Here is a 139,470-nt window from a genome sequence, read left to right on the forward strand (position 1 = left end):
ACAAACTAATGTGTTTCTCTTTGGTACATTTCTAGCATTTTGTGTAATGTATCTGATATGAAGAAGCAAACTTTAAATGCTTTAGTTTCATAAACTTCCAAATAATCACCTACATCCAGATACTAATCCCTATCCATGGTTCTCAAACTTTAAAGGGTGTAAAAGTGACTTAGCAAACTTATTAAAAAGTGCGGCCTTCCATACTTCTTCCCAATAACCTGTCATCTCTGTGATTCTGATTCAAGGGATTTTTTGTTTTGTTTTGGCCACTTTGCCTGTGGGATCTTATTTCCCTGACCAGGGATCAAACCTGCACCCCCTGCAGTGGAAGCACGGAGTCTTAACAACTGGACCACGAGTCTTAACCACTGGACCACTAGAGAAGTCCCAAAGGGATCTTTATTTTAACAAACACCATGGGTGATTCTGAGGTAGATGATCTGTGAACCACACTCTAAAAAAATAGTGCAAGGTCACCCTACTATTTGTCTACTGTGAAAGAAACAGCATTTTGCTCTATCCTCATTCCTACATCCTAACATAAATAAAAGCAAGCAGGCAACTAGCAGAAATTCCACAGTTCTAACCTCTTAGCTCTGTGCAGATTTCCTGTAGGGATGTAAGGGACAACTACACCTTGGACTACATGCCTTGTCCTGTGCAAGAGTAGCTGATTCAGCTTGTTCCTTCTCACATGAGCACAGTCTGTATTAGGAAGGCCTTACATGGCTGTAATGGGAGCGCATTAAATGACTGTATGTAAAAAAATGAATGAATGAAACTGTGTTTAAAATTCTCAGAAAAGTTGGCAGTTTGGGGCAACGAATAGGATGTGCTATGCAGACAAGAAAGAGAAGCTAAGGATTCTCAGCTTCAAGCCTAAGTAATAAGAAGGAGGACACTATTTATACAGGCAACTCAGGAAGGCCTGATTGGATGTGGCAACATGCTGTTTGTCTTTATGCATGAGTTAAAAGTACTAGCCTAACAGAGGTCTTGACCTAAAAGTAAATAATAGGATAATAGAGGTCTTAAAGAAGAACTGGATAAGACCTGTAGCTCTACATAGATATCATGTAACCTCTTACAGCTTCATTATTCAAGGAGGTAAAAAAAATGATGGTTCTAGGTACATAGAAGGAAAAGCATTTTGTCGTCAGGATGTTACTGCCTAAGGGGTCGACCAGGGAAAAATCTGGGGTCGATTTCAATCTTGAGCCCAGGAAAACTCTGGAGGTAGAGACTAAAGGGAAAGCTTGTGGTCAAAGTCAGATTTTGCACTTAAAAAAAAGAAAGAAAGAAAAGGAACAAAGATAAAACCCCATCTTAAAACAGGGAATCCAATAAAGCAGAAAATGATTATACAGAGACCGCAAAAGCAGATTGCACTGAACTAATGGCAGATCTCTGTTGGCTTCCTCTGTTGAAGCAACATTTTGCAGGGGAAATCTCTAGGATTTTTGCCTTCTTTTTGCTTCCTGAGGCAATGTATGGCTTATTAGGAATTTTATCTGCTTTTCATTTAAGTCTTAAGACTGATCACACACTGATTTGTGGGCTATAGATATGATGTAGCTTCCTGACTACCAAGACTCAGAGACCTGGAAACTATTATTAGCCATGAAGTTCCCAAAGGCCATCACAGGTAAAACACTGATCGAGTTTCTGGGGAAAATGAATGGGAACATAATGGCAAGTTGTCAGCTGTAGAGAAGTGGATACAGGAGCTATGATTATTCCCAGCTATGGCATCCTCTGCTCCTATGATAATAGCAGCAGCTGACATATATTGAGGGCTAACCCAGTACCAAGTCTTTTCATGAATTAACTCTTTTAACTGACAACAAAACTATGAAGTAGACTCCTCCAACCCCCTCAATAGGTGTCATACAAGTGAGGAAACTAGACTCAAAGTTTGAGTGACTTCTCAAATCCCACAGCTAATAAGGGTGGAGCTGGGAGTTTGCATCAAGGTAGTCTCTCTGGAGTTTTTGCATTTAGATAACCATGGTGACTGCCAAGAGTCTTAAACTCCCAGGCAAGCAACTGCTTGCCTCGGAGGCAAACCATTCTTTAGCCCAACAAGCTAGCAGAGCAGCTAAGGATGGGCTTGGCAGGAGGAATCTTAAGCACAAGTAATTTTCAAAGAGCTTTAGAATTAGTGCCCTTTTTAAGAAGTGGATGTTCCTCTTTCCAGCCAATTTGAATAGAGTAGCTGCACAGTGTTTCAAACAAAGCAATCCTTTGCAGATACTTCAGCAATCTTTGCGATGTATGTTCTGAACCACTGGAAATATAAGATCCAGTCATCAGATGATCATTATGAAGAAACATATGCTCAATTGACAAACATTTGAAAATGAAAAACAAAAACCAAAATAATCTTCCAAAAAACCCAACCTTTTCATTATCCTGTTTTCTTAATTGATTTATGTTAACATAAAATGGGTTGTTATGTGACTTATTTAAAATTATTTGGTTTTATTAGGAGTGCCTTTTAGGTGGACCACTCTGACTTTCATGTTTAAAAACCATTTTTTATTCAAATGTCTTACAGCCACCCTAATAGAACCCTAGGAAAGGAGTTCTATTATTATTCCCCATTTTAGATGAAGAAAACCAGACACAGAGAAATTATGCAACTTAACCAACATCCCATAGCATCACAGTCTTTAGAATAGTAAAATTAGATAAATGTGGTGATGACAACGGAACAATTTCCTCTCCAAATCAAACTCTAAAATTCTAAAAAATGTAGAACAGGATTCTAAACAAGAGACTCATTTCTCTAAGAAAAATACAATCCCATAAGCTCATATCAGACACATGATTAACAAACACACTGATTTTTAAAAACTATTTGATTTACTTTATCATAACTAGTAATATACAAGAATTTTATACATAATTTATTAAAAATAACTTTGAGAAATAGTATTTTTGACTGAGTAGTGATGAAACTATTGAAAAGATAAACTGATTATTGAATAAATTACCCAGTGTTAATTTTTAAAAATAATTGTTATAAGCCAATCCTGTGAATTCAAAATAGGCATATTATTAACAATCCTAAATATCAGAAATACTTTTTAAATGTCCATATGGTTAGTATGGATAGAAAATTCATTGACTGAAATCAGCTGTAAAATGTAGCCTGGAATTTGGTTGGCTATTAAGTTTAACTTTGTCTTATTATTTCAAAATTTAAATAGTTCGAACCAGTTCGACATTTGTTAAAAACTGTAATCTCAAAATATTAAAAAGAAACTTTACAAACACATAGCTATAACTAGCTACCTCATCTAAAAAGCTATAAAAGTTATTCCTAGAGAGATTTCACGATCCCTGTATTGCAAAGCTTATTTCAAAAAACATCACTATTTTGCATTTATAAACTGTATCCTTGCAATAATGAACTGTAAATATACTATTATACGCTAAACATCCACACCCCAATTTTAATTACACTATTCCTTTTGTTAACATAAAATGTTGCATCATATAAAAGCATGACATATTTCTACAGTTGAATGGCAAAAGTAAAGGGTCTTTGCTGAGGAGATAATGAAGCAATCACCAAAATAGTTGAAACAAAAAAAAAATTGACATTACATTGATTTTAAGAAAAGCCAAGAATACAGGTGCTTACATAAAACAGAAACACAGAATGTCACTTTATAAGCAAGGAAAAAGAGGAGTCTTTTAAAAATATTTATATTCTCCAACCCAAATTGGAGTTTTAAGAACAAAAAGAAGAGAAAGAGAAAGAGAGAGATAGAGGGAAAAAGAGAGGGAGAGGGGGAAAGAGGGAAGAGAGGGTGAGAGGCAGACAGAAGGGGTGGTGGGGAGTGGCGGGGACCAAAGACCAAAACCTTGCAGGAGTAAAAATACATTCTTCAGCATTTTTTTAATTTAAATTTTGCGGAGAAGGTGGGCAACAGAGGAAATGTAGATTCAGTGCCAGGTTTCACAGAGAATACAACACAAAAACTAAAGTCCACAGAAATGGAATTATAATAACAGTGCTTAGTTGGGAATCTCCCTTTGCTTTATGAAGCAAGGTCATGTTACAAGACTAAAACAATAGCAAGAATGTAGTGTATACACTTTAGAATGTTTAGAACAACAGTCTTCAAGCACCACACAAACAATTAACTTAGGTAACTGAAGATAATGTTAGAGCAAGACCTCTTTAATTTTCCATTCGGTTATACTCCAAGTAGTCTATGATATAGACTTGAGTTAATTCCATATTATTGCACCATAAATTGGCTGCTGTCACTATACCCAAATGTAAACAATAATGCAGACTTTCTCAACTTGTCTATCTGCAGGTGTCCTTAGGTGGAAGACAAGTAATTAAAAACTATGGAAAAATCAGGAAATGTGTGTAGTTATTCACAGCATCCCTCTGTAAAAGCACATTTGGCTAAAGAGATCTCAACAAAATAAAGGGGAAAAGCCCCCAAAACTGCATCTTCTATTTTTAAAAAAATCCTGGCTTGTAATAATAATTTAGAAGAGACAATTAAAGCCACTGGCTTTTGTAGACTAAATAGAACACACTCATCTCTTCATGCATGTTTCTGCTAGTGTCCTAAATTTGGGTTCCAAATGATCCAAAAATTCAAGCCCATCTTCTTCTTGTCGTTCACTGCAACAACCCACAGAACCAGCCGCCGATCCTTTTCCTTCATAGTTATACGTCCGGACGTAGTCTTGAGCATGCATGTGACTGTTATCCTGATTACACTGCTGGACCTTCTGCCAAGAGAAAAAACACAGCATATTTTATTACTATTTTAAACACCGAAACTTACTAGCATAAAAATAATTGCTTTGATTTACCTTTCATTGTTTAATTTTTAATCAGAGTGTGTCCTCTGATGGATTCCTACATATAAAAAACACCCATGATTGGTCTATATCATCAATCATACCATCATTTCACTACATAGAATGTTTCTAAAAGTCACACATGTGGCAGCAACTATACAAGTGTTCGTTTTAAGTAATCATTGCTTTCTCTTTCAAGATTATGGCTAATGTGAAATGCATCCCTTAAACTGAACCTGAATGCATGTGGGCTCAGAGCTTTCCAGATAGGCATAGTGGCTGTGCAGGCTGGAATTGCCTTGGACCCCACTTTTGGTCTTTAAGACACGACTTGTCTGATGACAATGGCATCAGAGAAATGGCAACACAAAGTCATGAGAAAAAGAATTTGAATATCATATGATTTCAGAAGCAATTAAAAAGCAAACAAAATATGAGGAAAAGTCAATATCCACTTAACATCTGATCATAACTAAATCAAAATTAAGGAAAATCAAATTTCTTATTAGTAGGTTAATCATTAATTGAAAATAAAGATCAGGCCACTAAACTGTAATCATTTAGAAAGTTGAAAAGGAAGCAAAATAGATTTGTAGGTCACTTAGGGAAACCCACTTCACCAAGGCGGGGCTGAGTGTAGGTGTACCACTCGGAGTACGCGTATCTGCTGTTGTCTGCCTCTACTTGTCCTCCTCTGCAGGAATCCAGGGTGTGCTGTCCACCTCCCTTACACGCTTCCAGGGTGTGATGATGCCCGGCCTCCTGGCAGGACTCAATGGTCTGCCCTCCTTTCACCATTTCAATGGTCTCCTGCCCTCCGTTCTTCACTCTGGATCCCAGGGTGCTGCAAATTCCCTGAGTGGAGCCTCCCGCAGTATGGGTTGTGAAGCCATTGGTGGAATACTGAAACAAAACATTTGGCATTGGGGAAGTATGGAGGAGAACAAAAAATGAGAAAAAGAGCAAATCATGCAGATAATGCTGTGACTTTTCATACTATAAGGTAAGCATTCTGAGGGCAGGAACTCCATCTGTCCTGGCAATCCCAAGTACCTAACTACCGTAACCCCAGTACTTCACGTACTGTCCAATACAAGCAACAAACTATAGATGTCAAGTGGTCTGAACCTTGAGACAAGTCAGAAAGCTTGATGTATATTCCTTCTTCGAAAACTTCTTAGAATACTGTACAACTTCATTTGTGAAATCCTTCCAGCATCTCACATCTCAAGATCAGGATTGTACACTATTGTCTTACATGGATTGACCCTGATTCCCTTCACCTGACTAGAACAGAAACAGAAATAATAATCAGTATTTTTATTTAGTGTCTAATTGAGTTCCCTTCAACTGAAACAAAATCAATAGAAATAAAAGTTGCTGTAAAAATCTTAGCAGCAATACTAAATCCTTGTGATAATTAAATACAAATAAATCAGCAGAGAAAATAAGAACACCAAAGCTCTGGCCACTAATTTTCCATGTTACTTTTCTGTAGGAAACTCTAAGTTTTATTTTTTCTAATACCTTCCTAGATGTCAACATCCTTTTGTTTTCTAAATCCTTCCTGCTCTAATCATCAATTATGCTTTTTGTAGGGAATTTACTTGTTCTTCATCCACATATTAGGCTGGAAAACAAAGCTGAAGCAGTGTAATCACCTGTTAGCATTACTGCTTCATATATTTGACTTCAGGCTCCTTTCTAACCTATATTAGAGCCTGAAAGCCTCCATTAAAGTTCTTCCCATGATGATCAAAGCCTGTAGTCATTTTATTGCTGTTGCCAGAAAAAAAAATTAAAACCATATGCTGATGATCTGTGAATAACTAAATGAAACATTCTTACACACAACCAGCAGCTTCAACATATAAAAAAGACTGGGTCTAAAGTTGAAGCCATGACACCCTTGAAATAGAAAATAATAATGACATGCCGAAGGATTTTTACTATTACGTAACACTATATGGCCGAATTGAAATGCCATATATCACCATAGAATCAATGTCATTTTATCTGTCCCCTGGGACTGATGACATTTTATATATTGTAAGTTACCTGATTTCAAAAGAACTTTGCTCAGAAAAGATCATTATTGTTGGTTAGGCCAATTTATCATCTGTATGTATTTTGAAAAGACAAACAATTTACCACTTTGTCATCGCCGGGAGCTTCAGTGTTTGATACAATGAGGTTCTGCTGGGCTAAATCATCAGGAAATACTTTTGGCTTTTTGGCTGCCCCAGCAGCCCCACAGACTAAGGCAAATAGGACACCTGGAGGATGAGAGAGATTTTCAGTTTATTGTAAAACAATGTTATGAATTTATGATGACAAATATGAAAACAACTTTCCAGAAAACATAAATATTATTGCTTGTGTCAAAGTAGCATCCAGTAGAAAAGTCTGCCCTAACCAGATATGCCACAAACAATGCTAAGGGCTGTATTTGTGTTGAATTTTATGTCTATGCTAATTAGGATAGCACTAAAATGATACCTAAATGCACTTTCAATAAATAAATTAAATATGTGCCTGTTAAATAGAAATGTAGCTATATACAAATGAGCAGCCATAGATAACAGTGCTGATTCTAAGAATGTGGCCTGAAAGTTATTTTAAAAGCTATCATTTTAATTCATGAAAGGACTTACAAAATAGCAATGCTATGCCCAATAATATTGCAAGGATGGCCCACTTTCCAAGCATTCCATTGCCAATCTGCAGAGAAATGTCAGTGTTGCAGTCACTTGGGGTAACACAGTTACATAATATCACGTTTAATTGAGTGACAAGTGATTGGCCAAGCCTATCTGTAACTCTGGCAGGTACTGTATATCGTCCAAACGGGAGGTCATTCAGATAGGAAAGACGTGCTGCTGTATCTGAAAGGAAATAAAACCAAGCGTTATAGAATGTCATTGATTTCTCCTGAGCATAAATAAATAACTAGTGACAGAATATTCATATTTCCCTACAACTGGATATTCCTGATGGGAAAGGCACAAGTGCTACACGATTGTAAGCGTGAATGGACAAAGTCTTTCTAACCATATAAAAGTTTGTCTACACTGCCTCTTTTTAGAAAGGTCTTTCTTTCGGCTTTTGTAATAATATATTTTATCTGTGGATAAACAAATCCTTCCTATCACAAATAACAGACTTGTTTAAAGACTGATTTTTATCACATCTTTAAAATTTTTAAATTTTTAAAATACCAGTCAGTGTATATTTTCTTTTATGCATGATTCATCAGAGAATTTAATAGACTAAAATTCTGGATGTTTTCCCTTACTTTGTTTTCTATACATTGTGCCAAACCTTGAACATATTTTCAAGGCATGAGTCATGCTGCTGGAACTTCTTCTCATGGTCCTACAAGACACTGGGACCAACTGTATTTTTTTTGGTTTCTATGTATGTTTTTTTAGGTCAATAGTAGAAAATATCCAGGTCAAAATCCTAGTCTTGGGAACGCCAAAAATATACTACTCTACATATAGATGACACATGCCCATGCCCAAGAATAATCCTCCCCACTTAACTGGCTCAGTGTGACATTTTCATTATTTCATAATTTGAAGCTCTAAATATAAACTTGGATATTTGGGTAAAAAAAAAAAATCACTGAATCAAGTCAATTTTAAGAGAAAGCATGGTTAACCCAGTGAGTCTATGTATGTGTAAGAAATCATAATAAGACTAACAAAACCACAATTTATGATTCAAAACGTGCCATGGTCTATTGCATTGACTATCTTGTTTACTTCCCCCAATAATCCCATTTTACACATGAGTAAATTGATGCCCAAGAAGAATAAATAGCATGGCAAGACCTAAAGCCTCTTTAGGATACGTTCTTCTTAACCTGGCATTTCCCAGGCTTTGGGGCTCTTTCACAGCCCAGTAAAATTTTAAACTAACAAAGTTTTGCCCAACATAATCCTGACAACGTTTCATTGTACTAAGTAGGAATATTTTTTAAAATTACCACCTCCTTTAACATTATGTAAAAAGAAATATTATGACACCAAATAAGTAGAAAGGACATCTAAATATAAGGTTAGTTCTCAAGCACACACACGTTAGAATGCTGTTACAAACACTGAAAATGTTGTCAGTTCACAGAGCAACTTGTCATAATAGGAAGTCAAGGAATACTCATTGAAAGCATGGGAATGAAAACCTTTCAAGGGCATTTTAAAGGCACCCCCCACTCAGCTTACAGTGGATCTTGAGTCGTGAAAGCTGGAGTGACATGACATCATGATGCACAGGTACTGTAGTGCGGTCAGGAGATGCAGAATGTGCTGGAAAGTTAAGAGCTGATGTAGGGAATGAGGCAATGGTGGGAAAAAGGGAGGTTCCTTTTGTTTTTGCCATTCTTGTCATCATAGATTCTAACATGGGTAAAGTCAGAAGTACAGACTGGGACCAAGTGGGGGAAGAATCCCACATAGAAAACAGTAGACAAGAAATGGTCAGAAGTCAATGCAGTGCAGAAAGAAGGGATCCTATGGTGGACACTGTGATGCATACCCAGATCCCCTGTAATCAGGGATGTATTGTCCCAGCTGCTTGGGAGGCTATCAGCACCATCAGTGACTGTGCCTTCCTGCCAAAGGTCACATCCCTGAGGGCAGCCCAACCCACTGATGAAGCAACGTAAAAGCACAGAACAGAATGGCCATTCTGAAGGGCCATTTAGTTCAGACTCCCCGTGAGTCAGCCGAGGCTGTCCTTTGGCCTGAGCTACAGCTTGATTTCTCTTTTTGCTAAATCCTGCTTCCCTTCCTTTCACACATATTAATGCCAAGGAAACTCCTTGATAAACATTCAGCCTGGAAAGACTGTCTCAGAGTCTGCTTCCTGGGTAGCATACCTGCAAGGGATGGGGATTCCCTTATGACTTAGGAGACCACTGTCATATGAAGACTCTGTGCAGGTGGGAGGTACACAAGTCAGGAACTGGTTACATCAGACCTAGTCTGGGGTGGGGGGTGGAGTACGAATGAGAATTCACCCAACACCAAAGGGAATCCTGGCACAGGACTGATCAGAGACTGGCACTTCTCACCACATCAACATTGAGAAACTCACGTTCTTTTGTTGGCAGTTACCATTCAGTGAATTATTCTTCTACTCCATCAGGAAAAAAAATATTTTAGATATCCTGATGCTGAGAAGGACAAAGTAATGTTTAAAAATACATACCGTTAATTTTTGTCAGTCTCCACATTCTAAGTACTTCTGAATCAGAAACACCATCCAAACTGAAGTCAAAGGGTGGGCCGTGTGTGGGTTCATCGGGATCTACGGCCACAATCTCCGCCGATGACATGACAGTTTTACAGATTATCACTGTCCGCTGAGGTATGAATGGGCCGTTATCATTCATGTCTTCAAGTATAATACCTAGTGTCCCAGTACAGCTTCTCTTATCTAGAAAATTGGATATGAAAATACAATTTTTTAATGTTTTGAGTTTTCACTGGGACATTACACATTGCAAAAAATTTATTACTTATTAGGCACTTGTACCATATAAATGAGAGTGACAAGCACAGTCCCAGGCTATGTGCTTAAGGTAAGTTAACAGAAAGACGTTATCAATTTCAAATGGGTTATACAGAAAATAACTGCTATTTAGATTTGTCATTCATTCACTAAAGAGCTGCAATAGACATGGGAACTTTTATGGAGGTGAGCTTTGACAGATTTTTAAAAAGAGGAAGGAAGAGGGGACCAACAAGGATATTTCTGGTATATTTAAAAGCACAAAGAGATTTAAGGAGGTGGGAAAGCACATACACACACCTATGTTCTGGATGTAATGAAGGGGAAGGCACACTGGTGGGAGCTAACGCTGGAAAGAAGAACCAAGCGTCCTTGAAAGCCAACATAGGGAGCTTGGAGTTTAATATGCATTTAGAAAACACTTAAGATTTGGGGGCAGGAAAAGTGAAAGACAGAAGGCATGTATTTGGGAGATTAGAACAAAACTAGTACACGTAAATGTTCAAAGCATGAAAGACCCCAGAAGTGGAAAAATATTTTCAAACCAGAATAATCACTCTGAGGTGTAGCCTAAGGAATTCATCTATCTACGTATTCAATAAAAACTTACTGAATAACTACTTTGTACAGGGCACTGCAGTGGAAAATCTGGAGATTCAAAAATGAGGTGGTCATGGGTCCAGGCCACAAATTAGTAACACGGTTGTGAAGTCTGAAGTTGAACATAAATCCAGGACTTGTGTCTCTAAATCGTTTATTCTTTCTGTTTAATAAGAAGGCCTTGAACATCAGGCATGGAGAAGAGGATGAAAAAAACCTGTGCCACCCGCGACCTGGGGCTATGCCTTATACGAAAGTGCCCACCTAGGAAAGCAGGAAGACCAGGCACTGGCATGCAGTCACAGCCTCGACCCAGCAAAAGAACCTATGATATTCCCAGGGTCATCATGGGCCAGGAGCCATAGCCCACCAAGTTAAGAAGGGGTTCTGAAATGTGGGCCACAGCAAAGAACATGGTGGAGGCAACTACAAGACCACTATGAGGTAAAGTGGAAGAAAGAAAAAAGTCAAAAGCAGAGGCAAACCAATACCCCCCATTTAATGTAAGCTTGTAAATTAAAATTCCTGAATGAGCAAGATTAATGCTTAAAGGAAAACCAACAAAATCAACAATCAGAAGATTAATTCACTCTATGCAAGATATCTTTGAAACACGTATATTTACTATCTTCAAAAGCATAAAGAAGGTTAACTGTTTAAATAAGCATGAAAATGACACTGAAATTCCAGTAGAAATAAACATTCATCTAACAGGGACTCTAGAAAAAAAGGATAAATAGAATGGTAGGGAAGTAATACTTAAAGAAATGCTTGCTGAGAATATCCCAGAATTAAAGAAAAAAAATGGATCTTCTAAAATATATTCTGACTGTAGTGCTGGGTAAATAAAAATAAATTCTCAGCATAACACTGAATTAAAACTATATATAGAACACAACCTAGGGAACTATAAAAGTTATCTGCATGTATTACCTATAAAGAGACAATAATTAAACAGACAGTAGAATATGCATCAGCAACAAGAAATGCCAAAAGATGATGGAGTACTACTTGCAGGGTACTGAGGGAAAGAAGGGGTTAAGGCAAAATTCTAAACCAAGTCAAATGATCAAATCAAGCATGAGAACAATATTAAAATATTTTTCAGAACAATAAAACTGACAGGGTTTATCACCCACAATACACCATTGAAAGAACTAGTAAAGGATATAGTTCAGCAGGAAGAAAAGGGAACTAGGAGAGAAGAAATGAGATACAAGAAACAGTGCAACCATCTCTCACTTTGGACAACTTTTAAAGAAAAGACAGAGACACAAAGGAAGCAGGGAGACATGTATACATGTATTTTATCCATCTGACCAACTTTTCTATTAGGACAGAATAATCTCGTCTCTCAAATTCTCTTGTTCTTATGCCATGTGGTATTTTCTTGCTCTCTCTGAAAATTGGGATTGCAAGATGTCTTGACCATTTCTTTCCGTTTGAGGCCACACACGAAGTTGAAAGCACATGTCTTACTGATTAAATCTGGTTAATTATAAAGTCTTTAAAAATTGACCTCAGGACTTCCCTGGTGGCACAGTGGTTAAGAGTGCACCTGCCAAGGCAGGGAACATGTGTTCGATCCCTGGTCTGGGAAGATCCCACATGCTGCACAGCAACTAAGCCTGTGCACCACAACTACCGAGCCTGTGCCCTAGAGCCCGAACGACTAGAGCCCGCTCTCTGCAACAAAGACAAGCCACCGCAATGAGAAGCCCGCACACCACAACAAAGAGTAGCCCCCACCCGCCACAACTAGAGAAAGCCCGCGCACAGTAATGGAGACCCAACGCAGCCAAAAATAAATTAATTAATTAAAAAAAATTTTTGACCTCCACAATGTTTGCTGTGCTACCACGGTGCTAAATGCTTGAATTTCCCTTCCATGAAATATTTAGAGTTGTTCAATAAACTCCATTTTTTTTGCACATTGTGATGAGTATTGGACAATATTTCAACCAAAGATTTTAGACATCTAACTCAGTGTTTCACAGCTCTGCTTTTCATCTGTTAATAAATAATATTCTTTTATTCACTGGAATGTATGCATGCAATGCTCACCTTCTAATATTAATATAATTCTATATGGGTAAATATCAATTTCTAAAATGAAGTCTTGGAAGGTGAGCTACCTATGGGTCCATGATTTATGTGCATGGCACTCTTCTGATAAATGTTTTTTAAAAATTTGAAAGCACACTCCTCCTCCCCAAAGTTAGAATCTTACAACAAAAGTAGAAACCTAAAACTCAACTATACAGAGGAAACACCTGGGCAAAACTGCCAACTGAGGTTAGACTGAGAAGAGAAGAGAAATTGAACTTAAAGCTTAAGAAAGAGCTCTGTTTAGAAGAGAAGGAAGTAAAACTAGAATGCATGTAGATAAGAGAGAAATGTGTGGAAAAGTTGAGACAGAATCCTTGAGGGGGAGTTTTAAAAAGAGGAAACAAGTGCTGTAGGAAAGTAGGAGAGGGAGTGAGCACAGGCTCAGAGGTCAGTGCTCACAGGAGAGAACATTTCTCGTATGGAAGCAGCAGCTGGGAGGGCTCAAAGGGAATGAGCCAGGATAGATTTTAGAAAAAGGTAAAAGACAAAAACAAATAAAAAACATACTTTAGTATGATCTCAGTTCAGAAAATAAAAAGATGTGGAGTTATTTATCCCCTACCAGCTTCAAAAAAAATTAATGGAAAAAGCCCTGTCACACATTTATTCTCGACCACAATGATGATTAACAGTGCCTCTCTTCTAAACGCCATAAAAACATTTGTTTGACAGAGGAAAATGTAGAATAAAATTACATCCAAAATCTCTCATTCCAGACAGTAATTTTTATCTCATTGATAAAAACCATTTGCCAACTGCAATTAAAAATGTAAAAATAATGGATTTGATTTTCATATTATTTCTCTTCTTTTCACTTGCTTTGACCAAAAAGCATGTTTTGACAAAGGGACAAAGGAAGCTGAGGCCTTAAAGGGCAGTCTTTAATTGGTTGAAGTTAAATTAACAATGATTACAACTTTACCAATTCAATTAATGGATATGAGCCATTTCTCTTTAATTTAGAAAAAATTGAAATATCTAAAACATCTTCCAAAATCACTTCTAAATTCTAATTTTGCAAGCTATAGTATAATAATTTATGTTTACTGTAGTTAACATATTTATTTTACAGAGGCAAAAAGTTCAAATGTATATTATGGTAAAATTATATTTTATGCACTAAAAGGATCTCATTCCTAATCATTGTGCTCACATTCCAATTTTACAGGGCTCATAGAAAATGATTTTCCGTTTTATATGATTTTGTGGATTCACAGTATTTTTCTAACTTTATAATATCAGAATACTAACCCCCAAGTATATTGTCAGCTTCCTGTAGAAAGATATAACTTTTTTAGGACTGACCTATGAGGCAGTAAGTATGTTCTCTCTGTAATAAATTTTCCTGTCAAAGTGAATATTTTAAGAGATATGACTAAATAAATTGAAGCTAATTTTTCTGAAGTAATTTTCTCAATTTTTAATGATTATTTAATTTTAATAAATTATAGTCTCAAGTATTTTATATGACTAAATTATTTTATACTGTAATTACATACAAAACTGAGGGTACTATTAGAAAGCAGACATGAGTTAATAAATTATAGCAAACCTCTCAATTACTCTATTTGTCATCTGGGGTGAAATAAATTTTGAGAATGTATGCAGCTGACTTAAAAATGTATGTTGTTTAAAAACTGAGGATGTCTGTAGTTGGGGGTGTATATAGCTGGCTTAAACACAAAGTTCTTACCTTTGTCTGAGGCAAGGATTGTAATATTATATATACCATTTCTGGTGGTCTTTGCCTCTCTATCTAGGCTTCTGAAAGTTGTGATTGATCCTGAGTTTTCATCAACAGTGATCCATCCTTCTGGATCACTTAATTTCTTATACCTGTAAGTAATGATGAATTAAAATAGCAAAATGGATCATAAGCCAAATTACAATACTGGTATCAAAATAAGTTATACATTTTAAAAACATGGTAAATTTGAAATCAACTAAAACAGAATTACAAGTACCTTATGCCACTGCTACTATTTGTTTCCTGGACATATGCTTTATATCCACTGCGCTTTGTGCCCACTGGTACATTTTCTTTAATACGAACAAATTGCACTGCAGGGCTACACTCAGGGCCTTCATCCTGATTTTGTACATTAACAGTGACAGTCGCCATGTTCACGGTTCGTCTTGAACTACCAGAAAGTGGAGCTTCATTAACTACACTGATTTGCAGGGTCACCTCTTGTTTTTCTTCATAATTCAGTGGCTACAAAAGCAAGCGTATTGGAAATCAGATCAAGAAATAGTACTTGGCAATGTGAACTAGTGTGTAACCAGTTAGCTTTGGAAATATGTAAGTGTTGTGTCGGGAACAGTCATGAAAATATTAAACATATACCCACAAATATGATGGTGGTGGAAGGAGGGAAACCCTTCAACTGATTGAGCATTTGGGTGGAGCCAGCAAAAAAAAAAAAAAAAAAATCCTCAACTGCAAATTTAACACAAGTAATATTATAGGTCCTGATGGCGATTTCAGGTAGTATTTAATGAAATATTATTTGAAATATTACTTTAGGGACTCCATACCCTAATCAACAGTAATTTACTAGTCCATTAATTTTGGAACCGCTTTTCCTACCCCTCTGAGATGAGTACAATTATTCCTACCTGGTTTGGGGTAGAAAACGTGGGTCAAATTTTATGAAATGTTTTCAAGATAGGAGAGACAAGAAAATAGAAAGCTTATGGGCTTTACACTTTCCTTTTTAATCTCTTTTATCCAAGTTACTCTCTAAAAAATGGGTAGTACCAAGTTTAATGGAAGGTTTTCATTTTATTTTGCCTGATATCTAAAGAAAGAGAAAAGACTTAAGGGACAATCCCTTTGTTGTTGGGGTTTTTTTGTTTTGTTTTTTTGTTTTTTTTTTTGTGGTACGTGGACCTCTCACTGTTGTGGCCTCTCCCGTTGCGGCGAGCACAGGCTCCGGACGCGCAGGCTCAGCGGCCATGGCTCACGGGCCTAGCCGCTTAGCGGCATGTGGGATCTTCCTGGACCGGGGTACGAACCCGTGTCCCCTGCATCGGCAGGCGGACTCTCAACCACTGTGCCACCAGGGAAGCCCCTTTTGTTGTTTTGAAACAGAAATTAACCCACAAACTGAAGCTAATTTTCATCATTGTAAGAAAAAAAGAATTCATCATGTTTGATCCATTCTCCTTGTGAATACGTACAGAAGGGAAGCTACAGAGACCCAGGATAGAATCATGTTTTAGTTAGAGGCAGCAGAAATAACCCCATGGTTTTGTCCAAAGCCATAGCTCAGATCACTTTATGGGCTAACTCTGCCTCCTGAATTCGCAGTGATGTCTTCTGAGATAATTTTAGAATATTATTAGAAAGAGATTTTAGAAGTATCTACATCTTCAAATGGGTGAGGATTCCCACTTTGAACCAGGAAGCTAAGAATGTAATGTACACTGGATACAGATGAACAGATCTATAAACAGCTTCCCTATGGGTCTGACCAGGAATAACTCATCATTTGGAAAATTCAGTAATTAAGTAGAGGCTCCTGGACACAGCTATAGATAGAATGGACTAGGAAAGTTTGGCAGTGTCCCAGTGGTGTCAAAGCTGTGCTAGTTTTTTAATTGTTAAGAGATACTGGTTACAAAGTGGGTACTATATCGTATTAATTGAACATGCATATATAATCATTTTAAACTATCATGCCTTTATAAAATGTTCTCCAAAATTTGTATATTCATCCCACTATATATATGAAAAACATAGTGTTTACATTTACCTAAATATCTATTTTATTCCTACATTTACCATAATTCCTTTCTTTTCATTAAGCTCTAGTATGCTAATCTGTGACATTATAAGCTACAAATAACTAATTTCCTAAGTTATTCTTACCTTAACTACACACAGAATTCCTTCATTGGTTTTGGGATCTGTTACAATTTTAAAATTTCCATCTTCATTGCCCTTTAAAATGGTATAATTAGCTCTCCAATTAGCAGTATTAATTAAATCCTTATCCGTAACGGCAACATGTAAGATTTCCACATCAATTCTATTTTCCTCCACTGATGTCTCATACTAAAATAAAAAAAAATAAAAAAAAAAAGTTTAATTAGTAACTCTCGCAAAAATAAAACACCAGGTAAAGCCAGCCCAGTTCTTCTAACTTCTAAAGTACTATGTTAACATGACTTTAAACCCCAAGTCCAAACTACTGACACGTGGCTGGGAATACTTCATTTGAAATCATGGAGCATGGGTGAAGGTGCACATATGTAGCAACTAACACTACATTGTACATTTTTCTTTTATTAATATCACACACTTACAGAAGAACTGTTGAATGCTGGCAAGTTGTCATTCACATCTTCAATATTAATGATGCAAGTTGCAGTTGTCTGCAAACCAAAATCTTGACCATCCATGTCTTGTACTTTTATTTTCAATCGGTATTTATCAATTACCTGAAAAGTAAGTATTAATTATTGAGTGAAAGCAACATTGTAAATGAAATCTTAATTTACACTCTATAATTTCCCTTGCATTCAAATTTAAGAGGTACACTATTAGATTTCATAGTTTTCATGTACTGGCAGAAGAACAATTTCCTCACACTAGTAATTTTCAATTAATTTACGAAAATAGAGTAGTTTCTCAAATTGAAAGTGCTACTCATGGAATTAACTGGTTTTAGCATTACTTAACAGAAAGAGAAGATATAGTCATAGTACATTTTAAATTGCCTAGTAATTAATCAAATTTTTTATCTCCTATGCAAAGTACATTCTTATATTCAAAAATACACAGCAGTGACTCTATACCAGTCTCGTAATGAAGCAGTAAGGGTATCCTCCTGTAAAAAAAGGTGGATTTTAAATATTTACTTTACATTTACTAAAAGATCATTAAATTAGCATGAAAACAAAGTTCTGGAACTATGTAATTTTTTCTTCTTCATGGAAAATAGATTCTGGTTCTTAAGGGTTTTCCGTTCTTCAGAGATTGCAGAAGGCTCATCACTGGTTTTTAAAAATGTGTATCTCCTCATAATGGTTTCATTTGTCACAAGTATTGAGATATGTAAGGATTAACAACAACACTAATAATAATGTCTTCTGGACTGAACATTAGGAGGCTTGGGTTCTACTTCCAAGTTCAAAAATAACAAATGTACTCTTGGGCGGTTGGAAAAGTTATTTTCCCTAGCTTTCCTCTTCTATAAAATTATAACAACACCTTCCTTTATAATTCACCTCTTTTCATTAAGACTAAACTATATGTAAAAAACTATCCTAACCGTCCACCTAGAATATTCACCCTTCTCTTAAAAAGCCACCTTCTTGGGGCTTCCCTGATGGCGCAGTGGTTAAGAATCCACCTGCCAATGCAGGGGACATGGGTTCGAGCCCTTCTCCGGGAAGATCCCACATGCCGCGGAGCAACTAAGCCCGTGCGGCACAGCTACTGAGCCTGTGCTCTAGAGCCCGCAAGCCACAACTACTGAGCCTGTGTGCCGCAACTACTGAAGCCTGCGTGCCTAGAGCCCGTGCTCTGCAACCAAAGAGGCCACTGCAATGAGAAGCCCGTGCACCGCAATGGAGTAGCTCCTACTTACCGCAACTAGAGAAAGCCCTTGTGCAGCTATGAAGGCCCAAAGCAGCCAAAAATAAAATAAATAAAATAAATAAATTCTTTTTAAAAGCCACCTTTTTCCCTTTAGACCTCTTAAACTTTCTAGCCCTCATGTATTACCTAAAATAAAACTAATATTTCTCTCGATCACTATGCTTTTTACAAACCCAATTTTTCCCAATTTACTCTTCTCTCATAATCAATCACGTGTAGAGTTAAAAATTCATGGCCTTATTTCATTAAAAAATTTTTAAAAGCTCATACTAGTATTACTTATGGGAGGGAATATGTATTCTGTTTGTAATAAACTATGATTTATTGGGAATGATCAACTGGCTGATAAAGAAAGAAATCAAGTTTGGGACCTAAATATTAACTTGTGATATCTTCAGATGGAAGAAAAATTCTGATGTTTAAAGAGCTTAAAGGGCTGAAGGCCAACAATAAAAAAATTGGAAACCTGGGATCAAAAAGTGAGTCCAGAGCTCTCTTGGGTAAAAGCACTCCAAGACTCCTTCATTAGTCAAATGTTTTCAACTGATTTATCAGAAGGATCTATTCAAGGCTTGATGATAAAAGAGAATTTGGTCTATAATCTGCTCTTTCTGAGCACATAAATTCCATGAAGAATCTGTATAATTTGTAGAGCTGTGACAGCAATTCATTCATTCAACAAATGAAATTGCATTCTTCATTGGCACATACTCATGGTAAAAATAAATAAATTATAAATTATAAAATTGAATTAAAAATAAAAATTTACCTAGGAATGTCCTTGTAAATGCAGTAAAAATGATTAATTTTAATAAATTTTATTAGATTTCAACCCATAGTCTATGTAAAGAAATGGGAGGTATATATAAAGCACTTCTGCATAACATAGTATGATGTTCTTTTCATGGAAAAGTACTTGTGTGATTGATTTATAAGCTGAACTAGCTATCGGGTTTTTTTTTTTTCATAGAATACCATTTTTACATGAAAGACACCTATGGTTATTCAGACTGGTATATTTGGAAGACATTTTGTCATAGGTAAAGTGAATATGTCATTTCAAGGAAAACAGCTATTTGTTGCCAATGGTCAATTGGAGTTTTCAAGCCAAAATGAGGATTCTGGAAAACTTTTATGAACCATCGTGATATTAATGGAGATGAGGAGGTGATTTTTTCCAATATTGTTTAATTAGATGTGTCAGTATTTGGAGGATCGACATAACTCAGGGAGTCAATATTTCCCATATGACTAATGCACGATGTTACAAAATCACACATGGTAAACTATCCACTCATAGCAGAAGAAAGACCCATGTATTTTGATGTAACAAAGTAGGAAAGTTCATGGACAAGGCTTCTTCAGAGTGTACATTGCAAAACACATTTATGACACTACCACTTGTCAAGATTTGGTGTATCAAAGAAGACTATCCACAATGATCTGAAATTACTATTAAAATACTGTTTTCTAACTTCGTATCATGTTGGATTTTCTTTACATATTTCGACTAAAACTATATAACAGACTGAATGCAGGAGATGTGAGAATCCATTGGTCTTATATTAAGTCAGGTATTGAAGAGATTTAGAAAATGCATAATAATGCCATGCTTCTCACTAAATTACTTATTGTTTTAGGAATGTAATCATTTTTTATAAAAATATTATTTACATTAACATGTAATATATTATTTTAATTGGGTAAATAAATATATAGTCTAAACTTTTATAGTTTTAAATACTTACAGATTAAATAGTGATAAATATAACCCACATAAACAAAGGATCTTTGGAATTTCCAATAATATTTAAGACTGTAAAGGGGTCCTGAGACCAGAAAAGTTGCAGACCACTTCTATGGGAGAGGGAGAGGAAATGAATCGATATGAGTTTTAGGAATCAAAGAAAAATGTGACAAACACATATTACTATATTTTAAGATTAAGGATTATAAATGTAGGAAGTAGGCCAGAATAAAGGTTTGGTGGAGGAGGTAATAGTTTAATAACAAAATGAACAATTACTAAACTGGGGAAGTTGCAGTAGAAATGGACAGAATGTGAATGTTAAGATCACTTTGGAGTCAATATCAAATGCTTTGGAAAGTAATTTGATCTGCAAGAAGAGACATCAGATACAATTTTAAGAACATGAATCCAAGGTGACAATAGAAAAAAAGTGTAAAGGAAAAGAAGGTACTGATGGCATTTTAGCTAGAGAACATGGGAAGGAGAGCATGTTTAGAAGGAAAGAAGAATTCATTTCTAGATGTACTGAATCTTAGGTACCTGTGAAATGTTCAAATAAGGATTTCTAGCAGTAAACTGAAAATGTTAAACCAGAGATCAGAGGCAGATAAACTTTCATTTAATCTATGTAAGGGGAAAGAGTGTAAATGAGATTGTTCATGAAGAAATAACACAGATAGAAAAAGAAGCATTGCTATCTGTAGATAAGAAAATTCCACAAATTCTGAAAGTTTTACTTTTCATATATGACATGTCTTGTTTTTTACAACTATAAATATGTTTATATTAGGAAATTTGATTTTATAAAACATACAATTCAGGAGAGAATGAATTAGCGGTTCAAAGTCAGAGCATTGCAAGGTCAATGACCTCCAATAACCTACCTAAAATAATTTTTGTTAAATTAGATTCACAACATTCTTTTCAAAAGCACATCTGCAGGTGGTATACAGAGATATGCAGGTACTGCTAAGTAGCCATGTGATAATCAGGCTTTATTTGTTAATATTTATGTTACCTCTCTGTCTAGCTGAGACGATGATGTGGTGATCACACCTGTAGTTGAATGCATAGAAAAGAGGGTGGGTGATGCTGGCAACTGCTCAATGATGGAGTACCTTAGACGTGTGTGCAGTGAGTCAGGCTCATCTTCATCAGTTGCACAAACCTGTCCCACGGTAGTACCTACATATGGAAAAATCCTCTTTAATTTCAAAAACTTTTACAGTTTCAATTTTCCCTTTATTTGACTCCTCTCCATCTACCACAAAAAAGTTTTGGACCACATAATTGATAATAGTAATAGTTTTTATACATTCTCAGACTTCTATATAAAATAACACTTACTTTTAAATATCCCAGTATTCCAACATTTTGGAATTTGGTGACCGTATTTGTATTTATTGTATTTATTGTATAAATTTATAAATGTTGATAATATCCCTCCATGGCCTTTGTATTTCTAGACTAAAGAATTCCAATTATTCTTTAACCTTTTTCTATTTGTAAGCCTACACTTAAATTGATCATATGAGTCAGTTTGCTCTGAAAATTCTTGGTTTAGTTAGATCTTTCTAAGGGAAGACTCAAAATCTGCATTCCGACTCCTAGCTGAAATGGTCAATTTTCAAAAGACTGAGAAAATATATTATTCTCCATGACCCTTATGATAATGCTCAGAATACTGTCTATCATTTAATCACTATAGAACATCAGCCAGGTCTCTTCAAGGCCAAGACATCTATTGCTCAAAGACTTATTCTTTTTTAGAAAAGAATATTCTAAAAACATTCTTAGAATATTTAGAAAATATGGTATCTTAAAAGTATTTATTTTACCTCACACAGGAAGGCAAAGTAACATTGAGTCACTCCTATTTTTCAGGCACTGTGCTTGGCCTTCAAGGTATATTGTGCTTCATTTAACCTTCAAAACAACCTTGTATATTAATATCCCATTTTACAGATGAGGAAACCAAGGCTTGTCAAGATTAGGAAACTTGCCCAGGGTCATGTCAGACAGCTAGCAAAAGGCAGAGTAAAATGCCACCTACAGCCGCCTGTCTGGCAAGTCCCTTGTTCTTGGCAGCAGGATGTGCCACCTCCCAGTGGCCAGAGTGAAACTCAGCTAATGAATTGAAACATTAAGTTGCCGTATATTGCCACGGTAGGTACTCACCAACTCTGCAATTTTCAGAAACATTAAAAATGTAAGTTGTTTCTGTAAAAATTGGGAAGTTATCATTCTCATCCTCGATTCTGATTAGTAGGGGCAGTGGATATTCTGGAGTATATCCATCCTGAGTTGTTGCAAAGGCAACTAGCTGTGAAGAGAGAGTAAAATTGAAAAAAAAAAAAAAAAAAAAAAGCAAAAAAAAATACAGTTCAAACTTGCTTTCGCTTTGGCTTTCATTTGGAGACAGTTCAGCATCCCAGTGTGGATTTCACCGTTTATTACTGTTTTTGGACGTGAACATAACCTTAATGCCAGAAGAGATGGTTAATTTCATGGTGCACTACAGCATTTTATGTTTAAATTTATCTAATATAATAACATAGCTAAATTTGGTTTCCTCACCATTGCTGTATTGTTGTTCATGAGTGTAAGGGTTTTTATTATTATTTTCCTGAAAGAGTCTTGAGAACTATTTTGCTTTGTTTGAAAGTTTCAGGTGCATGAATTTTAAATACAATTTTCTGGATCTTTTATAACTTTGAATTCTTAGGATTCCAAATTCCCCAGGTGCAGTTAACTGAGATATTAATTTATTTTCTAATTAGAATTTTAGGCATATTGATGATTGTATTTAGATAACTGTCTTCATAAGAATTTTTTAATTTAAAAAGGGGGAGTCAGAAATGGACCAAATGAGTGGTTATAAATTGGGTCTAGAATGCAATTTATTCTTTTGATTTTATAATATGAATTTCAATTCCAATTTTTCTCATAACAACTATCATAGAAAGAACAGACCATCACAGGTACTTAGAAGGTCATGTTGTAGTAATTCTAAAACTAAGTAATTACATCATCCAAAATAGATATAAAATAATTAAAACTAAGTTAAGCAAAATGACCAGCTCCTGTTGGAAAATCAACACAACATTAGGTTAAATTCTTATCTATTAATGCTCATCCCACCACAGGAGGTTGCCCAGATGATGAAAAGACCTATTTATCCTAGTTAAGCACTGTCCGCACTCCTTACTTGCTCACCACAAGTTAACTTTCTCTCATTGCAAAGGTACCAAGGCTTAACTTCTGAACTTGACTTAACCTCCTATGGTATCAATCTCAGTACCATAAAGAGGTTCACAGATCTTTTCTGCCAAATAAATAACTACTGTTCAAAGTGGTCCTCTTTTTTTTTTTTGAAAAGAAAAATAGTAAACTGTAATTCCCAGAATAATCTAATAGAATCGAAGGCTATTTATTCTATAAAATTCTTTTTGCTGCCAGTCAGGTCTGTACTATCAGATATACCCAGAGCACGGATGCCAAAATCAGAAAACAGTCAAGAGTATATGAATTGAGGAAGAGAGACGAAATAGCCAAGTTCAATTTTACTAATACAATATGTAAACTTTAGACTTTACCTCAAAAGATGGATACTTTTCACGATCTACAGCACGAGTACAAAACAGTTTTCCAGTATCTCTCTCTACATAAAATAAATTTAGAGGTTCTTTGTCAACTCCAGGCCCACTTATGGAATAGTAAATAGTGTAGTTTTGTGCTGTATCAGATTGAATCTAGAAAGTAGACATCATATACATAAAAGACAAATTTGTATTTCAGCAAAACTTTCATTTATATACTTATGCAATCACACTGACATTTTACAATAAGTAATTGCCCTCTTTAATTTATTATTATGTCTGAATAAAAAGCAGCAATAGAATAAGGAAGCCTAATAATTGTGAAATTCAAGAGCAAGGCATGAGGAAAATAATGTAATAGCATCTTAGCTTTCCAGAATAACTAAGAAATACATTAAAGGCTACATGTAACTACATGGATCAAGCATTTTGGACTTTCCCTGTCTTGGATAACAAAGTATTCTGAGCATGAAAAGTTATCCTTTTGTCAATGTTTTACACCTCAAGTTTTATTATATATAACATATTTGAGACACTGGGTTTAAAGTATACCGTCGGCAGGCAAACATTTGGAAAGTGGTTTCCTTAATTAGTTTTTGTTATTTCTCAGCATCTTGTCAATTATAGGGGCTAAATGGGAGGATGAAAATGAGTGAGAATGGAAATGATGCAATATCTTGGCAAGTGTGCTACTTTGGTATTTGATTCAAAAAGAAAATTTTTTCCAAATTGTTTTCATCCTCTTAGTAGGATCCTTATCTATTAGGATGATTAACAATTATTTTCTAACAATTTCTTTCTCAACTTTAAAATGCTCTTTTCTCAGATGCATTGAATTTGTTGGTGGGATATAAACAAGGATTCTCTCTCACCATTTCAAGAACTGGGGGAAAAGAAACCTAAGAGCTAGACTGAATGGTAGTGACCACTGATAAGGGAGGAAGGCAAGAAGATTTGTTAGGGTTTCCACTAAAAATGAAACAGGGGAGAGAAAATGTGGATCCAGTGTGATTTAAGCAGTGGACTTGGGAAGAAACCATGGAAAGGTGTACGTGTCTTTCCCCTTCATGGCATTTGACCTGTTATCAACAATTTCATCCTTTGTTATGGAAGATGTTTTGGGATTTTCTAGACTATGCCCAGGCTCTGAGATACCCTTGATGATATGAAAATTCATTAAGGAAGCATGTGTTTGACAGTGCTATATGGGTTTTACAGTTTTATAAATGGCTTTTGCATGACTAAAACTGCAAAAATAGTATACATAGGTATAGAGAGATGCATTTATACCATATATTGAAACATATGATAGACATACTCACCCATACATTCATACACACATACTTTTTAAATAACTGCATACTCATTGTCTAAATTTTTTACAAAGATGGAAACCATAGACTCTCACAGTGGAAGGAAAGTAAATTATACCTGTTGAAGAAAAAGTGGGAAAGGACCCAAGGAATTCTCAGACACTGAACAAGGAATAGGAGCCCATCTTCTCTTGGCACGTATTAGAACTTTTTCTTGAGAACGCCTTTTCCTCAGTACCTCAATTTAGAAGACAAAAAAATATTAATAATAAATAAAGCCAACGAATACTTTATTTTCAAATTTTAAAACTCTGATACATCTTTCTCCTCTCATGAAGATTAGCTGGGGAGGCGTTAAGACCATGGTTGTGCTTGAAAACCAAACGAAATGTCAATACTAGAAAAAAAATAACCAAGAAATCCCTGCCCTAACTGCTATCACAGCAATCCTCTTGAGAAAATAACTTGGTGGGAACATGGAAGAGAGAGAGGTGAAATTGGAAGCCTAGAAGCAAAACTGAAAAAAAAAAAAAACTGTACTGTTGCCACACTGCCATGCAAAAACATGGGAGGAGAAATATGCAATGAATGTAAGTAGACAGGTGCCCTTCTAAATTTAGCATAAGCATCTTCCACTCACTGGCAACTAGGAAGAGCCAGGGGACCAACAGAGAGATCTGTGTCAGAAGGAGGAGAGAAACATGGTGACAACTCTCAAACAGCTGTCATGAGTAATGGCCAGGGGTTGAATGAAGTCATTTTGATCTTGGATGTCAAAAAGTCGTAAGTATGCGTGAAGTCCAAACCTTAACCTAAAATAGTCCTCAATTTTCTAAGACTAAAAATTATGCTAAGATACATGAGACCTATCTCTGGATGCCTCATGTATCTCAGAGTAATTAACCATGTCATGACCCTATACTGCTGCCCAGAGTAGGACACCATCCTAAGTCATTAGCGTGCCATATGAGTTCTTGAATAATTAAAAGCTACAAAGTCCAAGTTATATACAAATATCTTAAACAATAATGTTTCTTGTTTTGGAAACCTATTCCACAGTGAAGATCAAGAAATGCTTCTCTGTGTCTAATCTCAAGTTCTCATGCTGTCCCATATCCCAATTTCTCCTTTTATGTCCCAAATAAAAGGAAATTATCATCTGTGATAACCGACTGATGTTGAACAACCCTTTTCCATTTCAACACTGTTAACTTGAGTCATGGCTTTTATTCTTCTTCAAGCTAAATTATCCCATATCTTTTCTGATTCACATCTTCCCTGGTCATGTTAGTTCCACCTGAAGAAAATAGTTCATCATACTTCATTTTTATACTGTGGTATACCTTTGTTTGTTGCTCTAAAAGGACAAGTATTTTCTTCTCTTCTTGGGTTTCTGTGTTGGAAAGTAATATGGTAAAAGATCTCTTCGCTGAGGACAAAAGAATGGCATTTGTTGTATAGACTGAACCATCTTCTAAAATTTGGAAATCAGGATCACTTGAATGAATTAGATTTGCAGATTTAAAGCACTCCTTCAGGTTAACTGTAGAAAATGTACAGAGCAATCATTTGTAAGGTAAAACAAAGCAATATATAGCTTTAACAGTAAGCTATGCATTTGAGGTGGGGCAGTCAAAAACTTTAAATACACTGACACTTGTAAGTTTTGCATTTTTAAAAGGATATATGAAACTATACGGTTAATTCAGTTGTGTTTAACTAAACATATCCATCACTTCTGATACCTACTTCACAGCCTTTTAAAGAAGAGACATTTGTTCAGAAATAAAAGCATGTGAATTCTACAGTTTGAATATTAAACTCACACCAAAAAAGTTTTTCTTTATTAACTGAAACTAGCCACAGAGCAATACATGAGAACACTTAAAATAAGTTAAACAGAATCTAGAGATTAAAACTGGCAGTTATTACATTAAATTATTACTGAACTCTTTGCATCTGTTGTTAAATAGTCACCGTATTCTGTATCTTCATTGGTCTGATCTTTTGGTATACATTTGAGTTACATGAAAAAAATAATTGAAAAAAAAATATGTGGAAGTAAATGTTGTAAGATGCCAAAATATTTTAGGATAAAAACCCAAAAACAACACCTTTAAACTCAAGAAATAATTTCAATACTATTTCTCAATTTCATAGATGTGTTATAACATATACCATATCCTTCATCTAACGTAAATATTAGTAACTACTTCATTACTCAAACTAAACAATTTTAACTACTTTATATAATCATGTTTTTCAATAAAGTACAATATTCTGTTCATTGGATTGACACCATGTATATTTAAAAAAATGTATTGGAATGTACTATATTAGTTTTAACTATTAGTACCAATACAGTTATCCTCCTAAAGATTACACTAATTTTACAAGATCATACCAAATTAGGATTTATTACATATTTTGGCAGTTTCTTACCTCTACCAATAAATTTTTCAGCATCTAGTTTGGAGGGGACATGTAGTGTCACTGTTTTGCAGGCATCACAGGCAAATGTTAAGATCTAAAAAAATCAGTATTATACATTAAAAAGAGCCTTTTCACGTGTACATAGTTTATACAAATTTGTATAATTACAAATCTGTTTATATAATTAGCAAAATAAAATAAAAAGCATACAGTGGATTAAGAATTCAGAAAAAAACTGCATAGAAGAGAAGAATAAAAACAACAGACTAAGAGCCATGGCTCCCTCCCTCACAAAGCATGTAAACTCAGAGAATTGCTTATCCTCTTGGGCTCTGTTTCCTAGTCTGTAAAATGAAGTTAATAATAATTTCACTAACTTAGTGGATATACTGAGAAACCTATGACACCCTTTTGTGGGGAAGCACTGGAAACTATTAGGAAGGCAGCAAAGGTATGTAAAAGGAAAGAGAAACAAAAACAAATTTAATGAGCCAGCAAGTTGTTTCAATTAACTGTCAACTGTCTATGAGTTTTGGTACCAAATCAAAAATATCCTAAAGAAAATTCCGATGCTTTTAAAGAGAAGCACTGACTCATTGCCATGCAGTGACTTAAGAAGTATTTACATATGACCCCACGCATATAAGCACACAACTTTGAAATATGAACTTATTTTGAAGTTCTCAATAATGAGAATTAAGGTCAATGTTAAAAATATTTCACTTAAAAAATTTAAATGATTTAGTGATTTATGCTGAACCAATTCCAATACAATATATATTTGAGCACACTGAAAATAAATTCTGTTCTCTCTGAAACTTTATAATGGATGCTTCTGAAAGTTTCACAGTTTTTTGCAAAGGTTTTTGACGAAAAGCAAAACAGCCAACCAGCATTTACACTGTTACTTAAACTTTTATTTTTTTTTTTGGCTGTACTGCGCGGCCTGCAGGATCTTAGTTCCCCCACCAGGGATCGAACCCGTACTCCCTGCAGTGGAAGCTCAAAGTCTTAACCGCTGGACCACCAGGGAAGTCCCTACACTGTTATTTAAAAGTCTATAAACATAAATTAAAATCATCAAAATTTGGATGAAAATTTTAATTTCCAAAATGCACTAAAGACCGTTTAAGTATCTAATTTAAATTATGTATGAAGGACCAAGCATGGCAGAGATTACATTTCATTTGGAACTCAGAGATGGACATAACAAAGAGACTGTACTTGAATTAGAAATAAAAAGATGAAAAGAATCTTCATTGGTTGCATAGCCCAGAGGGAATAGGAGTAGAATCAGACATGTGAAGAGTCCAGCTCAAAGTGACAGAAAGCATACACCCACTGATTCATTCAACCAACATTTCTTGGTTTCTGCCTAGGTGCCAGGAAGTGTTCAAAGGCTACTACGGTGAACAAAGAGAACTCGACCTCACAGAGATTATTTTATACTAAAAGACAAAAAGTAAATACACAAATGCACAAAGGTCACACAATGCCAAGAGTAAGTGTTACGAGAAAAATAAAACAGGAAGAGAGGGTGATAAAGACCAGAAACTTGAATGAAAGCAGGACGCAAACCAGTTCACTAACTGGGGAAGAGTCTTCCAGGTGGAGCGAAAAGCTAGGCCAAAGGCCCTAGGAGGGGACTTCACCTGGTGTGTTGAAGGAACAAAAAGAAGGGCGTAGCAGTAAACACAGTGAGGGAAGAGTGAGAGGACATGATATTGAAGAGACAATCATAGGCGTATCATGTAGGGTCTAAAAGGCCACAGTAAGGAGTGCAGATTTTATTCTGAGGGCAAAGAGAAGCACAGTAGGTTTAGACACTGGAGTGGCGTCACGTGGTGAGCATTTACACAGACTCATTCCGGTGGCCATGTGAGAACAGACTATGGGGGAAGACAGAGTGGAAGCAAGGAGACCCATTGGGAGGAATCTATCTGAGAGGAGAGGTGGTGACTTGTACTAAGGTAAAAACGATGGAAAAGGTGAGAAGTGGCCGAATTAAGACAATATTTCAGATAACAGTATCCTGGACATCCAGCCATTCATGCATTCAACAAATACTTACTGAATGTTCTAATATGTACCAGACACAGAGCAGTAAAAGGGATTCTCATGAAACATTCAATTCAAGGGTAAGACTTATTTGTAATTTCAATAATGTAGGATAAAAGCTATGACAGGGAAGTACAGGATGCTTTGGGATAGCACTAGGAACCAGCCTCCTCTAAGAGCCAGGTGAAGAGGGGCAACAAGTTAGCCATGTCACAGGGAGGCAGAGCTTGTATGCTGCAAACATAGGAACTGCATATGCAAAGGCCCAGAGATGACACAGACTTGAAAATGCAATTTAGGATGGTTGATGCATATAGCACAAGAGGGACAGGAGTTTAAAATGGATTCACAGAAGTAGGTGTGGGACAGGTCCTGAACAGCCTTAACAAAGTACACATACAGATTTTTTTCCTAAAGATAATAAGAAACCAAAGATTTGTTTTAAGCAAATAAATTACATAAGCAGCTTTCTATTTGAATAAGGTTAACTCTGACCAGTGTGACAAATGAATTAGGGGAACAATTTTCATTTCTAATAATGAGACCTAGGGCATTCAGTCCAACCCCCAGGCCAAAACTAAAAATGATGAATACATGTTTTTAAACCATCCTAAAACATCCAGCTAGGCAAAAACTGAGGATAAAGCTGGAACACAGTAGTAACCAGAAACAACTTCTAATCTGAAAAGATTAGATTCTGGCTTTTTGGCCTCAAGAGAGGGGAGTGAAATCAAAGCACAGACCTGCCTAAGATCTAAGAGAAGGTTTGTCCACATTAATCTGGATCCCCAAATGCAAAACCTTCATTGTAAGAGTAAGCTAGAAGTAAACTGGTCCTCACACGGATTTGTGATCCACACTCACATCACTCATTTGTTCTAGGAAACACAAGCCGCTAATTAGTTTAAAGAAGCCCTGGCATGTGATCAGCACCATAGGTGCTGAAAACCATTTGACCAAATTCAATAACCATTCTTAAATTTTTTTAAAAAGTGCCCCCAGTAAGAATTGATGAGTCCTACTTCAATATAATTTTATTTTATATTACAATGACATCATCAATGGAAAGGCACTAGCAGTAGCCTCACTAAACTCAGAAACAAGATAGACTTCCCAAGGGTCATCATCTATAGCTAACATTACATTAAAGTATATTAGGCAAGAGAATGATATTAGATGGCATATGAATTGAAAAGAAAGAGGTTAAAAAACCCCACTATTTGCATTTGATATGACTATTTATCTGGAAAACCCAAGGAAAGTAACCACAAAACAATAAGAAAATTTCATAAGGGAGCAGAAACAACTATTAAAACACAGAAATCATTAGTCATCATACACATAAACAAAATCTGTTAAACAATATAATGGAAAAGAAGAGATCATTTTCAAAAGTGATAAAAAATTAGAATATCAAAAAGTAAACTTAACAAGAAACATGTAAAGTTTATTTGAGAAAAACCTGAAAATATTTCTGAAGGACACAAAAGCAGACTTGAACAAAAGACACATATATTATTATGTTGGATAGTAAAAAATCAACAACATAAGTATATCAATTTACACTAAGTTAAATTATAAAGTTTATGATCCCAATAAAAATCGCATCGGGGGCTTCCCTGGTGGCGCAGTGGTTGAGAGTCCGCCTGCCAATGCAGGGGACGCAGGTTCGTGCCCAGGTGCGGGAAGATCCCACATGCCGCGAGGCAGCTGGGCCCATGAGCCATGGCGGCTGAGCCTGCGCATCCAGACCCTGTGCTCTGCAACAGGAGAGGCCACAACAGTGAGAGGCCCGCGTACCGCAAAAAAAAAAAAAAAAAAAAAAAAAAAAAAAAAAAAATCCCATCAATATTTTTTCTGGAACTAGACAAGCTGATATAAAATGTAATAAGGAAAAATAAACAATTAAAGATAGAAAAATTATGAAAAAGAAAAGCAATGAAAGGATATTAGCTTTAGCAGATACTGAAAGGTCTTATGAAGTCTCAATAATTAAAACAATGCAGTATTTGGTATATGAATAGACGGAAAGAGAGTAGATGCATATAAATTGGAAAGGAAGAAGTAAAACAGTTTCTATTTACATTTGTTACAACTGTATATAGACCATAGGGGTTGTAACTTTTTGTTAACACTCACTAGCCATTTATGAGTTTCTATTTCTCCACATTCTTGCCTACAGAGCCTGTTGTCAAACTTTTGGATGTTTGCCAAATGAGAAATGACATTTCAATGTATTTCTTTTTTTTGTAATACCATTTTTTAAATTATTTATTTATTTGTTTTTTTAAAGTTTTTTTTATATAGACCATTTTTTTCTTTTTTCCTTTAACATCTTTATTAAAGTATAATTGCTTTACAACCAATGTAGTTTAAAATTCATCTTTCCTTATTATGAGTAAGGCTGAAATATTTTACGGGACATTTTTATTACTTTATGGTTTTTCAGGTCCATGTTCATGCTGGACTTCTTGATTTAGAAGAGCTCCAACCACAAGATGGAATTGTATAAGGAATGATTTCGATTTAGCAGTGGAGATCCCTGATGACCTTAGAGAGACAGAAACTTCATTAGGTGTTTAGGTAGAGGCAGCGTTCAAGTGGTTACCAAATGTGTGAGGCGAGGCAAGATGAGGAAGTTGGGAGAAGCTGATTCACAGAAGGGTGACGGATTACTTGGGTTCATGGGGAAGGGAAATGTAAGGGGTGTCCCCCAAGCCATTTTTATTTAGTAATGTTCCTACTCTTCTTTACACGTCTATCACACGAGGCTCACAACCACAACAAGCATCTGAGGCTAGCAGGACTTTGCACAGACATGCACATGAGCATCAGAACAGCTTAAGACCCACCAAGCCTTCCAGCCAGAATGCAGTAGGATGAGGGGGGTAGCCACAGCCACCCCACTTCTGGTCTATCCAGCTTTGAAGCTAAGGAAGGCCAACGAATGAGGACTATTCAACTTTTAGTTTATTCCCTTATATCTGCTTTCTTCTAAAAAGGAAGTGAGAACACACAGAAAGTTGTGTGTCAGTATATAAGAGCAAAGCTATTTATGGCCTGCGTCTTTTAGTACCCGTGCCTAATCATGCCTTTTCCTTCAAGGGCAATGCTTAAAAAGAAGTGTCAAAAAAAAAAGTGTCAACTTTATTAAGAATCTAAGCAAAATCCGTTCCTTTTGTCATCAAAGACATATCTTACGACCGTTATTTACTCCCTTCTTGATTTCCTCATCTGTGAACTATTACTTGCTGTGCACCCGGCCCTTTGTATGTTATTAATGTGCCCCGGGAATTTAGTTAAGGGTTTGAAGTCCCTGGAGTTCCATGGGAAAGGCATTCTAATAATAGTAACAACTACAATTTCATTAGTTAAAAATTTCAGGACTTCGTTGTAAAATGAGAGCGGTAGAGTAAGGGAAAGTACACGGATATTTCCCGCCGCCAGTTGCACTCCTCCCAGAAGGAATCCTCCCTCTGTCTGTTCTCCAGGTTCGTCCCCTTGTCCTTCAGGGTTAGGGACTAGAGCCCCAACGCCTGCGGCTCAACGTGAAAGGACACTACCCGCTTAGCCCTCTGTACTTGGTCTATGTAAATTTTGTCCTTCCAGGGGACCCAGGAAGCCCTGACTGGGGAACCTCTGATCCCACACTCTCCCAGGGGCTGCTCTCCCCGCACTGGATTCCTATGCCTTGAGGTCCCCCAAAGAGATCTCAGTCTTTCCTGCCAGGGAGGGGGGCTATCCCTTCCGAATAAGGCCACCTCCTTTTTCCCTCCTTTAAAGCGGGAAGGAAACTAGAGCTGGAGGGCTTGGCGGGGGATGCGGGAGCGGGGAGAATCTGTGTGCCTCCGAGGCGAGAGATCGGGAAAGCCATTTCCCCGAAGTTTAAGGGGAATGAAATCTCATGTGCTGACAAACAATGGAAACCATAGCAAGGACCACCGAGGGCCGGCCCATCTACTATCTTTAGGCGCAGAGGGTGGAGACAGCCCCCGCCCCAGCTCTGCCCTCCCCACTTCACTCACACACTAAGATCAAAAGGCGCCTAGTCCTTTCACCCAAGGACCTGCGATTTCGGTCGCATCCGCCCAGCGGCTCCCCTCGTCCGCGGCCGGAGCCCGGCACTGAGGTCGAAGGGACTGCCCCGCCCGGGGAGGTGCGCGAGGCGCAGAGGAGCAGCGCGGGGCGCGCGGCGCTCGCCGGCTTGTACCCAGAGGCTTCTCCTCCCCTGCGGGAGCGCTGCGCCCAGCTCGCTCTCCTCTGTCGGCCCTCCCCCCTCCCCCAGCCTACGGCACTTTTTTCAGCCAGCCCCAGGCCCAAGAACCCCCCGCATGGGCCGCCGCCACCACCGACCCCCGCTCCCAAAGTTTCCCCTCCCTCCCCCATGGGTCCGTGCGCCCAGTCGGGACCGGGGTCCGGGCAGCCACTCACCGCGAGGGTCAGCAGGAGTTGCCGGCAAAGGGCTCCGCTCGCGGAGCCTGTGGGTCGCGCTGCGGCCATGGGAGGACTCGGAGGCAGGTCACCGGCCGAGGCACCCGGAAGGCAGGGGTGGGAAGGCGCAGCCGGGCGAAGGGCCGCGGGCCAGGCGCAGGCTGGGCCGGCCGCGCGGGAGTGCGAGGCAGAGGCCGTGGCGCGCGGAGGGAGCTGCTTTTCTTCTCGGTTTTTCTGAAGCTCCTGCGTCTCACCCCAGGGGCTTTTCCTCTGACCGAGGGTGGGGTTCCAGGCGCCTCCGAAACACACCGATCGGCCCCACCTTGGTATTTTCTCAAGTCTTCATTTCTGGAAGAACGCCAACATGTGGGAACTCCCTGTCGCCGCCACCCTTTTTCTGCGCTAGGTGTTTCTCACCTACGGACGCCACCCACATGCCCCATCTCCCCACCGCCCCGGTATCTGCCTAGAGGATTAACAGCTGGCCCTGCCCAGCAAAAGCCCTGACTGTACAGACTCGGTCCCCGAGCGCGTCCTGCCGCAGGAGGGGGGGCGCTCCCGGCCCCGACTCCGCCCCGTGCGCAGCGGCCAGTTTCAGACCCGCAAAGGCCTCCTGGGAGCTGGAGAGGTCGCGTTTTGTGTCACAGCTAACTAAGGCCCGCCTATTAGAGGGTTGACCCCAGGTAGACTGTTTTATACACTCTTTGCTGGAGTTAATTTACTGCAGACATCCAAGTGCAATTCAGACAGAGGTTTCATCTGTGGCACACCTTTCTTGGGGTGTTGTTTGGTTGTTGTTGTTGTTTGTCTTTTTTTTTTTTTAACAGAAATGTCATGGCCAGTATAGCAATGATACAAGGAAATTACAATAATTAATCAATTAAAATAAGGGAATCCAGGCATCAAGGGTGAGTTACTACGGAAAATACATCTTGTAGACGTTGGTTAAATGCGGGCCTACTGATTTCCTCCAAGACCCTCCTTTGTCACAGTTAAAGCCAACCACTGACCTTCTTGTAACTTACCTCCTAAATTGGACTCCTGGACGTCTGAGATTTCTCTCTTCCCTTCCCACCATAAAAACCAGAGTTCGTGGTAAGAAAAGAAAAAGAATAGGATAAAATGTATGTTTTAGTTTGAAGTATACTTAAACTAGATGAATTATAGGAGTACTTAACCTGGAAGATTAAAATATAAAAGAGGTATGCTTGCAGCTCTTCAGAAAGCAATGAGAGGGCATTCGGAATCATCCTACACCTCTTTTCAATTACGGCTTAAACCAGGGAATTCTGACCACAAAGGAGAAACTTGTCTGTTCCATCTCATTTGGTTTGTCTCCACAGGGATGTGTGGAGAAAACTTGTTTGAAAAGCCAGCTGTGATACATTTCAGCTCTTGAAAACATGTACAGTCCTAATACCATTATACACAGAGCCAACATTATTATAATATTGACCATATACTTAAATTCAAAAGTATTGTCAAACAGTACCTGCCTTACATTCTATGTATTAGTCCCATGCTCTATTTTATTACTGAATGACATATAATGAGCTGTTCTGTTGTCTCCATACATATAAAATTTGTCATTGAACCTTTGCTTGTAAGATAAGCCTGAGTCATCAGCATGAGACTATGGTTAACATCCTTCTGTTTCCATAATTTTTTAACCCCCATGTTTTTTCCAGCAATGCTTTCATAAACACACCTCATCCTATTAATGAAGATATCATGATCTCTAGCGTGAAGCTTTCCAGAGGAAGAGAAGCAAGCTAGTTTCAGGTTTAAGAAATCTACTCAGGCTGTCGTCCTAGCCCTGGACAATAGGACATTTCCAAGCTCTTGCCTACCCCTCAACCTTTAATGCCTAAGGGTAGCTCATGTTTTTCCACATTCCAGAAAAGGGGAGAAGAGCAATTTGAAAAGAATTCGCCTTAGATATTTATTTTCATCTTTCACATTAAGTAACTGATTGAGGCTACTAAGATGGTGACTTGTTTGTTTCATTGTGATTCTTTAAACAAAGAAATGAATTATAAACTCTAAACAAGGGACCCAATTAATTTAATAAATTTAAATTAGACTATATGGCTTCTGAAATAGCTTCTTCTATACTACAATCGTGAAACAACAGGTATAAATTTGAAGAGACAATGAAATATAGGAAGATGAAATTTTTAAGTATGTCTTTTGGCTGTGAAGATGATTTTGCTGCCTTGAACTGGTTTTCCATTCTGCTATAGTAAAGAGTGCACCGGACCAAAAGTCAGGACCAAGTTCCTTTGTGTCTTGGGCCACTCATATAACCTTAGCACTCAGCACTCCTGTTTGTTAAGTAAGATAATTAAAGTAATACTAGATGCTGTCTATGGCACCTTCCACATCTAAAATTAAACTACTTAGACTCCTTGTGGCTTATTTTTGAGAAGTTGGCTGGAAATAGGTGTTCCTTTCCAAGTAGAAAGTCAGAACCAGAGTTGTCCTTAAAAAACTGAACAAACAGCAACAAACAGCAAGGCACTTGGAGCACATCTCTGCAACCTAACTTCACAGTTTTCTAATTTCAGAAACTGGAAACTGAACATATTAATGGCAACAAAAAAATACCACTTACTGATAAGTACACAGGGACAGCTCTCTTTGAGCTGCGTGATTCCACTGTTGAAGCCTGGGGAGAAGGGTCCATGTGGACACGTGATCTTTAGGGTGCCTCTATCTTGGCGTGGCCAATGACACAGAATGGAACCTCAAAGCAAAGGAAACAGACCTAAGGGGGAAAAATGAGGTTGGAGGACATTGTCTAGTTACTTTACAGGTGAAAGTGAAGAGGAAAACATCAGGTAACCATAATAAAATGAGCACAATTAGACTATTTACCTCTCAGAGTTGTTACAAGATTAAATGATGCAGAATAAAGCCTAGCATATTCTAAGAGCTCCATGAATGTTGTTTAATATGGGTATCCCTCTTCTGCCCGCTGCTACCATACCTTTACAAACCACTCATCGCCCACCCGACTTCATCCTTATGACAGTTCCCTAGTTCCTGTTCTTCCTCTTTCCTCAGGTACTGGTCTAGGTCTGAACCCCAGTGTTAATTCACTCACCACTCCCAAATCCTTCAGGCTCCGTCCCCCCAACACGACCCCCAGACCTCATCTGATTCAGAAGGATTAACTATGCAATACCAAAATGAGATGCCGCAGCTCGCACTAGTTTTGTACTTACTGAAAATTGGGACCAATTTTTTTTCAACATTTAACAAACATTTATTGAATGTCTACCGTGTATTCCCATAGTATGGTATGCATTCTTAGTATTGCAGTTAACATATTGAATAGAAATTATGTTCACTTTTTCTATTTCTCATTTTACACCGTGCACTTCTTAGGGCAAGGACCATCAGAATTCTTTTATGATGGGAGAAAAGCTTTTTAAGTGCTGCCTTGTTTGATAAATAAAATATTTATTTTTTTATTTTTTATTTTTTATTTTTTATTTTTTTCTGTACGCGGGCCTCTCACTGCTGTGGCCTCTCCCGTTGCGGAGCACAGGCTCCGGACACACAGGCTCCGCGGCCATGGCTCGCGGGCCCAGCCGCTCCGCGGCATGTGGGATCTTCCGGGATCGGGGCACGAACCCGTGTCCCCTGCATCGGCAGGCGGACTCTTAACCACTGCGCCACCAGGGAAGCCCTGATAAATAAAATATTTATTTTTTAATGCTGCCGTATTTCTTTGAAGTTCTCTTCAAAATAGTCCTTTATTGAGGAAGAGTATACTAATCAAATTCAACTTCCATTACCTTTCAAAATATATTTTTGAAATAAATAAGGGATAGAGAGTGAAATAAGCAGTCAGTTCTTATTGAAGTACTTTCACTTAAAAGACCCTCAATTAAAAAACAAGCCAATGAATGAATTCTGAGGCAGTTGTGTTGAACGTGACCGTGTCTGCTCTTGCCTTTAATAGAATGCCATTGACATGTGCCACTCTGGAGTGCTGTGAACAAATATATCCTTAAAACCACAGCATTAAAAAAAAAAAACAAACCCACAGCATTTTCAATTATTTGCTTTACTAACTAACTAGTTTGACAAGTATTTATTCAGTATCAACTATGTCTCAGGCATTTTCTCAGCCCTGGGAATGCTGTGGTGAAAAAAACAGAAAGGGCATGTGCTCGAAGGAAGGAAACGCCTAAGGAAGTACAATTGGGCTGAACAAGTACTCTCCACCTGCTATTCACCTCCTGCTGACTCTTTTGTAAAAGAAAAGACTAATCTCAAATTAAGTTCAAAATGATATATAAAGAGTGTTCTATAAGGATGAAAAATCACCGACTAAAATTCATGTGTTAAATTCTGAAACGGACCTCGGGACAGGAAACTCACTGTTTTGTGAGATCACTTCACTTAGAACATATTTGCTCTTGGCTTCTTTGACAGTCATGTCTCCTGTTTTTCCTGTTTTATTCTTCCCTTGCTGGCTGGGTCTGTGCATTCTCCTTGCCTGGATTCCTCTGCTCGACCTGACTTCTAAATATTGCCACACACTTCTACCATGGGTGTTTTGTATATGCTCTTCCCTTACCTGGAACTTTCTTCTGTCTCTGGCCTGGCCCATCCTATAAATAGCAACTTTTATTTTCTCTCCCACCAGGTCAAATCCCTCTCTGATCAGGTCAAATCTTCCTCATTAAATAGCTGCCTGTTCTTTAGAGCACTTGTCACAGTTACAATGTTAAATTTGAGTAATTATTTGATTAATATTTGTTTTTCACCAAAGACCATACATTTTCATGACTGCACTTGACCTTTTTGGTTCTCCCTATATCCCTGGCATTAACCAGCATGAATCCTGGCACATCGTAGATGCCTAATAAATAATTGTTGAATGAGTGAGTAAATGAATAAATGAATGAATGACTCCTGGGAGGTTTTTTTGGTAAGTAATTCTTTGCTTTTCTAATTTTAATGTTTATTGGCCTAATAAAATGATGTCTTGAGTCAAATTTAGCAGGGTGGGTGTTCGTAATCTGATCTCAAACATAATGGACATGTATTAGTATATTTGTTAAAATGTGAGCTGGGCCTACCTCAGCCACATTCAACTGTGAGTGTGTAGCAGTTGGGAGGGTGGAGAGTTAGATTTAATCAAGGAGTCACTTTGACAAGGAAGCATCAGCTTCCTAATTTTTGTCAGCCCAACAGGTGTAAGGGATATTTTATGATTTTAAAATGCACTTCTCTGGTTTCTTAAAATATACTTTGTAGGCTTTGGGATTCCTTTATTATAAAATGCCTGGTCATACACTTTGCCCATTTTTTTCTATTGTGCTTCCTGTCATGTGTAAGAATTCTTTGCACATTCTAGATATTATTCCCTTGTCTGTTTTAGTCATAACTAATGTATTCTCCCAATCTATCACCTATTATCTTTAATCAGGTTTAAATAGAAAGTCTGAATTTTAATGTAATCAAATGTATCTTTTAAAATTTTCTTTATGGTATATGCTTTTTGGGTGTTTTTTAAAAAATCTTTCTCCACTCCTGGGTCATATAGATGTTCTATATTGTCTTCCATTAACTTATGTCTTTGTCACCACAGGAAGTTTATCCCATCTGGAGGCCACTCTGTACATGATGTTAAGTAGGGTATCAGTTCTGTTTTTCTCTAATAAAGAATCAGTTTTCCTAACAACACCACTAAATAATTTCTTCTTTTTTCAGTGGTGTGTGCCGTCCACACTTTTAACATATATTAAGTTCCTATTTCTGCACTGGTCTCTTTCTGAATTTTAAAACTCTTTAGCCTATTTGTCTGTTCTTGTGCAAAAACCATACTGGTCAGCCTTACCTTTAAATCCTCGCTCTATGAAAACCTAGCAGTCTGATCTTGTTTAAGTCAGCTAACCTCTCCCAGCCTCAGTTTTCTTACTGGTAAAAGGAATAATAAACACCTAAACTTGGAAGTATGTTATTAATATTTTCAATGAGATAACATTTGTGATAGTATCTTGTAATGCTTGCACATAGTAGGTGCTCAGTAAATGTCTTCAACAAGCGTTTACTGAGTTTCCTCCATGTTCCAGACACTGTTTTAAGCACAAAGATCCCTGCCCTCATGGAGCTTACACTCAAATGTGGGGAGGGGAGAGAAAACAATGAACATAATGAAGAAACAAATTATATTGTACACCAAATGGCAACATAATCCGTTTTATATTGAAAATTCATATAGTGTAAGTAGTCATAGTCTTTAACACCTGCAGGGTCCAGGAAAGTAATCAAAATAAATAAGTTAGGTTGGTTGAAAAGAGCAGCCCTTTTTATTATTCTGATTTTGTGAAGATAAGAACACAAAAAATACATCTCTTTTCCTTCCTACATCTATCTTCAGAAAACAATAGTACAAGTGTCATGATAATTGGCAATTGACAGCCTTCTTATCTGAGACATAAATGGCAAGCCTCATAGGGCTCTGGCACTGGCAGAGACCCTGGGAAAGTCACTTGTCACTTCCAAGCAATTGGTGGTCTTTGGGAATATGGACTCCATGTTGCCAGACCCGCCAATTTTTCAAGCAGTCATAAATTTGCATTTGGGGTGAAATATCCTGATTTTTAATATAGCAGTTTATTCATATTTTTTTCAACTGTAAAAGCTTCTCCTCTCCTCCCCCCAAACCCCCCAAAATTTGCAGGCCACATACAGTTTAAGGAAGTAATCAGGTTTAAATCTCTGAAAAAAACTGAGGTTTTATTTATGTCACTTTTAAAATAAGCTTTAGTTCTTCAGTATTTTGTAAAATTTGGTATGTGAAAGAGTGTGAGCCACTCAAACTATTATATAGTCCACTATTTTTTTTAATTGGAGTATAGCTGTTTTAGAATGTTGTGTTAGTTTCTGCTGTACAACGAAGTGAATCAGCTATATGTATACATATATCTCTTCCCTCTTAGACCTCCCTCCCACCCCCCATCCCACCCATCTATGTCATCACAAAGCACTGAGCTGAGCTCCCTGTGCTATACAGCAGGTTCCCACTGGCTATTTATTTTACACATGGTAGTGTATATATGTCAATCCTAATCTCCCAATTCATCCCACCCTCCCCTTCTACCCCCCTCCCTGTCCACATGTCTGTTCTCTATGTCTGCGTCTCTATTCCTGCCCTGCAAATCATTATATACTGAATAAATATTTTGCTAAGAATCTTACTGACCTGGGGCAGGAAACACTGGTTAAGAATAAGAAACAATATTCCTCCTGCATATTTGCCCCCAGATTACCTCCTATCATTATTAAACCTCTTCCTTAGTTACAGTGCCCTGATTTTGTTCAGCTGATAAACCACATTTCTCACTCTCTATTGCAGCTAGGGATGGACAAGTGACTAAGTTCTCCCAAGGATATGTAGGCAGGAATTGTTGGAGGGAGCTTCTGGAAACGCTCCCTAAAAAGAAAGTCTTCCTCCTTCCTCTTTTTTTCCTGCCTCAGACTCAGATGTGATAGCTGGAGTTGCATGAGCCATCTTGTGATTTTGAAGCAATTTGTAATTTGCTTCACAAACCATCTTGTGATTTGTGAAGCAAAGGATGGTTGAGCAGAATAAGTGAAGGCTCCTGGGACATTGATGATATTAAGAAGCCCCTGTAAGTCCAAGACTCTGAACTTGTTTTACATTAGTGAAAACGAACTTTTGCCTATTTAAACCACTTTATAAGAAATTGATTCTTTACAAGAAATTGATTAAATTAAGAGATAATTAAGAGCTAGAGTGAACTGGTTGTAGTTCTATGTGGGATGTTGGATGGGGGAGGGCAGAGGGGGAAGAGTCAAGGGTGATGCCCAGGGTTCTGGCTTTGGCTACTGGGCGACAATGTGCCCTGAGCAGGCAGGATCAGGTGGTTTATGATGTCTAAATAAATAAGTAAGCCACTTTATTTCTGTCACCAAGTAGTCTAATACAAGTCCTGAGATCTTTTTTTTTTTTTTTTTTTTTTTTTTTGCGATACGCGGGCCTCTCACTGTTGTGGCCTCTCCCGTTGCGGAGCACAGGCTCCGGACGCGCAGGCTCAGCGGCCATGGCTCACGGGCCCAGCCACTCCGCGACATGTGGGATCTTCCCAGACCGGGGCACGAACCCGTGTCCCCTGCATCGGCAGGTGGACTCTCAACCATGGCGCCACCAGGGAAGCCCCTGAGATCATTTTTAAAATACCTTTTTATATAGCCTCTAATGTGGACGAGCAGAATTCCAACTAAGTTAATAGGCATGTGGAATCACCATTTGTCATACAGCAAAACAATAAAATTGTCTTCTTTGTCACCTGCTAAAACCTCCTCAACTTCCTGTGTTTGTTAAACTCACCTTTACTCATTTTGAAGTCTAGTTGAATTGGCATAAGAAATATTTTAGACTGTGATGTAATTTGTTGGATTAATTAATAGGAAAATAAATTGTATTTGCTTTTATTTACCTATATATTAATTAACTGAAAAATGTGATCATGCCTCAGACTATTAGAATGCAACCAAACATTGAATCCCTCAGACTTAAGGGAACACATCCATTTGATCACACAATTTATAGGGACAGAGACTGAAGCAGTGGAAATAGTATGCTAAATCTTAAAAGGTGTGTTTTAAAATTAGGGAAGATGTTTTCATTGAAATTTTTAATTTAATGCATCAATTAAATACTAAATGCCATGTATATATACTATTGACACACACAAAATGAACAAACAAACAAAAACTCTTGTCAAGCACAGGTGTAAGGGAGAGCACAGTGATGACTGAAACATAATCGCTGCATTGAAGAACGTCAGTTTGGCTTATAAAACCAACAAATAAAATCCTTTTTATAGTTGAGGGGATTGAAGTAAATGAGCTTCAATGACTTGATAAAGATCATACAACAAGTTAATAGAAAAGTCCAGACTGTCTCACTCCTAGACCCATGCCTTCTGACAAAATCAGGCTTCTGACTTCAGGGAGAACAGAAAAGAATATTTTCAAGTAAAGAAAAGGTACACCTTTTTGACTTCCATTAAATAATTAATACTTCATTTTGCCTTGAGACTGTTTAGAGAACACAGAACTATCTTCAAGAACAATCATTTTTGAAATCTTAGCCAAAAGAAAATGAGTTCCCAAGGCAGATTAAGTTGATTGAATCATGACTTAAGTAAAACAATTATTTCCATCCAGTCTCTGTTCTCTCCCTATATCAGATTAGACTAGCTACATTTAACAGAAAATCTAAAATTTCATTGCTTAAACACAGAAAGGTTTAGTCACTCAAGTGGACAGGTCCAGAGGCAGGAAGACCAGGACAGGTTTGGAGGCTCCACAAAGTCACAAGGGATTTAGGCTCCTTCTATCTTGATGCTCCACCATTCTCAACAAATGGCTCATGGTTTCCAATCTGAAGCATCATAAGATGGCTGCTTGAGCACCAGCCATCACATCTGTGTTCTAGCAATCATGAAATTCAATTGAGGAATGCAAAAAACAAAATAAAACAAAACAAAAACAAACATAAAAACATCTTCCAGCTGAATCAGCTCCTTTAAAACACCTACTCAGAAATTTCATACACAGCAATTCACTTTCTTCTCGTTGACCAGAATCTAGGACACATCACACTTAGTTCAAGGGATTGGGAAATAATGGTCTGTTAGTGAGACCCATAGCCATTCTGAATGAAATCAAGGTCCATCTCTAAGAAATAGCTAGGTTAGGGGATAGTTGGTAAACAACCAGAAGTCTCTGTTACAACTGTCACAAAATATCAAGGGACATGTGTTTGTCAGTGGCAAGTGTCCCCTTGATATTTAACTTCAAATGTATTTAATATTAAAATATCAATACCAAATTCATATTTAATTTTAATAATTATTTGTTATCTATTTAATATTAATAACACATAAATATTAGATTAAGATAACTCTGAAAATTTGTCTTCATTTCCTTCTGCCTGATTTCCCAGTCTGAAATGAAAAGAAATAATCATGACAGAATATGGTTACTCAGTGAAACACAGCTGGTTCTGACAGCTTCCTAGCCACACCTATGATATTCAAAGTCAGCTACACCCAGAAAAATAAAAGCTTAAAAACGTACATGGTGATGAACTGGCTCAGTAAGAAAAGAATACGTCAAGTCATCTATTTGCCAAAATGATCTCAGGATACTGCGAGTGTGTTGCTTAAACTATCCAGGTTATTCAGGTTGGTTTTTAAACATAATTTAGTAAATTTGTTGGATAGACCCTGACCAAAAATAATGCCAAAATGTGATTTTTTCCCTCAATTATGGGTTGGCAAAATATATTCACTAAGTAAAATGACAGTGAGTATGCCATGTACCTAAATTTGGTTACCCTATGTGCCATTGTATGCCCTCCAATATATGCAATCATAAGGTACAAAGTATACAGAGAGTCAGTTACAGTTATTCAGGTACAGAAGAACACAGAGTAGGGTGGGAGATTCTGCTGTGTGGGTGAACAGAAGAGATGTGGCCTTGAATTGGGGTCACCAGGTGAGCCGGGACAAATTTCCTTACCATTTGGCAGCCGTAGACCTGCTGCCTGAGCCTACCAGTGTACTCACTCTAATTGGCTAATTGTGTTGTTCATCTATTAGTTTTTGCAGGTTCTAACCAAGGGATCATCTATACAGTGCTTGTCAAATTTCATGTACAAAGGGATCTCCTGGGAGAGCTTGTTGAAATGCAGATTCTGATTCAATAGGTCTGGGGTGGGACCTGAATCCACTTTCTTCACCTGCTGTCAGGTGTTATAAACAGCACTGAGTAGCAAAGACCTAGTACAGAGGTGAACTTGTACACTGGGAACACCTGCAAGGCCTCCCCCACAGACTTTTTTATTCAGTGGATCTGAGAAGAGACCCAAGAATTAGCCTTTCTGGCACATTCCCAGGTGATGCTGATGCTTCTGGTCCAGGAATCACACTTCAAGAACCACTGATTTAGAATTTCGTTATGGATCTCAAAGAGGTGGAAAATATGGTGGATGTAGAATAGTAAACTAACTCTCTTATAGAATGCCTACAATGGGCAAAAGGTCTTTGTGAAGTTGGATTTTACATTTTATGTAAATGAACCATATAAATGTCATCCACTCTTAATTCCTAAGCTTTCTACATATTTTAAGAGAGACAAAGTCAAAATAAGAAAATTCTTTCATTTCCACTTTGGATTAGAGGGTTCCTTTTAGTTTTCCTTGAACTATACCCGGCAGAAAATAATTCTATGTGAATTTTTGGTATGAATTCTAGGTAAAAATTCAGGTATCTCAAAGGAAGCCTTGAAATTTCCTTTTAATAATAATTCCATGTTATAGCATTTAATGGTCCCTAAACATGGACAAATAAAAACACTCCACAATTACAGGTATTCATTGTTGTACTGTGACAACTAAATTTTTAAAAATTTGAAATCTTATGTATCCTCAGACCAAATACAGAGGAAGGTCATACTTATTTTTAATTGTTTTTTCCTCTAAAGTTAGTAAATAAACAACGTCTAACTCCATAGATTGATTTTATAAAGGGCATTTTATTCCTATCAATCAAAAAACTTTAAGTAAAGATTTTAAAATAACTTGATCTATCCACATGAAATGCATATTATAAATATACTTTGCACATAACATTTCTTACACAATTATTCTATCTATATATTTGAAAGTGGCTATTATTTTATTGGTAGTGGAAAGGATTTGAGATCAAGTGTGGTTTTTATTTTTTATGCAACACTATCCTTTCAAAGAGTTTTTTAAAACTATGCTCACTTAAATTTACTGGGCCCTACAAAGTATACAAGGATCTATCCATTCTTTTTTTTTTTTTAATTTTTATTGGCGTGTAGTTGCTTTATCCATTCTTAGTAGTGCTTTCTCATGCTATACGTAGTACTCTTTTCTTTAACCTAATTATATAGAAAGACAAAGGCAGTTTCTGGTCAAATAAAATGTTCCTTAACATTTATTAGAAAAGTAGATAAAGGCAGCAGAAACATGTAACAATATACATAATTTGTTTCATTGCCCTAATCTAATTGAGGATTTTCAACTAGTACAGGACTTTTATAACTAACGCACACCAAAATGGAGTTAGCTTTTCCTCTATGATAATAAAAATCCTCAACTCTAGAACATCTATTGTGAACATTTCCCAAATAACATAGCATATTCCATTTTCTATGAGTAAACATATGCATAGATATCAAATTTTACAAAATATTTTTAATAAACCTAGGAGGAATTAAAAGCTCAGCAAAGTTAAGGAGGTATTTAACAAAGCTCATTTATAACAATTATATCAATTTTCATCTGTCTTGGTGTTTCCATGGAATTTTTTCACATGAAATAGTTTGAGATCTTGATCAAGATAAGAAAGTTTAATTATATATTTTCCCTAACTATAGATTTAATTCTTGAAAACAATTCAGAATGATTAACTTACTGACAATTAATTAACAGACAATTAACTTACATGAAATAATCCATCAAATACAATGTTCTGTTAACAAACTAAATTTGTAAACAGTTCATCAGAGTTTCATAAATTTCATTGATCATACAATTAACATTTAATTTTTTTTTTTTTTTTTTTTTTTGTGTGTGTGTGTTACGCGGGCCTCTCACTGTTGTGGCCTCTCCCATTGCGGAGCACAGGCTCCGGACGCGCAGGCTCAGTGGCCATGGCTCACTGGCCCAGCCGCTCCGCGGCACGTGGGATCCTCCCGGACCAGAGCACGAACCCTGTCCCCTGCACTGGCAGGCGGGCTCTCAACCACTGCGCCACCAGGGAAGTCCAACATTTAATTTTGAGTGTAAATAAAGAATGACTTTGAACTTCCTAAATAAACCAAAAGGCATCATAGTTCCTCTGTGAGATAAATTTTAACATTTTTGTTGTTGTTTTGTTTTTTTGTTTTTGCGGTACACGGGGCTCTCACTGTCGTGGCCTCTCCCATTGCGGAGCACAGGCTCCGGACGCGCAGGCTCAGCGGCCATGGCTCACGGGCCCAGCCGCTCTGCGGCACGTGGGATCTTCCCAGACCGGGGCACAAACCCGTGTCCCCTGCATCGGCAGGTGGACTCTCAACCACTGCGCCACCAGGGAAGCCCCTCTAATAAATTTGGTTATAATTTTAGAGTGTCTTCTCTTGCTGATTGAGAAATCAGCCTTTGCCCTTTAATTGTATTTTATGTTCAGATACAAATTTTCTCTTTCATTCTTAAATTTAAGAAATATGAAGACATAAACAAACATGTAAGTTAATGTTCGACTAGTGAGTTTTAATTGCTTAGCAAACATACTGCATCTACATTCAAGAATATAACTTAACACGTTATTATTATATATTTCCAAAATTTTAATATTATATTTTAAAATTTCAAAACTGGTATCATTGTCAGAGTAACATGTACATCAAATAACAGATATCCAGAAATTGCATTACTCTCCAAAATTATTTTACTGACAATAGCTATAAAAATGGACACCTTGGGCTTCCCTGATGGCGCAGTGGTTGAACGTCTGCCTGCCGATGCAGGGGGCAGGGGTTCGTGCCCCGGTCTGGGAAGATCCCACATGCCGCGGAGCGGCTGGGCCCGTGAGTCATGGCCGCTGAGCCTGCACGTCCGGAGCCTGTGTTCCGCAACGGGAGAGGCCCCAACAGTGAGAGGCCCGCATACCGCAAAAAAAAAAAAAAAAAAAAAAAAAAAAAAGGACACCTTTTAGGGCTTCCCTGGTGGTGCAGTGGTTGAGAGTCCGCCTGCCGATGCAGAGGACTTAGGTTCATGGCCCAGTCCGGGAAGATCCCGCATGCCTCGGAGCGGCTGGGCCCGTGAGCCATGGTCGCTGAGCCTGCGCGTCCGGAGCCTGTGCTCCGCAACGGGAGAGGCCACGACAGTGAGAGGCCCGCGTATCGCAAAAAAAAAAAAAAAAAAAAAAAAAAAAAGGACACCTTTTAAAATATAATCTTACTTATTAAAACTACTTTTTTTTTCTGCTCTAATATCCAACTTCATATCAAGAAACACCTTTACTTAGAAACTGACTAAGAATAAGGAGACTAATCACAAAATTTAAGAAAATCAGATACTCATTTGTTTCAAAAGTTAACCAACTAATAGATAAAAAAAATTATTTTTGTCTGAACAAGAAATATCCTTGTGATATATACAGTTAATGTTTATAAATCTATAGAGTTTGGCACAAAACACTATTAAAATATTATTTAAATATATGGTTTCTTTCTAAATTAATAAAATATAATGTCCTATTAAAATGCTATATATTCAAAATAGTTTATTAACTCATGTTTTCATTTTTTTATCCACCACCATTCAAGTAATGTTTGGTAAGAATTGCATTAATAGATTTCAATTTTTTAACATATATATGCCAGACACTTTTTCTGATTTAACATTTTTTGAAAGTGATTACCAACGCAGCCTGAATATTAAGTTCCGGGTTAGATAGTCATTCAATCTTTAGCATAATCAAAGGGCTAAGCACTGTGTATCAGGGTTGTAAGCCTAATGCCTGCTGGGCTAGTTCCCCAAATGCTTGAAGATAGTGGGCGTGTGTCACACTAGAGAGAGCATGTCCTTGCCAAGGTATTTATATTTTTAAAAAGTAATAATACATCATGGTGGGCAAACAAAACACATTTGTGGGTTTCAGTCAACCCATGGGCATCAAGGCTGCAATTCTTTCATGGAAATCCTCTCATGTGATCCTTCAAAAAAAATCTCAGAGGCTCAAATTGCTGTGAGCTTGCTCTGGTCCATGTCTTTCCAACAATTCTAGAACCTGTAGGAACCTGATGATGCATCCACATGGACAGAGATCTCAGGATCGAGCTGGGAGCACCTCCGGAGGGTGAAAAATATAGTGGGAGATGAACCTTATTCACCAGTTGGAGACTGTATCAAAGAATGTTTAAAAAATCCTTCAGCACAGAGCCATGCAGATAGAGGAAGCAATTCTCTTGCACCAAAGACAATATTTCTAAAAGCATAATTGTCCCCAAAACTGTGAAGAAAATATATAATTTTCATCTAAAATAAAAATGTACTTTTCACTAGCTCCCCCGTATACTCTTCCAGAGCATACCAAGTAACATAAGTTTTCAAATAGAAGGTGCAAGACAGCACATAGTACAGTCCTAGAAAGGGCAATATGTAAATGCATATAAATGGAAATTAATAAATGAAACATTTATTTCTAGAGAACATGGAAGTTATCTCAGACAAGGAGAATTAGAGGGAGCTTCGTATTTATAGTATCCTTATCTATATGACTGGAAGTTTACCTCCAATAAACAAACACTTTAGCAGATGCTGCTGTCATTTTACATTCAATAAACTCCTACATATGCATCGTAGATGTTACTCTATTAAAAGGCACATTTATTTCTTTACACACTAGGGTCCTAAATTTGGGTTCCAGATGATCTAGAAACTCAAGTCCCTCTTCTTCCGGCAGATCCCTGTAGCAGCCAACGGAGCCGGCCACAGACTCTTTTCCTTCGTAGTTATAGGAGTGAACGTAGTCTTCAGAATGTTTATGCTCCTCGTCTTTTCCACACAGATACACCTTCTGTTTTGAAAAGGCACATTTTATTATTTTTTAAAAAACACCTAAATGTATTAGCATAAAAATAATGTCTTTGATTTACCTATTACTGTTTAATTTTTAATCAGAGTGTGTCCTCTAATGGATCCCTACACATAAAAAATGCACATGGGGGCTTCCCTGGTAGCTCAGTGGTTGAGAGTCCGCCTGCCGATGCAGGGGACACGGGTTCGTGCCCCGGTCCAGGAAGATCCCACGTGCCGTGGAGCGGCTGGGCCCGTGAGCCATGGCCTCTGAGCCTGCACATCTGGAGCCTGTGCTCCACAACGGGAGAGACCACAACAGTGAGAGGCCCGCGAACAGCAAAAAAAAAAAAAAAAAAAAAAGCAAATGATTGGTCTGTATTATATTCATTATTAAAGCAGAGCAAATATATAAATGCTCCTACTGAACACATTGACGAAAACAAAAGCTCCACATACATCACACAACTAGTTTACAATTTCCCATTTAAACATGAGATTGTATAACTGAAATGTATCTCTGCAACTTTTTCACATATTTGGGGGAAACCAAAATAAGCTATGATTCTTATGTTTATACACTATTATATACCTATAATAATATAATACATTAACTGGCTAATATTAATCTATGTTGATTGATCTGAGCATAAAACAAGGAGCTAAAACCCCACATAAAAGCTTAACGATCTATCTGGTTGAGGGCGATAGTCAAGATTTCATAACCACATGGAGGATTCAACATACTAAAAATATTTATAATTTGTGATCTGCACAGTACTCCATAACAAATATTTCACTCTAGGTGATTTTCCTGGCAACTTTTAGGGAAGAAGCTATCAGTTTTTTTACACGTCCTAAAGTATAAAATGCCTACATATTCCACTCCTAGATCAAGTTTTGTAAACCTTATTTTAAAAATTGAACTTTACAAAATCGTTTTTCTCTTTGGTTTTGGACCTAACACCCATCTATCTCTATGATAATTTAACATGAAAAGGTGATGAGCTCCAGATGTAGGAGGAGGAAAACTTTGGGGAAATCCTGATTTATAAGTAGTGTACTTTCATATAATATGAACTTGAAGACACTGGCACTTACTTCACCAAGCCGAGGTTGGGTGAAGCTGTGCCAGTCGTTGTATATGTATCTGCTGGTATTCGTCACTCCTTGTCTTACACCCTTGACAGATTCCAAGGTCTGATGTCTGCCTCCTTTGATGGGGTCCAAAGTGTAGTAGCCTTTGACCACCTCAAAACTTTGATGTGTTTTGACTCCCTGGCCACCAAGTGCGCTAACAGACATTCTTGTGTCACAGATGTTGGATTTCTGTGTGGGGAGTCTAATATTTGCTTCCTAAAATGAATAAATCAGATTGAAACTAACAATTTTCTTTCACTTATTTCCCACCATGGGCAAATCACTTAACTGCTGTGCCTCTCTGTTCCCCATGCATGAAATCAGGATAATAATAGTACCCGTATCATAGGTGTTATAAGTTAAATTGTATCCCCTCCCCACAACAAAATTCATATGTTGAAGTCCCAACCCTCAGTGCCTCAGAATGTGGTCTTATTTGAAGATAGGGTCGTTATAGATGTAATTAGTTAAATTAAGATAAGGTCATACTCAGTTAAGGTGGGTCCCTAATCCAAAAGGGAATAGTTGGACACAGACACACACACATACAGAATGCCATATGAAGACTTGATTTATGCTGTCACAAGCCAAGGAACTATCAGAAGCTAGGAGAGAAGACTGGAACAGAATCTTAGCACCTCCAGAGAGAGATGGTTCTGTGAATACCTTGATGTCTTAATTTCTAGCCTTCAGAATTGTGAGACAATAAGTTTCAACTGTTTAAGTTACTCAGTTTGCGGTGTTTTGTTATTGCAGCCCTAGGAAACTAATACAGTAGAATTATGAAGTTTAAGTGAATTAATACATGCAGGGCACTTGGAGCTCTGCTTGGCATAATAAGTGCTCAGTAAGCATTAGCTGTTATTATTATTACTATTTTACATAATAATCAACTGTCATCATTGAACCACCATACAAAGCAAAGTGAAATCTGATTTACCATCACTTCTTCTCTGGGTGCTTCAGTATTTGATACAATTAAGTTTTGCTTGGCTACATCTTCTGGAAAACATTTCTTTACTGTACTCTTAGCAGTAACACAGATACATGTAAACAAAATACCTAAAAAATAAAAATATATAAGTAAAATAGCATTTTTTCATGCTGGTATATATTAATTCATTTGAATCATTTGATTTGTTTTAAAGTTTCTTCAGAGAACTTTAAAAAAATTGTTCCATAAATTGAGATCTCTTTGGATCATAAAATTTAAAACAGAATATTAACAAATGTATTAGTATACAGACCAGCTCTGTCTTAGTGAGGTTATGTTATTAGGCTAAATAAGATACAAATCAATAAAAAGGAAGAAAGATGAAGTGAACATAGTTTATTAATAGCTCTCTTCCCAGGTCCAGAATTAAATGCTTTCCTTATTTCCTCCACCCTGAAATAGTAACTTCATTTGATTGGAATTTAAGCTAGTATTATTGGTATTTAAAATCCACAGAGAACAACTCAAAGATCTTAGAGTCACAAAACAAAGAACATTAGGCATAAATCAAACAGGAAAGGCAATTATGTAAAATCAGTGCCTGGCTTTGAAAGTGTACATCAAGTGCTAAGAGGAATATCCAGTTTAACCTGAAACACAAATAAATGAACACAGACAAAGTAAAGACTATGGGAAAAGTTTGTAAATGCAAATAGGCTGTATGTAGTCAAATAGATTGTTAAAAAAAGAAAAAAGGGAGGAAGGAAGGGGAAAGGAGCAAACAAAGGAAAGAGGAGAGAGAGGAAGAGAGGGAGGGAGGAAGGAAGGAGGGAAGCCTGGGTAATGATTTCCATCACTTTTGCACCTCCAAAAACCAGTTTGCAGAATGCAAAATCTTAGGATTCTTTGCATCCATTACTTTTCCTCAGTGGCTCACCATATGACCATTTCTCCCACGTTGGAGTCTTATTAAGATGTATGCTAAATCACTTCATTAATATACATTAATAATGAGCATAAACATCTAAGTAAATTTTGAAACTACTCTTTTCACTAACTCTTTCTGTGCATTCACTATATGAACGTGGCTGGTTGAGAGACTATAATATTTTGTACGGGAGAGAATCTTAACATTAATTTTATCCAATCTCTTCACTTCACACATGGAAAAAAGCACTTAAAGAAGAGGAAATGATTTACCCAGTGTCTCACAGCTAATTCTTGGAAGAACTAAGGCTATAGTTCTGAAAATTACTTTAAATTTAATCTGCTCTTACTGATAGGTTTATTCATCTATGACTCAGTACCCCAAGCCATAGAGTTCACGCAAGATTTTTAAAAGGACACATTTATCAAAGGCTATAAATGTCACTGATGTAAAGAACTGCCATATGTTTTAAAAAATATTAGATAACATTTCAGCTAACACATTCTAGATAATTATACTTACATGACAACAATGCAGAACCCAACACCATGTCAAGAATAGCCCATCTTCCAAGTATTGCATTTGATCGCCTTGCATCTCTCGGAACTTTAGTAGTCATTCTACATTCAGATGGAATTGTACAGTCACATACTCTCACTGATAACATGTGTTCTGCAGAAACACCATGTCTATCTTTTATTTGGAGAGGCACAGAATAATAGTTATAATCAAGATTTTGCAGTCCACGAAGAATGGCAGTTTTACCTATGTGAAAAAAAGACAGATTTTGATTTCTTGAAAAGCCAGGAAAATTAACTGACATTGCTCTATGCTTACCTATACTATTCTATATTTAATATATTATTCAAATATTATATTAAAATGGATTTGTATGTTTTCTTAAAGATATTCAGAACAAGAGTCTAAACATAAGTATATTATTCATTGTTTTAAAAAACAAGGTATTATCCTTTTTCTGGGATCAATAAAATAATTTACTAAAATTAATATTTATTTATTATAATGAACTAAGGTGAAAATCGAGACCACCATCTTAAGTTCCTATTGATTAGAAGGTTTAGCATAACTACATACCATCCGTTAATGTCTCTATTGTCCAAAGTTTGCTGGCAGAATTATCGAGAATGAATTGAAAACGTGGCCCATTATCAGGTCCATCTTGATCTACAGGTTTGAGAACAGCAAAATCCTTATCATGCCGACAAATTGTCACTTCTTTTCCAATTTGTGGTGAGTGATCATTATCATCTTCCAAAAGAACTACTAATGTTCCAGTGCAAGATCTGTTATATAAGAAAAACAAAAAATAGGATACTTCTTCACTTAAAGTTTATTTTCAACAATCTCTATGATGTACAGTTGACATCTGCTTTCTACTAGTTGTCTGAACTGGAATTTCATACACTTTCTGAACCACAAATAGCATTGCTACCAGTACAAAATAGTGACATTACTCTTCCTTGGAGATTGGTAGCTGTATCAGATGATATCTTGAGGTGCTTTTTAAAACTGAAAGGTATGAGATTATAAGTAATGTCACTAAGGAATAACCAGTTAAGAAGAAAATTGATTTCTTACATCTTTCTTTAGGAAGAACATACATTCATGCTTAAAATACAAACACTTTACATTTGGTCATAGTCACTTCTTTGACTTCGTCTCTTGACCTTCTTCTTCATCTACTCTTTGTTCAGACTTTGTAAAACTGACCATCAAACTCAGTAGGTGTGCTCCTGCCTGTGTACAGCTTTGGCACATTCTATTGCCACTGCTGGGAATACGTTTCTTCTCTTCTCTGCCTGACAAAACCTTATTATCCTTTAAGAATCCATTCAAATATCACCTCCGCATGAAACCTGCTGTGACTTCTACAGACAATGGTAGCCACATTCTCCTTCAATTTCTCAGAACCCTTGGTTCATCTTTGGCTCATGCACTGAACTGTGAACATGTTCATCCTAAGGGCTAAGTTGTATTCATCTTGAGTGCCTAGTGATCTGGGCACAGTATTTCTTGGCTAACTTAAAACTTAATACTAACACATTGAATATAATGCACTTACTATTTTTAGACTTTGTAAAAAAATTAATTGAATAAACTGTAAAAAAGTTGCACCCCCCACCCCCATTTAATCAATTTGCTTTTGAGAATAAGAGCTGTTGGGCTTCCCTGGTGGCACAGTGGTTAAGAATCCGGCTGCCAATTCAGGGGACACGGATTCGAGCCCTGGTCCAGTAAGATCTCACAAGTCGCAGAGCAACTAAGCCCATGTGCCACAACTTCTGAGCCTGCACTCTAGAGCCCACGAGCCACAACTACTGAGTCCATGAGCCACAACTACTGAAGCCCACGCACCTAGAACCCATGCTCTGCAACAAGAGAAGCCACCGCAATGAGAAACCCACGCACGGCAAGGAAGAGTAGCCCCCGCTTGCCACAACTAGAGAAAGCCCGTGCGCAGCAACAAAGAGCCAACACAGCAAAAAATAAATAAATAAAATAAGTTTATTTTAAAAAAAAGAGAATAAGAACTGTTACTCATCTCCAGCTCTCCACTATTATTGGCCTAATGTTTCACACGTAAGTCTAAATAAGTATTTTTAATTAACATAACGCCCATTACTGGTGTTTAAGAGATACTGAAGTTTAAAAAACATGTTCAAATTTTATCATTTGTAATAAAATTACAAACTACTATAAATGGTAAGCTTTCAAAATTGAAATAAACAGAAAACTAACTGATGAAATTTCTCACTTTTTTTGCTTTGAATGCTAGTCTAAATTTTGGTGCATAAATATTGATTTTATCATAAAGACTACCATAAATCATGTGTAAATGCAATCTGTTTTTTCTTTTTAGGTTGAAATAACAATTAAGCCATATTGGATAGTGTATTTCAGTGCAACTTTTTCTGTTGAATAACTAAAAAATTAATTTATTCAAAGTGACTTTTAAATTAATCACTTACATAAGGTAACTGCAGTATATACCTATTTTATCTGAACAAGTTTTACAATATCTAAAAATTAAAGAGAGATACAGCAGGCTTCCCTGGTGGTGCAGTGGTTAAGAATCCGCCTGCCAATTCAGGGGACACGGGTTCAAGCCCTGATCCAGGAAGATCTTACATGCTGCGGAACGACTAAGCCTGTGTGCCACAACTACTGAGCCCACGTGTCACAACTACTGAAGCTCGCATGCCTGGAACCCGTGCTCCGCAGCAAGAGAAGCCACCGCAATGAAGAGTAGAGAAAGCCTGCACACAGCAACGAAGACCTAACGCAGCCCAAAATAAATAAAATAAATAAATTTATTAAAAAATAAAGAGAGATACAATTTTTATTTTAAAAAATCTGCAATAGCATATAAAAATTTGGGACTGCCATAAATTTGTAAATAAATTTGAATACAAGTAACAACTTCAAACCCTAACAAAGAAGTGAATAATGGGGAAAAAGAAGCTCTTATTTTTTTAATTAAAAAAAAATTACAGATACTACCTGTGAGTCAACATGTGTGCTCTGATTTTACTTTTTAAAATTTAAGCAGAGAACTATTTCTCTTTAAGGAATAGAAATCTCACTTTTAAAAAATCTAATAAAGAAATAGAGGGACTTCCCTGGAGGTCCAATGGTTAATAAGAGTCCGCGCTTCCAATGCAGGGGACGTGGGTTTGATCCCTGGTTGAGGAACTAAGATTCTGCATGCCGCAGTGCAGCAAAAAAAAAAAAAAAAAAAAAAAATTCAACCAACATTCATCACATAAATGATTATTTTCCATCACAGGCTGTTTTAAGCATGTTGTTAAAAAGGGGAAAACTTGAAGTTGTTAAAATGGATAGTAGTCAAAGCCACAGCTGAAAACAAAGTCCTAGATGCCTTCTAAAACTATGAAAGACTGATTGCAAATTTTTCCTTACTTCTGAGAAATAGAGCAAAAAGTAAGTAATTACTGATAATAGTTGAAGATTGTGAGAAGGTAATTGAGTGTGTATGTTTGTCTACTTCTAAACCTTATTTTAAATTAAGCACATAAGCAAATGCCAAGTATCGGTGAGTAAGGAATGTCATAATATTGGAGCTAGAAAGTACATCTTGGGTTAACTAAAATCTAAACTTACATGTCAACAATAGGGACTCTGAAATGCAAGAGTTCTCCATTGCTATTTAAGTTTCCAGGAACTGGAAGTTCACTGTTATGAATCAGCCCACTCCATGTACAGAACTCTTTAATTAACCACTAGAAAGTTTTCAGGTTCTTTCTATCAAGCTATAATACACCCCTTAATCATTTCCAATTTTTTCATGGGTTATTTTGGACTATACACAAAATGTTTACCTCTTCCACATGACAACCCTGAAATATTTATTTTAAGAAAATTCTTTTTACAGCCGAATATAACAAAGCATTTGTAAACTTTTGAACTCAAGTTTCTATAATACATTAAAACTAATTGTTCCAGGTGCCTATTATGCACTTGAACTTGCAAAGCTCTTGGTAGTGAAATTCACAACCTGGACCTGGAGATTCACAGGGCTCTCAAACAACAGAGGAGTGACAAATATCAGTACCTACACGAAGCAAACATGCCAAGATCTCTGCCAGATGCTTGGTAAAAAAGATATTTAGCAATGATAAGGGTCCTTGTATGAAAATGAGTTCAGAGTCTAGCTAGAGGAAAATAATGTACATGAGAAACAATGTGAGCACCATTTTATAGAGAAGACACATCAACTGTGATAATTACGATATTATTCCCAGGGAAGGAGGGCGTAAAAGGTGTTCATAGAAGAACTGAACAGGGACTTCCCTGGTGGTGCAGTGGTTAAGAGTCCGCCTGCCAGTGCAGGGGACATGGGTTCGAGCCCTGGTCTGGGAGGATCCCACATGTGGCAGAGCAGCTAAGGCTGTGCACCACAACTACTGAGCCTGCATGCTGCAACTACTGAAGCCCGCACACCTACAGCCCGTGCTCCGCAACAAAAGAAGCCACTGCAATGAGAAGCTCGTGCACCACAGCAAAGAGTAGCTCCCACTCACTGCCAACTAGAGAACGCCCGCGTGCAAACTGAACAAAGATTAGTGAGAGCTACCACAGAAGATGTCACTGCCATTCATTTGAAGAAGCAAAGGGACCTGAATTTCAAACAGGAGGGGCAGTCTAATTCTAGGTGGAGGGTGTATAAAACGGTGCTTTCTAGAGTGAAAGCAGGGAAACCAGCCTGACTGACTGACAAAAATATTGACACAAAAAATACAAGGAAATAAACTGGATTCGAAGAAAGCTGGAATACCTAGATCATCATCATAAAATATTTATGAGCATCAAAACTAAACATTCATTTGGAAATATAAGTACTTATTTATATATTTGGCCCTTGGAAGCATATATTAAATGGATTAAAGTTCAAATAAACAAAATCCTTCATGACACCCTACGGTTTTCCATTAACATTTATAGCACCTTTATCTTTACTTCTTGAGCACATCCAAGTTATCCATGGGCCTGGGACATAGACTCACAAAGTTTAGATTTGACATTTCATTTCTTTGTGCTATGATCACTGTATTTAAAGACATTCTTTTGTCACCAAAAGACCAAGTTAATTTCTTATATCTCTGTTTTCCATATTTTCCTTCTCTCCAAAAAGTATTTCATTTTCTATCACCAAGCTTCTGCATTTCCGTGAAGTTTCCTCCCTTTATCTTTTAATCTGGGTGGGCAACTCTTTAACTGATTTCCACTTCTCATGATATGCATACATTCTTTGATGGGGAACATTTTCATACCAGGGAATCTGTTATGAGAACATAATAATCCCTCAACTGATATTGTATGAAAATTTGACCTTGTCTTATGAATCCTAATTTTCATGGCCTAGTACTTGGAACTTAAAAGACAATCAACATTTGTGGAATAAGTGAGTAAATATAAATCCTTGTTTGACATCATAATTGTGTTCCTGAACCATTCAGATTTCACTTTTGCCTATATAGAAGCAGCAAATCACCAGGATTATAAAGGAGTGGCAATGTTAACTATATTTCTCAGTTAATGTTTTCCCCATTCTTTAGTAGATTTTTTTTCCTACTTATACTGAAAGAATTACATTAAAAGATTGTTGAGAGGTATCAAGAGGAAAGGAAGATCATATGCACATGATTAAGTAATAATATTCAAATTGAGGTTTTCTTTCAGATTTTGAAATCTAAAAAATTTTGGCTCATGGGCATAGTTCTTTCAAACTGCTTGGTCATCTCACTGATTATGATGTGTAACAGACCATTTCCATCCCAGGGTTAACAGGAATAGACCAAGGCTGAGAGAGGAAGTAAGGAAAAAACCTGAATGGGACACATGTAGATGAACTGGCTTGCCCTTCCTCTATAAATCATAAGCAGCAGTATCTTCATTAGTTTAACCTTTGTCTCTCATCAGAGAATCTATTTTTTTCATAGATGTGGCTTTTAGTGTAAAGCTATAGAAAAAAGTATGGGTATAATATGTGAGAAAACATCTGTCTTTATCTTATTATCAAAATATCAAGGGGCAAAATGAATAAACATGAAACATTTCATGACTTACTTCCAACTTTTGTTTATTTCCGTGAGATTTGATATGTGTTTATTCATACACTCGCCCATTCCTTCTAAAGAAATTCAGTGATTCTATAGAAAAAGACCACAACATTGCTTTACCAGCTTGTTTTTTTGAACATCTAGTATATAAAAATATGCTAACCATAAAAATAATGGAAACCATCTTGGATTAAGCAGATAGTCAAAAACATAGGCTCTGTCATAAAAGCCCAAGTTCATTCACCTTTATCATTAATAGAAATTTACCCCAAATGAGTGAGTAATTGGTGTGGTGGAATGCCATATTGTAACTTCTATTTATATTTTTTATCATCTTCTTTTAATATCTATTTTTATGATATATACACTAGCATAGTAGTATATGTATATAAATAAACACACTAGTAAATATATGGGAGTGGTTATGGACTGGTCTCAGCCTATCAATAACCAAGGTTGCAGCTGAACTGGCCCTTGTGGTTCCTCTTATGTGCAAGATGTCCTAAGTAATAAAGGTCAGGAAACATTGAAAAAAAACAAAGGTTTATTACTTACAAGTCCTGGAAATTACCTGGCACACATGGGGCCACAGAACAAGAGTAAGTTTGTGGGGAATGGACGGGGTGGGGCAAGGGGAGTGACACCTGGGATTCTTCTTTTATTGAGGTGGAGGCTGGGGCCTTGGGTTTCACAGGCTCACTCTTAATTTAAAACACAAGAGCAGGAATTTAAAGCACAGGAAGAGATAAAACCAGCAGCCCAAATGGTGAGTTACTGAAATCAACCAAGATCTCTAAAACAAAGGAGCCTGGGGAGACGGGGTGGGGGTCAGCCTGGCTCTTGATCTAGTTCTGTGGTTAGCAATGTGTTTATTTGAGATATCAATCAAAGCTTAAGTCAGACACTTGCATTACAAAAAGAGAAGCCAACTGACAGGGCTTACACTGCAAAGGTCTATATTCAAAAATGATTTACTGCTTGGAGGATATATTCAAAAGAGTTTCGAGATCTCTACTTTAGGACATTTGAAGAACAGTTCTTCACAAAACAGGTTCTAGAATTAACCTTGGAGAATGATTGTAAACCTCAGCCAAAGACATTAAAAATCATTGTTTGACCATTTATTTAGGAAATAGGATAAATGTTTTATTCCCCAGTAAGAGAGACTCAGAACAAATCTATCTGAACACAACCGTTGAAGGTGGGTTGAATCCCTCCAGCAAGTTCATATCAGAATAATCTAAATCTGTACTCCTGAGAAAAATAGGGATCCTTGATGATGCCACTATGTCCATGGAAGAAGTCAAATAATATGGACCTTGAAACTGGGACTTCGGCCGTTCACCACCTCCTAGTTTTGCATTAGTGATGCACTGGGACCTAAATTGGGTGGTTTCCAAGCAATTAAGCAATCATAATGCAAACATTTTTTGCATTAAATTTTGATCTGGAAACAAACAAATTTAAATTTAGCTCCAAGATTTTCTAAAATATGTCCTATATTTATATTTTATTTCTAGAAAATTGCACTCACCTGCATCCATTGCAATCACGGAAACATTGTACTGGTTGTCTTTTACAAATGTTGATTTTCTATCTAGAGCTTTTACGGTTTTGAAGTCACCAGTGTATCCATTAATTTCAAACCAGTTATCTTCATCTCTTATCTTCTTATACCTAGTTTTTAGAAATCAAATGTAAATGCTCAAACCAAAGAGTGGACATAATCTCAAAATCCGTCATCCTAAAAATACATAGGATGTTCCCAAATTTGAAATCAATTATCATCACAATTAAAAAGAAGGAAATTTTGAAAATACATTACCTTTAGCCCTCAGCAGTGCCGCTGTCCGGATCCACTGCTTCGTATCCAAGGAGTGTTGTGCCCACTGGGAGGCCATCTTTACTCTTAATAACTTTTACTGGCAGTTGGCATTCAGGGCCCTCATCATGGTCTTTAACTTTAACAATGACAGTTGTAATGCGCATAGTAGGAGTTTGTGAGTTTGCTGCTTTAGAGAATTGTGCTTCGTTAATTACACCAATTTGCAAAACCATTTGGCGATGTACATCATAGTTCAATGACTGTTCAATAAACATACCATAATGAGTCTCTCTATATATACATATATATAGAGGACATAACTATGTTTCCAAGTTTTAGCACAAAAGGGAAAATCATTTTTATGTGTAAAATGTTACCAAAAGTTGTTGCTAATGTATTAACGACGAATAATTAGCTTCCTATAGTGACAAACACTATCAAATGTAAAACTGTTCATTTTTAAGATTCAACAAATTTTTCTTCTCGCTTTCCTTTGGAAAGGTCCTGCTTTCATTTTTTTTTATTACAAGTTTAAATACTAATAGAAATACAGAATAAGTGTTTGAATAAATTCAAATGGACTATTTCTCATTATTTTATTATTATCAAATGGGATAACAGTGATAACTAAATTAGCAAAAGTCCCTCTAAGCTAAGTATACAAAATAATTACATAGACTGTAACCAAGCAGGACCCTATGGGGCCTTCCCAGGGCAGACTTCTCCCCCATATACTCTGCTTTAGCTCCTTTCTGTAGTGCCTAGATAATAGTATCTGATGCACAGTTCCTGAATTGTTTTAAAGATGTGAAAAGCCCCCACCAAATGGAAGATGTTAACTACTTGATGACCATGAGCTCATAGCCCACAGGCCTAAGGACTGATAATGTTAACCCCTATGACACCACCCTGTTACCTCACCATCAACTAATCAGAGAACTGTGCAGGAGTTGATCACATACTCTGGGATGCCCCTCCCTCACCTTGCCTTTACAAATGGTTTGCTAAAATCCTTAGGGGAGTTTGGAGTTTTTGAGCACAAGATACCTGTTCTCCTCGTATTGGCACCTTTACAATAAAGCTGCACTTTCCTTCACTACAACTTGGTGTCAGTAGATTGGCTTTACTGCCAGAGGGCGAGTGGGCCTGAGTTTGGTTCAGTAATAAGACTACTAGGACATGAGATTTGGCTATAATGGAGCAGTTACTCTGAGTATCTGAGTCAAAAGGTATAATATTATCTAGCAACACCTTCTCAAAGTATATTATATACGGATTTGTTAGTTCATGAACTGAGTAACTAGAAAGAATCCCAAAACAATAAATGATTAGAGACTAAAATATATCAAAATAACAAAAAAAAGAAAGAAAGAAATCTAGAAAAAAGTCCAAAAATATTTTTTAAAGAAATTTAAAAAAAGAAAGGAAAAATAAGCAATATTATAATTAAAGGACAGTTTCTAAAAATTTTATAAGGAACACAAAATGAAAATACTTACTGTAACTTCTTTGGGAGTTCATGATCAGTTTACACATAGTTTAGTGATTGAGAAATTAATTAAGCAATTCATTACTTCTCTATCCAGTAAACGTGTAGTTGTGGTGATGACACCTGTGTCTGGATGTATGGAGAAATGCTTTGGATTGTCTGGAATTTGCTGTAAGATTTTATATTTCAGACGAGTATGTAGAGCATCAGGTTCATCGAGGTCTATGGCAGTCACTTTTCTCACTGAAGTTCCTGTTTAGATAAATCCAATACTGTCAACAACCTAAGATAGCGATATAATTGAATTACAAACAAAAATAAAATCAAGGCATTGCTGTGGCATATTCTCCCAAAAACCCCACAAGTTGACTGATTTTACAGATAAGTGGAGAAGTATCTAAATGCTCTCCCACAACTCCAAGAACCCCTAACCTGGAAACTTCAGTTAGGTGGCTACTGTGGATAACATAATTTGTGTTCTGCATGTGTGAGAACATCCACCCCACCGTTGGTAACAGAGGTTCTCAAATTCTTCCTCTCAATCCAGTACATGGGCCATTTTTTGATGGGACCTTCTCTGTATATCTTGTTTCTTTAATATCCCACTTGATAGTGTTAAAGGAAGAGCACAGCTTTGCATATGATAACAAAGGTTTTATGCTTTTATATTTTAATAAATGTGCTGAATTGTTAATACATACAAGACAAACATTATGCAACAGTCAGAATATCATTTGGACAAGCTTTATGGCTCAGAAATCAGAGTATTGGTAATGTTACTTTAGCAAACCATTTATTGTGGGAAAATAATATTAAATGTGCACACAAAATAATGTTAAATATGCACATAGAAACTAAGAACATATCTTGTGATTTTTGAGAATGAACTAGACTTGTTATGCCCTTTGGTTTGATGAGGCCACAATCTTGGCTGCTGAGAGCATCAAACCAGTTTTAAATTTTTTCAATTTGTTTGGGAAATAAGCTAAGTAAAGAAATGCATATGTTGTTATAAGCCAGATCAGCATTTCCATACCATAATCTATTTCTGGGTCCTTGAAAATATTGAGACTTTATAAAGATTCAAATGCTCTATTGCTTTATAAATATATCTGGGACACATATGTACATGATCAAAATAGAAAATATAAACAGCCTTTGTCTGTCATTGTGGATTAATCTAACAAAGTTAGTAACTTTGTGTATCAGTTAGCTGCCTTCTACATGTGCCTAGAAAATGAGCACAAAAAAGGTTTGCCTTTGAAGCGCCTATGATCTTATAAGACTACAAAGTTTTATGTAGAATATCCATGAAAGGCAAGCATTTAAAAATGTTTTGCATAACTGTGCCTAAAAGATTAATGAAGAATTCAACTGAAGCAAAATTCTCATGTTTTTCCTAAGATGTGAACTTACCGGTTTGGCAATTCTCAGGCACACTAAAGACAGTCAATTGTCTTCAAAATATGAGGCGTTATCATTATCATCTTCAACTTTGAATAGTAAGGGGAGTGGGTACTCAGGTGCATAACCGTCCACAGTAGTTGCATAGGCATAGATCTGAAAGGTAGACAAACATCATCAGCTAATTCTTGAATAACAAATTAGGCACAAAATTAAACCTAGCGGTTGGGGAAAGATGTAATATTTTAAAATATCATTGACAAAGGCCTATGTAACTAAGAACTTATGCAACAGAGAGACAACACAGCAGCACAGACTATGCCTGCCCTATGGCTTCAATCCTTTCTCATTATTCTCTCACCAAGTACCACGCACTCCAGGTGAAGGAGGCTATTCTGTTCCCTGAATTAACTGCATGCAGTTCTGCTTGTTAGAATGCATGTAGACTTCCCCTAGTCATGCTAATAACAAGTATTTTTTCTAAAGTTTATACAAAATATGACTCTAGTTATTTGTAGATTTATATACGCATATAAATATCAACTATTTCTGGGTGACTCGACTGTGTTCTTTTCTCTACCTGTATTTTCTCATTTTTCTATCAGTAACATGTATTTCTTGTGTAGTAAAAATGCTAATAAAATCAAATATATATATATTCCAAACTCTATCTCAAAATGATATATCTTGGTCCCAAATGTGAGGATTTAATGCCCTTTTTCTTTAAATACCATCAAATTATTTCTGAAGTTTTCTGGTAAATGGTTGTTGAGTTAAACAGATTTTCTTCACTGACAGTAGCAACTAAACCTGCCCAAAGTGAAGTCTGTGTTAACTCAGTTCATTACCACAACTAGCCTTCCTGATTTCCCTACCTTAACCATTTTCTAAAATGAACCAGGATTAAACCAGGATTAAAATCTCAGGTATCTAACTCCTCCCCCTCTTTAGCCTTATATTCGTCAGTTGCCAGGTTCTAGAGATTACAGCATTTCTGTGTCTCTGTCATTCACTTCCCTTTTCTATTCTCAATGCCATTATCCTCATGTGACTCCAAATGTATCCTTTCATATTGTATCCTACACACATGTCCTACCAACTTTCCTACAGTTGTCCTAACTGACCTTCTCCAAACTATGTAGCCCTCAAGAGTCAGATTCATTTCCACAAAGCACAATTTTAATCATGATGTTAGCTAATCAGACTTTTCAGTGATCTTCCTATCATCTACCAAAGTAACACAAAATCTTCACTGTTGTGTGGAAAGGAAACATCTCATCTTCACATGCTAACCTGGAGGGGAAGAAATTTCCACTCCAATCTCTAGGACAGAAGGTTTTGAAATAACCATTCATGTTCTCTCTGTTCCCTTTTTCACTTTTCCCCAAGCAACCTCCAGCTGGGTTTTTTCAGTAATAAAACTGATACTTTGATTTCTGTCAGTCTGATCCCTGTCTTAATAAATTCTGCACTCAGGGATACAGGAGGGTATTATCACCACTTCACCACCACCACACTATTCAGCCTTCCTATCAATCCCTCCCTCTCCCCTCATATTTTTGTTTGTTTGTTTGCGGTACACGTGCCTCACTGCTGTGGCCTCTCCCGTTGCGGAGCACAGGCTCTGGATGCACAGGCTCAGCGGCCATGGCTCACGGTCCCAGCTGCTCCACGGCATGTGGAATCTTCCCGGACCGGGGCATGAACCCGTGTCCCCTGAATCAGCAGGAGGACTCTCAACTACTGCGCCACCAGGGAAGCCCTCCCCTCATATTTGATGTAATTTTTTCTTTCTTTAAACTGCTGTCATTTTGAGAGTTTTGGCTAGAAAAAACTATGTAATTGTTTTATGTCCCTATTACTTTCCAATTGTCCTCAGGGGTGAAAGCCTGAGACTTAGGATATTTGTGTGATTGAAGCACCTAACACAGTGCCTTACATTGGGTAATTCACCAGTAAATAGCTTGTTGCATTCAATTCCATCCATCTTTTTTTTTTTAGGAAAATAAACCACCCCTTAAGTTTGCCTTCTGTAAAAACTGTCTTAAACATTCTATGGGACCACTTGTAATGAATTCTTCTACTTCATCACGTTGGTATTAAAACATCTCCCTATCTAACCTAAGTCCATCCTGCTGTAATTTACACTAATTTTTGCTAGTTTTTCTCTTCAATGGAAATGATCATCTACTTCTCGCTGTATAATCACTTGTAGTTTAAAATAGCTCCTGATGCTCAACTACAAATAAATATTGTTATTCCACATTCCACTGATTTTCAGATGTAGTGATTTTGTTTCCAGTACTATTTCAGGTACTAGTTTGATTTTTCACTATTAATGTGCTGAGCATCTCCAAAATAAATAAAAATTCAAATAATTATTGTAAAGATGATTTAAACTAGAAATGCAGCTGAACTTTAAACCACAGCCTGGATCCCTTGGAGAATCCACTAATATTCATATGATAAAGAAACTAATTATAAATATTTTCATAATTAGTCACTAAAGCAGCAGTTTCAGAAAGCTCAATACAACTAATGGTTTTGCAGTCTAGTTCCCATTATTCTATATTAAAAGCAATAATAATATATTTAAATATTGTTACAATACCTATACATAGAATACTATACTTTAGTAGAATTAGTCATATTTTTAGCTAAGTTAGAAGAGTATTATTTAAATTTCTTGTGTCTACTATTGTGATATTTTCCCCTTGAATTCTTCTGTAGCTTGAAGAACCTCATCTCTTTTATCCCTTTTGCACTATAATTTGCCTTTATCTCTGTAATTGCTCTCATCTTTGGGAATGTATAAACAGTTGTCAACAGAAGATGGGGCTTGAATTTACCCTTGTAGAGAGGGGTATTGAGTGTGTAGACTGGGGAGAGGAAAGGAGAGAGCAGTGACACCAAAGCTGAGTGTGTACGGAACGTAACTAGCAACATGAATTTAAAGACAATGGATAGACTTGTGTGTCTGGAAAAGAAATCATATGTTACAAGATAGTAAGGCTCTGGCTGGATAGGTAAGAAGGGACCAGATTGAGCTGATTTTTCCCTATAAACTTATAAAAGGTACAGACTCTCCTCAACATTCAAAGAGGAAGAGTGTTTGCAGCTGCTTTCTTTCATAAAATAACTTGGAATTATTGAAGAAAATTCACTTCTTATACAACTCTTCTTTAAAAAACTTGCAAAAGGGCCTTATATAAATCCCTAAAAGACTAGATGCATTGAATGGTTTAAAACAAATTCCTTCAACTGCAATAATGGTGTGACTCATCCAGAAAAATCTTTACCAGACAAAATTAAACAATACAACATGGGGCAATAGAGCAAATGGGAGCACAGTAATGATATGTATTGAATTAGACCCTGTTCCCAATAATCAAGGAAATCAAATTATTTCGAACAACAATAATTTATTAACACTTAACATTCAAATAGCTTAGGTAAAAGCAAAGAATTGGAAAATCCCATCAAAAGCCCCAGTCTTGAGGACAAAATTCTGGAATATGTGCATTATTTGATCTCTGCCATTAGAATATTTTTAGAGAGCTTTACTGTTTATATGGTGATTTTGCCAGCATTATGGCATTTAATGATCACAACAGCTCTGAGGTAGATAAGACAACAATTAGCAGCCCATAAAACAGAGAAGAAAACAGATTCTTGAAGTTGTGACTTGTCCAAGACTAAAAGCAAAAGTGGCAGATACTGAAGATCCACTAATTTCCAGAGAAATAAGCTTTCCAGTAAAAAACAGTAAATGAAACTGACTTGATAGAAAAGCAAAGACATACTATTTTAATTTTAACCTCTACATTGACAGAGAAGGCTTCTATTCCACATTGTCTCAAGAGATTTTACAACTTGCACCATGTTTACATCTGGTTGTTATACTTTATGAATTTTGTTGATTTGCAGTTGGTGTTTCTAAATGTCAATTCAATCTTAAGCATGTTAATGGAAACTAGAGAAACACAAGTAATTCTGAAGGAAAATTACTCAAAAGGCCAACTTTGAGCAAAAATTCCAACTATTTTATTCCTTTGTCCTTTAAAAGATGTCAAAAAATAGTGAAGTAGCTTATTTTATTTTGTTTTATTTTATTTTATTTTAGGCCACAACATACGGCTCTTGGGATCTTAGTTCCCTGACCATATATATCCCCTCAGCAGCGAAAGTGCAGAGTCCTAACCACTGGACAGCCAGGGAATGCCCAGTAACTTATTTTAATTATAAATTATTCTCTTTCCCTCCCCTCTTGCAATGATATTAATAAGAAGCCAAAAGAGACAGCAGACTGACCAGTGAGAAGCAGCTAAAGACCTCAAAAATCCATAAACAGCATGTTATCAGCAGAATAAGAAATGAAGTGTACATCACAACATACAGAGCAGGCAGCTTTTTATTTCTCCACAAGAACGACTGCTAGTGTTAGAGCTTTTCTTCCTATGAAGAAGCTATAAAAGCAGCAGAGAACTTATGTATTTACATACACATGTATGTAAATATACATATTTATCAATTATTTATTTGGCTTTTTGATGAAAAGGTCAAAATGTTTAAAGTGAAGAAATATAGCATTGCGTATCATTCTAGATACTATGATTTTCACATATATAGTAACGTGAAGAAAATAAGTAACGATTGTATATAACAATATCATGGATAATGCCCGAACAATTTCTGTTTTTCATAATTTCTGTTTTTATTAATAACACACACACACACACACACACACACACACAGAGTAAGAACCAGTTTCACCTATTTCCTGACTTAATCACTTGTCACTTAACCAACCAGAACTTTATAGGGTTTTGGTGAAAGATGCTATCTTGAGAAATAGTGACCCGCCTAGAAAGAGATAATCCATTAACAAATATTAAAGAATTGATTTTATTCCGCTAGAAGTGGTACGATGAAATTTTGTTAAAATACTAGCTACTGTGCAAAGCATTTGTATACCTATATAAAGACACACAGGTGTTCCAGCATATTTTATTTTATGTGATATGGAGACTCTTTACAATTTGGACATAAAAAAAATATTTTGTAAGCCTTATTCTAAATGTATAACAAATGTAAAGTATATGTAATATGTAAGCATATTCTAAATTTGATGAAGAGTTCTTGTAATCAAAACAAATTTAGCTGGGAAAGTCTCTTATAAATCGAGTCCTCACTGCAAGAAGACGAGCTTAGTGTCAGAACATTCAAGCCAATCCGGTGGACTGGCCCTACTGCATTCTCTGAAGAGAGGGACCTCTTAGAAAGTTCTATTAAGATGGAAATAAACTGTAGATGATCTCATCTCCTCTTTAAAGAGAGACTCAAATCCATAGTTACTTGGGAGAAAGCCACTCAGGGTGGAGCACCACATCTCCAGCCAGAATGAATCTTCACTGACCCACCTTGCCTTGTTCTGCAGGTAGGTCATTCTTTTTTATTTATTTATTTTTGTTGTTTTTTTCTTTCTTTATTTTTTATTTTTTATTTTTTAGGTAGGTCATTCTCATTGCCACACCTGAAAACATTTGATATTCTGACTTTGCTCCTTGGCTACTGCGTTGTTCATTTTTACACCAGTTGTAAATAGCCCTATTATTCCTTAAAACCATCTAGTCTTTATGTATGTTAATTATAAGTGGAATAGACAAACAAGTGAGCATTCAAGAGCAATAATTTTAGCACAGAAGGAAATAGATGAGATGAAGGGCTCCTGTGAGCAGATTATTGTGCTTAAGTCTTGCCTAATATACCTTCCTTCCTCCTGCTTCCAGTACAATTTCTATCTCCTTCTGTTCCTGTCTCTGAGTGTCTGAAAGCAAAATGGAAAAACTCTTCTTTTCAGAAGACAAAATGAGGTCATGTGTTGTGTAAATGGAGCCATCTTCTAGAATTCCGAAGTCAGGATCGCTTGACTGAATTAGGTTGGAGACACTCCTTCAGATTCACTGCAGGGAAGAAATTTCACTGTAATTTGTAAAGTGAAACAAGAATAGAACAAGTTTTACAGGAATGACAACCTCCAGTTAGTTCATGAGAAGCAAAAAGGGGGAGGTTATGCTTGGAATGTGTGGAGTAATTACTATTCTAAAACTTAGAGGCCATAAAAATTAAGTAATTAAATTGATGGAGTCACCGTTTCCACTACTTTCATCATAAAATAATTTATGAACAGACATAAAATATTTTTAATGTCACTGGATTTATTGTTTCCACTTTAACGCATGTATATGTACAAATGTGTTGTTTTCTATTATATGTAGTAAACTGTATGATGTCAGATTTTGAACTTGTTTGCAATAATCTGTGATAGTTAAAACTATCTTGCAAAAAATAAGAAAACTGGTCTATACTTAAGTAATATCTCTCAGTAATACTGCAAGTACTAATTCTATAAAATCTTTTATAGGCTTAATAAACCCCAAACTTAATAATGCTTAGTGTTTGTATCAAAATATTTCCTTTACTGATTCATATTTAATATATTTACCATATTTACTATGTGTCTTTAGAGTATAGACTGTGTACCTTTTAAGTGCTTTTAAAAGATATAAGGGATTAATTCAAAACCTCAAAGCACTGGGCAAAGTATAGAGAAGTATACCACTTCTGTATACAAGGTGTGTTTTTCTTTTTCTTTTTTTTTTTTGTGTGTGTGTGTGTGTGTGGTACGCAGGCCTCTCACTGTTGTGGCCTCTTCCGTTGCGGAGCACAGGCTCCGGACGCACAGGCTCAGCGGCCATGGCTCACGGGCCCAGCTGCTCCGCGGCATGTGGGATCTTCCCGGACCGGGGCACGAACCTGTGTCCCCTGCATCGACAGGTGGACTCTCAACCACTGCGCCACCAGGTAAGGCCCACCCTACTCTCTTTCAAGCCCAGACTGAAGGAGGGAAACACACAGTAACATGCTTGAACTCCCTAATCCTTTGCTTGTTACTCACCAGGAAAGAGAAAAGGAGCTGCTTAGAGAAGATGCTCCCTGGGGCAGTGGAGGCCACAGCCATCAGAAGCAGTCCCAATGGTCACGGGTGGTGCTGGATAACAGGGCAGCTTGGGATGCACAGGGTGGCTTCAGCAGATTCCCGACAGCTGGCACTTGTACGGGATATTCTGCTGCCACCTTGACGTGGATGAACGTGATTTGGAGAAGAGTCAGGAGGCAAGTGGTAAAAATGACAGGAGGAGGAGCAGCAGAACAATTGCTTTCCTCCTATTCTCAGGTCAGTCCTCCTCCTTCAATTCAATTACCTCGGAATGGAAAGAGGTTTTCCTATAAGTGGGGAGGGTGGGGTACCACTAGCTCTTCCTCACAGCTTTCAAAATTTCTACTGCCACTTGACGCATAGGCAGAAGCAACAGGGAGCATCCTCAATCCTCAGCCCTCCTCCCTTTCCCCCCATGTTAATGCTCTGAAGTCCTCCCTGGCTATTACCCACTCCCATGTCCTCCCCTCATTCTTGGCCTTGTTAACCTGTCTTGGCCGTGGGTACAAACATAGATGGTGTGTGCACAAACTCCACTCAAAGAAGTGATGCCTCCTCATCTGCCATTGGCAAATCAGGAATACACAGCCATCTGCAATAACATCTATCAGAAGTTATCTCCCCATCTAAGCATTTTGGTGTAGTCTGTCACACCTAGCACTGCAGTTCTGCCTGAGGTCTGGCGCTCTGGTCCACAGCAGCAATTTCACAGATGTGTTGTGTCTACTCCTTATTATTGTCTGCATGCTGTGGTATGATTCTGTAGAGGTTACAGGAATTTCCTACAGTGCATATTGAAGTTATACAAGTAAGTGAATAAAAAAATAGCTGGGGGCTTCCCTGATGGCGCAGTGGTTGAGAGTCCACCTGTCGATGCAGGGGACACGGGTTTGTGTACCGGTCCGGGAAGATCCCACATGCCACAGAGTGGCTGGGCCCGTGAGCCATGGCTGCTGAGCCTGCGTGTCCGGAGCCTGTGCTCCGCAACGGGAGAGGACACAACAGTGAGAGGCCCGTGTACCGCAAAATATATATATATATATATAATATATATATAAACATATATATTATATATATATAAATATAAACATATTATATATATATAATATATATATATATTTAAAATATATATATATATATAATATATATATATATATATATATATATATATATATATATATATATATATATAACAGCTTCTTTGGAATTAGAGGCCAAGAAGGTTTGGGAAATAAAACATTCTGGAAAAAGAACTAGATGATGTCATGTAATATATTATTGCCAAAGGTACAACCACCAATAAATATTTACTTTGAATCTGCATTGGAATTTGATTTCTCAATGAGAAAATAAAACCACTTTAATTAGGGACTTCCCTGATGGTCCAGTGGTTAAGAATCCGCCTTCCAATTCAGGGGACGTGGGTGCAAGATTTAAGTCTAAAGACCCACCTGACCATTGCAGTTCTTTAGTTTTTAGCTTAAGAGGTGTCAAGAATATAAGCCTTTCTATAAATTTCAAAGAATGTGTCATAGAAATACAGTGACAAATTTCATAAAAGATATTTATTCATAGTTAACTTGCAGAAATTACTGGTTATGAATAAATTCAAGGCCTCAAAATAGCCTCTTACTCATAAAATTATTATCTGTTAGGTGACCCAATTTATTCTAAAAGATTTTGGACTGGTATCAATGCTTTATACATTAAGAAAGCCCTAACAAGGCATTTTGGGTTAAGTTTACATGGCTGAAGATAACAGAAGCTACAGGGGTAAAATAGGGTGTGTGGGTTTAAAATAGAAGATTAGAAGTGTATGAACAAATTAAAAAGAAGTCAACTATAGAAGACATCTGGGTCTCAGGAGTTTAATTCTCAGGGGAAAAGCCCTTTAATTCCAATGAACTCATGGACTTTTTTCTGGGTAAAAGGTTATTAAAACTTAGAAGCAACTCATAGGTATTGACGATTACTAGCAATGATTTCTTAAGGCTGTTTACATAGAATACTGACTAATTTTACATAAAATGACTACTTCCCATTATTATCAAAATTGTTGGCAGACTTATGAAAAGAAATGTCAGCATAAATATCCATATAATTTAGAACTGTATTCAGCACACACACCAAACTCAAATTGGCTTAAGAGAAACATAACAAAACATAACAAAATTGCTGAGGATAAAGGGATTTGTTAGGTCATGTAATTGGAAAGTCCAGGGATCTCCTAGATTCAGGCATAGCTCAAGCCAAGTTATCAAATGATGTCACCAAGATACTGGTTCTCTCTATCTCTTAGCTCTGCCTTTCTTTGTGTTGGTTTCATTATCATTAAGTTTTCTCAGCGCAGAGGCAAATATGGTCACCAGAAGCTCCAAGATTACATTCAACTGTTCAGTAATGCATAGTTGAAAGAGCATGTCTCATTTTTAATAGCTGGAGCAAAACACAATCTCACTGGAGAATCTTGCCCAAAAGGCTAAAGTCAAGGGATGGCCAGACCACATGGGCAAAAAGCCATGAAGAGGTCTTGCTCCAAAACAACTCTCAGCTACTTACAGAAAAAGGAGGCTAGACAAGCAAATTAAATGAAACCCAGTAAACTGACCTTGTGTAGCATGCATTGTCCCCTTAATAATATAAAACAAATATTTGTCTTATGTCATGACAAGCCCTAAGTGGATTTGCTAGAAACTGTATTAAACTTTTTCAGATAAATGATTTACAGTTGATTTATTCTCTCCATAATATTGGGTATTTAAGTTGTTGCCAATTTTTCATCATTATAAAGACCATCTTCTCTAGATTCAGGACTATCTTTTTGAGACAGGGTCCCACAAGTAAAAGTTCTAGGTCAAATGACTTAATAGGACTTTAATGGGACTTAATAGCTTTTGGTATATAAAGCCAATTTATATCACAAAAGCAGAGTACCAATGTACATTCTTACAATGGATGTAACAATAAATATCCTAGACAGGACCAAATGTTATCATTTCATTAAAAATCCTGCTATTTTAATCAGTAAAACATTATAATTTTAATCTGAATTACTTGTCTAGTGATGATGTCTAGCACTTTTCACAACTGCCAAGCAATTGTATTTTTTTATTATGTATATGCTCTTTTAATATATTGGCACATATTTGGAACTGTAAGGAAGTTTGGCACATTTTGGAATAAACCAAAAAGTTAATAACTAAAACTCTTTCTTCAGTGGAGCTTCTTGAGTTGAGAAGGTTGTTACACTTAGCTTCTAGCCTTTTATAACTTTGTGATTGAATCTGATGATTGTGCAAAAGTATTTTTGCTTTATAAGTCTATTGAAATGCTAATCTTCCCTGAGAAACTACTGGTATTTTCTGAAGTAACAACCATAAACTCACCCAGAGGTTTATAAACTGATTTGTTGGCTAGATTGAAATATGTGTTGTCATCTATAGCAAATGTGATACATACTCAGAGGAACCATTTGTAATTTCTTTGCTCTTGAACTAAAAATAAAACCCATTCCCCAAGGTTCCTGCAGCTTGTTTTGGATATAACAAAAATAAATCTCTCTTGATCAGATTCTGTATAGTGTTTCATGAAATGCCCCTAAGAATTTGTTCTTACCTAAGTTTAATTGAATAAACAGACTGTCATCTCAGTGGTCCTGCTGCTGTTCCACGGTCAAAGGGTGAAGATGAGGGATTAGATTGCTGGTCATTACAATGGTTGCTATGAACTACTGCTCTTTCTTTTATATGGAAGATAATTAGAAAAATGAGAATGGGAAACAAACTGCTCTACATGATCAAACAAAACAAGTTCTCCTGTTTGAATAGAGAAACACTTTGTAAATTGTTTTGTCTTTTGATAAAAGTTTCCCTATACAAATTCGAACTAGAATATTTCTTAGAATGTTTGCCTGTACTTTGAAGATGTGCATGGCTGCACGCTGTGCTTCTCCTGAGACAGATCAGAGGTCTCAGGTACAGTGAAAAAGTTCAGGTTTACCTCAGCCTAGACTGTTGTGCTGACTCTTTTGCTATTTTACCTTTTTCGGGGGGAGGGGGCCACGCGACATGCAGGATATTAGTCTCCCAACCAGGGATCAAACCCGTGCCCCCTGCAGTGGAAGCATGGAGGTTTAACCACCGGACCACCAGGGAAGTCCCATTTTACCATTATTCTGAAAGGAAAGCACATTATGGTCTGTTTTGCTGAAGCCTTGGTGGTGTTATTTTCATTAATAGAATATATAAGAACTTTTAACTCATATAATGTATAATGTATAAAATAGTAATGGGATGGAGAAAGGGAAGATAGTAACCCATGAATGTTTTTGGACTAAACTACATTAAAAATACACGTCTCCACTTTACATTTGTGTTAACCGAGGTTTCCTTTATGTAAATGGAATAAGAGTGATTAACATTAAGTGAAAGAAATTATACCCTTTAAAGCATACACCCTTTATGAAATAGCCTCAATTAGCCACTGGGTTCAAATTATTATTGCATCATAGGTGCTTCTGCAGTCAATTGGTAACATACAATTCTCCTGCCATGGAATGATTTAGGGAAAATGAGTCTAGAAAGTGCTGACTTTAGGAACTCCCTGACTTAATTCGCAGAGTTTGGATTCAGATTTGAATTGGCCCAATATTTTGCCAGGTCATCAGATAGTATGAATTAGAATATATTCCCTATTTTTTAATAAATATCTGTTATGTGTCTATCACACTGCTTGAGAATGTGAGAAAAACAAAATTTGTAGGGGAAAATAATTATGCCCTAAAAATGCTGACAATGTTGTTAAACAGACAAAATGCATATGTATCGAGGAGAGAACAGAATGAGAAACACATAACCACATGCTAAGTATTGGTACAGAATTTAAGTGTTTCCAGCATTCAGAGAAAAGACATTCACAGAAGAGTAAGATAATCAGAAAACCAGACAATCAGACAATCTTAGCCAAATATTAGAAGACCTGTGAGGAATTCAAGCATAGCCCAAGACAAGGGTCCTGAACTCAGATAAAGTAAATGTGCGTTAAAACAAGGAGAAACAAATTAATGGTGCCTACCTAACCATAAGTGAAACGAAGGTTCAGAAAGAAATCATTATATCTTGTAAACGGAGAATTGAAAGGTAGACTGGAATTAGATAAGCAGAAAGAGGATGCAGAACACCTGGTATAAGAGAGGTACAGGAACACAGTCAGCCCTCCACATCCATGGTTGCAGTTACCCTCTATATCTGTGGATTCCAACCTATGGATACCGAGAGCCAATTGTACTACATCATTTTACATCAGGGACTTGTGCATCCACAGATTTTGGTATCCTCAGTGTGGGGGTGAGGTTGGGGGTTCCTGGAACCAATCCTCCTTTGACACCCAGGGACAACTCTAAATATGAACAGAGAACTGACCAAAATGGATTGTCTGGAACAGCTAGTCTAGATAGAACCAACTTTATCAACTTATAATTAGCACACCCTTTCTGTGTGTCAGGTGCTTTTCTAGGTTTTTCAGGGTACAGACATGGCCTCTTCTCATAGTGTAACAAAAGGAACAAATGAGGAAAAATATAACACTGCATGATGAAATAACAGCTATGAACAAGTGCTGTGAGAGTACAGAGAAGAGAGAAAGTCATTCGGCATGGTGGATAGGAAAGCAATGCCATAGATTTGGTATGTCACAAAGGAGAAGGTGCAGTTTTAGTGGCTCTTGAAAGATGAATTGAAGTTAAGCAGATAAAGGAATCCAAGGGTTTCCCTGGTGGCGCAGTGGTTGAGAGTCTGCCTGCCGATGCAGGGGACACGGGTTCGTGCCCCGGTCTGGGAGGATCCCACATGCCGCCGAGCGGCTGGGCCCGTGAGCCATGGCCACTGGGCCTGCGCGTCCGGAGCCTGTGCCCCGCAACGGGAGAGGCCACAACAGTGGGAGGCCCGCGTACCGCAAAAAAAAAAAAAAAAAAAGGAATCCAAAGGAAGCACAGTCTTCAGAGAAGTTTTTAATCAAAACCAAAGAAGTGTGGAAGAACAATGCTTATTCAGGAATGATGAGAAACTCCCAGGATGGAAGAACTTGAAGCTGTATCATGCAAAGAATGATTAAAGAAACTGGGAATTTCCATCCTACAGAAAAGCGGATTCAGTGGTGATATTATATAATAATTGTTTCCAAATATTTATTACATAGGGAAAATCTTACACTTGGTATTTTTGTCATTTTTGTTTTTATGTTTTAGAACAGTTTCAGATTTATAGAAAAATTGCAAAGACAGAGCAGAGAGATCCTATACACTTCACACTCACCTTCCCCTATTATTAATATCTTACATTAGTGTCATACATTTGTTACAATTGGTGAGCCAAGATTAATACATTATTATTAACTAAAATCCATACTTTATTCAGATTTTTCTTTAGTTTTTACTTAACTTCTTTTTTCTGTTCCAGCATCCCATCAAGGATTTCACATTACATTTAGTAGTTGGGTCTTCTTAGGTTCTTCTTGACTGTAGTAGTCTCTTAGACTCTCCTTGCTTTTTATGACCTTGATAGTTTTAAAGAGTACTGGTCAGGTATTGTGGGTCCTATGAGATTTTTCTGATATTTTTCCCATGATTGGATTACAGGAAAGTGCTATTTTTCATTACATCGTATCAAGTTACATACTATCAACATGACATACTTTACACTTGTTTTGAAACATGCTGAGTAGAAAACATTCAAAAGGAGATAAAGATTTATACCATTTTTCTAGATTCCACATATATGCATTATTTTGCAAAGCAGAAATAGAGACATAGACATAGAGGATACCAAGGGGGAAAGAGGTGGGGAGGGAGGAATTGGGAGACTGGGATTGACACATGTACATTATTGATACTATGTATAAACAGACAACCGATGGGAACATATGTATAGCACAGGGAACTCTACCTAATGCACTGTGATAACCTAAATGGGAGGGAAGTCCAAAAGGGAGGGTATATCTGTATGTGTATGGCTGATTCATTTTGTTGTTCAGTAGAGGCTAACACAACATTGTAAAGCAACCATACTCCAATAAAAATTAATTTAAAAAAAAAGAGATTTAAATACATTAGTCAGAAGGACTCAGGATCAGAGAGAATGAAGTTACTTGCCTGAGTTCACAAGGCTAGTAAGTAACTAGACCAAGGCTCAAACCCAACTGTCCTGATTTTAAGTTTCTTCTTCCACTTCCTCAGGTTATAATAGATATTAAATGAGCAAATGACATAACATTCTGGCCAGGGGTGGGCTGAAGCTGCATGTCCTGGTTCTTTATAGCCAACTATGCACATTTCTTCCAAAATCTGCACTCAGAGACATCACGTTGGTAGCTTGAAACCAGTTATGGTGGGAGTATTTACACCATGGCAAACATCATATGTTCTAAATGGGAGCATTTCAAAAATACATTTTTTTTTCTGGAGAGTTGGTTGTTAAACAACCAACAAGGAAAATATTGATTGTTCATTCTATTTGTTTTGTTTTGGTTTTACACTAGAACAATCTTACTCTATTTCCAATTGTGTGTAGAAAAAAGAAAAAGAAAGACAATATATCAATATGTTTCACCTTCTCATAGAAAAATTAAAACAAAATAAAAATGTTGGAGCCTAAGTAAAAAATCTAACTACAGAGGGTCTGAAGATCCAAGTGAAAAATAGCCACAGGTAAAAGGGTAGAATATAGTGAAGAAGGAAAGAGAACGAGAACTCCATGGGTTCTTGTACCCAGATGTGTTATTTTGTCATTGGTGATAATGTTGTTCTATTCATTTTTGTTTGTTTGTTAAATCTGGAAATCCTAGTATGTTTGGAGCAGCGACTTGATATTTATTTCCTGAATACAAGTTCCAAAGATATCTTTCTACGTGAAATGCGTATTTCTAGATCTCCATGCTGATTTAAGAAGTACACATGTGCTTAATAAATTCTGTAAATTAGAATGCTGCTTCTAATATTTAAACTATGAAAATATAGGAGTTCCTTCCTCCTTACCCCACCCCACTGACTTGGTAGTTGCAGTTTGATTCCTGGTTGAAAGACACCTGTCTAATAAGAAACAGCTTTTATAGACACTTACTGGGCAGAGTCACTTGAAATGTCTGGTCAGCAGGATGGAGCTCCCTTCCCACCCCAAATTAGTGGTGTTTATCTCCCAAATAAGGATGAGGATGAGGTGTTCTGAAAGGGAAGACTTAAAGGAAATTGAAGGAAAGTGCTTGACAGTAGGCATTCTCTATCCAATGCTGTCAGACTCTAAGAATATCATTTAAGAATCCCAAATTCATATGGATAGAACATGGTGATTCAGAGTCAGTGAGGAAAGTAGCATCTGATTGTGAAGGAATTTTTCCCAAAGAAAAATATCTTTTAAAAAGTCCTTTTAGTGTTTGAGTGATTAAATATACACAAATATTTAACCACTATATAGTTTTTTTTTTTAATGTTGTGGGTAGCTGTGACTGTGTGTGTATAAAATAAATATTGCAAATTGGTGCTTGAATGCTCTGAAAGGGATGGATGGTTATTTAAACCAAATACACAAACACACACATATGCACGGAAAAAGTATAAAAATTTAAAACAAAAAAAAATTTTTTTTCAATGAGAGGCAAGCAGGAAGATGAGTTTGAGGGAATTTTGTCATCAAGCAAAAAACAGACCAGTTGGGCTTGTTTTGAATTTTTATTGGATGTCACCAGTGTTTCTCAAACTTGGTTAATTATCAAAAATACCGAGGGTGCTTGTTAAAAGTACAGACTCCTTTGGTCCACCTCAGACTTATGGAATCAGGTTCTTGTGGGAGTGGCGCAGGAATCTACATTCTTAACAATTGTCCCTGGTGATTCTGATGACTAGCCAAGGATGAGAAACACTGCCTAGATCAGGGGTTCTCAACTGCGGCTGCACACTTCTATCAGTTATAGAGTTTAAAAAAAAAAATGCTGATGTCTTGGTCCCACCCCAGGCCAATTAAATCAGAAGCTCTGGGATTGGAGCTGAGATATTTAAATAAACAAACAAACTAAACAAACATACCCTTCCAGGTGATTTTAATGCGCTAAGAGTGAGGACCACTGGCCGACCTAAATAATAAGCTAACACAGGAATCAGTGAACTTATAATAAGAAATGCCTGTTGTTCAATCTGTGGATATCTTTAGAAATTTAGAAGAAAAGGTAGCAAGTTTGGGGGCACTTCTGACTACAAAGAAGTGAATCTATTTCTTCCTCTTGTCATTTTATGTATTCATTTTTAACTAGAGAGAGAAGTAGAAGAAAGGGAGGAAAAAAAGTGGAAGAACTCTCATGTATATTCTGAGTATTTAAAATCTCTAAGGACATCTCACCCATTCCCCTAACAATTTAAACTGAGCCTACCCTATGTACACAAATATCAGTGTGTTATTTAAGAATTTTCTTTTTATTTTCATTACCCAGTCTTGTAGAGAAATTGTGCTCCTTTAATTTTAATAAATTCCAATAAACATTTAAATAAATAAAAAATCATGGCTAAGATTCATATTGTTGGAGAAAGCCTTCTTTTAAAAAAATTAGGTTTCTTAAAATTTCCAGTTTAGATTACTTGTGAATACCATTGTTACTTACACAGTAAAATATAGAACTAATGTAATTATCGAGAACAGCTTATAAAGCTGGCATATTTACCTGTAAACATTTTCTTTGAACAGACAAGAGAAATGTCATGCTTTATACTTAATGAATTAGGAAGATTTATTTTGCTTTTACATACTTTGTGGTATATACTAGTTTATAGGCTCTGTGAAACAAGGTGTAGCATTTTTCAAAAAATAGGCTTTATTTTTTAGAGTAGTTTTAGGGTCACAACAGTATTAAGAAGAAAGTACAGAGACTTCCCATACACCCCCTAACCCCACATATTGTAGCTTACCCCATTATCAACATCCCCACCAGAGTGGGACATTTGTTACAACTGATGACACACTGATACATCATTGTTACCCAATGTCCACAGTTTACATTAGAGTTTATTCTTGGTGGTGTACAATGTATGGTTTGGACATATGTATGACATGTATCCTCCATTATAATATTGTACAGAATAGTTTCATTACCTTAAAATTACACTGTGTTCCACCTATTCATCCTTCCTCCCCACCCCCAACCTCTGAGGACCACTGATCATTTTACTGTCTCCATAATTTCTCCTTTTCCAGAAATGTCATATAGTTGGAATTATACAGCATATAGCCTTTCAGACTGGCTTCTTTCACTTTGTAATATACATTAATTTTCTTCATTGTCTTTTCATGACTTGATAGCTCAATTCTTTTTAGTACTAATTAATAGTCCATTGTCCCGATGTATTGAAATCTGTTTATCCTTTCACCTACTGAAGGACATCTTGGTTGCTTCCAAGTTTTGGCAGTTATGAATAAAAATGCTATAAACATCCATGTGCAGGTTTTTGTGTGGACAAATGTTTTCAGTTCCCTTGGATAGATACAAAGGGGTACCATTGCTGGATCAATTTTGTATGGTGAAAGTATGTTTAATTTTGTAAGAAACTGCCAAACTGTCTTTAACATGGCTGTACCATTTTGCATTCCTGTTGTTCCTCATCCTTGTCAGCATTTGGTGGTGTCAATGCCCTGGATTTTGGCCACTCTAATAGGTGTGCAGTGGTATCTCATTGTTATTTCAAGTTGTATTTCCCTGATAACATATAATGTGGAGCAAATTTTCATATGCTCATTTGCCATCTGTATATCATCGTTGGTGAGGATTCAAGTTCTTTGGCCAATTTTTTAGTTGGCTTGTTTGTTTTCTCATTGCTGAATTTCTAAGCATTCTTCATATATTTTTGGATACCAGTCCTTTATCAGATATATATTTTGCAAGTATTTTCTCCCAAGGGAGTAGCATTTTTGTTTGTGTGTGTGTTTTTTTAGGATACATTGCCGAGTTATAAATTAATGTATATACATTCTGTATATTCATTTCTGTATATTCCTTTCATTTAATACAATAATGTAGGTATTTCCTAGTTTGTGTTTGTATTAGTTTGCTAGGGCTGCTGTAACAAAATATCACAAACTGGGTGACTTAAACAACAGAAATTTACTATTTCATTGTTCACAATATGTCAACAAGGTGTTTTTTTCTGATGGAAGGATCTGTTCCAGTCCTCTCTCCTTGACTTATAGATGACTGCCTTTTCCCTATGCCTCTTCACATTATCTTCCCTTTATATGTGTCCAAATTTCCCCTTTTTATAAGGATACCAGTCATATTAGATTAGGGTCCATCATAATAACCTCATCTTAACTAATGGCATATGCAATGACCCTGTTTCCAAATAAGGTCACATTCTGAGGTACTGGGGGGCAGGACCTCAACATATGAATATGGGGGGAACACAATTCAATCATAACAATGTTGAAGCCATTTAGTCAACTCTTTCAATCCAATGAATAAGGACAATTACACCCTCTGTGCTTTCATGCCCTGTTAGTTATATATAACTCCCCTTATGTCCAGGTGTCTGCTTAGACGTTGGTTACCAGGAGAGGTAACAAACCTTTCCTGGTTCTGTTACCCCCACCTGAATTGGTATTAGGTGTGTTTCTCATATAAAGCCTCTTTACCCTGATTAGTCATCTCCAGTTGACTGGCAAGTTTTCCTCCCTGGATGATAAATTCTTTCTATTCAGGGACTGTTTATTCCCAGTGGCTAGAATTATGGTTGAGAGTCCGCCTGTCGATGAAGGGGACACGGGTTCGTGCCCCGGTCTGGGAAGATCCCACATGCTGTGGAGCGGCTGGGCCCGTGAGCCATGGCTACTGAGCCTGCGCTTCCGGAGCCTGTGCTCCGCAACAGGAGAGGCCACAACAGTGAGAGGCCTGCGTACCGCAAAAAAAAAAAAAAAAAAAAAAAAAAGATGCAGACCTACTAGAGAATGGACTTGAGGATATGGGGAGGGGGAAGTGTAAGCTGGGACAAAGTGAGAGAGTGGCATGGACATATATACACTACCAAACATAAAATAGATAGCTAGTGGGAAGCAGCCACATAGCATAGGGAGATCAGCTCGGTGTTTTGTGACCACCTAGAGGGGTGGGATAGGGAGGGTGGGAGGGAGGGAGATGCAAGAGGGAAGAGATATGGGGACATATGTATATGTATAACTGATTCACTTTGTTATAAAGCAGAAACTGACACACCATTGTAAAGCAATTTTACTCTAATAAAGATGTTAAAAAAATAAAAATAAAAATAGAGAAATGAATTAACAACAACAACAAAAAAAAAGTCTCCACTGAACAACCAGCAAACCAGCTTAGCAACTTTCTTGGATGGATTCTCCTATGAGTAATTAGCCCTGAGCAATGAAAATGTCCAGCAGCAACACCTCCTCTTGTAATCTTTGATCTGTGTGAGATTGCAGGATTCACAACAGAGGTGTTTGTTTCATGGTGCATCTAAATATTGACCAGGAAAAGGAAATTCTTCCTTTGCTTTCATGCACCAGACTTAGGCGGCCTGGTGGTTGTCTGAGCAATTACTCTGTGTGGTGGGGAGGGAATCCCTCACTCAGACCCACCAGGCCTTAACATCTCACCCCTTGCCTATCAGAAAAGCCTTCTTTCTGGTTTCTCAAACTCCACATTCAAGAGCTCAGATTACATGACATTTATTTTGATACCATCAAAGTTTTGCTGACAACATGGAATTTTTGCCTGCCCTATGTTAACAAGTATATTCTTCAGATAATTAAACAGACAAATTCAGGCCTTGGTTAAGGACCTAGAAGAGAAAACTTAAGTCACAGTTCATTCCAGTCCCCCCTCTCACCTCTTGCTCAAGGTGGCCATTAGGAGAGCAATGAATTGTGTGACAAAAGATGGTACAGTGTCAGAACGTACAAGAAGTCCCATCCAATAATTCCATGTAAAGAGCCATAGACTAACCATGTGCCCATAGGGCCTGAAATAATACCTTACATGATAAACATGCAGGTAGATGAATTTGGTAATAGGTATTTATACACTGTGCAATATAATTGACTTTTTACCAAAGTGTGCTGAGCCAACTTGCTGTGTCACTGATGGATTTGCCAAAGATTCAGTGGTTTTATTCACATTGGAGGAGCAATCTGTTGAGGGAAGTAGTTTCAGTAGATATGTTTTATTGTTCTTGCAAGATAATAAACTCCTTGAGGCAAGAGCAGTGTTATTGCACTTTCTGTATAAGGTGCCTGACACAGTGACAACAAATAAATACTCTTTGGCTGAATGTATTTGAATAGGTGACCTTTTGAAAGTAACCAACACACAGAAAAGAGGAGATGTAAGAAGACCCAGGATTTTATCCAGATTCATTCATTGCTAATTTTGAAAATTCTTAAATCACTTAAACGTACTGGGTCTCAAAGTTTTAATACATAAAAAGTAGGGTGGATAAAAGTATTCTCTGAAGTTGATTTTTATTCATGCAGCAATGTTTATTTAGTGCAAAGTAAAAGAATGTTTCTACTCTCGTGGAATATATATGATGGGTGAATAGGTGGGAATAAACACGTAAAAAAACAGATGACTTCTAGCAGTAATAACTGCTATGTAGACAGGACCACAGGGGAAAGGAATAAAGAGTTAAATCCCCTAAGATGTCCTTGTTTGTTGGTTTTGTTTTTAATTTCTCCTTTTTCTCCAAATAGAAATCAACAGACTTTCTTGAAAGGAGGCCATGACTCTCTGAATCAACTCTGGATTGGGTTTTTTTTTTTTTTGCAGTACGCGGGCCTCTCACTGTTGTGGCCTCTCCCTTTGCGGAGCACAGGCTCCGATCGCACAGGCTCAGCGGCCATGGCTCACGGGCCTAGCCGCTCCGAGGAATGCGGGATCTTCCCGGACCGGGCCATGAACCCATGTCCCCTGCATCGGCAGGCGGACTCTCAACCACTGCACCACCAGGGAAGCCCCTGGAGTGTTCTACAGATGCAGGTTTTTGGCAAACACGAAGGATATAGAACCGCAGCCTTAAAACCTCTAGGGTCTTCATAAAGTCTCTGTAGACATGCTGGTGTGTACTGGGCGCAGTGGACAATAATGTACATATATATCATTTATATTTCAGCTGTCTCTAAGTGTAAGGCTCTGTAAGTAATGCATTTTGCAAATCACTCAAAGTTTTCCTCACTGTGATTTTCTCACTGTCCTTAGCCAGTACGACTATGGACTGAGTTGACTTCTAAAATACCTGATTACACTGACTTGAATTCATTTGATAAACCCAAAGTATTAAGACTCATTGACTCAGATAACTCACTTCCAGTAGAATCTAGCAAATTGGAAACTAGATTTGGTCTGTGATCTCAGAGGGGTATGAATACTACATGCTGGTCATTGTGGTTACCTAGGTAAGACTTCCTTATTAAAACTTGGCACACAAAGCATGAACATGAACAGCAGATGGGATCATTTGTTATCTTTAACACTGTAAGCCCGCCCAAGTATGGAAACACAGGAGAAATCCCACAAAACAGAGCCAGTGCTGCAATCACCCAACCACGGGGTAGATATAGTTGAGATCACACGTTCCCTGAGTGGAGAGCTACAGCAGCCTTCCTGGCTTGTTCCTTGAGCTCTCTACCCAAGACATTGGCCATGCAAAGTGGGTGTTTTCAGGGTACGAAAAACTCCTCCAAGAATGCTTCTAAAAGGTATGGTGAATGTATTTTCAACTTAAAAGTGTTTTCATACTATCAGCACTCTAAATTTGCCACTTATCAGAAAAGCCCTTTTCCTCTCTTTCCTACATTTTTCTTGGCCTTTGAGGAATGTGGTAAGTAAAGATATGCTGGAAAATAAAGAAACAAAACAAAAAAGAACTCCACTTGTGCTGGAATGGAATCTGAAGATAAAGGTTTGAGATGGCCATTTGCCAGCCCTGAATCTGGCTAAGTCCCAGTAACATAGGGTTGTTATCCAACCCATAGAAATTTTGTGAAGGTTAAACAAGAAATAATTTGGTTATGAAAATGCTCTGTAAGGTTCAAAGAACTGCACACTTAGAAGGCTTGAACAGCTACTGGCCTTTTCTTGCGTATGCCACGTGGGACATTTATCAGAGGCTGAACACAAGGCTGGGCTAATAATAGTTTATTTGAAGTCAGCATCCAGGTTTTTGAGATATGAGCTTTAGAAAAGAACTGTAAATGAAGGTAGTCTAACCTCCCTGAGAATGCCATTCTAGTAAAGAAATGCAGTGATATCCCAAGCCTCATGGTCTTGGCTAGCTTTTGGCTAGTCTTGTGGCTGAAGCAATATGGCATGGCTGAGAGCCACAGGAAGTGCAAAAACAGACCCTGGAACCACATTTCTGAAGGCCAGCACTATAGGCAATTTGCCACAGAGCAGTATAATCTATAAAGGGCTGGGAGGCAATAATACATGAAGAAAAATGATAACAGGAAAGTGAAGCATTTAGAGTAATGGTCTATCTCACAGTAGAGTCTTTAACAAGGGACAAAAATGGAGTCTCTCCATCAGGGTTTCTAATATACATTTAATTTCTTATATAAATCTCTCATCTCTTTTGCACTCATGATTTGACTTGTCTTTTAGTATGTGGTTTCTTAAACTGGAAAGGAAACTGCTGAATCTCAAATTGCACTTTGTCAAACAATGACAGTCTTCACTGCCAACATCTAGGACACTCCCTTCTTTAAGTTATTCTACCTGATCAAGCACAGCATTTTCTACAGCCCTGAGTCTTTAAAAGAATGTTTAAACTGCAAACACAAAAAAGAAATGTTTAGAATGAAACGAACTATAAGCTAATTGGTAAGGGATTGAATGAAGGCCCAAATAGGAACTCATCTAAAGCAAACTTTCAAAAAGAAATCTATGTTAAGAGAGTAAAAAACAAACAAACAAAACAAAAACTGGCTTCAGTCTTTTATGTTTATTGATAAAATCTCCTAAAAAGTTGCCAGAAAGCACTTAAAAAAATAAACATTATTTTATTTTACACTGAATGCCTGAAGATCCCTTAGAAAGTGGCCTAGTTAGGAAAGAGAAAACAGGAAGTAGGAATTAAGAGGGCAACCCCAGAGAAAAGATGGCTCCCCCCAGAGAAAAGATGGCTCTCCCCAGAGAAAAGATGGCTCAGATTAGGTATACTTGACAGCTGTGCCTCAGGGAAACACCAGATTAGTCAATCAAGTGCTACAATCTGACTAGAGAGCAGCAAGTAAAGAGATCTTGATCACAGTTGTCAGAGGCAAAGGCAGCAAGCGTTACAAGAGAGGTGCTTGTTAGCCCAGGAGTTTGGCTAAGATTTTTCTCTAATACTCAACAAACACATTCAAGAATCCTGGAAGAGTGCTCACTTGAATGAGCCTTGCCTGACAGCCCCGGGAAGAAATAAAGGATTATGTGAAAGAAATAAGCTTTGTAGACTATATTCTACAGAAATTATGAATCTTGCAATCACAATTACATATAAAATTGGCAGTTCATTAAGATTTTAATATGCCTTTGTGGACTTCTGCTTGCCCTGTATGCCTTAAGGAGAGGTGAGGATGAGAATTCAGCCACTTGGAAATACTCCATGAAATTAACTTCCTCTGAAAATGCATGGAGTATGGAATAGAACAAGGTGCCATCACAGCACTGACAATACATGTCATCATTGATGTCTTGCGAGAGAGATAGCTCTATTCTAAATTAATCATTAATTTAGCCACCTTTAAGATGAATCAGCTGAGGAACACTTAGTTTTTCTCTCTTGCTAACGATAGAAAAAAGGTCTAAGAAATTAGCCTGTGTACCAAAAACGAGTTAAGTTTTGAGGGGCCCAGGCTTTTTCCCAAGCTAGGGCCAAGAGTCAAAGCTGCCAACTACCACTTAAGTATTAAAACCACCTCCCTCCCTCTGTGAAGCGTTAATGGACTCCATCCAGTTCCTGGCAGACATCTGTCTACATCACACATAAAATAAAGTTAAATTGGCAGTGTCAGCAGAGAAAGGGAGGTTTCATGGGTGTGGAGACAAACCAACCCTTCAGGTGAGAAGTGACTTCAATCCTAGTTAGAGATAGTCTCCTCATGGTGAGTTCTGAGAAGCCAAACATTTTAAATGCCTTTCTCACTGTTTCCTGCCCCATAAAGAGCAGGTACCACAAATGATGCCCTCAGACCTCCTGTGATAAGAAACACATTAGATTCTACGAGCATGTGTAGCTATTGTGTAATAGTGGGGATTACACACTTATAGGTTTACTTCTACTTCTGTTTTACTCAGTTAAAACTCATTTATTCTTATAAAGGCATGAGGTAAGTGGGAGTGTGTAGGTGTCAACTACTGTTATTATTTTTCCACTTTTTAAATAGAGATATCTGATACTCATCCTTGCTAAAGAAAACATGCAAAATCAAACTGGTAATCTGGTTAGCACTTTGATATATTCTAAACATTCTCTTGCAATATGACCAAGGCATTACAAATGAGCAGTGGCTCCTTAAAAATGTCTACTGAAGGGCTTCCCTGGTGGCGCAGTGGTTGAGAGTCCGCCTGCCGATGCAGGGGACATGGGTTCGTGCCCCGGTCCAGGAAGATCCCACATGCCGCGGAGCAGCTAGGCCCGTGAGCCATGGCCCCTGGGCCTGCACATCCGGAGCCTGTGCTCCGCAATGGGAGAGGCCACAACAGTGAGAGGCCCACGTACTGCAAAAAAAAAAAAAAAAAAATGTCGACTGAAACCTCCAATGGAACGTAAGTTCCTACAGATGATCTAAAAGGCTTTATTTCTCTTTCAAATCATGTCATCTATGATAGAAGCACTATAGCTAATACTGATAGTAATAATAATAATAAATACCAGTGTGTCTTTTGTACATTATCCCATTTCAGCTTTCTCTGAGACATTATCACAGTGGTATAGGCTATGCAAATTACCTTTATGAATGATAACTAATAATTTTCTTAAACAAAACTAATGGATAATATGGTTTTTCATTTTTCACTCTAAGTATAAAATTAATGCAACTATTTGGGGGGGTGTGTGTGCATGTGTGTATGCTATGGTGTTAGAAATTTATTCTTGTTTACTCAAAGTGTATAATGTAAACTAAACCACTATACTATCGATATCATTAGGGTGATACCACTTCATCAGTGATGAGCCCAGGAATATTTTAAGATGTGTATCAATAACATTTTAGAAACCATCATTCATCACACTGAATAATCTATTGGAGTAAAAATTATTTCAACTTCCATTGGTGATACTATAGATGGTGTTTGATGAGATAAATCTGCTATTTAGTATAAGAAAGGATTTAGATGATGCCAGGAATTTTCTGTCACACGTGCTCTTTGAGTGACACGTACCATCATGGTGTTGAGTTTTGGAGTTGAAATGTGTGGGGCTGGGGCAGGGAAGTGGTTCCAGGAAGAGAGCAAGCATAAAGATACCAGACAGGTTGCTTTATCTTGAGAACAGAGCAGAAGCCCCATTTTCCTACTTTAGCATAAGATAAACAGCAAAAATTACTTTAAAGCAATTTCTTCAGTCTCTTTCATCTGAGGTCAGATAGAGTTCTCGTGATTGAAACAGCAATATTTATAGATAAGATTCTGGATATAAATTCAGGAAATTCAAAAATGATGGAACCAAGGCAGTGCCTAAAAAATGTTTTCAAAATCTTAGGAATCAGATGATTAAAATTAAAATTCTGTATCAGTACATATTCTACAATCTACAAATCTCAACTGAAAATGATTCCCTCGCTATCATCAACTGGAAGAAAATCTAAGAAGCTTGTCTTTGAATTCCTTCAAAAATAGAGAAAACCATAGTTATCTCTCTTCCTATCTATCTTCTCCACAAGTCACAGAGTTTTTTGAAGCCCAGGATAGCTGCTGTCTGCCCTGATCAGTTCAGTAAGTGGCATAAGGAAATTTGAGGAACTGCAGTTTTAGGAATGAAAGGACCATATCAGTAAAGTAAAACTAAGGTCACCAAAGTCACCGAATATCATTTTACTTTATCTTTCTTAAAGAGATTAAAATACCATTAAAAAGTGAACCATCAAAGAATCACCGTAGGAAAAAAAAATCTTTTTTTTAAATCTTTATTGGAGTATAATTGTTTTACAATGGTGTGTTTGTTTCTGCTTTATAACAAAGTGAATCAGTTATACATATATGTAAGTTCCCATATCTCTTCCCTCTGGGGCTTTTTTATCAATCAAGTTATCAATTCCATTCCTTAGACATTAATTAAAATCTCACATATATTATCAAAGAAATTACTTTTTTCACAAGAATTTTGAGATAGCACTTTTACCAACTTTCCCCAAATCTGTACTTTAATATCTTTATTATTAACTTTTCACTAACTTGTTATCTTTTCTGAACTGACTTATGAATATCCATCCCATATGCCACTCGGCTCACTAAATACAGACACTAGCTGCATCTCATTAATTTCTACAAGGAATTTGGCTCTAAAGGTGTTGTTACGCTTACTATTGGTAAGATTTAAAAAAAGCAAGAAACAAGGAAAAAAATATTTGTTATAGTTTTGTTTTTCTGTCTATTGTGATGATATGAGGTGTTTTGCCATTTATTGGGAAAAAATCATTTCTGGAATAAAGTCAAAGAAACGATACCACATTTCAGGGGACTTGTAATAATGTGGCTCTAAACCCTGGTTTTAAAAGCCTGGGAGCTTGGAGAGGAGGAGAGGAGGAAGGTTGTCCCAGTTTTCCACATGCAGAGTGATGTGGAAAACAGTGCTGTGAATAAGCCAACATGACTCCTGAACATTTTCAAAAATGTCAATTAAAAGAAAAAAAGCCTGAAGGTAAATCTCTGCTATATTACGTCAGTTAGTTTCTTTAACATCCAGCTTGATTCACTGGACTTTAAAATGAATTGAAGAAATTATCACACAGTTAAAGTTTGGGAAAATGATATCTAATGTAGAATTATAAAATGCGTCTTCATTATTTAACCTAGAAAAGGTTAACAAATGACAGGACTTGCTTGGAGTATATGAAGGAGTGTAAATGTCATAAATATATCACTAGAGGAAATTTTAGACTTTTTCCGAATCCATATCCTGGCTACTCACCACTCCCACTTTGACAGTGAGAGGTGCTGAGTCCAGTGAGCTGAAGCTTCTTGTTCAAAACCAGAGATATTTCATGAGAGATCCAGAGATTAAAAACTCAAGCATCCTGTCCCCTTCTTAAGGCATGAAAATGAGGTAATTTTATGGTTTTTTCAACAAATATACCAGGATCTACTATTTAATGAACGTTTGCATCAAAGTAATTGCTTCAGAAAGCTGGAATAATGGCATCAAACTTTTTTTTTTTTTTTGGCCACACTGCGCAGCATGGGATCCTAGTTCACCGACCAAGGATGGAACCCAAGCCCCGCTGCAGAGGAAGCATGGAGTCCTAACCACTGGACAGCCAGGGAAGTACTGGCATAGAACATTTTTTAAAGTACTTCTTTTTATCTTATTTTTTATTTTTTTGCGGTACGTGGGCCTCTCACTGTTGTGGCCTCTCCCGTTGCGGAGCACAGGCTCCGGACGTGCAGGCCCAGCGGCCGTGGCTCACGGGCCTAGCCGCTCTGCGACATGTGGGATCTTCCCGGACTGGGGCACGAACACATGTCCCCTGCATCAGCAGGCGGACTCTCAACCACTACGCCACCAGGGAAGCCCTAAAGTACTTCTTTTAAAACTATTTGGAGACTCAATTTACATGTCACAAAAGAAACTTACTGTATAATTTTTATTCTAAAACATTTGCTTAGACCTAAAAATGCATCACTCAGCTTAAATTATAGAACTAATCCAGAAACTTGTTTCTGAATGATTTTTGGTCATTGTTAAAAATCAAATCCACCTTACAGGACAGAAATTTGTCACCAGAAACTTTAGTGCAAGCTTTGAAATTAATTGCAGAGGATCTTAAAATACTAAGATATGCGGCCAACAATGTATAACAATTGGGTAGTTTTCCAATATGAATACACTGAAGGAACATCACTAATTTTCTATGTATACTTGTCTATTAATCAAATTAGCCATATCAAGGAGAGGAAGAATATTGAGTAGTGAATATTTCTTCTTTTGAATATTTCCCTTAATTATGTTACACTTTTAACATTAATTTTTAAATAAATCTTTTTTTAAAGACCATTCCACTTATTCATTTAAATGCTAAAATCCTTTGACAATCTGTAAGCTAGACCAGTAGAAATGTGATAATCTTTTCACACTCTTTAACTTTGCAGCAGTATTATAATCATAGAGAGTTAGACAATAATTAAGATGGCAATATAAGTATACGCTTTGAACACTGCCATCCATCACTGCCATGCTCCTAACACATATAAAGTATACTTTTTAAAAAGGAAAGTAAAAATACATGAATGTGCTAAAAAATTAGATAAATGTAATTGTGGGCAGAAATAAGGACATTGTCTAATGGATAGCTGAGGTGCAGTAGAGTTCTTCCCTTATTTTGGAAAAGAGTAGAAGTACAAAATAATTCTAGATTTTCTTAGAAAAAAGATTTGTGTGTGTGTGTGTGTGTTAAAATTTGAAGATAAATACTAAAACTGTAGATATTTAACTCTTGCTTCTAGAAGCCCCATATGAGGTAGAATACTGGAGTCTGGTTAACTGCCTAAGTTTGGATGCTGTAGTAGAAACACCCACCACCTTTAAAATGAGGCTTAAAAATTTCAAATTACTGCCTAGAATGAAGGCTTATATAAAGTCACTAGGGAAGTTGGGAGAACAGACACACTTTTGCAGTCAGTAATGGGCTGAGACATCTCCTAGCTTGGTAACTAGATCAGCACGTTGCCAAGAACAGCACAAAAGCCATAAACCATGAATATAAGCCCTAATTTCGCCTGAAGCTCTCCAAGTCATCTCAAAACTGCAAAAAATACATACAGGGTCAATAGAGGGAAAGGGAGAGAATAAATAAGCATTTTAGAGAGTTCACAAATCAAAATTCCAAAACAAACACATGTTTAAGCAAATGTGGCAGTAAGAAAGACAATGAACAAAATCAACCATCAGAAATGTAACTATTCTGGATAAAATGGAAATGTAAGAGCAATCTGTAAATAACTTTAAAATAAATATGATTAGGATATTCAAAAAGATGAAAGAAGAAACTCCTGATTGAGTAAGAAATCATGAAGCCAAATATGGCAGAAATGAGACAAGAACAGAAGTATATGCAAGTGTAGATTTGAGAGTCTAAATATAAATAGGTATGACAATAAAATAAATAGAGCTTGTCTTGAAAAATCCTTATCAGTTTGACTGTAGTAGTCCCATTGAATCATAGAAAGTAAGTTTATTTTCCTTGTCTTCTTTTACCAAACCTTAACTCATCCCTAAAGAAAGAAAAATTAGAGTCAACTATGCCAATTGATTATGTGATGTTTCTAATTGTAAAATATATTTACATCATATATGGAGGAGTAATACTTAGAATTTGTAGAATTATAGCACTGAATTATTCCTTTTCAAGTATTTAAATTTTTATTCAACAAAATTCAATTCATGTTGTACATGGAATAACATGCATTACATTGTGAATATAAATGGTAGTTCCAAATAAAAAGTTTAATTATTGTTGAAAAATTAAGCATTAATATTTGTAAATGAATATAATACTTGCTAAATAATATAGTGTTGATTCCTGACTGATTGATTCCTGATTATATAAAATAATATCTCAGATATTATTTTATATAATAAATGTTATATAATTATACCATGGTCTTATTGTGGATAGTTGCATAAATCATATTAATTTTTTCTGCCCTTGAAGGAGTTACTTTCTTTTCATAACAATCTTGTACATTAATTGTTAAGAGCACAAGCTTTGGAGACTATTTGAATTTTAGGTTTAAATTTTATATTTGAAATGTGAATCCATCAGGATAAAGCCAGGAAGCAGAAGCCACTTTAAATCTCTCAAATAAAGGAAATTAAACAAGGAAGTTAGACAGAGCTGAGAAATCAATCTACAAGGCTATTTAGAGATTAGCAACAATAGCAAGCAGCTCCCTCCCTGATGGCTGGAGAGACTGTGGGGAGGGCATGGTGCTTCCAAGGATTTAGAAGCCTAGTGGGAGCTAGAACAATGGAAGCAATGCCAGGCAGAACTGAGGCCTTGGAGAGAAGCCCATGTGGTGGTAGATAGAACCAAGGAGGAGAAGCAGCTGTTTCTGGAGATGCCCCAGGAAGCAGAAAGAGAAGAGGAGAAATATACTAACTTCTCCCCTTCTCCCACCCTCCCATATTCCACAAGTACCTCCCATTGGCCACCTCTTGCAGAAGTCAGAGGACAGGAAGCCTGGGAAATGTAGTTCTCTGTCATGCAGAGCAAGGAAAGGGCAGGAAATATAGATTTGAAGAAAAACATATACTTCACATCTTTGAATATTTTCATCTTTTTCACTTGTGAAATGAGCATTGTAATCCAGTGTTGTTGTAAACATTAAAGTATGCATTTAAAGCACTGAGCAAAGTGCCTGCCATATTGCAAGCTCTCAATAAATGTGAAGTATTTTTATTTATTTATTTTTTATTTATTTATTTATTTTGCGGTATGCGGGCCTCTCACTATTGTGGCCTCTCCCGTTGCGGAGCACAGGCTCCGGATGCGCAGGCTCAGCAGCCATGGCTCACGGGCCTAGCTGCTCCGCGGCATATGGGATCTTCCCGGACCGGGGCAAGAACCCGTGTCCCCTGCATTGGTAGGCGGACTCTCAACCACTGCACCACCAGGGAAGCCCAATAAATGTGAAGTATTTTAATGATAGACTAGAGTCCCTGTGATAGACTTAAGTCCCTGTGTTGTTTAAAATCTTAATCTAATCTTTATTGTGCTTTGGTTTCTGTTTAGGCTCTTCTAAATTATAGCCTCATACTCCAGAAGTAGTCCTCCATCCTTCCTCTTTATAGCAAATATGACCTCCTTCTATTCAATTCCAAAATCCTTATCAAAGTAGTGTTGATGGTTTCATAGGTCAACTGATATTTAGAATTTCTATTTGGATTTGAGAAAAAATTTAAAAATTATTTGAGAATAATTTTCTTGAGTGTCTATGATATGTCATATTTGAGACTCAAATAAAGGCTGTGGTATGAGTGAACCAGTGGATAGTAAGCTCCATGGTAGTAGCAGAGAATGTCTTGTTCATCATCGTATCTTCCACTCCTCACCAAGTGTTTATAGATCTAGGCATTCCAGGAACCTGTGTTGAATGAATGAATGTGTGAATGAATGAAAGCAAAGGTGAGTGTTCTCTTAAAATTTTTAATAAAAATATTGTTTTGTAACCTTTGGAGGCTTCACACAATTAAAGAAGCGTCATCTGTGCAGTAGAACTCAGAATGACTGATTAAATACCTTCTTTCCTCCTGAGATCCTCCCATGGGGGATCTCAGAATCTGAGCAGCAAGCTCTGACGGCGTGTGTGTGGTATGTTCACTCACTCCTGAGAGAGTGAGCAAATCCAAATCAGCATGATTACTAAAACGATTAAAAGGCGATAAGTACACGCCAGGCTCAATGCCAGTTTGCAGTCCCTTTGGAGTTCTGTCCATGGCTGGTACCCTGCCTCTTCTCTCTCTTCTCTGTATCTGTAGATATTCATGGTGTATACAAAGTTGGCAAAGGGAGGAAATAATATTGTACTTTATCTATAAATACTATAATGAGAATTCTACTGATTTTTCTTAAGGCAATACGAACAAGAGTAAATACTTTAAGGAGTGGACCATCCCCTGAAAGTGTAATGAGCAAGTACAGACAAGCTGTGGGACTACAAACAGTTGTGAAATAGTGAACATGAGGCCAGGGGTGGTGGCATTCTTACTTCTCTGTCTATAAATGTCTCATATTAAGTTAGTTTTTATTTCTATTGGCTAAACATTTTTTCATTGACCTTCTTGATAAAAATATTTATATAATATTTTTTTCAGAAATCATAAAGAGAATCCAAATTCATTGAGATCTAAGAAAATACTGACTGAAAGAGTGCTCCATTGCTCATTTTGATGTTTTTAAGAGCTGAGGGTGTGTTCTGCCTTTAACCCAGGGGCTCTGCTTTCAACCGGCAGTGCTGGCAAAGCAAGGAATGTAGTTGCCCCATAGGCTGAAGGCAAGATCCTACCTGTTGTCTCTGGGAACCTTAACGATACAGTCCAACTCTCTGACTCAAATAAGCTGTGGATGAGAGAGAATGAGCTCAGAAATAAAAAAGATTTCCAATCTGGGTTTATTTAAGAGTTTTACACACACACGCACACACACACACACACATGTATATATGAAGAGAGAGAGAAAAAGAGAAAGGCAAAGATAATTTGAATATTCTAAACTAATCTAATTTAGATGCATAGAGCTTATTTACATCAAAATATTTACCACTCTGGATTACTAATAGTATTGACAAAGTTTTGGTACACATTAATAACAAGAGTGATTTAGACTTCTTGAGTGATATCTTTGTTTCGCTACTCGAGGCCACGCCTGGGCACTGACTTTAGCCCAGGACACAGGGAGGGCAGGGAAGGCTGACTGCTCAGTGCGATAGCCAGGCTGGTTGAGCTGGAATAGCTCAGGTTATGTCCTGCCAGAAGGTACCCATGTGTTTCCTGCGGACAGTGTGTGGCCCATGTGGAGAGGTAGTTTGGCTGGAGCTCCTGGGAGAGGGAAGGATGCCAGCAAAGTGTGCCTGGGTTGAAGGGGCCACCAGTGAAGTTGGGCCTTTGCCTGTGTCCTGAACCAACACCCAGGCACCTGCAGGGAACCCCCGTATGGTTCTTGAAAGCACTTATAAGAGAAGCACTGCCAGGACAAGAGAGTGAGTCCACCGAGCCAAGTCCAAGTTCTCATCTCTCCTCCCTTCCTCTGCTTCATCCCTGATGGGGGTTCAAACACCCCCTAGAGAATGAGGGATGTACGAAGGATATCAGAGCAGAAGCCAAAGCACCCCCTGTGCACAGAGGTAGCCAACTATAGAGGCCTCACCTGGGAAAGGGGAGAAGACTTACTTTGAGTGAATATTGAAGAGTTGATTCTCCGATTTGTTTTGTATATAGTTTTTTCTGTGACATTTTGATTTCTAAATTGTGAGTGTACTTTTTTTTTTTTTTTTTTTTTTTTTTTTTGCGGTACACGGGCCTCTCACTGTTGGGGCCTCTCCTGTTGCGGAGCACAGGCTCCGGACATGCAGGCTCAGCGGCCATGGCTCACGGGCCCAGCCGCTCCACGGCATGTGGGATCTTCCTGGACTGGGGCACGAACTCGTGTCCCCTGCATCAGCAGGCGGACTCTCAACCACTGTGCCACCAAGGAAGCCCGGGACTGTATTTTGTGATGATGTTGTGACTTAAGGATCTGTTCATCTAAGAATAAACAAAAGCCTCATGGGAACTGCCCCAATTTCATCTAGAGGCACGGTAAGATTATAGCCAATGATTATATTTTAAAAGGATGCTGGGAGACCAAAAATTAAAGTTGTATTTTTATTAAACCGTAACACAAACAAAAAAACCTCTGTTACTTCATTTTCTATATGTGGCTCTTGACTCATCTTAAGGCAATGACCCAAAATAATTAGTTTAACAAGAAATCATCCTTAAGAAAATTTATTCACTCTCCCACACTGGATAGTGTCATTTGAAATTTGTATTTCACACATTTTCTAACTTTATAAGCAAAGCATATAAGAAAGTTTCACTAGATGTGACTGAGGGTAACATCTGTACTTATCTGAGAGTTGCCTAAAGCAGTCAGACTGGATGTGGACCAGTGAGATCTGAGGTCGCTCCTTGATAAAACAACTTCCCAATAAATGGATGAAAGAACTATATGCGACAACTGTTAACACAAGAAGGTGATTAACTGGACATAAACTGAAATTTATTCTTGAAGTAAAGCCGGATTGCACAAGATTATCTTTATCAAGGTAGTAAGAATAAAGAACAAGGAGTTTTCCTTGGATTTCTCTGTTCCTCATATCCCACATCTCATATATCAGCAGGTCCATTTCTCAGACTCATCTACCTCTCCCCATCTCCACGACTATCACCCCAGTCCAACCTCTCACTGCTTAACTCCCAGACTACATGATGGCTTTCTGCTGCTCTTCTTACTTCTACTCTTAAATCCTTAGGATCTATTTTCATTACAGCAATTGAAGTGACCTTTCAAAAAATATATATACCTAGATCACATCTTCACACTACTTCAAACCTTCTAATAATAGCATAGAGCAGAAATATGTCCATTTGTAAATCCATATGTGGCCTAACCTCTGCTTACCTGTTTGACTTCATTTCATACCACTTTCCCTGTCATCCACTGCTATCCAGCTGGTCTCACTGTTAAAACAGCCAGACTAGCTGGCTTCCTCTAGGCATTAAGATCTCAGTTCCTCAAGGAGGCCTTCTCTGCCCATTCAATCACGAGACACCAAGTTGCAATCGTAACACCGCATTTTGATTCTCTGCAGAGTACTCATTTCCATCTGATGTTATCCTCGTATATTTATTCACAGGTGTGGCAGACAGACTTCAAGGAAGCCCCCGTCATCCCCGTCTCCCGGTATTTATGCCTGTGTATAATCTCCTCCCCTTGGGTATGGGCAGAACCTCTGACTTGCTTCCAACCAATAGAATATGGCAAAAGTGATGGGCGGTCACCTTTTATTGCAAAGGGAATGGAATGTCATCCTTGGGTTTAGGGTACATTATAAAAGATTCCATTTCTTTAGCAGACTTGCTTTAGAGACTTTATTTTTTTCTGGCTTTGAAGAAGCAAGCTGTCGTGTTTTGAGAGGCCCCCATGGAGAAAGCCATGTAGCAAGGAACTTCAGGCAGCTTCTAGCAGCTCAATAACCCCTGAAGTTCCATACCTGCAGGAAGTAAATGCTTCCAACAGCCACATGAGTGTGGAAAAGCCCCGAGCCAGGCCCAGTCTATACCTTGATTGCAGCTGTGTGAGACCTTAATCAGAGAACTCAGTTAAGCCACGTTGGGACTTCTGATCCACAGAAATTATGATATAATAAATGTGTGTTGTCTTAAGTCACTAAGTTAGTTGTAATTTGTTACACAGCAAGGGAAAATGAAGACACCAGTTTCTTGTCTCTCCCCAGCTAGACTGCAAACTCCAGCATTCAGAAGACTGCCCATCACATAGTGTTCAAGAAATATTTGTTGAAGGAATGAATGAAAATAATTGGATTATGAAACATTTTAAGTAGCAACTGCATTCCCATGATAATTTAGTATATGAAAATTGAAAAAATGGGCCAATGTAGTAGGAAGGCAAAGGTGTCATAGTGGTCAAAGTATGGGCCTTGAAGCTGAGCAAACCTGGATTTCAACAGCAGCTCTGGTTATATTATGATTCCAAGCAACTAATTTTACCTCTGATCTTTTGCTTTCTCATCTCTTAAATGGTGATAATAATACCTACATCATATATGAAGTAGATATGATAAGGATTAAATAAGATACAGTATTTAAAGTCTGTATCTCTTGTCTGGCATGTCTATCACATGCCAGACAATGTTCTAAGTGCTGGGACACAACAGAAAACAGACAGAAAATAAACAGTTTTTCTAAATGTTGTAATTTTAGGAATTGATATGTCCTATGAAGAAAATGAAGTAGAGGAGGTGATGGCAGGTGCTATTTTTAGATTGATCACAGAAGTGATGTTGAGAAAAGACCTCTATGATTAAAACAGTGAGTCAACCAATTTTCCTGTGGAAGAGCATCCTGGGCAGAGAGAATACAAAACATAAGATACAAGTAAAGGGACCGTGGACCATTTCTTCTGAAGCTTGACTACATTTTTAAGGTCATATGAACAATTTCCAACTTCACTCTGTTCAAATTTAAACCAAGTTGCCATTAGGTCCACCACACACAGTCAACACTAATATATGTTTTGTACCCTGAGCTTAAAGTTTGTGCAGCTTGATACCTCATGCTTTTCTCTGCTTGTTCGTTTGTTTGTTTGTTTGCTGAGATTTGTATGTACCTATCATGCCTGAAATCTCTAGGACAAATGCAAATCATTCAAATGTATCACTAGTCTATAATTCTTTCTTGGAGACAAGTCCACTAGAGTACTCTGTCCTCCTCTGACCTGAATGGTTTGCCCTCCAGGCTGGACACTCACTTATCATACTGGGTCTTCCTTTCACCAGCATCCTGAGCATTTTCTTCTCTCCTGTGTTGGATCTCCTGATTTCTGGCCCCACATCATCCTCTTTCTTAGATTAGTTCTCATTGTAATGAATAATATCCTCTATTAGCTTACTATGAAAGGACACATGAGAGGAAAAAAACGAGACGTTGGATATCTGAAGAATTCTATATTCTACCCTTATACTAAACTAACAGTCTAGCCAGGAATAGGATTCCAAGTTAGTAGTCATTTTCCCTAAGAATTTTAAGGGCACATCTCCACTGTTTTCTAGCTCTCAAGGTTGCTGAGAAGTTTGATGCCATTCATTCATATTTAAGAACAAGGCAATGAAAAGCTGAATAGAAGTTCAGTGTGTGTTGATAGAATTTATCAAAATATAGACATTGTTAGAGAGTATCCATCTAGGAAATTAAATTCAAGTACTCCTGAATCTCATTGACTCTAAATCTTTGGTGGGGAGATAGAGCCAGTAAATTTTTTCCAGAGAGGAATCTTCTCCCATTTTCCTACCTTGGAGAACTATTGCTGGCAGTCAACATCTCTGAGCTAATGAAGGAAAAGGGTTAGGATGTAACCATTCAGAGTGTAGACATTTACTTAACCCCCATTTTCAGCATGGAGGTGACTGCAAGTCTAAAGTCTCTCTAGTTGAACCTCTCCAGAGAGTAAAGGCTAATCTTCTTCTTGGGTAAAGGAAGGTTATACATCACCTCTGAAGGATTTCGAAGATGCAGTATTAACTACTCGAAATATTGACCCTTACCCTTGTTTTCTATTTGCATCTTTCTCCAATCCTTGAGGCCTTGGGGTTTTGAGGTATGAATTCATCTACTTCTGGTTTCAACTCTCAAAGATCTGCTGATTCAAATACCACTTGTTCATCTGATGTTTTCATTCTAAAACATAGTTGAAATTGTTTGCTTACTCTCTATTTTATCCTTGTACATTGACAGTTGTTTTAATCCCATTAGGTTGTTTAAATCATTTGAGTTTGATTTGGGGTGTATTTAACCTGCAGTATCTAACTAGAAACTCCCTCGAAATGTTTTCCCCACAATTCAATTCCTTTCCACAAAGAGTTTCTTATAAATAGAATTTTATTCATATCATTTCATCTCATCTCATTTCATCATTGTGCAAAATTATGTGGAAGTTATAAAAAGAAAAGGCTAATGTGAGAGATAAGAAGCCTACGTTTTATAAACTTCATATGTTTGATACAGAGATGGAAATCGCTAGGTCTACCAGAAGCTATATCTCTTTACTTTCAATCTGATGCTTATTGGATTTAACCCAGTTGAATATATGAACAGTTATAAGGTACAAGAATAAACTTAAAGGATATGGTTTAAATGCTGAAAATATATGACTAAAACTGGTGTTTCACAGACAAAGTGTAATTAAGAATTTTACAATGGAACTCTTTCTGTAATATATGTCTATTATTAGTCTTTAAAGAATTTGAGGTTTAGAAAGTTCCAGTAACATAGGAACAAAACTAAAGAACTGCCCAAACAATTTTTAGGCCTCCATCTTAAATTTAAGAGCCATAAAGAAATAAATAGCTACGCAGTGAGAAAGGTTATAAATTATTCAGTAACGCCAAAGTTCTTCTGATATTTTCTGAAACTCTCTTGATCTACTTACTTTCTTTTTCAACTGTATTATAACTCTGCTCTATCAAAACTTTTCATTTTTTAAAAATTATTATTCATGTTACACCTTACAAATCAATGTTTTACCTCTTGCCCTTAAAAAAAAAATCAGACATTCTTGAAGAGTTAGAAAATATTTGAGAGAACAATGTGGTGTAATAAAGAGGATTAAATATTGCTGATTGAACACAAATATGTATTCTCTTTGCCAAAATCCCACTAAATAAAAATTTGAAAAGCAATCCTGGAAGCCAGAAGATAATGCAGCAGTATATTTGAACTTATAAGGAAAATTAACTTCTAACTTAGAATTCTATATCTAGTCATACAATCAATTAAGTGTGAGAGTAAAATAAAGACATTTTCATAATGTCAAGTCTCAAAATGATTATTTCCAATGCACCTTTTCTCAGAAGCTGCTCTCTTCAAGGACTAAATCAAGAAGCAGAAGTCATGAGACCTGGGAAACAAGAGATCCAACAAAGGGGAAAGAAGCAGAAAATGCTAAGAGTAAGAAGGAATTGGAGTCCTAAAACTAATCTGATAAGAACAGCCAGAGCAAACTGGAGCTGAGAGAGAATACCCCAGGAGGGAAACTAAAAAGACAAAGTCAAACAAATGAACAAATAAATAAAGAAAAAAACCTGAGTGAATGATTATCTAAGTTTTCAGAGTTCTGTGAAAATACTGGGAATTAACTTAACAAAAAGTACACAGAAATCTAAGCAGTGAGACAATTGCTAATGAACTCCAAGGGAAATGGAAAATTGCACACAAAAAAGGAAACATGACCATAGTATGCTATGTGGTTTAGCCGTGATTGCATTGAGAGAAGAATGTATTGAAACAGGGTTGTTGGTGGTTTTTTTTTTTCCATTTGTTGCTTTTAAAGAGAGCTAAATGATCATGTCATCTTCCATAAAAGGAATTTAGTGGATTAGGTCTCAATTTTTTCACTGAAGAGTACATTTAAAATTTGAAAGAAATCCCAGAAGAAGCAGAACTGCAAATGGGTTGCTTCTGGTAGGCAGGTCAGGAATGGGTAGGGATTGGGCATGAGATTGCTAATATTTCTCATAAACACTTTGTCATTTTATTTGACATGTTAAAGAATATTGGTGATTTTTTTTTTAATGAGTAGGGACCACCTAGATTTAAATCTTTGCCCTGGTCGGGTTATTCAGTAGCCTAAACAAGTTTACTGAGTCCTCTGAACTTCACCCCCATAATTCGAGGGCAGTTTTTAAAACAAAATAAGGAGTCTCTAAATATTTCCTTCCTTGGCACTCAGGCATGTTTTAAGCATATTTTCTAAACCCAGAAGCTCCAAATTCTTGACAAGTCACAGCATGACCATATCTTCTTCCCATACCAAGGGTTTTAAAGATTCGTGCTCAATTAGACTTCCACCTCCCTCCCCCCTCCCCCAGCCCCTAGCCTGAGGAATAGGAAAGTCTCAAGTGACCCCACAACTCTTGAGATTTCCCAGACAAGAAGGGGAATTTCCAGGCATCTTGGATTTCCTAGGATTTTAGAGATTCTCAAGTCTCAAGTTTCAATATGAGTCCTCGCAAAAATTCTGAATGAGCGTAGAAGGGATGACTGTACATGCCCAAGGCTGGGAGGATGGCAGATTAGCTCACTTATGGCACCGTGTGTCTATTGGGGAAAGAAGAGTGTGATTTCTTCTTAACTCAAATTTATATCTATGTGTCTAACAGATGTTTTTACGAGAATGTTTAAACCTTTTATTTCACATTTTAAAAGATTGAATATATTTTCCAATTTAATAATTCTTAAACTAGTACTTTTGGAAATTTGTATATGAATAAAGTAGAAATAGAAGATTGTTTGAAGTGAATGATGTTTTAGCACTCATAGCTGTTTTTCTGTCTCAGTTGCTATTTACAAAGCAAACTGCACCTCCTTAACAGTTCTCACTCTGAAAAACAGATCCACATTCTTCTCTTATCAGGGGCTGGTCCCTTACACTCAACTTAATGTTCAACTAAAGTAACTCACACTTGTTTTACTTATTTCACACACTTTACTTTTTCCGAGAAAGAGAATGCACATTGAGCTGTGCTGAGTATTCATTTTATTTGCCTGTGTTTAGATGTTTTATACTTATAAACACAATTATAGACTATTTCCAACCTACTTAACACTTATGAATGGATGTAGCAACTGTCTGCTTACCACCTTATGGTTTTAAAGTAAGTAATCTCCCATTAAAACAAATTACCAAAAGAAGTAATAATACATATGTCAATTTATATTTGTGTATAATGAGTCCTAAATTTTAAAAGTATTAATTGACTCTTTTATTCTCATTAGCACCTTGATTTTGGGCAAAATTTCAAATGAAGAGGGTTCAACCCCTATTATTCTAGTAGAGATGATCATTTCTCCTTCTACCGCTGGTTACCGGGTTTCTAATTATCTAAAATTTTAATGTAAATCTTGAACTATAGCAGCCTACAGGGAGTGTCACAGTTTAGATTTGGGGTTGCTATTCCCAGTCAGTCAAGAATAGGGTCCTGAGCCAAAATGAACTGTGTGGAGAGCTCTGACTTAATCTTTACTTTTCCATTATATTCCCTCACCAAAATCAAACAAACAAAAATGTGGTTTTGTTTTTACTGTGATTTACATAGAGGAGAATGCATAAATCTTAATCGCATAGTTCAGTGAATTTTGACATATGTATGTACCCAAGTAACCAACATCCAGATCAAGATATAGAAAAACATGTTTATCATTCTAGAAAACTTCTCCACGCCACTTTCCAATCAATAGCCCTCCCTTTCTCCAGGAGTAACTGCTTTTCTGATTTCTATCACCAAAAATTAGTTTTGCATATTCTTTGCATGAACTTGATACGAATAAAATTATAAAGTCTATACTCATGGTGTCTGTCTTCTTTCGATCAATACTTTTTGAGATAAATACAAGGCCTGAAGTTTGAAAAAAGAGAAGTAAAATTGGCTTTTCTTCACAGATGGCATAATTATGTGTGTAAAAATCTTAAGGCATCAGGAAAAAAAGCCTATAAATACTAAGAAAGTTAGTCAAGAGCTACAAAGTCACCATATAAAAATCATTGTATCTCACTATGCCTTTTGAATATCTTTATGGTTGATTAAGAAATTAGTTGCTGGAATAGAAGTATTCTTTAACAGATAGACACCCAGGGACATAAACAAACATAACTCCCAAACAAACATGATTAACAAGGTGAAAAAAGACCTAAAATATCCCTAAAACCTAGTAAGCAATCAAGATTTTGAAAAAGAAAGTGCCAGGCAATGCATAGAAGAAAGCATTTAACTCTTGTATCCATTCGTTTGTCCTTCTTGAGGAACCTTTCACTTATATATATGTATCCTTATTTCTCTGTGAATACAATTTTTAAAAATCAAGTTGCAAAGTATTTGATTGAGTAAGATCAACTGGAAATGGGACCTTGTGCTTCTTTCCTTTGTTTATAAACCAGAAGATTCTCTTATGAGTAAAGAATTCAATGAAAACATTTAAATTGTCTTAAAAACTGAACTACCTCTGCACACTTGGTGTGTGTGTGCACATATGCACACGTTCTGTCTTTAGAAGGTATTAACCCTCACAAAGGATAACTGGTCAAATGAAACAAGTGCAATACTTAAATAGATGTAATCCAGTTACGTAAAGTTTAAAGGTTAGTCATAGACTATGTACAAAACAAGGCTACCAGATAATTTGCTTTTCTACAGCTAACTGAATACAATGTAGAAGATGACTATAGACATATTTATTTTGAAATTTCCAGTGCTAGACACTCTGCTAAGGACTTCACATTCCTTACCTCATTTATTCTTCACCAAAACTGAAGCAGGTAATAGTTCCCCCATTTTACAGATGAGAAATCAAGGTTTAGGGAATTTAGGTAACTGCCCCAAGGTTTCACAATAATTAAGTAAAGAAACCAAAATTCAAGTCAAGAGGTTCCTTCCATGCCCTGAGCCCCTTTGCTATCTTCCTCTATGTAAGTCGATATTCTCCATTTCCATTTTGAACATCTCGTAAATGAAGGTAAATTTGTTATGTACAAGTAAATCTCCTAAGTGTCTTAATTGAAATGAAATAAATACTTAACCCACATAAGAGCAATGTGATATAGAGACTAAATTCTAATAAAGGAGATCATAATAACTGGAATAAAAATCTGGCATAGTCTAATTAAATAGTTTTGTCTTTACATGTTGAGCAAATAGTGTGATTCCCTACATGTGATTTTCATGTAAATATCACAGCAACTGCATGGGAAAGATATTTCTACAATTTTACAAAGCAGCACACTTGGGCTCAGAGGTGAAATGATTGTCACTCAAAGTCACAAAAGCTGACTATAACCGGACGGTTACAGAGCTCATTCAATTGAGGATATGAACAGAGTTCACAGAAAGAAAAATGCAAATGGCCAATAAAACTTTAAACCTCAACTTCATCAAAATCAGAGAGATGAACATTTAAGCTACAGATAATATAAACCTTTCAACCATCAAACTGGCAAACATAAATAATTCAAACCTTCTAATGATGAAAAGGATGTGCAGGTAATGGAATTCTCCCTCATTCCTGGTAGGTATGTGAATTGCTACAACTTTTTAAAAAGTCATCTAATTAATATCTAGTAAATTTTTAAATTTCTTACATTTTGATTAGGAAATTTCACTTTAGAACCAATCCATCACAAATACAAACTTTGGATATATGTACCAGGATTTTTATTACAGCCTCCCTTGCAGTAATATATGAGTACATACATACTTAAATATGCAAATTAAAACTAGATTCACAACAGTGCAAAAGTCATTCATTGGAAAAAAGCCTAGTCTTTTCAACAACTAGTGCTGGAACAATGGGACAGCTATAGGTAAGAAAATGAACTTCAACCTACATGTTATACATTATGCCAAAATTAACTGACAAAGGATCATAGACTTAGATTTAAATCATAAAATCATAAAACATTTAGAAAAATTTTTTTAAATCTTTGTGACCTGGGGTTAGGTAAAGTGTTCCTAGAAGTGACACAAAAAACATAATCCATTCAAGAAAAAAATGATGAACTGAACTTCATCCAAATTAAAAATGTTTGCTTTGTTCAAGACACTGCTAAGAAATCAAAAGGCAAGCTACAAACTGGGAGAAAATGTTTGCAAATCACATATGCAATAAATGACCTGTATCAAGACTATATGACTAACCCTCAAAAATCAACAGTAAGAAAATATAATAACCTATATAAATATGTGCAAAAGACTTGAACAAACACTTCACCAAAGAGGATCTAGAGATAGCAAACAAGCACTTGAAAAGAAATCCAATATCACTAGCCATTAGGTAAATGCAAATTAAAACCAAGGTAAAATACAAAAGCATTAGAACAACTAAAGTGAAAAATACTGACAACATCAAGTGCTGGTGAGGATGTGGAGCAACTGGAACACTCATACTTTGCTCCTGGGAATACAGAATGGTACAGCAACTCTGGAAAAGTTGGGCAATTTCTTCAAAATTAATCATTTACTGGAGAGAAATAAAAATTATCTTCACACTGAAAGACCTGTACCTGATTGTTTATAGCATCTTTATTCATAATAATCAAAAATTCCATCAACCCCAAACTCCATCAATTTCTAATGGATAAATAAACTTTGGTAAATTCATATCAAAGGAACAAGCTATTGATAAACTCTACAGCTTGGATGAATCTCAAAGACATTGTGCTGAGTGAAAGAAATCATCACACTTTAGCTTTTATAGTCTCAAAAGCTACATATTATATGGCTCTATGTATATGACATTTTCCAAAAAACTAAGCTATCAGTTTGAGAACAGTTCAGTGGTTTCAAAGAGTTACAGATGCAGGAAGCATGTGACTATAAAAGGATAGCATGAGAGTTTTTGAAGGTGATGAAATTGTTCTATAACCTGATATAACCTGTAAATTTTAGATTTACACAAATCTAAAATTCAAAAACTGTACACCCCCAATATCAATTTTACTGTATGATAATTTAAAAATTAAAAAACAGGCTGGAATTATTGAATAAAGAATGATTCTTCAATGTGTATGAAATATTGTACAGTTGTTAATATGAATGAATTAACCTATCAATACCTAATAATCTGAGTGGGTATCTCTGATATGTTGTTAAGTGATAAAATCAATTCCAAATGACCCCATTTTTGCAAAATTAAAACGAAAATAAAACTTATAAAACTTATATGTGTATGTATATATATATATGTGTATGTGCATGAATGTATGTGTATGTGCGTGTATCTGTGTGTATATACTATGTTTCTATAATTCATTGTATCATGGTACAGAAAGATGTTATCAGAAAGATGGTATCCATGATACCATGGTATCATTCATGGTATCATTGTACAGAAAGACACTTAATTAAAAAGTAGAGGTAGAGTGGGGTTTAGAGGTGGAGTGGAAAAAACGGTTAACTTTTGTAATTACTGTATAATTTCAGTGGTTAAATATTTGTTCCTTTTGTTAAAAAAGAATAAGCTAATACCTCTTATATAGGCATGAGTGTTTTGGAAGAATGTTACTTCTACAGAAACACAAATATGTGTCCCTATACATAGAAAGATGTTTAAAGAAATGCCTTTTAATTATTATTCATCAGTGATTTTAGTCTTCAGGACATAGTGAGAATTGAGGAAATTTGAGGAGTTTATTGGCAATTGCAAAATTCTATAAATCCTTAGATTTAGATAAGTTTACATTTGCAGTGAGCTGTGACCATGAACAAATTTCAAAATAATTAGTAATATCTCAATCCAATATCGAATGAAAGATGATTTTTTAAATAACAGCACAATTTTCTTCATTACATCTTATGGAATTAATGAAGCATAACTATATTAATAGCTACATGATTAAAGGCATAAGAAATTATAAATAAATTGTTTTATCATTTAATCCCTTTAAAGCAGGAATATTATTTAGTTATTTATCAACTGTACTGTACTGATGCATGTACTTTGCTAAGTCAGGGTTAATATTTTAAACTATATAAAATTCACATCATATCTTTATTAATAAAAATGATATCCTTTTTCTTAATGGAATAACACAGCCCATTTCAGATGCTTTCCAAAATAGAATTTTTTGATAGCAGCAGTACTATTCAACACTCTGTTATCAGGTAAAGGAAAATCATAATTTGAAAACAGAATTTTTTTTTTTTTTTTTCTTTTTTTGCGGTATGTGGGCCTCTCACTGTTGTGGCCTCTCCCGTTGCGGAGCACAGGCTCCGGATGCGCAGGCCCAGCGGCCATGGCTCACGGGCCCAGCCGCTCCGCGGCATATGGGATCCTCCCAGACCGGGGCACGAACCCGTATCCCCTGCATCGGCAGGCGGACTCTTAACCACTTGCGCCACCAGGGAGGCCCTGAAAACAGAATTTTTAACGTTCCTTAAACAGGAATATGTTCCCCAATATCACAGATACAGATTATCATAAGGTAAAATTTCTGGAAGGTGGCAACATCCTAAGCAAAATCTGTCCTCAACCTTTGCAGCAAGCTCTTCTTATTTATGAAGTATTATTACAGTTGCTGGTTAAAATGGCTGGTAATATTACAAACCATTAGTAATTATGAAAACAATGTCACTGTAATCATAATACTGATGGGATTTCTAAAGGACCCCTAGTTATAGTCTGTGCTTACAAGTATATTCTTACATATTTATAAGCATATGCTATATATATAATACATAAATATGTATAAGACTAAAGATATGTGTTATTCAAAAAAAATATATTTGTCAAGGGTTTTATATCTATGAAAATTTCTGTTCCCTGATTCATTACATTAATTTTCATACTAATCTTAGCAAAGTGACAAGGTGGCAAAGATACATTTCAATGTTCCAATTTCCAACTTTGAATCATTTTCTTATCAGAAGAAAACAATTTTAATGCCAATTCCTTCTTTATATTTCTTGAAATATGAGAAAAATAATCATGATGAATATTATGACAATGATTCTTAAAACCAGGAATGGCCCCATAAATCAGGAGATAAATTCTAATTTAAACATTGGGTTTTAAAGTAGTTATTCAATTCAATTCACAGTTTTAAATGAAAACCCACAAAGTTTCATGCCTGCCAATAAAATATTATTTGATGATATACTTTTTTTTTTGATGTGGACAATTTTTAAAGTCTTTATTGAATTTGTTACAATATTGCTTCTGTTTTATGTTTTGGTTTTTTGGCCTAAAGGCATGTGGAATCTTAGCTCCCCGACCAGGGATCAAACCTGCACTCCTTGCATTGGAAGGCAAAGTCTTAACCACTGGACCACCAGAGAAGTCCCGATGATATAATTTTGAAGCTATAATTCTCTATATAGATGGCTGTGGCTGTTATCATTAATATTAAAAGACAAGTTTCCTGACCATACTTTGCCATTAGGGACTCTTATAAGAAGAAAGAGTTCATTAGTATGGCCAAGATAATCACTGCCATCCCTGATTAAATACTCTGTCAGAGATCACAGTCACCTCAAGGGAAATGTTAGCCTGTAGGAACAATTGAAACATATGATTCATTAGTAAGAATCTTATTATTCCCAAATCTTTCCATTCATCCCCAACTGGGTTGTACCTAAATTCTCCCACACTCCACACTCATACAACTCCTGAAAAGAGAACCGGCATTTTCTCAGTAATAGCAGCCATTAATCCTTTGCCATGTCATTCATCAATAGAGTTTCTCTGGTCTAGGTATTTTTTCATGGAAAATGAGATGTGTTTCTCCATTCATAATAATTGGTTGGTTGATTTCCAGTCATTTGTTTGTTACTCCATGTCTAAATTCTACTGTGTTTGTCAGCAATCTCCTATCTAAATTTTAAGACATATTCATCATGTATAAATTAGACTGTCATATAATCAAATGTTTCTTAGAAAAAGAATGAAGCCTTTTGTGCCACAGGTACAAAGACATGATGCATCTTTGCAGATGGTAACACGCAAGCCAGCTAACCCATATATGACCATGTGGTTTAGCAAAGAAAAGGCAGTACTGGAAGGCAGTAAATGCAATCTCAGCAATTTTTTTTCCTTTAGATTTTCCCCACCCAGAGCTTTCCTCTCCATCCCTATTGCATTTTCATTTTTCCTTCTTTCCACTTCTTCCTCTACTCTTCTTCACATCATTATTCTTCCCTCCATTTGTTTCATTTTTTCCCCTTTTTTTCACCTCTGTCCCTTTTCTCTGAAGTTTCTGACTCTGTGAGTATAGTGGACTTAGGGATTTTCCCAGGATATTTTCCAAAGGTTTGGGAAAAGCATCAGGCCTGGGACTTGACGTCACAGAGGCAATAATAGCACCGACTCTGGGTGGTGATGGACAATGGTTAGAGTGATGACTTATCCAGATATCACTGAGTAGAGGAAAAATAGAAAATGGGGAAAAGGAAAGTTCCATGCAGTTTACCTATAAACTGAAAACCAAAAATTTCCAACATAACTCGTCCAATAAATCTGATTTTTTACATAGTTGGGATTAGCAAGTTAAAAATTCTTAGGGCTTCCCTGGTGGCGCAGTGGTTGAGAGTCCGCCTGCCGATACAGGGGACATGGGTTCGTGCCCCAGTCCGGGAAGATCCCACATGCTGCGGAGCGGCTGGGCCCGTGAGCCATGGCCGCTGGGTCTGCACGTCCGGAGCCTGTGCTCCTCAACGGGAGAGGCCGTAACAGTAAGAGGCCGGCATACCACACACACAAAAAAAATTCTTAAAATATTTGGCCTAAACTCCTCAGCTAATACTATAGAGTATACCAGCAAGCATATTATAGATACAAATGAAGAAGTGGGCTCCTTTTTCTATACTTTGCTAAACAGAGCTTAATGAAGAAAAGATTTAAGAAAAGAAATGAGAAGGTTATTTTAAACAAAATGAGATCACTTAAGCATGAGTGATATAATAGAAGACATGGCATGATTTTCATGGCATGACAATAGGCATGATTCTAGTATGGGGACCTTTAAAGGGATAAGAGAGAAATGAAAGTTGAAATGCAAGAAACAAAGCATTCATATATGTAATTAACAATTGCCTTGGAGGAAACTAAAGGACACAGGCAAGAAAAAAAAAAGACAATCAATATTATAATGTTTGGGAATGACAGAGAGACAGAGAGAAAGAAAAAGAGAAATGATCTAGAGGCCAGATAAAAAATTCTTGTTGATTGCAGTAATAAGGAGGAAATAAATTAGGAAGATAACATGGAGAAGAAGCAGTAAGATTTTGCCGTGAGTGGAAGGAAGGGCTGGTTAGATCATCTGCCAAGTGGAGAAGGTGTAAACATCTGAGCCAGACAGAAGAAATATCAGTGACTGTTATACAATAAGTCAGTTTTGCCCTAAACCAAGTAGAGTGAAAACACTGGTTCTGCCAACAAGCTGATTTTTCCATCAAGCATGGAACAGCAACAAATACATAATTTAATTATCATTGAAAGCAGAGATGACACTAATTGTATCTTAAGCTCTTCATAGTCTCATGGAATGTGACAGTAAGTGAATTGTGGACAACATCAAGCTCATTTTTGGTGCTCAACTAAAGGCACACAATAAAAAACTAAGTTAGCAAGAAGGATTTGTGTTATTATTCTGTATTAGCTACCTGGAAAATCTTAGGTACTTTGCATTTGAGACACATTTTCTTGTTTCCTGATCCTTCTTGCAAAATGAAGGTATACAGGCAGTTTTTTGCCAAAGTGAACACAGAAAGGAGAGGCAGGGCAGAGTCACCCTAAGCATATACCTCCCTCCTCCTTTGCCCACCAGTAGAACAAGCCAGTCACATCAGAGGTGAGGCATCCATAGCCTCCACCCATTTTCAAATTTCTCACTGGAATACTGACTCTCCTCTATGGACCTTCAGTAAGGAAATGAGAACACAAGAATAGAACATAAACTCTTAGTTTCTGCAATTGGGAGATAACAGTAGGTATTAATTGTTCCTTATGCAGCCCAGGATGCTTGACCTCTTTGGATACGCCTGTGGTGTCAAAGGAATTCCATTTACAAAAAGGTCCCAAGTCTTTAGATGGGTGGGTAAACACTGGAGCTTATTGCCAGATTTTCCTGTGACTGAGTTAGAACACTAAAGATTAGGGAAAAGGCTATTTTTTTTCTTCAAACTCTAGGAAGGTAGCCTTAGAGTTGCACTTCCAGACAAAGAAGCATAAATGTAGATGCCTCTGGACCATGAAAGCAAGAAGTCCTGGGCTTAGGAAAGGGACTACACAATGTATTTTGCTGCCTGCTTTAAAGGGATTCAAATAGTTCTTAACAAAAACAAGTTTATAAAAAGCTCTATCCAGATTCATAGGGAAGATTTAATTACTTTTTTAATTAACATATAATATAAATATGGTATACCTACGGTGCCTCCGAAAACTGCACCTATCACAAACATATGGCTCAGTGAATTTTTATCAGATAAGTATTACATCTCATATAACTAGCTCTCTGATCATGATCTAGAGCCTTAACAGAAGGCCTTCCATCACCAACTTCTAACATAACTACTAGCTTGAAGTCTAACAGCATAGTTTTGCCTGTTTTTTGTTTTTACGTTTTTGTTTATTTACCTTGAATAAATGAAATAATGCTGTATGTTCTCTTCTTGTATCTGGCTTCCATCCAACATTATATTTGTATGATTCATTCATACATTTGGTGGTAGTTATGGATTGGATTAGTTATTCTCATTGCTGTACAGTATTTCATTATATGAACATACTGTAATATATTATCCATTCTACTATTGATGAACATTTGAGCAGTTTTAGTTTGGGGATGTTATGAATAGTACTGTGATAAACCTTCTCATATATGTGTCTTTCAGTGCATATATTCATTCATTTGTGATAGGTATATATCAAGGAAGTGGAATTGCTAAGCCATAGGGTAGGCACTTGTTCATTTGTTTTAATAGATAGTACCAAACAATTTTCCAAAGTGTTTCTACCAATTTACATTGCAACTATAATGTGTGAGAGTTCCAATTGCTCTACATTTTTGACAATATTTTCCATCTTTTTATTTTAGCCTTTCTGATGGAAAGGCTAAATCCAGAGGGATTTAGAGATGTCCTCTTAACAGTGGTTGAGGAGTCTTACACCCAGATCTTGATAATTCCAGCTGTAAATGATGTATTTGGGCTCAGATTCCACTTTGATATGTAGCACCTTTTTGGCAAATGAAAATAAATTGATTTTTCAGAAATCTACCCAGCAAGCCAAATTTACCCATCAACAAAGGCTTTGAAAAACAGTTGAGGAATCTATTCTTCAATTCAGTCACATCGAATGAAGCTGCAGTTTCAAGGACATATAGCTTTTTAAGTATTGGGTTGGCCCAAAAGTTCATTCAGGTTTATCATACCATCTTATGGAAAAACCTAAATGAACTTTTTGGCCAACCCAGTAATTTCATTTTTCTTCCTAATACTTTTACTTTTAATCAATCTGATTATCTGTTGCTTTACAGATATATCCAGAATGCTTTGGTGCTTTCCAAAGCAGATTAAGGACCCCTTAGAAAACTTGTTCTAGATTAAAATGTTATTTATCTAGTTATTACTGCCTGATTTTTACTGTGATAATTATCAGATTCAAAGAGCAATAAAATAGAACCCCCTTTTCTAGCAACTCACAAACTAAGGAGAAAGATAACAGCTAGCATTCTTTGAGTCTTTCGTGTATGCACTTCACACACATTATCTCACTTAATCCTCATTAACAACACAGGAGTATGTTCTATTATTGTCCCCTACTGCAGATGAGGAGACTGAGGCACAGAGACATGAAGAAACTTGCCCAAGGTAACAGTGATATAGAAATGGCATTCAAAGCCAGGAAGTCTAATCCCAGACTACGCTTTTAACCATTATACCATCTTACGACTATAACAAAAACCAGAATACGACATGTGCTTTAAAATAGAGCTGAAAACAAAGTTATCCGAGAGATACAACAGGAAGAGATGAATTCTGACTGAGAAAGTTGGGCACTTTATGGAAATGGCATAGGATGAGCTGGGTTTTTAAAATTAGGTAGTACTTTGAAGGAAAAAAATGAGAAGGAATGGAACCTCATGTAGAGAAAACAATACAGATTCAAAATTCCTTGGGGGAAGGAAGTGTAACCTGAGAGACTAGAAAAAGGTCTGTAAGTTAACAAATGTTGAATAGACACAGAAATTTGGGCATGTCAAGTATTTTATGCATCATGTAGCCCTGTACTGCAGTTCAAGTGGCTGACGGATGAGAGAGTGAATAAATGGGTTAAAGCGCACATTCCGGTAAACAGTACTTTGGGATGAGCATAACTGAAGTAGAACCTCGGCCTAAGGTTTAAAATTTCTCATTCTGTACAATTTATTTTGTACTATAATGTTCGGATCTTCAATGAAGTAACTCATTTCAAAATTCTGGGAGTGGCTTTGCTAAAGGATCACTAAATTTAATTGTATAGAAACTAGGCCAAATTTCAAGTCACTTTCAATAGTGTTATCTTCACATAATCACTTTAAAATTTTACTTTAAGGGGCTTCCCTGGTGGCGCAGAGGTTGAGAGTCCACCTGCCGATGCAGGGAACACGGGTTCGTGCCCTGGTCCGGGAAGATCCCACATGCCACGGAGCGGCTGGGCCCGTGAGCCATGGCCACTGAGCCTGCGCATCCAGAGCCTGTGCTCCGCAACGGGAGAGGCCCGCATACTGCAAAAAAAAAAAAAAAATTTACTTTAAAATGATTAAAGAAATCACTGACCCAAAATATTATTTTAGCATTAAAGAGAAGAAATATATATTAAATATGCTTCAAATAACAAATGTTGAGGCGATGTTAAATAAGATGAATAAATAAACAAATAATGGTTAAGTAAAGATATTTTTAAATTAGTACCCCAAAAGTACTTGGAAAATATTTATCCTTGCTTATAATCAAAGAGACATAAATTTTAACAACCTGGAGATGACATACTACACCTATAAGAATGCCAAAAATACGTTCAATGATACTGATGGCTATGTTGTGGAGAAATTGACCCAAGAAAACACTGTTAGTAGCTTTATAACTTATACAACGCTTTTGGGAACAATGTATTCAAGAATCATGAAGAAAATCCATATCATAATTATTCCATTTCTGGAAGTTCATTTATTTATTCAAGAGATGTTTGTCAAGCACCTATGGTAGGGGCCTAGAATATAAATATCAGCAACATGTATTCCCTTCCTTCAAGAAACTAATATACTAATTGAGGGCGGACTTGAAAAATAAAATAAAATACTACCTTTCAGTTTAATGGCTTTATAAGGTATGGTATGCATGGGGGGAAGAGAAAACTAAGAATAAGTTAGCTTAAGGAAACCATCTGAGACACCAAAAAGAAATTCATGAGGATGTTAATAGGGTATCTGCAACAGTAAAAACAAAAATCAAGGAGAAAAGAAGTCAAAAACCCAAAATATATTGACTTAATGAAACAGTTTAAAGCATTCTGATAAAACAAGGTAGATTATGGCAATACCTTTAAAAAAGAAAAACCATATTCAATAAAAATATTATCACGTAAAATTATTTACACAATATAATTACAGCATGTAGAAATATGCAGACATGAGGTAATGAATAAAAATTGATCAGAACTTCCGGGGAAGATGGCGGAAGAGTAAGACGCGGAGATCACCTTCCTCCCCACAGATACACCAGAAATACAGCTACACGTGGAACAACTCCTACAGAACACCTACTGAACGCTGGCAGAAGACCTCAGACCTCCCAAAAGGCAAGAAACTCCCCACGTACCTGGGTAGGGCAAAGCGGAGAGATTCCCGCACAGAGGATCGGTGCTGACCAGCACTCACCAGCCCGAGAGGCTTGTCTGCTCGCCCGCCGGGGCGGGCGGTGCTGGAAGCTGAGTCTCGGGCTTCGGTCAGAGCGATGGGAGAGACTGGGGCTGGCGGCGAGAACTCAGCCTGAAGGGGGTTAATGCGCCACAGCTAGCCGGGAGGGAGTCTGGGAAAACTCGGGAGCTGCCGAAGAGGCAAGAGACTATTTCTTACCTCTTGGTTTCCTGGTGCGCGAGGAGAGGGGATTAAGAGCGCTGCTTAAAGGAGACCCACAGACGGGCGTGAGCCGCGGCTAAAAGCACGGACTCCAGAGACGGGCGTGGGACGCTGGGGCTGCTGCTGCCGCCGCCAAGAGTCCTGTGTGCGAACGCAGGTCACTGTCCACGCCCCCTTTCCGGGGAGCCTGTGCAGCCAGTCACTGCCGGGGTCCCGGGTTCCAGGGACGGCTTCCCTGGGAGAACGCACGGCGCGCCTCAGGCTAGTACAACGTCACGCCGGCCTCTGCCGCTGCAGGCTTGCCCCGCACTCCGTGCCCCTCCCTCCCACCCTGCCCCCGCCTGAGTGAGCCAGAGTCCCCGAAGCGGCTGCTCCTTTAACCCTGTCCTGTCTGAGCGAAGAACAGACGCCCTCCGGCGACCTACACGCAGAGGTGGGGCCAAATCCAAAGCTGAGACCCGGGAGCTGTGGGAACAAAGAAGGGAAAGGGAAATCTCTCCCAGCAGCCTCAGAAGCAGCGGATTAAAGCTCCACAATCAACTTGATGTACCCTGCATCTGTGGAATACATGAATAGACAACAAATCATCCCAAATTGAGGAGCCAGGAGTCAGTGCTGTGCCTCTGAGGTGGGAGAGCCAACTTCAGGACACTGGTCCACAAGAGACCTCCCAGCTCCATATAATATCAAACGGCGAAAATCTTCCAGAGATCTCCATCTCAACACCAGCACCCAGCTTCACTCAACGACCAGCAAGCTACAGTGCTGGACACCCTATGCCAAACAACTAGCAAGACAGGAACACAACGCCACCCATTAGCAGAGAGGCGGCCTCAAATCATAAAAAGTCCGCAAACACCCCAAAACACACCACCAGACGTGGACCTGCCCACCAGAAAGACAAGATCCAACCTCATCCACCAGAACACAGGCACTAGTCCCCTCCACCAGGAAGCCTACGCCACCCACTAAACCAACCTTAGCCACTGGGGACAGACACCAAAAACAACGGGAACTACGAACCTGCAGCCTGCAAAAAGGAGACCCCAAACACAGTAACATAAGCAAAATGAGAAGACAGAAAAACACACAGCAGGAGAAGGAGCAAGATAAAAACCCACCAGACCTAACAAATGAAGAGGTACTAGGCAGTCTACCTGAAAAAGAATTCAGAATAATGATAGTAAAGATGATCCAAGATTCTATTTCCAAGATCCAAAATCTTGGAAATAGAATAGACAAAATGCAAGAAACAGTTAACAAGGACCTAGAAGAACTAAAGATGAATCAAACATCGATTAAAAACACAATAAATGAAATGAAAAATACTCTAGATGGGATCAATAGCAGAATAACTGAGGCAGAAGAATGGATAAGTGAGGTGGAAGATAAAATAGTGGAAATAACTGATGCAGAGCAAAATAAAGAAAAAAGAATGAAAAGAATTCAGGACAGTCTCAGAGACCTCTGGGACAACATTAAACGCACCAACATTCGAATTATAGGGGTTCCAGAAGAAGAAGAGAAAAAGAAAGGGACTGAGAAAATATTTGAAGAGATTATAGTTGAAAACTTCCCTAATATGGGAAAGGAAATTGTTAATCAAGCCCAGGAGGCACAGAGAGTCCCATACAGAATAAATCCAAGGAGAAATACGCCAAGACACATATTAATCAAACTGTCAAAAATTAAACACAAAGAAATCATATTAAGAGCAGCAAGGGTAAAACAACAAATAACACACAAGGGAATCCCCATCAGGATAACAGCTGATCTGTCAGCAGAAACCCTACAAGCCAGAAGGGAGTGGCAGGACATAATTAAAGTGATGAAGGAGAAAAACCTGCAACCAAGATTACTCTACCCAGCAAGGATCTCATTCAGATTTGATGGAGAAATTAAAACGTTTACAGACAAGCAAAAGCTGAGAGAGTTCAGCACCACCAAACCAGCTTTACAACAAATATTAAAGGAACTTCTCTGGACAAGAAGCACAAGAGAAGGAAAAGACCTACAATAACAAACCCAAAACAATTAAGAAAATGGGAATAGGAACATACATATCAATAATTACCTTAAATGTAAATGGACTAAATGCTCCCACCAAAAGACACAGATTGGCTGAATGGATACAAAAACAAGACCCATATATATACTGTCTACAGGAGACCCACTTCAGACCAAGAGACACATACAGACTGAAAGTAAGGGGATGGAAAAAGATATTCCATGCAAATGGAAACCAAAAGAAAGCTGGAGTAGCAATTCTCATATCAGACAAAATAGACTTTAAAATAAAGACTACTAGAAGAGACAAAGAAGGACACTACATAATGATCAAGGGATTGATCCAAGAAGAAGATATAACAATTGTAAATATTTATGCACCCAACATAGGAGCACCTCAATACATAAGGCAAACACAGCCATAAAAGGAGAAATCGACAGTAACACAATCACAGTAGGGGACTTTAACACCCCACTTTCACCAATGGACAGGTCATCCAAAATGAAAATAAATAAGGAAACCCAAGCTTTAAATGATACATTAAACAAGATGGACTTACTCAATATTTATAGGACATTCCATCCAAAAACAATAGAATACACATTTTTCTCAAGTGCCCGTGGAACATTCTCCAGGATAGATCATATCTTGGGTCACAAATCAAGCCTTGGTAAATTTAAGAAAATTGAAAACATATCAAGTATCTTTTCCGACCACAATGCTATGAGACTAGATATCAATAACAGGAAAAGAGCTGTAAAAAATACAAACACATGGAGGCTAAACAATACACTACTTAATAACGAAGTGATCACTGAAGAAATCAGAAAGGAAATTAAAAAATACCTAGAAACAAATGACAATGGAGACACGACAACCCAAAACCTATGGGATGCAGCAAAAGCAGTTCTAACAGGGAAGTTTATAGCAATACAATCCTACCTTAAGAAATGGGAAACATCTCGAATAAACAACCTAACCTTGCACCTAAAGCAATTAGAGAAAGAAGAACAAAAACATCCCAAAGTTAGCAGAAGGAAAGAAATCATAAAAATCAGATCAGAAATAAACGCAAAAGAAATGACGGAAACGATAACAAAGATCAATAAAACTAAAAGCTGGTTCTTTGAGAAGATAAACAAAATTGATAAACCACTAGCCAGACTCATCAAGAAAAAAAGGGAGAAGACTCAAATCAATAGAATTAGAAATGAAAAAGGACAGGTAACAACTGACATTGCAGAAATACAAAGGATCATGAGAGATTACTACAAGCAGCTCTATGCCAATAAAGTGGACAACCTGGAAGAAATGGACAAATTCTTAGAAATGCACAACCTGCCAAGACTGAACCAGCAAGAAATCGAAAATATGAACAGACAAATCACAAGCACTGAAATTGAAACTTTGATTAAAAATCTTCCAAGAAACAAAAGCTGAGGACCAGATGGCTTCACAGGCGAATTCTAACAAACATTTAGAGAAGAGCTAACATCTATCCTTCTCAAACTCTTCCAAAATATAGCAGAGGGAGGAATACTCCCAAACTCATTCTAGAAGGCCACCATTGCCCTGATACCAAAACCAGACAAAGATGCCACAAAGAAAGAAAACTACAGGCCATTATCACTGATGAACATAGATGCAAAAATCCTCAACAAAATACTAGCAAACAGAATCCAACAGCACATTAAAAGGATCATACACCATGATCAAGTAGGGTTTATTCCAGGAATGCAAGGATTCTTCAATATATGCAAATCAATCAACGTGATACACCATATTAACAAATTGAAGGAGAAAAACCATATGATCATCTCAATAGATGCAGAAAAAGCTTTTGACAAAATTCAACACCCATTTATGATAAAACCCTGCAGAAAGTAGGCATAGAGGGAACTTTCCTCAACATATTAAAGGCCATATATGACAAACCCACAGCCAGCATCGCCCTCAATGGTGAAAAACTGAAACCATTTCCACTAAGATCAGGAACAAGACAAAGTTGCCCACACTCACCACTCTTATTCAACCTAGTTTTGGAAGTTTTAGCCACAGCAATCAGAGAAGAAAAGGAAATAAAAGGAATCCAAATCGGAAAAGAAGAAGTAAAGCTGTCACTGTTTGCAGATGACATGATACTGTACATAGAGAATCCTAAAGATGCTACCATAAAACTACTAGAGCTAATCAATGAATTTGGTAGAGTAGCAGTATACAAAATTAATGCACAGAAATCTCTGGCATTCCTATATACTAATGATGAAAAATCTGAAAGTGAAATCAAGGAAACACTCCCATTTACCATTGCAACAAAAAGAATAAAATATCTAGGAATAAACCTACCTAAGGAGACAAAAGACCTGTATGCAGAAAATTATAAGACACTGATGAAAGAAATTAAAGATGATACAAATAGATGGAGAGATGTACCATGTTCTTGGATTGGAAGAATCAACATTGTGAAAATGACTCTACTACCCAAAGTAATCTACAGATTTAATGCAATCCCTATCAAACTACCACTGGCATTTTTCACAGAACTAGAACAAAAAATTTCACAATTTGTATGGAAACACAAAAGACCCCGAATAGCCAAAGCAATCTTGAGAACGAAAAATGGAGCTGGAGGAATCAGGCTCCCTGTCTTCAGACTATACTACAAAGCTACAGTAATCAAGACAGTATGGTACTGGCACAAAAACAGAAAGATAGATCAATGGAACAGGATAGAAAGCCCAGAGATAAACCCACGGACATATGGTCACCTTAGCTTTGATAAAGGAGGCAGGAATGTACAGTGGAGAAAGGACAGTCTCTTCAATAAGTGGTGCTGGGAAAACTGGACAGGAACATGTAAAAGTATGAGATTAGATCACTCCCTAACACCATACACAAAAATAAGCTCAAAATGGATTAAAGACCTAAATGTAAGGCCAGGCACTATCAAACTCTTAGAGGAAAACATAGGCAGAACACTCTGTGACATAAATCACAGCAAGATCCTTTTTGACCCACCTCCTAGAGAAATGCAAATAAAGACAAAAATAAACACATGGGACCTAATGAAACTTCAAAGCTTTTGCACAGCAAAGGAAACCATAAACAAGACCAAAAGACAACCCTCAGAATGGGAGAAAATATTTGCAAATGAAGCAACTGACAAAGGATTAATCTCCAAAATTTATAAACAGCTCATGCAGCTCAATAGCAAAAAAACAAACAACCCAATCCAAAAATGGGCACCAGACTTAAATAGGCATTTCTCCAAAGAAGATATACAGACTGCCAACAAACACATGAAAGAATGCTCAACATCATTAATCATTAGAGAAATGCAAATCAAAACTACAATGAGATATCATCTCACACCAGTCAGAATGGCCATCATCAAGAAATCTAGAAACAATAAATGCTGGAGAGGGTGTGGAGAAAAGGGAACACTCTTGCACTGCTGGTGGGAATGTGAATTGGTACAGCCACTATGGAGAACAGTATGGAGGTTCCTTAAAAAACTAAAAATAGAACTACCATATGACCCAGCAATCCCACTGCTAGGCATATACCCTGAGAAAACCATAATTCAAAAAGAGACATGTACCAAAATGTTCATTGCAGTTCTATTCACAATAGCCCGGAGCTGGAAACAACCTAAGTGTCCATCATCGGATGAATGGATAAAGAAGATGTGGCACATATATACAATGGAATATTACTCAGCCATAAAAAGAAATGAAATTGAGCTATTTGTAATGAGGTGGATGGACCTAGAGTCTGTCATACAGAGTGAAGTAAGCCAAAAAGAGAAAGACAAAAACTGTATTCTGACACATATATATGGAATTTAAGAAAACAAATGTCATGAAGAACATAGTGGTAAGACAGGAATAAAGACACAGACCTACTAGAGAATGGACTTGAGGATATGGGGAGGGGGAAGGGCAAGCTGTGACAAAGCGAAAGAGCGGCATGGACATATATACACTACCCAACGTAAGGTAGATAGCTAGTGGGAAGCAGCCGCATAGCACAGGGAGATCCGCTGGGTGTTTTGTGACCGCCTGGAGGGGTGGGATAGGGAGGGTGGGACGGAGACGCAAAAGGGAGGGGATATGGGAACATATGTATATGTATAACTGATTAAATTTGTTATAAAGCAGAAAAAATAAATTTAAAAAAATTGATCAGCTCGACTAAAAGATCATTTTAATCAAAAATGGCATTTAAGGCCTTCCCTGGTGGTGCAGTGGTTGAGAGTCTGCCTGCCGACGCAGGGGACACGGGTTCGTGCCCCGGTCTGGGAAGATCCCACATGCCGTGGGGTGGCTGGGCCTGTGAGCCATGGCCGCTGGGCCTGTGCATCCAGAGCCTGTGCTCCGCTATTGGAGAGGCCACAACAGTGAAAGGCCCCTGTATCACAAAAAAACAAAACAACAACAACAAAAATGTCATTTAAGGTTATTTTTTCTTTCCAATAAAAGGTAAACGTTACTCATTTAATAATTCCTGGAAAATTAAAGGGAAAACATTCAGATTGTAAAATTATAGAGATTATACCTAAATATTAAGGTAAAAACTCTGCTATATTAAGTTGCAGAATGTTGACAACCTAATGTTTTTATATTTGCACCATATCTTTCCAGTTCAAAATCTTTCTCAATTATTATCATTATGAACACAATATTCCTGCTAAAGAAGTGGGTGTTGATTGGTGGCTATCTCCATATTTTTCAAGTGACAAAAAGAGAGCTGAGATTATTTCAGTGACGTGTCATTTGCTTGGTTACAAGAGCAGAAGCCTCTATCTCAAGTCAACAATGATTTCCATGGGCTCAGTAATCAGACATTTTAAAGTAACTTTTACTTTATCTGCCAAACTTTGAATACAGAACCCTGTGTTTTTTCCAACAGAGATTATTTTATAGCACTATAAAGTCATTCTGGAAGTCTAACTATAACTATATTTTTATAAAGTAGAGAGATACAAAATTCTGAAAATACATTTGAGCTGGTAGAATTTTTCTCAAGAAGAAAAAATCCTGTGAGATTTTGTTTTCAATATATGTGCACACAGCATATTTTCATGATGAAAGCAAGTAATTGTTATTACAAGAAAAGAAGCACTCAGAATTATATTATAATCAGATCAACTTTTCAGCACTAACCTCTGCTATTATTAGTTGGAATAATACACTAAGACTTTAAAGAATTATGGGTGAAACCCTTGTAACTAATTGCACTTGTGAATTAATGAACAATGCTTGGGTTGTGCCTTTTTTTCCCTCCAAAGCTCTTTGTAGTTGTACCAACAAGCTTGATGGGTAGAATTTGATCTCTTACTCATAACACTGAAAACAAGTATCCCATGCACATTTTAGGCAACTATCTATAACAATTTATGTTGATCCCATCTTTCAAGCAAATATTGTATAAACTAAAGTTATTACATACTCTAATAATCCCATTAAAATTCTTTAACTGTAAAAGTTGAAAAAGAAAGTTATATTCTCTAATAAGTTATTTTTAATCTCTTGAAGAAAACTACCTCATATGCTTATTAACTTGACTTTGCACAGTATAAATAGAAAAGTGAAATAAGTTTCTTTCCTTAGGAAAAAAAGAATTATCTATTCTAAGTATTGAGAATATCTAACTTTCTAGAATTTTATCTATCTATACTTTAACAAAACCAAATTTGTGAGACAGAAACTATAATGCTAATATTTTTCTCGTTCTTTTAAAATAATGATTAATAAGAAAAGTAATAAAGGCTCTAACATTATATTTCTTATGAATGTTCATTTTGATCTCTCTATCCTAATGATCTCAAAACACTTAAACATTTAGTTGTCCCTGATTTAGTCTTTTTCCTTGTTCACTTGCTTACCCACTCCCAAGTCTATATTTTAAGTAATTTGGATCAGGGTAGATTTTAAAATTCCAGCTTCTTCATGGGAACTGACTGATTCAGCATGAATCTTTCCTAATTATTTTGTGTTCACATGGGTGTTCACATGGGCTCCTCCCTAAGCTTCCAACCAAGAGGGAAAATTACCTTTCCACACCCAACTAAAAACAAAGTCAAAGAATAATTCCTTTGGTGAGCAGCATCACTGAATAAGCAGTTTTCACTTGGTGTGTGTGTATTTTTTAATGAAAATCTGTTTGTAGATTAAGTCAACAAAGTAGTTTTCACATAGAAGAATATGCAATTCTGTTGTTGCTTTTTCTTTAGAAATTAAATTCTGAAATCTACAACCTTTATTGCCAAGTTTTTAAAATCCCAAATGACATGTGTTGTATCCTGTACGAAACAGTTTCCTTAAAGAGCAAATTATAATTCTTTTCTTAGTCTTTTTTTAAGTCTTTCATCTCTACCCTTCCAAAATAACATCTTCTTTTGATATTATCAAATTTTATGCTGTTCTAAATGAGCATGTCTTTGAGTTAGCTCCTTTTTAGAAGGTAAATATATTCGTGCCATGGTTTTAAAAACAAAAACAAAAAAAAACCCTGACAGTATTAGGGCACAGAACAGTTTCTTACCCTCTGAATATAAAAGTCCAGGATTAATTACTGTCTGGTTTGACCTGGGAAAAGTATCCAAGGCTTCCAGAGAGTCCTGGTCCAAGCTTCCTCTATCGGGGATTGCTTTGCTTTAGGAGAACAGCATAGAATGTGTGCTCAGAAAAAAGAAAAGAGAAAAATCCCTACGAGCTCAACTGATATTCCAGAGAAAGACGGAGATGCCAATGACTACCAAATTTATATCTACAGCCCAAACCTCTTTCCTGAACTCCAAATGTATTTCTCCAAATGCTTATTCAACAGCTCTTCTTAATATCCAGCAGACATCTCAAACTTAACGTCTTCAAACGGATTCCCTCTTTGGCCCCTTCACTCTGCCCTAAACCTACTATAGCCATAGTTTATCCCCATCACAGTAAATTGAAACTCCACACTTCAAGTCATTTGGACCAAAATTTTTTTTTTTTTTTTTTTTTTTTGCGGTATGCGGGCCTCTCACTGTTGTGGCCTCTCCCGTTGCGGAGCACAGGCTCCGGACGCGCAGGCTCAGCGGCCATGGCTCACGGGCCCAGCCGCTCCGCGGCATATGGGATCCTCCCAGACCGGGGCACGAACCCGTATCCCCTGCATCGGCAGGCGGACTCTCAACCACTTGCGCCACCAGGGAGGCCCTGGACCAAAATTTTTGATATCTTTTACTCCTCTCTTTCTTTCATACCCCATATCCAAACTGTCTACAAATCCCTACTCTACTTTCAAAATTTATCCAGGACAGCTTCCTGCCACCTCCATTGCTACAATACTAATACTGGCAACCAAGATCTTTTACCTGGGTTACTGTAATAGCCTTCTAGCTGGCATGACTGTTGCTCTTCTCCCTCTCTAAAGTCTATTTTCCACATTACAATGAGAGGAGTCCTTTGAAAATGGAAGTCAAATCACATCAATGCTCTCTTTAAAACCCTGCAGTATACAATATTATTAACTACAGTCACCAAGCTGTACATTACGTCCCCAGGACTTTAATAACTGGAAGTTTGTACTTGTACTTTTTGACCCCCTTCACTCATTTCAGAGCTACTATTTTTTACTTTGTATACGTTTTATTGTTTGAATTTTTGTAATAAAAACTAAAAAAGATATTTACACAAAAAAAACCCCAACCCAGCAGTATTTTTTCATATAACAGAGTAAAAGTTAAATTCCTTATGATGCTTTTAAGATGGCCCTACGTCATCTGTCCCACTCATTATCTCCTCCCCTTCAACTCTGTGTAAGGTATTTCTGCTTTAAGATATTTGCCTTGCATATTTCCTCCACCTGAGTTGTTCATCCTCCAGAAATCTGCATGGATAACTCCCTTTCCACCTTGAATTATGTGCTCAAAAATCATGTGCTCAGTAGGCTTATCCTCATCACCTGTATAACAGTGCAAATCCCCACTCTTAAATTTCTCTTCCCCGGTCTAATTTTTCCACAGCACTTAACACTTTCTTATGTGCCACATAATTTACTTATTATTTTGTTATACTTATCTTCTCCACCCACAAGACTGGAAGCTCCGATAACTCAGGGATTTTTTTGGACTATTTATTTATTTACTCCTGTATCCCAAATGCCTAAAATAGTGCCTAGCAGATGATAGGAAATGACAACTGTTTGCTGAATGAATAGACATGAAAATAACTACCCTTCCTCAAGCTCTAGCTTTCTAGACTGAATAAATACAGTTCATTACATTAAGCCTACTTTCCAACATGAATAATTTTTTATGATTCTCCTCCAGATTTTCTCCATATTCTTAGAAGCTTACATGTTATGTATCCAAATGAAACTCAGCACTTCAATAAAGTCTGTACAGTCTGAGAGTAGAAGGATAATCACAATGAAATTCTCCAAGTACTCTTCCATATTTATCATGGAATTGCTACTTGATTTCTGATATTATTTTAAGAACTAGAAACAAATATTTCTTAGAAGAAGTAACAATAAACCTGAGCTCTTTATTCAATGACAAATATACCTGGCCTCTGATAACCATATGATTTTAATGGTAGATTATTTGTTCACTAGTATAATCTCTCCCTGACCTCCCTATACATTATTTCTACTGTATATGAAACCCTATGGTTCTATATACAATAAAACCTAGAGTAGTTATCTACCAGCTTCATATACCATTCCACAGTAGTGCCATTTGTGCTTCAAAAAGACATGTGACCCTTTCCTGTGGCCTTTTCTTGTCATCAACAAGAAACAGCTAGATTATTCTGGAAGATATACATGGATCTTATTTGCTACTTGAGCGTAACTATGATCCAGTTGTGTCAGAGAACTGAATATGTCCAAGTTTCAGAGCTAATAAGAGCTAAGAAAATGCAGCCTTGAATCTAGCATGATTTTTACCTTGATACCACATTAATATCATTATCTATCAAAGTGGCAGGGTGGTAGAGTTTTTGTTTTGATATTTTTGGTCTATTCATATATTGTAGAGTATGATGTCTTGGCAGCAGGATTTGATGATAAATTTCTGTTTACTTGGCTAAAGGTACATACTAGTTTTCCCTGTTAAAATTTTACAAGAGATCCTCTCAGAAACAGCAGCTGGAGCCCAACTTCTTTTGCCCCATAGTCAGTTAACTCTCTTCACACTAGAGCCTGGGAGTCAATAGGGCATCCTGGAATCAACAAGGGCTTTATAGCCGCTTGGAATTTGGCTTGAATACCAGATGCGTCACTTCAGCAAACATTTATTGAGTATCCATTTTATGCCAATTCTGGTTTGGTTGCTGCGTATAAAATAGTTCAAAAAGAACACAAGTTTCCTGTTCTCATGAAGCTTAAATCCTGCAATTTAAATCTCTTTGGTTAAACCTAGTGGTGTTACTCAGAGTTCAACTGAGATAACTTACCAAAATAACTTATGTCAAGTGCTTGGATGATATATGTCACCTTCTGGGGAGAATGGTATCCTCATATCTTACATAGTGATGTCTAATGACTGTTCAAAGCATTGCCAGTCTAGTGTTCACTCTTTGGGAATGTTATAAAAGGCCATGTTGATAGAATAAAGTATTGATCTTTATGACATCAGCTTCAAAGATTAGGGGTTTACAGACAGAGGTGGTTTGCCTGCAAAAAAAAAAACCTCATTATTAAATTGTTATTAATGAATTTGTTTAAACATTTTTTTAACAAGTTCAGTGTCTAGCCACACTTCATCTCCTGGGGGTAACTTTCTTCTGAATCGTTCTTTTGTATAATGTATAGAGCACTTGAAAGAGAGGAAACCTTGTATTCTCTCAAATTTTAGGGAGAAAATGAGTCAGTTATTTCACTTCTCTGGGTCTGCTTCTTCTAGAAGATGAGAGAGTAGGACTTGATCTAATGACATCAAAGGTCTTTACAGTTGCAAGATTTCCTGGCTCTAGTTTAATTGTCCAAACTTTATGCTTTTCATTTTATTTTTTTAACATCTTTATTGGAGTATATTGCTTTACAATGGTGCGTTAGCTTCTGCTGTATAACAAAGTGAATCAGCTATACATATACATATATCCCCATATCCCCTCCCTCTTGCATCTCCCTCCCACCTTCCCTATCCCACCCCTCTAGGTGGTCACAGAGCACTGAGCTGATCTCCCTGTGCTTTGCAGCTGCTTCCCACTAGCTATTTATTTTACGTTTGGTAGTGTATATATGTCAATGCTACTCTCTCACTTCGTCCCAGCTTACCCTTCCCCCTCCCAGTGTCCTCAAGTCCATTCTCTGTGTCTGCATCTTTATTCCTGTCCTGCCCCTAGGTTCTTCAGAACCATTTCTTTTTCTTTTTTTTTTTTTTTTTTTTTCAGTACACGGGCCTCTCACTGTTGTGGCCTCTCCCATTGTGGAGCACAGGCTCCAGACGCGCAGGCTCAGCAGCCATGGCTCACGGGCCCAGCTGCTCCGCGGCATGTGGGATCTTCCCAGACTGGGACACGAACCCGTGTCCCCTGCATCAGTGGACTCTCAACTACTGCGCCACCAGGGAAGCCTCTTTTTTTTTTTTTTTAGATTCCATATATATGTGTTAGCATACGATATTTGTTTTTCTCTTTCTGACTTACTTCACTCTGTATGACAGGATCTAGGTCCATCCACCTCACTACAAATAACTCAATTTCATTTCTTTTTATGGCTGAGTAATATTCCATTGTACATATGTGCCACATCTTCTTTATCCATTCATCTGTTGATGGACACTTAGGTTGCTTCCATGTCCTGGCTATTGTAAATAGAGCTGCAGTGAACATTGTGGTACATGACTCTTTTTGAATTATGGCAAAACTTATGCTTTTTAAGCTGCAAAAGATAGTCTATATTTGAAATGCTATGTTCTTCATAAACAATGTTCATCCACATATTTTATAATCTTCCAGATTGAGATTATGTCTTTAAACCTTACCACTTCTAAATAAGTAAACAAAATTTTAAAGGGTTCCTAGTTTCCTCTTGTCTTAATTTCTTCCATCCTGTGTATCTATGTACATACATGTGAGTGTGTATATATGTGTATGGCAGCAAGTGTAGGGTCAGTTGGAGCATTTTAAGGGAAATTTGTATGGCAAAAGCACAAGTCCTGAAAGCAAACTTTTTTCCTGTTCAAGCTGTGATCACAAGGAAAATTTCTGTCTCCTCATTACTGGCTGTCAATCTACAGTCTATCAGATTTCTGACTGTAATCTCCACCTTGAATTCCTAAACTTAATAGGTAGGAAAACTTTGGTTATGATACTCAAATTAGCTTAATGCAAATTTATTGGCTCATATAATACTAAAAGATCTAGGGGTTGATTTTACTTAGATCCAGGGACTCCAGTGACACCATCAATACTTGGTCAACGCCTTCTCTTCAGACCCTGCTCTTATGAGTTAACAGTCTAGTATGGAAGCAGACAGATTAACAGGAAATTACATAGCAGAATGTGATAGGTACAGGCATGCCTCATTTTATTGCACTTCACTATTATACTTCGCAGATACTGCATTTTCTACACACTTGCAGTTTTTGGCAACCCCGAGTCAAACAAGCATATGGGCGCCATTTTTCCAACAGCATTTTCTCACTCCATGTCTCTGTGTCACATCTGGTAATTTTCACAATATTTCAAGCTTTTTCATTACTATTATTTTATTTGTTACTGTGATCTGTGTTGAGTGATCTTTGAGGTTACTATTGTAATTGTTTTGGGGCACCATGAACCACACCCATATAAGATGACAAACTTAATTGATAAAAGTTGTGTGTGGTTTGACTGCTCCACCAACTGCCGTTTTCTGTTTCTGTCCCTCTCCTAAGGCCTCCCTATTCCCCGAGACACAACAATATTGAAATTAGATCAGTTAATAACCCTACAATGGCCTCTAACTCTTCAAGTTAAAGGAAGAGTGTCATGTCTCTCACTTTAAATCAAAAGCTAGAAATAAGCTTAGTGAGGAAGGCATGTCAAATCAAAAGCTGAGATAGGCCAAAAGCTAAGGCTTCTTGCCCCAAACAGTTAGCCAAGCTGTGAATGCAAAGGAAAAGTTCTTGAAGGAAATTAAAAGTGCCAGTCCAGTGAACACACAAATGATAAGAAAGCAAAACAGCCTTGCTGCTAATATGAAGAAAATTTAAGTGGTTTGGCTAGAAGATCAAACCAGTCATAACATTCCCTTAAGTTGAAGCCTGATCCAGAGCAAGGCCCTAACTCTCCTCACTTCTATGAAGGCTGAGAAAGGTGAGGAAGCTGCAGAAGAAAAATATGAAGCTAACAGAAGTTGGTTCTTGAAGTTTAAGGAAAGAAACCTTCTCCATAACATCAAAATACAAGGTGAAGAAGCAAGTGCTCATGTAGAACCTGCAGCAAGTTATCCAGAAGATCTAGCTAAGATAATGAATGAAGGTGGCTACACTAAACAACAGATTTTTAATGTAGATGAAACAGGCTTACATTGGAAGAAGATGCCATTTAGGACTTTCAAAGCTAGAGAGGAGATGTCAATGCCTGGCTTCCAAGCTTCAAAGGTCAGGATGACTGTCTTGTTAGGAGCTAAAGCAGTTGGTGACTTGAACTTGAAGCCAATACTCATTTACCATTCTGAAAATCTTAGGGCCTTTAAAAATTATGCTAAATTCTCTCTGCCTGTGCTCTATAATACAACAACAAAGCCTGAATGAAAGCACACCTGTTTACGACACTTTACTGAATATGATAAGCCCACTCTTGAGACCTACTGCTCAGAAAAAAGGATTCCTTTCAACATATTACTGCTCATTGACGATGCACCTGATCACTTAAGAGCTCAGATGGAGATGTGACATGAGATTAATGTTGTTCTCATGCCTACTAAAACAACATTCATTCTACAGCCCATGGATAAAGGAGTAATTTCAACTTTCAAGTCTTATTATTGAAGAAATACATTTCATAAGGCTGCCATAGATAGTGGTTCCTCTAATGGATCCGGAAAAAGTCAATGGAAAACATTCTGAAAAGGATTCATTATTCTAGATGTCATTAAGAACATTCATGATTCATGGGAAGGGGTCAAAATATCAGCATTAACAGGAGATTGGAAGAAGTTGATTCCAACTCTCATGAATGACTTTGAGAGGTTCAAGACTTCATTGCAGGAAGTAACTGCAGATGTTGTGAGAATTAGAAGTGGAGCCTGAAGGTGTGGCTGAATTGTTGTAATCTCATGACAAAACTTTAATGGATAAAAAGTTGCTTTTTATGGATGAGCAAAGAAATTTGTACCCTGAAATGGAATCTACTCTTTGTGAAGATGCTGTGAAGATTGCTGAAATGCCAACAAAGGATTTAGAATATTCCATACACTTAGTTGTTAAAGCAGTGACAGGGTTTGAGAAGATTGACTGCAATTTTGAAAGAAGTTCTACTGTAGGTAAAATGCCTTCAAATAGCATTGCATGCTACAGAGAAATCGTTCATGAAAGGAAGAGTCAGTCGATGAGGCAAACTTCATTTGTTGTCTTATTTTAAGAAATTGCCACGGCCACCCCAACTTTCAGCAACTACCACCCTGAGCAATCACCCTGAGCATCAACACTGAGGCAAGACCCTCCACCAGAAAAAAGATTATGACTCAATGAAGGCTCAGATGACAGTTAGTAAATTTTAGTATTTTTTCATTAAGGTAGGTACATTGCTTTTTTAGACATAATGCTATTGCACACTTAATAGACTATAGTATCACTATAGTGATAACCCTTTTATGCACCAAGAAACAAAAAAAGTTCCTTGAATCACTTTATTGTATTTGCTTTATTGCTGTAGTCTGTAACCGAACCATGGGACACACCTGTATTATAATAGAAATGATATTAGAACACACTAGTTCTTCCTAGGGAGTCAAGGAAGGTTGCAAAGAGGAGAAGCCATTTGAGATGCATTTTAAAAATAAGAAATAATTTGTCAGACTGAGAAATGAGGCGAGGGCTGGGGGAAAGACATCCCAACAGGATGAAACTACATGAGCACAGTCATAGAGGAATGAAAGGGCTTAGCATTTGGAGAAAGGATATGTAGTTCAGTGGAGAACATGCTGGAAGCTGGAAGTGATGAGGGAAGAGAAGAAGATTTGGGTCAGATATGAAGACTTGAGATACCAAGTAAAGAATAATACTCTTCTAGCCAGTGACCTTCCCTGTTCACTTGTTTATAGAAATGCAACCTCGTAGAAGCACATGTACAGGGGCTGTCTAGGCAGCTTATTGGATATTATACTAATGGTTAAGATTCCCAGTTGTCACTCTCAACTCATTTTCCTCAGGATGGGACTGCAGACAACCCAGAAGAATTTTGGTACAGTTTCCAGCACTAGCTCTGTTACATCGGGACCCTATGACTGTTTGCATAAAGAGCTGTCTTTCTCAGACAACCTATGTATTCTTCCTTATAGGAGATGTATGTGTTGGTATTTATTGACCTACAGAAGCTATATGAACTCCATTCAACTAACTTACCCCTTTAAATGACTGATCTAACAGGCTAAAGGACCTGAATACCCATACAGAAAGTACCTTTGCTGCACCTGTTTTGTTGGTTCTTGTTTCTAGCTGTTAGGAGAGGACCTCCTTTCCCTACAAAATCTATCCTGCACCCCAGCTATGTCTAGAACTCCCAGAATTCCCAAGATGTCTCATGCATGTTCATGAACGTGTCCACCTGAACATTCCATGACATCTACCATTTTCTTCCTCTGCTCGCTGGCCTCTTCCAGTGACATTTGCTTCAGGGGGCTACAGCGCTCAGAGATAAGCCACTTTTACATTATTATCATCACCTTCTGTGATATATCATTGTCTCCTCCTGGAATCCTCAAAATGTAGAAGCTACAATGGGTTCTGCAAAGAAGAGTTATTAGACTTTTCTTTCCTATTGGGAGCCATGTTTTAGTGTTGCCAGTAATTAGTGTTTATAGGTTTTACTGAAGATATCATTTCAGTTTTACATTCAAACCCTCCTTTTCCAATGGAATCAGGTATGCACTGAGGTCAAGAGACAGATTGATACATGAACAACATGGTGTATTCATGATTGTTTCTACTTCTCAGACAACCAATGCTTTGTTTCCTAGACCAAACTTGTCTTCCTGACTCTCTTCACAGGTGAGAGTCTCTCCCAGGTAGTTCATCAGTCCCTCATGCATGCCTAAATTTCTGATGAGCCCGTCCATACATAATGAACCCAGAGGCACACAACTGGGTGGCAGGAAGGGAGCTTTCCTTGCACTTCAGTCCATGTCTCCCACGTGTCAGCAGCCTTTGCCTTTGAGGAAGAGCCACAAAAGGGGAGAACACAGTTAATATAGTTATATATTTCTTCACTGAAATTACCAAATTCTAAAAGATCTTTCTATGAAAAAATGCTTTAAAAGCTCTAAAATGAAAAAAATGTATCATTTTATTTATCTCCCTTTAGCATCCTTTGAAACGTTTAAAAAATAATCAAGTGGAGTCATTTACAAAAGATACAGTGATAATCAACATGAGGTCAGGACGAGAGACAGAGACTTCATGTACTGGAAGCAGACAAGCATAGCGTGGCCCAGGAGCAAAGCCTTGTCCTGGGAGAGTGAAGCACACTTGAGAACAGGACAGTGTGTGTCACTCAGAGTTCTTCCTGCCCTGCCCATGCCTGAGATTTAGGGAGACAGCGGTACAGAAACTTTCACCTTTGAAAGATGCTACAATGCATCATTAATTAGATGTCCTTCCATAATAAAAGAGGGCGACATTCTCTTTTCCTCTCCCCAGACCATTGCATCATGGGATCCAAATCTTTTCAGTGGGAGAGGAGGCACTGTCTGGGCAAGGGCAGTGGTGCACTTGGCATCACCAGATCTGCTCATGAAGACTTTGATGAAATCCTCCAAGAAATCTTGGAAATGTTTGGGGGTTCAGAGGGGGGTCTATTTGTGATTGAAGGGCATGTATTAGTAGATAGGGGCCCTGTCTGACAAAAGATCAATTACAATGAAAAGAACCAGAACTACTTATCCACACCTTTTCCCCACAGTCTGTTCTTTATTGCCTCTCTATCATTCATTTATCAGTTTTAGTATAACTATAACCTTTGGCATGTTTCTTGGGTGGTTCATTATCTCCTCAGAAAAGTCCCTGAACAGATTGTACTGAAAAGCACATCATTGCCTTTTGTGCTTCTTCAATTCACTACGAACATTACAATTGGATGAAGTTCCTTGTCAGCTACAGAAACCCAATTTTGGACTTTATAAATGCAGCAACAGCTTTTTGTTCTTATATATTGCCTCCAGTCCAAATTAGTTCAATTATCTCTTAACAGGCTTACAAGCATTGCCTAAAACACATCACCTTGAGTCATAAGGATTCTAGCGACAGGATTCTTAACTCAACTGACTCCAACCTTTCCATCTCTTCCCTCAACTCCTTTCACCACTTCACCCCTTCCACATCTATCCCTCTATCATCTCCCATAAAGTGTGCAAGAGTGCCAGTCCCTCAGAACCACATCTCACGCCATGCAAGCGTTAGCTTACTTAAACGTTTTTTTTTTCTCCCTTCTCTCAACCTGCCTCCTTTCAAGAACCGAACATGTTTAATCTCAGCAGAGCCTCTCCACCCTTCCTACAGCCCAACCCAGAGTCTAAGCACAGGTTGCTGCATGCTCTGGGCTTCCCTTCCTCCACCCAGTTATACCTCTCCACCCACCGCCTCTGTCCCCCGCCCAGTCTATACCTGGATGAGATCCCTGCTCTCCCAAGCTACTTACGCCATTATCTTCACCACTCCCCATCCCAAGAGCCAATTTTACTGCTCGTTGTTCACTAGACAGGAAAAAAAAAGACTTAAACAGCACCCAAGTAACCTTTAGCAGTTGAGGAGGAATTCGGATGCTCTAGACAGCCACTTTCAATCCTTCAAGCATAACCCATCACAAAAAATATTTTATATACTGATCCAGTACATACACATATATACTGAAGAATATATAAATTAATACAATACACCAGAGGAAATAGCAGGGGATACCAAGTCTATCATCATGCACAGAATTAACTTACATTGATTCAATCACACCTTTTAAAAAACTGGAAACTTACATGGCAGGTGTGTACTCTTTATTATATTCTGTACATTTCTGTGTTATAATGATGATAATTGACACTTATTCAGTATTTACTCTGTGCTTGGCATGTATATTAAATCATGAAATTCTTCTAACGTTATGAGGTAGACCCTGGTATTAGCCCTACTTTACCAATAAGGAAACTGAGACACAGAGAAGTGAACTAACTTTCCCAGGGTCACAGGGATTGGAAATGACCAGACTAGGATTTGAAACCAGCCTGCCATACTCTGGGACAAGTGCCCTGCCCTCCTACATTAGACATGTGTAACTTTAAGTCACTACATAGGGTTATGTTCACAAAACAAAGTATATTGTTGTTGATGGATAATTTAAAGTTTTTTATAGTTTAACATTAATGTGATTCTGGTTCCATTCACTTACTTTACAATAATCTTACTCCCTGCAGGGTGAAATTCATAATGCAATAAATTGATGTTAATAATTAATATAATGTTTCTAGTTAAATATAAAGCACTTTTAATAAATTCCATTTCTAGATCTCGGGATTGATTGATATTATGAATAGAATGCAAAAGACTTTAAACAGTAATTTACTAGTGCATCTTTCTATTATTCTTTTAAACAAAAAGGGGAAAACACTTACATTAATGCCATCATTCTCAATTGAAAAACAACTAAAAAAACCCACCTCTACAAAGCCATAACTATGTGCTAGTGTCCAGGCAATCTTAAAATCATCAGCCTTGGAAAACTTAACAAAGACTAACTTCTTTCATTTAACAGAAAAAAAACCAATAACAAAGTTTTGTTGTTATTTTATCAATAAAAATTTTATCAATTATTAGCTAAAATTTTCATTATTTTTATAATTGTGAAGATAACATAACTCTTTTGGTTCCTTTAATTCTAGGAATGCCTGAGTAGTATCTTTATCCATCATCCTGATTGTCATGATAGGTTGTAATAGTTTCAATCTTATATCTCAGTGGTATTTTTTTCTGTCTTAATAAAAATGGTTAAATTTATGAAATCTTACATTGAGAGTCTACGCCAGTGTAGAAAGAAAAGCACTAAAGGCGTCAAAGACATGAGCTGACCTTGGACAAGTCTGTTTTCCCATCTCAGGCCCTCACGTGTCTTTTGTGGACTGAAGTGGTAGACCAGGCAATAATTATGGTTGTTTGCAAAAATTTGATTATTTCAAAAATATACTGAGTTCATACTGTATGCTAAACACTCGGGTATAAAAAAGTAATAATTTATAATCACATAAGATAGAAAAGTTTACCACACAAAAAATTATCAGAGAATTATGCATTATGATGAGAATTAACCTTGCAGCTTCACCTAATGCAATTCTAAAGTTCCCTTTCTCTTAAATTTACAAGAAAATGTAATTATAAAAATATTTATTTCCTAGAATCACAAACTGATAGAACTAGAAGGAGTCTCATTTCGTTTAATGTAACATAACATTTCCACTTCGTGGAAAAGAACTCTGCCAACCAGAAATATGTCACCCTTGCTCAAGGTATGATTTATTTAAAAATGAGTGGTAGGAGGGCTTAAAAAATAACCACAATTTTCCTCGAATATTGCCAAGGAAAACTCATGTTTAATATCACAAAATTTTAAATAGGACTTTTAAAATTCAGTTTGTCTTCTGTATGTTTCCATGCCTTTGAAGTATTTGAAATACTTTGTCTTCAAAACTAAGTTCTATGTGAGTAATTTAAGTTGGTACCGAGAATAACGAGTATGTCTGTGAAGTTATACTAATTGGTCACACCCACCAGAAAAAAAAGTTTAACATGTTCTTGCTGAGAACATAAATTTATTAGACTTATTATTTATTTATTTTTTGCGGTACACAGGCCTCTCACTGTTGTGGCCTCTCCCGTTGCGGAGCACAGGCTCCGGACAAACAGGCTCAGCGGCCATGGCTCACGGGCCCAGCCGCTCCGCGGCATATGGGATCTTCCCGGACCGGGGCACAAACCCGTGTCCCCTGCATTGGCAGGCAGACTCTCAACCACTGCGCCACCAGGGAAGCCCTAGACTTATTAATTTAGCAAAATAATAATATTAATACAAAGCACCTGTGGCAGGTGGTAAGCTAAAAGACAGCAATGGACATGGGATAATGGTCAAATCCACAAGTGTGATTCCAGTTCAACATGTGTATCCACACAGGCTGAGTGTGAGATCACATTTACGGTTATGGTCAGAGCTGGGAGGTATCTCTGAAGGGACAAATATGGAGTTAGGCAGTAAAAGAAAGTCCATTCAGATTCTAGTAGTGTCTCTAATTTCAAAATCATTTTGAAATCAAAGTACTATTTAAATCAAATATTCACCCCAACTTAGAGAATTCGATGACCATACACCACCACTTTGTCCCAATACTACTTTCAGGTGGGGGTCTGGGAAACTCTAGTGTGTATCTACCTCACAATTTATCAACTGTCAAAGTACAGGAAGGTCATTACCTGGCTAGATTCTGCAAATACTGTCTTGATGTATTAATAGCCCCTAGTAAGCAACAGGCTCTTAATTCAGTATCTACACAGTTAAGTTGCAAAGATGGATAAACTGTCACAATCTACTCATTTGCTCATTGCTATCAAGTATTGGCTGGTTGTAGACATAACCCAGACTACTGAAGCATCCACTTATCTTTCAGCAAGTTTTGATAATCTTTAATTTTAAGTGCCACAACATCCTGAAATTCAAAGACAATTAAATAAACTAAAAAAAACCCATCAAAAAACAAAAAAAAAACTTGTATACAACTATTCATAGAAACATTATTCATAATAGTCAAAAAAGTTGAAGCAACCCACTGTTCATCAACTGATGAATAGATGAACACAATGTGGTATACCATATAATGGAATATTATTCGGCAATAAAAAAGAATGATGGATGTTAACTAAACTTACTGTGGTGATCACTTCTTG

General features: G+C 37.2%; 2 protein-coding genes across 4 annotated transcripts; both read right to left on the minus strand.

Annotated features, from left to right (window-relative positions):
- Positions 1-2,516: 2,516 nt before the first annotated feature.
- Positions 2,517-34,595, minus strand: DSC2 (desmocollin 2). 3 transcript variants are annotated; one of them, XM_060118259.1, is made up of 17 exons: positions 34,255-34,324; positions 32,258-32,373; positions 27,775-27,859; positions 26,676-26,875; positions 25,451-25,570; positions 24,017-24,172; positions 22,599-22,743; positions 21,439-21,605; positions 17,374-17,508; positions 16,937-17,122; positions 15,027-15,277; positions 14,756-14,898; positions 10,051-10,278; positions 7,491-7,721; positions 6,988-7,112; positions 5,452-5,739; positions 2,517-4,764 (listed from the first exon to the last, which is right to left on the minus strand). In XM_060118259.1, the coding sequence occupies exons 2-17, from the start codon at positions 32,282-32,284 to the stop codon at positions 4,567-4,569; spliced, it is 2,685 nt and encodes an 894-aa protein (XP_059974242.1). In that variant the 5' UTR covers positions 32,285-32,373; positions 34,255-34,324; the 3' UTR covers positions 2,517-4,566. The 3 variants fall into 3 exon arrangements, with proteins under 3 accessions (XP_059974242.1, XP_059974244.1, XP_059974243.1); XM_060118261.1 differs by lacking the exon at positions 32,258-32,373 and having other exon boundaries at positions 34,255-34,595; XM_060118260.1 differs by lacking the exon at positions 32,258-32,373 and having other exon boundaries at positions 4,664-4,764; positions 5,457-5,739; positions 34,255-34,409.
- A 125-nt stretch (positions 34,596-34,720) lies between these two features.
- LOC132502488 (desmocollin-1-like) lies at positions 34,721-71,243 on the minus strand. Its single transcript, XM_060118362.1, is given in 14 exon segments — positions 34,721-34,916; positions 49,675-49,901; positions 51,002-51,256; positions 51,981-52,102; positions 53,425-53,667; positions 53,998-54,206; positions 61,035-61,181; positions 61,330-61,589; positions 62,904-63,070; positions 64,235-64,276; positions 64,279-64,378; positions 69,991-70,162; positions 70,164-70,185; positions 71,177-71,243. Coding segments are annotated over 14 exon segments (2,229 nt in total).
- Positions 71,244-139,470: the final 68,227 nt, after the last annotated feature.

This window comes from Mesoplodon densirostris, chromosome 15 (assembly GCF_025265405.1).
Source record: "Mesoplodon densirostris isolate mMesDen1 chromosome 15, mMesDen1 primary haplotype, whole genome shotgun sequence".
Taxonomy (NCBI): Eukaryota; Metazoa; Chordata; class Mammalia; order Artiodactyla; family Ziphiidae; genus Mesoplodon; species Mesoplodon densirostris.

What these genes read in the sequence shown, in the direction of transcription:
- DSC2 (XM_060118261.1), bottom strand. Translation starts at nt 34,323, where the DNA reads ATGGCCGCAGCGCGACCCACAGGCTCCGCGAGCGGAGCCCTTTGCCGG. An exon ending in TTCTGAAAATTGCAGAGTTG is followed by an intron (nt 21,606 to 22,598) that starts GTGAGTACCTAC and finishes TTCCATATGTAG; the next exon opens with GTACTACCGTGGGACAGGTT. An exon ending in CTCCCGGCGATGACAAAGTG is followed by an intron (nt 5,740 to 6,987) that starts GTAAATTGTTTG and finishes GTTTTGTTTCAG; the next exon opens with TATTCCACCAATGGCTTCAC.